Below are 122,918 nucleotides of genomic sequence, written 5' to 3' on the forward strand. Positions count from 1 at the left end.
AAACTGCCCCTCGTGTTGGTAAGTGATAAAGAGGTATCACTCTTACCTTCAGTCTGTTTTACAACCACATACAAACTCCTTACAGAGGCTTCAAATTCAGTATCTCACAAAAATGAGTACACCCCTCACATTTCTTCTAAAGATGATGCACAAGAAAGTCTGCAAACAGTTTAGCAGACTAAGAACATGGATTACTGGAACCTTGTCTTGTGGTCTGATGAGACCAAGATAAACTTATTTGGTTCAGATGGTGTCAAGCGTGTGTTGGGGCAACCAGGTGAGGAGTACAAAGACAAGTGTGTCTTGCCTACAGTCAAGCATGGTGGTGGGAGTGTCACGGTCTGGGGCTGCATGGGTGCTGCCGGCACTGGGGAGCTACAGTTCATTGAGGGAACCATGGATGCCAACATGTACTGTGGCATACTGAAACAGAGCATGATCCCCTCCCTTCAAAAACTGGGCCACAGGGTAGTATTCCAACATGATAACGACCCCAAACACACCTCCAAGACGGCCACTGCCTTGCTAAAGAAGCTGAGGGTGAAGGTGATGGAGTGGCCAAGCATGTCTCCAGACCTAAACCCTATTGAGCATCTGTGGGGCATCCTCAGATGGAAGGTGGAGGAGCACAAGGTCTCTAACATCCATCAGCTCCGTGATGTCATCATGGAGGAAGAGGATTCCAGTGGCAACCTTTGAAGCTCTGGTGAACTCCATGCCCAAGAGGGTTAAGGCAGTGCTGAAAAATAATGGTGGCCCCACAAAATATTGACACTTTGGGCCCAATTTGGACATTTTCACTTAAGGGTGTACTCACTTCTGTTGCCGGTGGTTTAGACATTAATAGCTGTGTGTTGAGTTATTTGAGGGGACAGTAAATTTACACTGTTAAACAATCTGTACACTGACTACTTTATATTGTATCAAAGTTTCATTTCTTCAGTGTTGTCCCATGAAAAGATAAAATTAAATATGTGCAGAAATGTGAGGGGTGTACTCATTTTTGTGAGATACTGTACATGTTTGTGTGCTTAATTCTCTCAGCATCCTTAAGATGTGAAATATTCACACTGAGCATCGAGTCTGCAAAAACTTTAGTCAAAGTTACATTATTGTGGTGAGGCAGTGCAGAGCAGACTTTTTAATGAGTTTGCACTTAAACTGGATTCCCCCATGTGACAGTGAGTAGCACATATTCACCGTGACAGATTGTACGACTCGGGCGAGAGTTTCTTCATTGATTTGCATTCTGTAGGGAAATCATTTATAATATGCTGCAGCCTGTAACTTTAGGAGAAATACATTAGAAAATGCACAGCTAGTACAGAAAATATTCAATATAATGAGCCCAAAGATAAAATAAGGGTGGTGCAGGGTCACTGTAATATATTTGTTTCTCTGTGTGAGCATCTTTCTGACAGCACTGCACTCTATTATTGAATAATCTATTCGTTTAAAGTAATTACTAATGCATGGGCTGTGCTAACATCAACTAAGAAAACCTTATTTATTTTTCATAACTGTTGCAAGGAGACTCCTCTGCTGCCAGATGCTGCTCTTTCTGTATGTGTGCAGCATCATCAGCAGCAGCATCCGGCCAACATCCATACATCACTGTCCATCTGTGCCCATCAGGCTATTATTAGCCTCTGCACAAAAAGACAGAAGAGCAAAATACTGTACCACTCACTGCTTCATGGGCAACATACCAAAGTCCCCCTTCCCCTGAGGAGTGTTTAGTGTTGCAATGCAATGCGGCTGAAATATCATCATTACCAAACGCACAGAGGAAAGGCGGCGGTGATTCAGCATGTCAGAGCTTTAATCAGACCATTTGTGAAAGATTTATGGGTGTTTTCTGCAGCCAGTGCTCCAGAAAGAGGAGCTGGAAATGCTTATTTTTTACCAAAGGATGATGGAGGAAGTGAATGCAACATCATATTAGAGTATGTTCCCTTCACAGACACACGCACATGCATGCAGCAGAACAAAGATATGTGTTTCTGCATTTCATATCTTAATGCACACCACACTCCTGCTGCAGCACCGTTTTACTCTCTTTCTCTCTCCTGGGAAATCTACCCGGCCCTTGCAACACAACACACATCCTGCACAGATTATATATGAGACTGCATATGGTATCCCACCCTTTGGGTGTACTGCAGTTAGTTTTAGTAGAAGAAGAAGTACTGCTGCAGGTTTCGTGGGCAGGGCGTCACACCGCAGCACTGCAGTGAGTGTGTGTGGTTGCAGGCAGCAGAAGCAGCAGCTCGCTTAATGATTCACTGCATTGATTTTCTCATTTTGTTATTGACCTTTCATTTCCACTGCTTGCTCTGAGCCTCCAGTGTGACACACACCCCAAAGCACACACATAGAAGAGAGGGAGGAGGAGATACAGTACATAAAGTTTTAGGTACTCGTCTAGAGAAGGAGAGGCTGTGAGGATCCCAATAAGGTCTTACAAAAGAAAGAAAAGGCTCTTGCACACCACAATATCTTGACTGCAGTTTTTCCCCAAAGATATCATTGTTTACTCCTCTCTGCAACTCTACAGGTTTCATGGCTTCATTTTGGCTTCATTTTTATTTACATTAAATAAACAATTCAAATGTTTATTCAAATCGTGTTAAATCCGGACACTTGAAAGGCTGCACTATTCTTTTAAGCACTAGTTTATTGTGTGAGTGAGGAGGGGAAGACAGAAGCACTCCCCACCTCCATCAGGGGGAAATGGACATCGAGATGGTGAAGTCTTCATCCTCTCAGTAACGGCCTGTGGGGGAAGCTGCATCTGGACTGCTGACAGGAGGAGACTCAGCGAAAAGTCAAGGCAGGCAATCTTTTTCTTGGAAAGCTCCCTTGACCCTGAATGATCACTACACTATCATCCCTGGCAGGGAAGTGAGTACAAATGCTAAAGATTACATTTTTTGGCCTTTTTTAATCTTATGTTTGATAGGAGAGCTGAAGAGAGCTGGAAAATATGGGAAGACAGTAGTGGGGAGCACATTTAACGAGTGGCCGAGGGCTGGAGTTGGATTCATTGCTGCTGGGGCAAGGATGTAAGTTCTGTAAATAAAGTATAACTAGCAACCAGCAACCCACAAAATAAAAAAGATGGACCCCAAACAACCACAGTTTTAGGGTATCTGTTTTCAAACCTATGGCTCCTTTCTTTTGTTTTGATCCTGATTGAATTTTCCCTTGAGTTTCTTTGTGTTAACACAACAAAATTGCAAAACAGACCATCGCATGGCTGTCCTGACATCATTATGTCACAGCCTCATTTTGCCTCTGTGTAGGTAAACAATTACCATGCATTCTGGTTGCACTTTGCATGGGGGGAAACCAGTGTTATGGTTTAAAGTGTGACCCTGTAATCTGGTAACTTTCAGTCAGCTGTCCGAGTTACAACAGCCACTAAAATGCAGAAAGAATCCTCACGAATGCAGCTTATCTTTTTATTACAATGTCAAAATATACTCATCAGATGTGTCTTTGATGAAAAACTAAAGGCATTTGCTAGAGATGCATTTCAGTGAAAGTCGCCAGTTGATAGAGTCACTTTTTACACTATAACACTGGCTAACTAACGTTGGTCAGTTGACCTACAAAAAATGTTAAATGTTGAATGAGAGAAAAAGAGTCACGCTAAGGCCAAGGGCAACTGACAAAAGTGGAGGTTCCAGTGATTAGATGGAGCGATTCTCCTGGTTTGACAAGCTTTACTGGACCAGCTGTTGAACCAGTACATGTTGAGTCCTGTGATGTTGTTACACCCTGCACCAGCTCCTCTAGTGATGTTGAATGGAAGGAGAGTACTGTAAGTTTATCGCTATCATTATGCTAACTATTGGTTGTAATTAAAATTGTTTGCCGCTGTACTAATATTATTGGTATCTGTTACTATTAGCGTTCTACTACTCGTGTGATGAGTCTCGCGAGCCAAGACCACCTTTTCTAGGAAATCTTGGCTCTCTTGTTTTGTCCCACTTCTGAGTGCGATTGCTGTGTTCACATAGTTTCTGAAAACTTTGACTTGATTTTCACCGATGCAATCAGCAGGCCGATAAGATGGCAAAATTGTATTTCTATCAAAAGCTTGTGGGAATAGTGAAAAGGTAGCTGATGGGGATCAAAGGCTAGGGAAGGAGGGGTTGATCAGAGAGGTAGTTGGCTGGCTGGCTGGCTGGTGAAATTCCCTTCAGAAAGGGGGAAAATGTGTACATCAGGGGAAAACAGATAAGTAACTCAGACAGGTATTGAAAACATCAGTTGGACTGGAGGCACATAAACAAACCATGCGTAGCACAGAGATCCAGCAGGGACTTGAAGGGAGTAGGTGACTGCTTGATGGCGGTCAGGTGTGTTGGTTGCAGATTCAGAGCAGATGAGCTGAGGGCTCCCCCCACACCTACTGACAGAGGGCAGAGGGCAGACACACACCAAGCACTCCACACTCACACAACAAACTTTGAGAATAAACAAAAACACTCAGTCAAACAGATGTCCCGAAGGAGCTACTGTGACACTACACATTGTAACACTGATTTCTGCGTACTGTCTATTCCTTACATTTTGAAAATACTGATACTTTAGCTTTAATGCATTTAGGAGAGATTATTGATCAGTTTTATTACGCAACACTGATCACAGCCTTTCCAACTGCAAATCTGATTTCAACCCAAATGGATCGATCAATAACAGAGAGAAAAAAAACACTGACTAATCCTTATGAGTGCATATCACCTATGATAGAGTTAACATTACAAAGAAGACATCATAGCTGACAAGCAGGTGAGGAAGGGGAACTTATCCATGGAGAAAAAAAATCTACTATATATGATGGTCATTATTGACATTTATTACCCAGCTTTCTTACTGTTCTTCCAGTTGTGTGAGATGCTTGATTCTCATTGGTCAAAACCCCTTGACAACAGTGATTAACTTTCTCTAACATGAGCAACACCAGAGACAAACTGATCACACGTCATGTCAAATCAATCCGCGGAAAAGAGATCCAGCACATTTTGCTTTGGCTCGTTGACACCACAGACTGTAAGGTGAGGTAAAACGTTAGCTTCGGTTAGCATGCTAAATCGGCAGGCTACAGATGTTTCCATATTGGATCCTGTCCAGCAATATTAGCAACAGCAGAGTTGCCAGTGAGAGAAACTTTACGTTACCAGTCTCTACAAAGAAACTTAAACCATGAGCGGTAGTGATGATAGCAGCAGTGTTAATAGTTGTGACATTTGCCTTGTTTATTTTTAAAGGTGTGTGAACCACAGAGCTCAGAGAAGAAGGAGATCTGAATGAGGACAGTTTAAAGTTAAATCGACCGACACAGGCAGAGAAGAATACATCGCCACTGAACGATTACTGACGAGGAATCTCTGGGACTATTTTTAAAAAACTGTAAACATAAATCACTTTAAATCAATAACATAATCTTTTAATCAATGTTTTTTGATAACGTGTTTGTATTTTAAGTTGGTAGCTGGGTAATAAGCGGGATAATGTATGGTAAGCAGGTTGTTATGGGAAAATGAACCCCTTCAGGGTGAGACAAGACCCCTACGCAGAGCTGCTAACCATACATTATCCCTTACTTAGAGTTTGTAAACCAACTGATTTGAGCTCAATGCTTTCTTAAAAGTAATATAAAGTAACTTTGGATTCAGTCAGTTGGAATTCCCCTCAAAGGGCTACTTACTTTCCCTCAGAGTACATTTCAGAGCATCTACTTTTTCACTTGTTCTGCAGTCTTTTTTCATACAGGTATCCTTTGTAACCCCACCCCCTCTTCTGCCCTCCCCTGCAGTTAATAAAACACTTAGTAAAATGCCCTCTCAGATGCCCATTCCGATTTATCAAACGTGTTAAATGCCTTGTTGGTAATTTAAACTACTTGAGGCAAACTTCATTAATCACAAATTGAGCATGGCGTTAGTTCAGGCAGGCCAAGAAGACAAGCTTGTCCCACAGAACATCAGCTGCTCTTAACACCAGCCCTTATCAGCTGACAGCTCCAATTGGCAAATTGAAAAATGGGCGCATTATTTAAGCTGCTTTTGCCTGTCTTATCTTCATCACCTCTGCATTAGCTCCTCCTTTTATACTGTCTGGTCTGACCAGTGTTATATGTATTGTCACCCAGGGTATTTTTTTGCTGCTGCTCTCCCTGCCTTGGCTTTTCATGTATGCACATTGAAGAAAAGGGAGGTGTGCTCTCCCCACCTAAGGCTTTGGCATTCCGCGTGGACACATGGAAGGGCAGGGAGCTCACAGAACAGAGCCATACCGCCAAATTTCACTTATTGCATGCAAACAATTGATTGTGTGCCCTTTTGATTTCTGTCACTCCTGCCCTTCAAACAGTCTGAGTTTGCCTCTGCAGGTATCTGTACTTCTACTTGAGGAAAGAATGTGGGCACTTTAACAATGATCTCTGAGAGAAAATATGTCTCACCTCTCATTTGGCAGGCACTATGCAGCTCCTTCAGTCACAGGCTGCTTCACCTGATGTGTGCAGAGATACCTCCGCTCCATCTTATTCTGCTTCTGTTCACCACAGCTCCCAGCTGCAGACCACACACACTAAAACTTAAAATTCACTCATGTTCAGTATCAACATTTAGTATGTGAACCCAGCCACTGTGCCTTATTGCATTTTAATAATTTCTTTACTTATTTATTGTGTCTTGTTCTTTTATTTACTGTTGTTCTGTGACCTTTGGACACTGAACACTTCCCCTCCTGTGAGACTGTGCAATATCTTACCTCTTATTTTATTTACTCCACAATCAGTACACTCATTTCATTTCAACCTGCCTCCTGCCCTCTGGCTGCAGCAGCATTAGTCTGAAGAGCATATGTTTCTAGCTCCCAGTACTCTAATCCCATTGGTTCCTAACAAAACAAAAGCACAGTTTCAACAACTAATCCCTGTAGTTCCCACTGAATGTTAAATTGTGTTTTTTGGGACCACTTTTCGAGGCAGATTATTCCACATAAACAGTGAAAAAAAACCACATCTCTTGGGCTAACTCCAGTGTTTTAAGACTTGGTTTGTCTCCAACAGGATACTTAGTAGTACAGACATAATTTAATTTCTGGCTGTGAGGGAGACTTTCAAATAGTATTTAAACTTTCAAGCTAACAAACTAGAGAGCATCCTGGGTGGTTTCAGTGATAGCCTCCTGCTGAGAAGCATATCATTTAGCGCATATCATTTAAAGGCAAGCAGAGACAAGTGTTCCCTCTGGAGTTATCTGCAGATCAGTTTGTTGATCTGGTGTGAGTTAAGAAATATCTGTCTTCACCCCAAAAATGGAGATATTTCATGTTGAAAGCCGTCTCTGAATTTGCACTTATTTTGAACTTTTTGGTACACAATATTTTTCCGAGCTCACACCTCAAAACCTTGTTCTTTTTCCCATAGCGCTTTATTCAGGGATAAGGGCTGGTTTGTACTTCTGCGTCCATCTTAAGCAGCAGTGGTCAACGCAGATGTGAGCACTACATACCTGTGCGTTGATGTGTCTGTGTTGCGCCTGTGCCTCCGCTGAACGCTTGAGGGCAATGTGATCTCTCTGATAGTCGGGCGCCTGTTTTCGGCCCCGCTATGTTTTTTGTTTACTTTTTCACAGCAATACCGAGCGTATTATGTTTATTAACAGCTGATCATTCTACAATTAAGACATTGTACTTCAAAATCACAGTCCAAACTCCAGTGTGAGGAATGTATTTCATTTCCATCTCCCATGGACAGTCTCCGCCAGGATTCAAACCCAGGACCTTTTGATAGGCAGCAGACCTGTCCACCACACCACAAGGCAACTTTGCAGTGCTAACCTTTTTAGGTCTTTTCATTTCACATTTTTTTTGTAGTAGTTTAAAAACACAGTTAATGCAAATATGAGGGAAGTGTTTCCTTTCCATCTTACATTAGAAGCCCATCATGAGTTTTGAACCCAGAACCATCAGATTGAAAGGTAGCAGGCCTATCCTCAACACCACAGGGCTGCTTCAATGACTTGCTTTTTAAGTCTTTTAATACCACAATTTGGATATTGTACTCCAAAAGCATCATTTGAATCTAAGTGTGAGAAAACTGTATCATTTCCATCTCCCATGGACAGTCCGCACCAGGATTTGAACCATGACCCTTGCATTGAAAGGCAGAAGGCCTGTCCACTTTGCCTCTTCTTGTCTCTCTAGGTTTTTTCATTTATATCTTACTGGTACTTCGAAAGCACAGCTCGTCTCCTTTGTGATGAAAACATTTAATGTTTACCACCAAATAGGTCTCTGGTCCCTTAACCATATCACGCCTTTCACGACCTTACACCACGCAGTACCAACCATTTCACCACAGGCCTGCCTGGGAGTGCTTATCTAACTGAGATTTAGGTGTTTTCATTTAAACATTTTATTGGGATAATTTAAAAGCACACGTTAGACAGTGTGAAAAAAATGTTCCTCACATGGAAAGCCTCAGTCCAGGATGTGGACCAACAATTATTTTGTTGAAGATTGTCCATGCTGACCACCACTCAATTGACATGCCTGCAACGATCAGAGTCCTTTCCCCAAACTATTCAGAAAGAATACCATCCTGTTACTGTTCCTAAAGTCATCAGATTACACGTTATCAGAGTACTTTCCAAAGAGTAGTCAAATTATATGTAACCAGAATGTGAAAAAAGGGGAAAAAATTGCTTCCCAAGCGAAAAAAACCTGATGCTTCTTCACCTCACTTTGGAAGCTCTTACTGGGATTTGAACGTACAACCATCAGCATGAAAGGTAGGAGCCCTTCCCATCGCACTATAGGAGTGCTTGGATGAACTTACTTTTGCAGCTCTTTTCATTTTACCTAGGATCCTTTCATGGAAAGGAAGCGGTCATATCGACAACACCACAGAGCTGCCTGGCAATGATTGCCTTTTTTGGTCTTTTCATTCAACCACATTGTTATAGTTGTTTAAAAGAACAGCTCAACCAAGTTGTGAGGAACCTGTTTCACTTTCATCTCTAAGGAAACCCTCACTGGGATTTGAATCCCAAACGATCTGCTGCAAAGCAGCGTTCTTATCCATGACCCCACCGAAGTGCCTGGCAGCCATTGCTTTTTTCTGTCTTTTCAATTCACCCAGTGTTGCAGTTGTACAAAAGCACAGCTGAACCACATTGTTAGGAACCTGTTTTATTTTCACCTTACTTTGGAAGCCCTTGCTGGGATTTGAACCCACAACCATCAGAGGGAAAGGTAGGAGCCCTTTCCATCACACTACAGGGCTGCTTGGATGAGCTTACTGTAGTAGGTCTTTTCGTTTCACCACTTGTTTATTGTACTTCAAAAGCACAGTTATTATAAAAGCACAGCACAACCACATTGTGAGGAATCTATTTCATTTTCACCTTACTTTGGAAGCCCATGCTGGGATTTGAAACCACAACCATCAGAGTGAAAGGCAGGAGCACTTCCCATCACACTAACCCTAACCCTAGTTGACACCTGACTCCAAGACCTGAGGATGTCCTAATATGTAGGCTACACTATAAGAGTATTAGGCTACACTACATGTGTATCCTTCCTTCCAACTCAGTTTAAAATGTGTGAAGGGACTCAGCTGAGTAGTATTAATGGAAACAGGAAATTATGTTGAGCTGTCGGGTTCTGTCCAATCAGAAACAAGACGTGTTGTCCCTCCCCTTTCCTTTTTGAGAAATGTTGTCATGTTTTGTGAAATGTTGTCATGTTTTGTGAAATGTTGTCATGTTTTGTGAAATGTTGATGTGTTTCATGAAATGTTGTCATGTTTTGTGAAATGTTGTTGAGTTTTCTGTAATGTTGTTGAGTTTTCCCCTTCAGGGCCACAGTAGTTTATGGCCTTATTTTGAGTAAAACTTATTAAGGAAGACAGAGCTGGCGGCAGCAACCCCTGGAGCCGCCATATCCTGAAGCAGTCACAAAGCCAGCCCACGACCGGTCTAACACAGACCTCAGCAAGAGTATATCAGAGTGATATATTATCCAATTTCACAAAAAATCAGAGACGTTATGCGTTTCTATTTTGAGTTGGTTTTTACACACGAGCCAGTGAGGCCCAGCCCCCTGAAATAAATCAGCTCTGTCTTTCTTGTATGTCCCGTCTCATTTATGACCTAATAAACTGCTAATGCATCAAATTCAGTGCCCCCAAAATAGCAGTTGTTTTTTTTTCAAGCAATAGCTGTTATTTTGTGAGGTCTTGTCAGCATCCATTACTGCCTTTCAAATTCTGAAGGAGACATGGTTTAATTGCAAGTTGCTTGACAATCAACTCACATATCCATAACTGTCCCCCTGACTTTTATTCAGGGTGAATGTGAGAAAACAGCTCAGGAAGGTGTTTAAACAGGTAAGGATGACATGTGAATGAATGTGTTGTCGGGTTGTTTGATGCACAACAGATCAAATCAAGAGGTAATTTTTAGTTGGTGGTGATGCAGAATTGAAAAAAGACAGACAAAATAAGATCAGAGGATTTACAGAAATAGCATCAGAAAGCTAAAAATAACAGAGGATTTAAAAAGACCAGAAGAAGACACGACCACAAACAGTTTTAGTTTCATCCTCTTCAGCAAAAGATGAAGGAGTTTGTGAATGCCTGTGTGCGTGTGTGTGTCATTATTCAGTGTCACTTTCTGGCTGGTAGCCTGTATATCAGCACTGTCGGGCGGGTGCTCTTAATCAGCACTGTCACTGAAATAAGCAGAGCTGATGGGAGAAAACGAGCCTCCACACTGCACTACAGACCTGATCAACACAAGAACAACCTGCAGTCTATTCCACCCACAAACAAGCTATTGGCCTCCAGTTAGTCAGTGTCAAAGGAATCAATACTGAGCTTAAGAGACAGTGTTGATGCCCTAACCTCTAATTAATGTGTAACAACTATTATACGGAGCTATTAAGACATGGACCTGTGGTTACACAAAGACAGTGCAGTGCAGGCCTAAATAAAGCTCATGACAGATAGTTAAACCCTTCTTTGACCTGTCATTAGACAGATTACACCTGAAAGCTCAGCAGTCCAACCTCAGTCAACAATGAGGTCCACTCAGCACTCTGCTTATGACAGTGTAGATTTACCCAGCAGTCTTTGTGGCACAATATGTAACCTCAAACCTTTCCAAACAACCTCAGCCAGATATTCTGAAATCCTGATACACAAGTGAGAAATAAACAAAAGGACATCCAAGTTCTGATGATCTTAACTGTCCTGTGATCAGGGGAGTTTTAGCTGGTTATGAAACAGTCTACAGAAGCAAACAAGATCATCAGCAAGAGGATTGATTCTCTAAACTGCTGCCACCGGTGCAGGCTTCAGATGAAGTAATTACCTGCACGCTGCAGAAACAGCCTTATTTACACATTCAAAGCAAAGTGAGTGATGCAGCTGACTGAAAAAAGAAAGCATGATAAGTCTTTGTTTTTTTTCTCACGTCAGGGTCTCACCTGGTGTAGATGGGGGAAAAACTCCCAATAAAAACAGAAGATGGCTGCAAGAATAAAGTGGCTTTTATTATGACTTTTAGGGGAAAGGGAGGGGGAATTAACTTTGATTTGATGCCTTTGAGTCAAACATGTAAAAATAAAATAGAAAGAAAACATACTAGTAAAAAGATCAATCAATTCCTCAGCAAGCACAGAAACATTTCACTCTACATGTATGACAAGGAGTAGGAAGAAGTTAAAATGTTTCCTATCACACCTCTTTATTAATTCTTTTCTGGCAATACTTGAATGCATTCTAACAAAATAAATCTTTATAACTTATGGTCACATTAACACACACAATCAAAGCAAACCCCTCATGCTTTTTTACAGTTTTCTTTCTCCCTGTACCTCATGAGAATCTTTTCTTTATACTTCATCTTAAACTGGATTATGTTTTAAATTTCTGTAGCTCCACAGATTGAAATATAAAAACTTTTCCTTGTAGTCCAAACACTAATTATCTTTAAATTTAACTCCCCTCTTAGATTACATCCCCCTCTATTTCAAAGAACATTCTTTGGATATGTCCTGGCAGCAGAATTCTCCTTGCCTTATACTCTATTTGTGCAGTTTTAAAATCCACAAGGGCAAAGAATTTCAAAGTTTTGGAGATGAGGAACAACTCATTTGTGTTCAGGAATTTCAACTAATGGTGTGTTCACATCAAACGCAAATACAATCATTGCGTGAGTAGTGGTCTGGTGGCGGGAATGGCGCAAATAGGGCGACGCGAATGAAGTGATTTGCGCGAAAGACGCAGATCCATTCGCGCCAATGATTCGCGAGAGTTGAAATATCTGAACTCCAGCTTATCCATCGTGCCGCAATGGCCAATCAGTATGCAGATCACCCGGTGACGTGAGGTGTGACGTGTGGACCAGCGGAGATTCACTCATCTGGAATATATGGGACACTTTGATTCTATCTCTGTGCAGCTTCCCCAAACTCTGTGACACAACCTGTTTTTATGGGATCAGGAATAAACAGGAACTCACTGTGAGGACAGAGAGTGAGGAGGTTATCTGGTGAGTTGTGAAAAACTTTGTCTGTCAGCTATCGGTTGTAGTAGGAGGTTAGCTCTGCGACCTTTAGCATAACCGGCTTCCCAATTCAATGTCCGAGAGCTCAACCTTGTTTGATGACAACAGACTGCTGTGGCGTGCATATTCGCGTCTTGAGCACTCGTGTACACGCGATTTTGACACGTGAATTGAGCTAGTCATTCATGCGAATAGAGCGAGTAAACACAAAACATTCTTGCGTCTGTATTCGCGCGAATAGTGCAATTGTTTCGCGAATGGTGTGAACGCACCATTAGAGTTCTTCCTATCTGGGCTCAATGATTGATATGTTGGTGCCAAATATTGATATTTAAAGTTCAAAGATATGGCTGTGGAGCTAACGACATGAATGAGGGGTGCCTGACATTGGGCAAAAGAGACGCTCTAGCCATTTGTGAAATCAAAAAAGAAGAAGGAAAGAAAAGCTATTTCAAGTATTTATGGTGATATAAGATGAAAGGTGGAAGATGCACTGCAATCTGGAGAGTGTAACTTGATTGTAATAGGTGATCTTTGCATGCCATGGAGTCCTACAAAACAACTACTTATTTTATTGACAATGAGTGAAAAAGGCATTTTAACAAGCGACATACTAGCATGAAGTTTCATGTTTCATTTTATAGTTTGACCCAGGTTCCATTTGTTAACACGAAGAAGGCGAGGTTTATGACCTTTACTGCACCCAGTCAGCAGGGGGAGCTCTAACTCTCTTGCCTTTATAGTTAGTGAACACTTATGGTGTCCATTTTAATATACAGCCTGTGGTTTCGAGTTGGAGCTGCATCCTTGTTAGACAAACAGCTCCAAGAGTGTTCAGTATGCAGCTCTACAGTCGAGAGCTGAAGAGACATGAGGAAGTGCTTGCATGGTTTATTGAGCTCAGCTTGGGGTGAGTAAAGTAGTTGAGGAGCTGCTGTGGTGGGTCTTGAGTGGCAGCAGTCTCAGAATCTCCAGAGGAAGGAGTTGTGGGGGTTCAAGGAGATGACTACAAGCACAAAGATATGGAGTTCAAATACAGTCACGTGACATCGAGTGTAAACAGGCTTTAATTAGAGACAGATTTGTATGCTTCAGTAATATGTGCAGGCTTAAGTTTTGATACCAGCTGAATGTGTTGCAGGTGCTTCAGTGTCAGCCATAGCAGCATCTTGCTCCTCTGTGTTTTTGATGCAGTTTCCAGAATTTGCATTCATCACTCTGTGTGCTCATTTCCCCTGCTGCTCTGGAAGTGTTGCAGGAACATTGGCAGCTAAAATGAATAACATTCAAACTGATTTCAACAAACTTTTGTTCGTTCTGTAAGTTTTCGAAGTCCAACAAAACAAATATTTTGAGGTGAGCAGCTGTCAGAGGTATTTGATGCTGACATGCTGTCTTGTACCGTACAGACCTGTCAACCTGCTGATACCTTCTGTTGATACTACTGCCCTGCTGCTGTTTGGCTGCCTGGGGGGATTCTTCTTGTCACCTGCGGGCTATGTTACATGCATTCCCCATGGGGGGTTGTATTGATAACTCCCTGTGCTCCCATCTGCTGCTTGGTATGTTCTACTGGAAGTGACACGACAGAGAAAAACAGAGAACCTGAGCGCATAAACAAACTGCATTTAACCTGCTCCCATCACATATGTGGTGTCTGTCAAAATGTAGGTATACTCAAATTTAATGAACATAAATGTACAAAAGTGATTTTAATGTAATCAATGTACTTAAGGTGTGAAGAATTTAATTATCTGATGTTGGGTCTGATGAGTGTAAAGTTGGGTTTCCACTGCAAGTATCCAGAACTTGTACTTAAAGGGACATTTCAGTTTTTTTTTAAGTGGGGTCGTATGAGTAACATTACACTAGTGCTCCTGCTAGCACCACCAGATAACGTGGGATCTCTCCTGCTCACTCGTTAGCACAGAATTTCTCCCCTCTCTTCTTCGGTACGTTGGGTCTGCATGTGGAGTTCTTCCTCTGTAAACTCTGGTTCATAGAGAAATCCTCTTGTGTCCACAGTAAACGGCATGTCATCGTCGCTGTCAGAATCACTCATTTCTGCAGTTTGTAGTTTTTGATACTAAAAGTGCAGACAGATCCAAACAGCTGATCGGTGTGTATCCGTGCTCATGGAGCAGAAGAACGCCGGTCTGCGAGATGCGTCCGAAAATAGTGCCAAAACAAAGGGGGTTTCTGACGGCAAACTGAATAGCTCCTATTTTTTCTGCTGGTTCTTGCATTTGCACCGTGATGAGTGCCTCGACCATATTTTCTTAACTTTAGCGAAATTACACGAAATAGGAGGCCCTGTCAGCAGAGAAAATAGCCTAGCTTGCCTGCCGGTCATCTGGGAATAGTGTAATGTAACTCATACGACCGCACTTAAAAAAAAACAGAAATATCCCTTTAACGGGGAACTAAAAGGTTGCATCACTCTGTTGCATGCGTATGAAAAATTGACAGCTATCTCCATACAGAATTTTCCCAGTGTTTATACAACAGTAATGCAACATAGTGCTCATCAGGCCTCAGACTTTGTTGTTCTGTAAAACACAGGTTTTATAGAACACTCAGAAAGATAATAAACAATAACAAACGTTGAGTATCAAAGAGAAGCTGCATGTGATTTATACCCAACTAGACACAACAACACTTCTACTTCTCTGTCTTCAAACATACTAGTTTGTGGTTGTGTTTAAAAAAAAAAAGGTAGCTGATTAAAGGCTCCGCCCACAGAGTACCTGTAAGGTGCAGATGTGTAAGGCTAAAAATGCAATGAGTTTCTCTAAAGGTTCCTGGTCTTAGTTCCTATTCCAAAATACATCTGTTATTAACTTCCTTCCACTGCTAAATTCTACATGGTGTTTGGTCCGTCTCCGCTCTGTCACGGCACCATAGCTGATCGGTTTCTAGTCAATGTGTATGCTTCCACTGGCTCCGCTCTGTTGAGTTCCTGCTCTGTTTGAGATAAGCAAGACCTCTATTTTTGCTGGACAGAGCAGATCGAGCGGGGCAGGAAGTCAGGCATACAAAATTAAAACATACGATTGATATTATTCAGTATAAAACACTCTGTGTTGACACCAGATTTTATTTCACATAATTACAGGAACAAATCGTCATGATGAGTGGAGCCAGGCCTGGAGTCAACAGGTTCGAGGTTTTCAGAGGCCAATGACGACAAAGTGGATGAGGAGAGGCTCATCATGGAGCCAGAAAACCATTTATTCAGAAATTACAGCAAGAAATCCTCAGTCTCATGACTCCAGCTGTAAGTAAGTAAGTAAGTAAGTAAGTAAGTAAGTAAGTAAGTAAGTAAGTAAGTAAGTAAGTAAGTAAGTAAGTAAGTAAGTAAGTAAGTAAGTAAGTAAGTAAACTTTATTTAGTATAGCACCTTTCACAGACATAGTCACACAGTGCTTTACAGAGAATCAATGTTGACAAGACAATACAATGAGCAATAAATAAGATAATTAAGAAAGCAGACAGAATGACATCAAATTACACGGAAGGTCGAAAGCCATGTCTAACAAATGTGTCTTAAGGTGCTTTTTAAAAGTCTCAGTGGAATCAGCACAGCACACTTGGGGCGGAAGACTGTTCCAGAGAGTTGGAGCCAAATGCTCAAAGGCACGGTCACCCTTGGTTTTAAGCCTGAATTGAGGCACAGCAAGCAGACCCTAGTCTGAGGATTTGAGGATGTAAGGGTGGAGCAGGTCAGAGATATAAGAGGGTGCTTGATGAAGGATTGCTTTGTATGTTAATATGAGGATATTAAACTGTATTCTGACTTTGATTGGTAGCCAGTGTAAGGAGAATAGGATGGGAGTGGTGTGGGATGCTTTACCGGACCTGGTTAACAGTCTTGCAGCAGGGTTTTGAATTAATTGTGGTTGGTGAAGAGAGGATTTATTGAGGCTGGTGAAGAGAGAATTGCAATAATAAAGCCGTGAGGAAATAACGCATGAACAAGCATTTCTAACTCTGTGTGTGAGACGATGTATTTAATTTTAGCTAAGTTTCTAAGGTGAATGAAGCATGACCGGGTCTGGTGGTCCTGCTCTGTGCTGCTTTCTGAAAAAACGGAGCCTGTTGGTGTTGACATACGAGGAAGCACAGAGACAGACTGGACATGGATTTAGTGGAAATCAGGTGTCAGCTCTGTTTTGGTCTCCACATCCTCCTGTGAAAAAAAAGCTTCACTGTAGCTGCTATATCTTTAAACTGAGTTCACCAGCTTGGATCTTACTGTGTTTTGTTTTTGCTATTTGTTGTTTATAAGTCAGTGTGCTGTGGGTTCATTTATCTTTTCAGCAGCATGCATCAACTGAACCAGCTGAGTGATCCAAAATAGAAACTGCGCCCTGCCCACTCTCACTCATTGACCATGACACTGATAAACATGTCAAATGCATTGGAAAAATAATTGGTTTTATGGTATAATTTCATAATGTTGTGGCACGATACGAAAAACACTTATATCACACAGACTGACAAGAGAGAGCAGCAGAGTGCAACAGCATCATTGCACTGCAGCAATCCTTCCAATCATCAGGTGGAGAGGAAGAAATGAAGAGAATGTCAGTTTGTTTTCCTAAACTCACTGCTCAGAGTAATATAAATATGTCATGACTATAGATTTCAACATTATCACTTTTTAATATCATCTCAACTGACCAGAGATCATGTTGAGTTGTAACCTCCCACTCTGTTTTTTTTTTTTTAATTGGATAGCACAGCTGGAGAGAGACATGAAATGTGGGGAGTAGAGAGAAGGGGAAGACATGCAGCAAATGGTAGAGGTAGAGAGTGGAACCTGCGACCGCTGGGAAGAGGACCATGACCTCTGTACATGGGGCGCACGTTTAGACCACAAGGGCAGCGGCGCCCCCCCAAGAAATCCCTAAGTGAGAGTAAATGATGCATTCATGGTCTGTATTAGGCTTTACAGATGGACAACTTGAAGCCATATGTTCTAGTAAGTAAAGCTCCTACATCCTGTGCTCTGTTTTAGATGTATAATGTGCACATTTAGGGGAATTACCCAAATCAAGATGTACACTGCAAAAACTCAAAATCTTACCAGCTGAAATTGTCTCATTTTTAGTCAAAATGTCTTATCCTACTTGATTTTAGATAAATGTACTTAACAAGTAACATTTGAGCAAGATAGAGGGACTTGTTTTAAGACAACGCATCTTAAATGTCTTGTTCAGTCAAACAATCTTGAAATGATCTTGTTTTGAGTTGCAATTTAAAAAAGACAAGGTTTATTTTACATTTCATACATTTTTCAAGCTGAGATCTTATTTTTAGAAGACGGATAATCTTGATTTAAGACGAACTCTTTACTTGATTTAAGTAAATGCTTTTTAGTGGAGAATCTATCAGAAAACAGCTCCATTGATGAAAGAAAGAAAAGTTGTTTTTTTTTAAGGGTGGGTTACAGTTTTCAGGCACTGTTTCTTCTAAATCAGATAAAAATATACATCCTCAAACTACATGCACACAATGAAACACCTACTTTTGAGCATAGCTGGCTTATCCTAAAAAAACAACATGACTGAATATTAATATATCTAGCTAACTATGAGAAGACATTATATCTCAAAATGCTCAAATTAAACTTTGTAATCTTATTTCAAGCACAAGATGGTCTTAAACCTAGAGAAGTGCCGCCATAATACAACTCAAATTAAGTTGAATATATCGCAAGTGAAGAAGTTGACATGAAATGTATTTGTGCAAAAATCTTTTTTTGAGTGAAAAAATACTAATTGTTTGTATTCCTGGCTTATTCTGAGACACAAAGCTTTAAAATACTGGTCAAATATTGCTTAAAATAAGTTTTCCCTGCTAATTTTAAGGTCACAGTTTTCTAAATATTATGTCTTATTTTAAGAAATCTCACAAAGCAAATTTTCACTTGTTCTATTGGCAGATTGTTTTGCTTATTTCAAGGTGAAAGTACCTTGAAATAAGTTTTTTTTCTTGTTTTTGGAGGGGCATTTTTTCCAGTGTAATCATAATGCTTATATGTGAGCCCACATACAGTGACACGAGGCGCAAAACTCATGACCATGTGTGTTTGAATCATTGGAGTACATGTATGTGTTGACGTCCTCGTGTGACACTGTTTTACGGTATATTCAAATTTCTGAATGCAGATATGGACCTTTGTGTTCGAGCTAAAATTCTCTTATAAATAACCTATTTTGTGAATTATGCATGTTATCACGCTGCCCGGACAAATCTTTCTCTAAACAAGAGGATGCCTCAGAGCTACTCTCCACACACACGCAGAAAAAACAGGTTCTGAAGGCTTTCTCTGTAAACAGGACACATTCTGAACAGCTGGTGGTTTTTTTTCAAAGCCGTAAGCTCACAGTGTGTGTGGCTGTAGAAGTGCACACACAACAGGCTACGGCTCCAATTTAGAAAACACTTTCCTCTATTTTTTAAGTGTTTTCCTCACTTTGCTTTTCAATTTCACATCTATGAAAAATTAATATCTCACCAAAAAAAAGAAATTAGATAGGATTTGGCCGGTTGGCTGAAGTTTAATTAAGCTCATTAATACTCTAAAGCCCCCCTGAGTGCTACACACTTTTCAAAAAAAATCATCTTCTCTAGTTAGAGCTGTTATTTATCAGACAGTGCAAATGATAAAGAGCTGAATTTAGCTGCCATGGTGCGTGAAGTCGAACAATCTTTACTGTCAGACCAGTAAATAAAACCTGGTTTGTTTGTTTTATTCATAAAATGCTCCTGCTGCATCCACAGTGTGTGAACAAAGTGTTTTTGTCCTTCATTAACTTTTCATAAAGTGTAACTGTGTAGGCATGCAGCTACTTGGCAACCCTCCACGTTCTCCTGGGAGAAAACAGAAGTGAAATTATTCCATAAATTCAACCAAATGTTAGAAATTGCCTCGGAAATTAACCTTCTTTTTTAAGGGGGGGAAAGATCTCCAAATTATAATCCTGTAATGTTCTTAAGTCAATGCCTAGCAGGCAGGTCACCAAATAAAAAGAGAATACCTCCTTTATTATTGATAATTAATAGATATATTTTTAATAGCAAAGCTGCTGTGCTTCCTCTTGCTTGTTAAAATGTACCCTGTGGAGTTTTTGCCTATTTCGTTGAAGCAAACGCTGCAGCCCGACTCATTACAGAGAGAGAGATATCATTCCCCCTGTGCTCGCCTTCCAACTCTGGCTCCATGTTAGTTTTCAATTTAATTTGAAATTCATTTTACTCCTGAATAACGATTGGTGATATGGAGAGACCTGCCTTTTCATGATAGAGCCCACACTCTCTGGAGCTCTCCTCCTGCTGTGCTCAAACAGGAAGTCCTTAGCTCCGTTTGAATCTCTTTCTTTTTGAGGGCTTTTTCCGGTGTAATGAATATTTGAAAACGTTTTTATTTACTTGATTGAGCCTGTCAGTGTAATGGTCTTTGCACTACCCATGGCCTGTCTTTCATCTCTTATAGTTCATTACGTCTTGTTTGGATCTTCCCTGCGTCTTCCAGTATTATTTATGATCTCTATTGCTTTTTGTTGGATTCTTAGTTGGACTTTTTTATAAGTAAGAGTTTGTTTTTTCTCATGGCTTTTGAAATTAGACCCTTACTTTTATTCTGCATTTTGGGTTCTCTTCTCCTTTTTGCCTCAGAATTTGCCAGAATGAACTGACATCAAAGGGAGGAAACACAGAGACTATACACCGCTTGACGAAAGTCTTGTCACATAAGGAAATAGTGGAAAAGTGGCAGAAGGTTGATTTTTCTGATGAATCATCCACTGAACTGCATCCCGATCGCCGCAAATACTGCAGAAGACCTGGTGGAACCCTGGTTGGGGTGTGAGAGATCTGCAGAGTGGATGGCAGCATCAACAGCCGGAAATATCAAGAAATTCTTGCTGCCCATTACATTCCAAACCACAAGAGAGGGCAAATTCTGCAGCAGGATGGCACTCCTTCTCATACTTCAGCCTCCACATTGAAGTTCCTGAAAGCGAAGAAGGTCAAGGTGCTCCAGGATTGGCCTGCACAGTCACCGGACATGAACGTTATTGAGCATGTCTGGGGTAAGATGAAAGAGGAGGTTTGGAAGATGAAACCTAAGAATCTTGATGAACTCTGGGAGTCCTGCAAGACTGCTTTCTTTGCCATTCCAGAGGACTTTGTCAATAAGTTATTTGAGTCATTAAGTATGGATGCAGTCCTCCAAGCTCATGGGAGTCATACAAGATATTAATTATTTTTTTCAAGGCACCATGACTTTATGTTCTGATGTTATTGTAGCATGTTTGTGTATTCAAAGTAAATTATATGTTTAATTTCTACTTTCTTTTTGTATGCGACAAGACTTTTGTCCACGCAAAATCTGACCTTTCTGTCATAATTAAATGAAAAAACTCAATAAATGATAAAAAACTTTATTTTGGTAAAATAAAACTAGTTCAGTGTGCTTTGCCTTTCATATGAGCCATTTCTGATTCCAATTGATCAACTACAAGTAAAGTTGTTATTTGTTGTTCCTACAACTTGGATAAGTGACAAGACTTTTGTCAGGGACTCTACATGAGCTACATGAGGTTAAGCAGGTTACGTGAGAAGTTGCATAGTGCTCACCCATTCCCAGATATACAGTTTTGAGCCCTTACATCCTCCTGCCCTCAATCACTTTTCAGGTGACATCAATTAAGTCAAGAATGGCTCAGGGTTCAAGGTTTAGGGTTCAGGGAGGACATTAAGATGTGCCAGTATACACACACAAGGGCTGTTTTTGAAAAAGCCTGCTACATACTACCTAGTAGGCAGTAGGTACTGCGTTTGAATTCGGTATGTAGTAGTATGACTATTCTGTTTGATCTGTTATGCATCAGGCTGAGCCAGACGTCACTGGATTTCTGGTTTCGGAAAGCGGAAGTAAACAACGGCCAAGCTAATCGCAAAACTGCTTCTTTAGCATCACTTATGATTTAAAAAGCGGAGTGCCATCGTCAAAAAATAATTAAAAGAAGAAGCGTAACTTTAGCGCTGTGAATTGTGGGAAACAGTACGCGAGGCAGACTGGTCCGATCAGTAGACATCCGGGGAGTTTTGGCATACTGCAAATTTTGCTCTTTTTCACATACTACTTACTACATACTGAATTTTGGCCAAATCAGTACATACTGCTAGTATAGTAGGCGGTTTCGACACAGCCATGGTAATCAGACGGACAAGGGTGTGACAACGAGACACAGGTGAAACTAATCAGGGTAATCATATTGGAGGGATACACACAAGGACAGGAAGTAAAGCTAAATAAGACACATAGGGATCAAGAACTACAAAATAAAACAGGAAACACAACAGACTTAACTCGAAACACAAGTGAAAACACACACAAGGAATACAACACAAGACATGGAACACTGATCAACAACAAGGAGAGCAAGTCAAGGATAACTTGTGACTGATACAGACAGGGAGGAAACAAGACAAAACAACACAAAGAAAATGCAAACTAAACTAGAGCAACTCATGACATGATCGAGTCTGATCAAACGTTACATCACTACAAACAACAAGAAGCACCACTGGGGAACAAATAAGTGATCCTGCTTCAGTCTTTGATGTCTCCTCTTAGTCCTGGTACACGTTGAACACTTTTCAGGTGTTTCACATTTCTTCCCCAAAGTCATATTGAGCTAGTTAGACAGAGTGACGACTGAAGGAGATGTGAATGTTAACACAAATCACATATTATTCAAGAGCATAGACGAGGTCTTTAGAGTTTCAGATTATCTTCTTATTATACCAGATCATTTTGTTCTTCTCTTGTTCCTTTTTACTTTCATTGATGTATTTTGCATTGTTTCACATGAGACCAGGAAACCAGCTTAGTGTTATCAGCTGCCAGAATTCAACCATGTGAGTAAAGTTTGACCGGGATCAGGCTTTGAGGCTGGCACAGGGACTTTTTAAAGTCATGAAAGTGGGCTTTTGTCTATGTGGATTGTGCAGAAACAACAATGCAAAGGTTCTTATGAGACTATTTTCTTTACAAAATAAATTAATGAAGGGAAACCTAACATTCTCATGGAGGTGGAGGGGGGAGTGGAGGGGGTCTTTTCTCATTCTCTCATTCACATTATCCTGTTTTACCATCTAAAGATAATCTAACTAAAACAATTGATTTAAAGATGATTTATTGATATAGCTAAAAACAAAAAAGTCAGTCATTCACATTCCTCTGCTGTAAGCGCTTTGATGACAGTGGTATATTCTCTTCAGCCAATTATGTCGATTTAACATTTAACCCAACATTTTTATTCACTGTAAAGTTTCAACATTGGCCTGCCTTTCTGATATAAATCACATTAAATGCCAAAGTCATTACTGTTCTTCTGTCTGCATTTTGAACTAATGCATAAATTGACTGCAGCACCTGAACAAAGTCTTCTTGACTCTCAGATTTTAAAATCTGTTGACATTTTCTTTTTGACTTAACCAGTCCTGTAACACTGCCAGAACCCACACTATGTTCCATTTTGTGTTTGCTCTGAGTCTGTCTTCTCAATTCAGTAGATGTGTATTTCCAGTGGTCAACTCAGAGGGGGGGACCGCCCCTCTGGTGCCCACACCTGAAAAAAACACATAAAAGTGTCCTCTTGGATGCCCCTGTAGATGATGATAATATGAAACAATAGTCTTTCTGTTGCTCTTCTGAATGATAAATCCAGAAAAATGACCTCTTACTTGTCCTTTCACTGGTTAAAATGCTAATAAATGCCCCTGAATGGATTTACAATAGATAAAACACCAAGATGCCCTCTCAGGCGTCCCGCTGATGGATGAAATTTGATAAAGTGCCTCCCGGTCATTTAAGATAATTAGTTGTTTGGATGTTATTTAAAGTTTGAGTGAAGTTATATACTCCAGAGTCTTTTATTGATTAAAGTTTTTATGTAGTGAGCAGTTAAATAATTAGGTGTGGGAGTTATAGTAAGCTACTCAGCTTTAAAATTGGATGGTAAAATAAACCGATTCAATCTTACACCAGCTACATGCAGGAAGTAGCATTTCTGTTTTGCTATTATATGTTAATAGTTTTGATTTTTCTGTTACATTAATGATATTTTAACCACAAATTGTTAAACAGATACTCACCAAATTGGGTAGAAATAAGCATTAGATGCTCAAAATGTCCTGTGCATATCTTGTGTTACTCCCTACAGCTCCAATTCTGACTGTTTGGATTCATGCTGGCATTTTATCCACTTAAGCATTTTTGCCCTTATCTAAAGGACTAGACAAGTTTAGTCCAGTTTTGAAACTATCTTATGATTACAGAATGCCATGGAGACAGAATACTTAAGAGCTGACAAATGCTGCCAGAAGCACATAATCGGTCACCCATCTGTTCTCAGGAACAGATGGGTGACGTCATAGATACTTTGTCCATTATTTATACAGTCTATGGTTTAGTGTGAATAGTTAATTTCTTGATCGGCACCCACTGTATGGGGAGTGAATTTTTACATAACAGCGATTTTTAAGTTATTAAGATTACGAGTTTTCCATAATTGAAGCACAGCTGACTTGACTTACTGTAGCTGTTGATGAGGAGGCTCAAAGCCCGCCTCTTTACCTCACACTAGCTCGACAGAAGTTAGGTGGAGTTCAGCATTTCCAATATGGCACCCACCGACGATTGGCTTAAAAACAGCGCTTCAGACACAGATGGGTGACGTCATGGATACTACATCCATTAGTTAAACAGTCTAGGGTTGTCACTCGGTTTCGTCCAATCAGAATCTTAAGAGTAAATCTCAAAGAAAGAATTGGAAGGGATGTTGCGTCACCCCAAAATAAGTTTTTATGATGGCATAAAATGAAAAAAACACCAACAGTATCAGCTCTTACGTGCCCAGCTGATCAGCTGATATCAGTGTGATAATATTGGTTAATAGATTTGTCATTCAGGCTCTAACTGTGAGGTTTGAAGATTTACCCGTGGAGAGCGAATAAAGCAGACAGACACAAATCTTGTAGTGAAACTTGGTTTCTTTATTCACACCATTTTCTACTCCAGCTATGTTAGAAGTTAACATAAGTGTCAATCCTCTAGTTCCTATGTCGATCTCATTCATCTGTACACACTATATAAAAAAAGTCATGATTATAATATGTTTAGAAATCCAGGAGGGTCACGAGGTGAGGAGGGTTCAACAGTTGTTGAGGGGTTTTTGCTTTACAGTCCCTCCCCTCACTTCCAGCCTCCTCCAACCTCCACTTTGACTCCTTTTTTCTTTTTCTTTTTTTTTTTTTCATTAAACAAAAGAACATATCTAACAAGGCATTTTGTACCAGAGCTCAGAAGGGGGCTTGGACATTTGTAAAGCGCTTTGACTGTACAGCTCACGCAGAACACAACCAACAGGTCATATACAGAGCATGGTAAAAGAGGAATAGTATACTGCTTGGGCACAACACAAACACAATACAATGCCATCTGACAAAAAAGTACCATTGAAAAGAAAACAAAATTATTCTCTTCAACTTTTTAAGCATTTCATAGAAACAAAAAAGAGAAAGATAAATTGCAAACTTGGAGTAAACAAATCGAGAATATATATACAGTGAGGTAAAACACATTGGTCTTTAAAAGGAGGTATTTTCTTTTTGATTAAGTGACCTTTTTAATATGTTAATTATGCTTTTTTAAGATACTTCTCAGCTTTTGGATGACATCTATAAAGCAGGTAATGCAGACACCAATGCAGACACAATCACATGCAGTCTTGTCATTCGAGGTGAAAAGTAAAAAGAAGTCTTGTCAAACTTAGGCACCAAATAAAATGTGATAAAGCTTTCTGCTACCCTTTGTTGCCACAAAGGCCTCACTGCAGCATCGGAGAGGAAAAGTGTTAAATCGAGCAAAGCCTGAACCTTTTTGTGACCCAAACAAGTCATAGCAGAAACCTGACCGTCGACCCAAAACTCCAGCAGAGACCGTCTCAGAGCAGGTCTCTGCTACAACAGAGAGCAACCAAGAGGGAGATCGTGATAACCCTTCGACCCAAACACACTCCTCATCACAGTGAGTGGATCATGCTAGCATAGATTGGTCTTTGAGCCTGTGTGATCCAGAGGGACTACTGAGAGGGCAGACACCGTTGGCCCAGACTTTGCATAACAAGAAGAAGATAGAGAGAGAGAAAGTGAGAGAGAGAGAGACAGAGAGAGAGAGAGAGAGAGAGAGAAGGAGAGAAGAAGAGAGACCCGTGCGGTGGAAAGTTGCATGTTCACAAAGTTGCTGCCGTGACCTTTGGGCTGAGTTTACGCAGGCTGTGCTCAGATTGGTGGGAGACTCTGAGAGGGCCGATACATTCACAGCTGTTGGGATTACTCAGTGCGTGGTTTGAAGCTGTAGAGCTGCTGGCATAGTTTATGTCACCTCCCTGTTTCTGCCCTCCGTCAATGCAAACGGAGCAGAGGAAAAAAGCTTGTTTTTGTTCCCCCCCTTCGGCGTAACAGACTTGTATGACAAGGCTGCATATTTTACCAAGCAAAGAGTGCATCTCATTTCTTGGGTCACGAAACGGCTCAGGTACAATGCTGCTTCTTTCCACAACCTTTAACTGTGTTGACCGCTGAACCAAGGTTTGAAATTTCACGATGGCTGTTCATCAACAGGGTACAATGACACCCCCCCCCTGTTTTATTCTGAGCTTAGGACATAGAAGGCAAGGTAGGATTCTCAAAGATGAGGTACAGCAGGTTTTCTGTGTAATCTTTTTTCGATGGGTCAGAGCCCAGAAAGCTGTCGAGATACCTCAGCGAAAAAAATGTTTGCCAAACCCAAAGAAGTGTCAAACAAAATGGAGGAAAGACATCATTTACAGGTTCAATACCAAACGTTCAGACAGAAGGACGAGCTATAGTTTGTCCCCTTTTATAATCGTAAGGCTAACATATGTTCAAAACAGGCTAGTTTGTACAACAAGCAACATCTGAAGAAGAAGCCTGCTCCACACTGCTGCAATCTGAGAACGGGTGGAAGCCGGCTTTAACAGAGATTGCAAAGTGCGGCAATTGTTGTATGCAGATGACAGAGCGCAATTCAGACAGTTTCTCCTCAAAGACAACGAGAGAGTTTAACGTCATTGTCGAATTCAAGGTTTGAGAGACGGTCTGAATATGCGTGCGCTCATCTCCAGTTTTTACTTTGCGTTGTACTGGCTAGTTTTGTTTCAGACAAAACCCCAGGCCCTAAGATCGACACATGGAGTTGTAGGTGGGGTATGTACGCGAGTTGGTTCAACATGTTATGGGATCTGAAGCCACAGAATCGGCTGCAGTGACGAGTGGCTCTTGTAGCTAGGTGATATCTGTTAGGTCGATTAGATAACATGGAATGACAAGAGAGAAAGGCAAGAATCAAAGACAGAGAGAGAGAGCTGTATAAAGAGCACGAGAGAAAAACAGCTGGGTGCAAACATGTCTTTTTACAATTAAGTCATCTTGGGTTAAGAAAAGAAAAAATACAAGGCTGCTGGTGACTTTAAGACAGAATGAAGGTTGTCCTTGTTGAGGCATACCAGAGGTGCTGTTGAGTTGAGCTTTTGTTGTTGTTTATGTCCCAGAGAATGACGTTGTTTGTGGAATACACATACTGTACAGTCCAAATCCAATACAGGGCAAGCCAGGTTGTATTTAAAGGTATACTTTGAAATGTTCTAATTTAAGTTCTCTATGCCATCACGGGCTCCTAAGCTACTCTTTCAACTCACATGGCTTAGCATTATGGATTCTCTGACCTGGTCTTTCCTGGCAAGCCCTATCTTCCCTCCTACTTTGACCACATTAGTACACATTTAACATTTAATTCAGCATAGTCCGTCACCCTTTTTGTATTTAACATAGCAGCGATACCCACTTCACTTTCTTCTAATATCAGGATAGCTTTCTTTTTTTGTTTAATCCACACAATATTTACAAGGCTGAAATGTCACTTCTGCCACTGCCGACTGTCTCTAAATATTTACGAATACTTCATTCACGAGAACGATTCTGAACAGTGGAACTGAACAAGTGGATACAACACAATCTGCTTTTTGTTCGACTTCAACCAAAGTCTGATTTTTAGCCTGAAGCAACTGGTTATGTAGCTTTCAAGGATATGTGTCATAAATAATTTTTACACTTCAATTATGATATTGCTGGTGATGCGTTCATTTCATTTAGCTGGCTGAAATGCAACTTTGTTTTTTCTTCAGGAGTTTTAAGAGTATTTGTAAATTAAGGTGATAAGAAAAGTCTTTAATCAAAAAGTCGGGATGTCTTTAGAAAGTAACGTCTGCAAAGTTAAGGTCGAAAGCTTTCTCTGAAAAGCGGAAGGTGATGCATTAGCGCTGCTGTAAAACTATCAGAAAATCAATTTCCTGGACAGATTGAGTCACATTTTTTTTGAGGTGCAGTGTGAATACTTTCAGAAATTATGACATTATCCATTTGTCATTACATTATCAGTCGCTCTGAGGGCATCAAAAGTTTTTTGTTTTTTTTTTCCTGCAGAGCTTTCTACGAAACAAGTCACAACCTTTGAAGAAATGCTCTCTCCTACCTCCTCAACACTTGGCCTTCATAGAGGAAAATATGTCTAAAAGCTTTTCCAACTGTGTTTTTATGTGTGGACATTTAAAGTGGAGAGAAGTAGCTACTCGAGCTCCCATTGATAACATTGGCACCCTGGTTCTCAGCCATGCCATGAAGGCTACAGCTTTCCATTCTGCCAGACAGCAACTGATTGAACCGGCCAGCACTTTGAACCAGAGATGAAGAACTGGTCAGCGAAATTAGCTGCTGCAGTGGTCGGTAGAGTGGACTTCTGCGCTTCACGGACGTCGGCGGACAACTCTTTCACGTACTTCAGAGAAACTATCATGAGGACTGCCAACTGTATGATGATGGGCTGGATCTGCTTCAAAGCAACATGGCACACTGATCAGATTCAGGCAATCTGAGGATATTTTACATCCAACGGCAGCTCTCACCTCAACTTTCCAAAGCGAGGTGGACAACTAAGTAGCAGCACATCAATACATTATGTATCCATAAAGAAAACTAATGAAGACAGGCAGACTCACAGACGCCCAAAGTTGCCGCACAGGTAAACCCAGCAGTGGTTCAGAAGTGCACTTATTGCTGAACAATCAAGAGACTCTGGGATTTCTTTTTCATCGCTGTCTGGCCGATCTGATTAACTGAATGTGAGGGATATTGAAACTTTGTACATGTCGACTGTTTCTCATAATAGATATGGTTTGGACCGGTGAGTTAAAACACAAGTGCTTCTGATGCGACTGAGACAAAAGCAAATCTGTACAATGAGATCATACGGGTTTAGATGTGCGGCAATTTTGGCAACAGGACAGACACTTGACTGAAACAAATCGTTAAATCAGGTGCTACATATATTTTTTTGTCCTTTAGATATAATAATGACACTACTTTTACCATATTAATCAATAATATATATCATCTTTTTTCATTAAAAGAAAAATAAAGAAAAAACAATAAGAGCAGATCTCGACTCTTATGCGTTGGTCCCTTAAGGCTTGCTAAGCTGAAATGACAAAACTGTCAATTTTACCTTTTTTGAACTCTTGTTTTTTGTAAATGTACATTCTGGTAGAAAAAGAAAAAATAATAATACACAACCTGGAAAACCTATGGCTTAGTAAGTATCCGTTTGCTATATTTAAATGAATGTACCTCAATTTTTGTTGATTATCCTACAAAGAAGAAAAATGCTTGAAAGGTTGATCCGCACTGCCACGTAGTCGATGACGGCGCGAACACATACGACGAACAGAATCAGAAATCCAAGAGTTTACATTTATAGGGCAACATCAGTAATGCTTACAAGTCTCTGTCTCTTTTTCCGAAGCCGCCGTGAGCTTTTTGCGGTGTTGTTTTTTCCAACTAAACACAGTTTGAGGTGCTGGAGCTCAGTTTCCGGACTCTGTCCGCGAGGAGGAGAAGCTGTACGATGAGTTGTTGCTGAGGTGGTCCGGTGTTCAGGTGTGAGGGTTTTGATGAAATGGCACCAGAGAGTCGGCTGGGTTGTGGGTGCTGCTGCTGCGAGACGTGCAGTGTGTGCCCTTTCTGAAAAAATCCTCCCCTCGTTCTTGGGTGTGCATAGTACGAGCTTGCTGTGTGCTCGGCATGGCTCCTCCAGACCTCTCCCCCCCAACCTTTGGCACACACATGCACGGAGCTGCATACACGAGAGAGCGAACGCACTCCACAGCGACCGACGTGAGAGGAGTTGGGTTGTTAAAGCACTGGCACTTTCCGGTAACCGCTGGCTTGGAAGGCATGGTGGCAGCTGATTGTTGTTGTTGTTGTTCTTGCTGTTTTGTGGTTTTAGCAGAGCAGAGTATAGAAAATAGACACATTTATCTACTGTATATTGCATATGTTGCAGCATGTTGCCAAAAATGAATGAGGTCATCATGTCCAGTTTTGTTTTGCAAAGAAAAAAAAATAAAGATCCCCTGCCACCAGAAAGAAAATTAACAAACACAATAAGTTAAACTGACCTGTCCAGCTCCCTGCCAGTACAGAGGGAGATGGGAAACACAAGAGTAACAAAAGAAGAAGAAAAAACAACAGGTGCAAAAACGTTGCAGAGATGAGATTCTGCTAGATGGAGAACAGATGAAGCTGCTGTTTGTCTGACTTACACAATGTCCCATGACCCCCAGGTCCATGCTTCTGTTCCCAATGCTACTGTAACACCACTCAGGAGTAGGGCTGCAAACAACATCGCATCACATCCGTTTCTCTTTTTAAATTACTAATAACCCTGATTTAACGTCAGGGAGAATGTGATGGAGAGAAATGGGACCCTGTGAGGTGATGCAGGACCCTGTTTTACACATGCTTACTCAAAATCCTTCTTGCATCGTTAAAATCATACAGAAGTCAAAATGAATCGATGGTTTAGTGGACTTCTTTCAAGGGACTGATATGTTAAAAATAAATCCTCAAGAGCCTGAGATCAACGCTGCAATCCTAGCAACAGTCTGTTCCTCACAGCGGTGGTTTGCTATTGAGACACAGCAGACCTTAGAATGCGGTAACTGACCAATCAGAATCAAGTATTTAACACAGCTGTGATAAGCTTTGAAATTGAGAGGGATTGTGCGATGTAGCTCTCACAGTGACCGTCTCATTCTGCTGAAAACACACACTAACAATGTGCCGTTAATTCTTTAGGTTAGAATGTAAAGATATACATTCTTATGATCCAATCAATTAGGTTTCAACTAATAAATGACGCCGCCACTGATGCACTTGACTGTTTACTTAATTTCTTTTTAAAGACTAATGCAATTATGGGTAACTGCAACTTAAAAACATGGCATGTTATAGTGTTTGGGAGCCATGCATGTAGCTACATTCATCTCACAATGTATTGTGAATTAACAGATCACATGTTCCATTCTGATTCAACACATTTTAGTGTTTAAAGAAGCATAATTTATAATTTTTCTTCTTGCAGCCCTACTGAAGAGTAGCTTACTCTCTGAAGAGAAGACTGAAATGCTAATATACAAATGAGGGGGGTGATGACGAAGATGAGAGGAAATGAAAGCGGAGCTCCGGCAGCTCAGAGGTTCCTCAGGTGAGATTCCTTGTCTGGCCTTCAGTTGACCTGATGGGGGCTCTGAGCTCTGACAGGTTTTGGTGTGCGATGAGCAGTCGAGAGTGGGACTCTACATGGGACCCCGCATCTCCCAGTGGGTCTCCAGAAAGTTCAATGTGATGAAGAAGGAAGATGGTGAAGAAAGAGTGGAGGCTTCCTTTCATACCCCTGTTATCCCATTCAGGCACAACCATCCCTCGTGTCTCCCTCTAGATCCATCCACTCAGCCTTTTTGTGTGGAAGTGTCGGACCGGTGAGACACACGGCGCACACACAGGACTCAGCAGTTTGTCCATGAATGCGATGGGAGAAGAAACAGAGCCCAGAGGGGGGGAAAAGTCTTTGCTTCCCTTTACAGCCAAAGGGAAGGAACAATCAATGAATAATAAAGATGATAATAATGCTAACGATATGGGTGACAGTCATAATGTGTGTGTGAGTGTGTGTTTGTATGTTTTGTGGTCGTGTCTACATCTTGATCCCCTCCTGTTGGCTGAGCTGGGACAGCGTTTTCTTGATTCGCAGGGCGGTGAGTCGGGCGGCACTGTTGGCATACCAACACTCCCTCATTATCTTGGCCATCACCCGCAAGGCCTGCGGAGGAGAGAGACGACAAAAGTTAATGTGAGCTAATTACAACATGATGCCTTGGGAAGAGCACTGATCTGACGCTGTACATACAAAACCAGATGTGGATGTTGTGCAGTCAGGCGCTTGATTTCTGTTCTGACATGAGCAGAACTAATCACAACCAGTCAGGAAATGTAGCTGTTATGTGCCTGGTGTCATGTGACCTCCATGAAGGCTTGTGTCTTGGTCCGATTACATTTGCAATGCAAAGACTGCATGTATAGAAAAATAACTAAATTCAACCAACTAACATTTACAAATCCATCTGATGTTTACATAAAAGCATACCTTCTCTACATCAAGCTGTATCCCAGGTTGTGGTTGCCGATCAGCAGAACAGCTGCTTTTCCAATGTCCACAGAAGTTACAAATTTGTCTCATTACTAACTCAGCTTCATCTTCCATCTGGGACTCTGTGACTCTGTGTAAGTCAAGTGGTCCCCTTTGGCATGCTGAGCAAGGTCTCATAAAGCCTCACAGTGCCTGAAACTTGCATTAAATCGTCTTCTCATGTCTGGTCGGCAAATCCTGCTGAGTATTCGTGATCCCAGTGATGTCCCAGGCCTCAACTTTTTGTGAGATTAAACATTAATGCACGTCAGCTTCCCTAGTTATTTAAATAAGCTGTAATCCTAACTTGCACTCAGGCCACTGTTCAGTGACAGTTCAGGGATATGGTTCTGTAATATAAATTACATTACATAACGTTTATTTAGCTGACACTTATCTGAAGCGACTCCCAAAAACTGCATCCAACTACGTAGAAACCCATCCCAAAATTGCAAGTAGATCATCTTCATCAAATATGCTGAGCTGCCTCGACCGCCTCATGCAATATTGACCCTGTGTGGTTATTTTGGTGTTTTTGTAAATTGTTCTTCTTTCATATCTGAATGCATTAAAATGAATAAAGCTTCTATGATGTCTTCAGAGATCACTCAACTAGGTTCTGAATACGTCCAGTGGAAGAAAGTCTATATTTTCATCAACCTGACACCAGTTCATCATTTTGTGTCTGTAGTCCACTTCAGGGAATCCACACCCTGAGCTTTAAAAGACTTAAGATCCAGCTGACTTTAAATGTTATGAAATTACTGTTCTTTTTCAGTCCCTTCCTCCTCACTCTTTCCAGACTTACACATCTCCTCAGTTGTTCACATCTCTTTTGAGAAATGTGGTCAAATCAAACTTTTCACAGGACAAAGTCTTTCCTCTTCCTCTAATTAAAGGAGTCTTTTTTGACTAGACATTGCCAAAAGGCTTTGATTAAGGGATACAGCCTCCAGAGTTTATACAAATTCCTTCATGTCTCCCTTGGCGGGGCTGTAAACAGCATCTGGTATGTGTGAGTCAACATGTCTGCGAGTGTGTGTGTTTTACAGCCACGGCCTGTTAGTGTCTGTCTGGTGGGATGATGATGATGATGCTGCTGCTGCTGCTGCTGCTTCCTCGGCGGGGACTTCCTACATTGCTCAACACATTCCAGTCAGCAGTTCATCAAGTGTGTAAGTGCAGAACTCTTCAATGATTTCGCTTTTGCTTCTGCAGAACTAGACAGCGTGTTTCAGGCTCAACGCTTTCAGACGTGATTCCATCTGAGAGGCCTGTACAGAAACATTTCTGACGTCAGTGGTGAATTGTTTGAATGACTGCACAGTATTAACTGTCTCTAAAAGTAGTATGGGAGGTAGAGCCTTCAGTTATCAGGTGCATCTCCTTTGGAAACATCTACCGGTCAGGGTCCAGAAGGCAGACACCTTCTCTACTTTTAGGATTAGGCTTCAAACTTTCCTTTATGATAAGGCTTATAATTAGGGTTTGCTCAGGCTGTAAGCAGCTCTCAGTCATTATGCTATAGGCTTAGACTGCTGGGGGAACTGACACATTTGGATCCTATCTATCCACCCTCTCTCCTCTCTCTGCCTGTCTCTTACTTTAACTCTTCCTGTCCCATTACAGTTACTAATCATAGATCTTTCTGCGAGAGCCTGAGCTCCCTTGTCTCGTAGGTTCCTCTGGATTTCTGCCGTAGACGCCTACTGCTGTTGACTCCAGCTTCTACCACTACTATTCGTGTCATCACTATCATCTCTCTCTCTTTATCTCCCTCTATCCCTCTTTCCAGCCCAAATTCTGTTGAGGCAGATGGCTGTCTAACATGAGTCTGGTTCTGCTCGAGGTTTCTGCCGTTAAAGGAAGTTTTTCCTTGCTGCTGTAACTTGCTAAAAGCTGCAACATGCTCTGCTCATGGTGGATTAAGGTCAGATAAGACTGCCTCTATGATGGGACTGGATCTTACCCTGTCTTGACGTTGGCTCTTTGTTAATAATATAACAGAATACGGTCTAGACCACCTCTGTTTGTAAAAGCGTCTCGGGATCAAATTTGTTGTGATTAGGCGCTATATAAATAAAGATTGATTGATTGTAAATAGGAAACGAGCCAGTAGCGAACAGGGTAAGGCACAATAAAAAAGGAGTGTCACTCATCCCTCTGGACATCAACCAAACAATCCTTCAGATTTTGGAGGAATCGAACCCTTACTATAGAGCTCTCTGAACTCAGTGTGCAAGGTGAGCTACAATATATGATGAAATATACGTTTCAAGTGCGAAAGCTTCTTGGAATTGTTGAGAAGTCTGGTGGGGGTGTTTTGTTCCGTATGCAGCCTCTGTTCCTGTTGCACATGCAGAGATTCTGTGCCCGCTGTCTGTTGATGCAACTTAATCTGAGGGAATCACTTGAAGTCTAGATATGCAAATGATGTTTCAGTAGTGTAAAGAGGGACTGTTTACTGAACGCATGCCATCAAATGTTGTTTCTTATTCTTTGTCAAACCAACATGGCAGCAAAAAGTATAATCATATGATCAGGATTTCAGATTATACTGTATGCAGAAATGTGTTCATGCGTATCTATATAATTAAGTGAGTGAATATACATGTGTATGGTGGTGCAAAAGCATTGTAAATAATGGAAGTATAAGATATTATTGGAACATTCAATATGGCCATAAACTGGGCCAGTCAGGCATTGTGCAGCTGTTATCATTGTGCAACTGTATGGGGTCCCAGAAGTTCAAAAGTAGTGCTGGGTCACTCTGACCTACAACATGACGTGTTGTTAGAACTTCTCAGAAGTTCAAAGATCGGGCTAGGTCACTCCGACCTGAATATTGACCTGGTGTTGATGGAGACCATCACGTAGCCGAGATTGTGTAACACCATGTGAAGTGTATAAATACTGTATGTGATCTATCATTAAAATTGTGGTTCTTGTTTTTCAAAGTGCTTAGGCTGGGGCACAACAGATCTTTGGATCATTTTTTGGACAAAAAAAATAAAAGTATTTATATAACTTTTCTACTCCTCACTGGGCCATGAGCTCACTGAGGCTCTAACCATGCATTTCAAAGTGTAACCAATCAAAATGCCTCTCAGTGCATCTCCATAACAGCGCTTTCCACGATAGCTTTTCAACACAAGCCTTAAAAAGCCTTATTCAACAAAGAGAAGGACTTTTGATAAGGGCTTTCTCAAAACTGCTTTTCTGTTTGATTATTTAAAAAACTAACATTTCAAAAAAACTTGAAGTGTTCCTGTTCTCACATCGCTACCTCTCAGTGAAATAAATTCCCTCATATTCCCACTCCGCTCACATTTAGGGACTTTAACCATGCATAAATATTTTCCCATCTCTCACAGCAGTGTTCATGAGAGTGGAGTGATGTTTTGCCCATCACATTATTTCATCCCTTCTGTGCAGGCGTCACGTTGCTGCCACCTGTGTTATCTGACTGTGCTTGTAATGACGATCACTCCTCTCGGAGCAGTTAGTCTTGTTTATCATTATTTTGCAAATATCTAACGGATGCTGAAGTTTGTGCTCCCGTCTCCCCTCTCACACACTCAGAACATGCAGAGGCAGGGCTGACACAGAGAGACATCTTTCTCATGCTCGTATTGATTGGAAACAGAGGAGAGTGCTTCGGGAAACATTAAAGACTAGCTGCAACTTCTTTTAACTTGCTGTACACCACGATAACTTTTCCAACCGAACCGAGGAGGTCGTCTGAACAGAGCTGGGTTTAACTGTGATCATTGCACCACTATGCCTGACTATGAAAAAACAGGCTTTAGATTGTTCTTTTGGTTGGCTTCTGAAACCCAGTGACTAATGAAACAGTGTTCTTGCTAAAGGACTGTTTTTGTAGCACCAAACAATACGGTGCAAAACAACTTCAACTCTACAAAGTAAACAACACAAAAACTAAAACTCTTCTAAAGAAACAGTGACAAACAAATCATAGATTCACAGCTGGATCTTGGGCAATATTTAGACATTATGCTTTATTTTTATGCTAATGAAGGATTGTTCTCGGTGTTCAAACACTTGGTCTAGACTAACAGGTGCTGTCTACATCTACAAACCCTTCCTCTTTATGGACTCTGCATCACTAGCTCTTTCACAGTGTATTCTTTCAGTACATTCCTGTTTACCTCCAGTCCTGACAGTGAAACTAAATCGAATGCATATCTTATGTAAGAGCAACTCTCATCAAAACAATCAATTATTTGCATGCATTACTTTACATTTTGATGTATGGTTCTCTTCTGAGAGCTCCCTGTCCTTCCACATGCTTGTGTGGAATGTAAAAGTCCTGGGTTGGCAGAGCACACCTACCTTCTCTTTCATGTGCATACACATACAAAGCCAAGGCAGGGAGAGCAGTAGCATCAGTGACCATAGATAGCACACTGGCAGTGTATGGCTCTGTTCTGGGAGCTGCCTGCCCTTCCACATGCCTATTTGGGATGCCAAAGCCTGGGGCAGGGTGAGAACACCTACCTTCTCTTTAATGTGCATACACATAAAAAGCCAAGGCAGGGAGAGCATCAGTGACACTACTTATTATTTTATTCATATCTGACCATTGGACTGAAAACTGTCTCAGTTCTTCGCTGATGTTGGCTTATATTTGGGTAAATTTCCATCAACATGGCACTCTGCCAGTTCCTCCTGCACATAAACTTTCGCTGTAACATTGAAATCAATCTGTTTGTGAAGAACAATGTTTGAATGATAATCTGAAGCTCCATGGAGCTCATTTCTCTCTAAAAAAACACATTTATAACGCCTGTATGCTTAAATTGGATTTGAGTTATGCTTCTGAGAAAAGATTTAGCAGTACAAAACACATCAATGATGTTTTCATAGTCTGCTGCATTGCCGGTCAATACATTTCGAACTAAAGCATTGAGCTTTATTGAGCTACAAAAGAAACTGAACAGCTAGTAAAAGAAAAGTGAACCATGAGCAACGGCTCACTAGACTGAGACAGGTGGCAAGAATGTTCCAGCAATTACGGGTTTTGAGATGATTCCACTTTCAGAGGAAGAAAGACTTCATTGTTTGATTAAAACACAAGGTAAGGATGTTACTTCGCTCAGCAGAGGAAAACAATATCAGTCATGATGCCTCTGGTTGAGGAAGGTTTCATTAGTCCATCTTCCCTGAATCTCCTTCAGGCAGAAGTGTGGATGTTTGATAAATATGGCACACACGTACATGAGGCTTTTCATGCATTTCAAGAATTATAACCCTTGAACGTAAATCCTGATTCACTCCAGATCACAAATATCAGTTGTCTGGAGGCTGCCAGACAAAAAGGTGGTAAAGGTCAAAATACACAGCAGTGCACGAGTTCTGATATCATGCGATGTGTGCATTCATATCCAGCTTACAAAGTCAGTGTGGGTGGCAGAGTTGGCTGCTTATGACAAGGCTGCTTTAAAAAAGAATCTGTTATGAGCAGCTGAGCGGTAGAGACATTGTAGTCCATTCTGTATCTCACAAAGTTAACTGAAGAGGACTGAAGTTAGATCTATAATCAGGCTGCTTTAATTAGCACAACAAACAAATTTCACCTAATCTGCCGACATTCTCCAATCTGATGGACACTTCTTTGTTTTCACACAGCGTGGTGGCTTAAATTTAACTGAATCAGCCCAAATTAAATTGTAATGACTCCCACCACAGTAAACAAACCAATACCACAAGTGTGTGTGTGCCGGAGTCTGTGTGTACCACACTGTTCACACTGAAACCAGACACTGCATAGAAACAACACACACTCACACGTTCTCCTCCCACCAGCTGAGTGGATGTTTCCTCTCTGGGGACTGTGGGAAAAGAAGTCTGCCTGTGTACCATGTGTGTGTGTGTGAGTGTCTGTGTGTATCAAATAATTCAGCAGTGTTACTGAGAAGGACTCCCGGAGTTGGAGGTTAAGAAACAACTGGCATACCTTGTTTGCAATTTACCCACGAAACCACACACAGTGTTTGTACTTCACCTCCCTCATGATGCCTCTCACAGTTTGATTAAGTGAATGGTGCAATCATTATTATCAAATAATGTTCTTCTATTTTTAGACATGTAGTTAGCAGGGCTGCCCCTGTAAGGTTTAGGACTTGAGTCTTGGAGGCCTATGTTTGTGACTTTAGCTGGCTGGCTAACGAAAACTGCTGACTGTCCGTAAAAACAGACAATGAGGCTCCACCTCTTACTGAAAGGAAGTCTTAAAGTGAGGGTGTTTTCAAATGCAGAGTCTGTCCTGTAGGGAACGACTGAGGGAGCCACAATTTAAGCATATTCTACTTAACACAGCTAAACAAGGGATCCCCGAGTCTGTGGGTAAACAATGTCACTTTGGGCATGTCAACCTCGACATGGCTATGCTTGTTACACATTACAGGCTGTGTCCAACAAACCGAACACAAGCATATCTCTTTTTTCTAGATCTGCAAAGTAGCATTATAGCAATATGGCTTTTTCCAGCTATAGCCTCCAGTGGCGAGTGGCTTGGACACAACATATGACTGGGTATTTAGGTCTACCAAAATAAAAACATTAATAAATTGATAAACTAACTAGTAGTTCTTAAAATATGTCTTTAATTGTTGCGTTGCTGCATAATGTTTGCTACTTTGCGTGGATGTTTGTGCCTGTGCTGAATCTGTGCATGTGTGTGTTTCTCTACTGACATCATCAGGGTGTGCTTGAGGATTGATTGTTTTCTGTGTAACGATTTCTTCGTCAGTTTTGGATATGCCAACAGAGATTTAAACGGAACAGAGGATCACAAAAGTGCTACATATATGGTGTAAATTGTAAATCTCTGTTCAAGCACTAGCTCCAGGTTGGCACCTCTGTTACAACTGAGAAAAAAGGATAAGATCAAGTGTGAGTAAATGCGTGTGTGTGTGTGTGTGTGTGTGCGTGTAGTTCTGCCAACTAGCAAGGGTGACAATGTTTCATTGTTTAGTCGACTAAATGTGCATATCTCTAGCTACAATATTAACATCCTGCTATTGTAGCTAACAGTATACAGTTTAACAGCTTCTCAAACCAGATTTAAGAGGACACTGTAAGTTACATTTTGTTCCACTGTTCTTCCTTTACTCTGCAAATCTGGTGCACACAGCTCCATAGGGGCCACATTTGTAAACAAAGCTATTTTGGCTTCACTTCTTGGGAGCTGTCGTCCATCTTTTTTTAATACAATCTATTCAAAATAACAACTACTCTAAAACCACATAGTAGGAAACTACAGTGTCATGACTTTGAACACTTAGTAAACTCTGATAAATGCAAGTTTTAGGGATAAAACTTTGGTGTAGCGCTGACCTGAAAATAAAGCAAGGAGTTTCCTAACCTTGTACGGACTATCAGATGCCAAACTCACTGACATAAACTCTCAGGTACATCCATGGTAATGAGCATCACAGGAATTGGAGTCTAAAATGTGGAAACATCCAGCATCTGTGACACACTGACACACGACCTACCTCACAACTCTGCCAGCGGTTGGGAATGTTGGGCCGAAGCTTCTGCTCACAAACAACCTTCCTCATCTCCTCCACTGATGGATCTGACTGAACCAGGTCGTAGTAGGGAAGCTGGTAGTCCTCATGGATGCCTGCAAGAAAAACAAGTTAAAAATTCTCTGCTTTGAACTGAGTCTGTCTTATGATCAGAGAGACTAACGCAGACAAGTAAAGTAGAATGAATGCATCAGTCTGTCTAATCATGCATTTTCTCTTCCCCCATGCAGATACTGGTGTGTCGATGTCATAAGCGGCTGTTAATCTGTCATCCTCCCCTCCGTTTAGCCAATTATTCATCCCCCTCCACCAAGCGCTCATTTGATCCTTACCTCCCATAGAGCAGCGGCTGGCAATCTCCCAGAAGACCAGGCCCATGGCATAGATGTCTGCCCGCTTGAAAGACTCAAAGTGTTTCATGTTTATGGAGTCGTCCAGGACCTCTGGAGCCATATACCTGAGCAGAGAGATGATGGGCTGTTAGATACAGCATTTGCTCCGTGATACATTACATTCTTGAGAAACAGAAAGAAAAAGATACAATAAAAGACATGAGTGCATAAGCAGCTGCCATCAGCTAAGTACAATGTTGGTGTACTGAAGTGAATTGGATCGCAGGCTTGATGTGCAGCCAGGTCACTCCTACATTTCTCTAAAAGCTTCTTAAGGCTTAAGTGATCATAAAATCCATTTTACAACCCTTTTCAAGTCTCTGATTAAGTTACGGTGCATTACAGCCTTATACTCACTCTTTCAAGGCTACACCCTTCATATGTAAATAGACTGTATCTACACAGAGCTTTCTCTAGTCCTCTGATCACTCAAAGAGCTTTTACATTTAATGTCACATTCACCCATTCACACCACGTTCACACACTGCTGGCATCGACCCCCTGATGTCCAATTGAGATCTTATAAGTACATACCTCGGTCATTACTCATAGTTAGAGGAAAAATCTTCAACTGAACACAGCTTTTGGATCGATTCAACAGTTTTAGCCAATGAATAGTTTTTGAACTGCCGGTTTCTATCCACATCACCCTCCTGCTACTCTGCGTGTCATGACGCTTTCCATCATCCAGACAGGAATCATTAAAGTAATGACACTGATGACAAAGATGGAGTCTATTAATGTCCTTCATTTCATCCCATTGGGACCTTTTTGTGAGGATGATTATCTATAAGGGTGTGATTTTTTACATTGCTGTGTCTGAAAGGCTACTTTCCTAACTTAATTTATATTTTACACATTTTTTCTAATTTGCTGTGTTGACTGTAACCCTGTCATAAGTGAAGGTTTTAATCTTCAGTTGAGCATCATGTTTCATTTAAGAACCGAAGCTGGATGTATGTGTTGTAACAAAGACCAGAAGGAGAGCACACATTACGCCTATTCTAAAATCTTTACCCGTTTCTTTTCCTGTTGATTTAAATTTTTTAAGTATATAAGTATAAGTATATTTTTTAAGCATATTTTTGAAGTTTTTGAAGTTTTTAAGTCACTGCATGGCCTCGCACTAGACTACATGGCTCCTCTCTTTTAGCTGTTCCTCAGAGGAGAACAAAAACTTTTGGTGACGCTGCTTTCAGCAACTACACTCCTGGACGATGGAACAGCCTGCCAGAGGATCTGAGAGGAACTGGAGATATTGAGACTATTAAACGTAAACTAAGAACGTATTTATTCAGTCCGGCTCTTATGTAGGGTTTAACAATTGTATTACTTCAATGTTTTATATTGATTTTAATGTTTTTATCTACACAATTTATTTTCTATTTTTTTTTAAGTTACATTTTGGGGGCATTTTTGTCTTTATTTGATTGGACATCTGAAGAGAAATGTGGGAAATAGAGAGTGGGGGATGACATGCAGTACATGGTCAAGGCTGGACTCCAACCAGTGACCTCTGCGACACGCCACTCTGTATATGGGACGCGCGCTTAGACCGCCAATGGCACCCCTATTTATTGATATATTAAGCCTTTATTTTATCTTTAACTCTTATCCTTACCCTTTTTTATTTATTTATTTTAACTATTTATATTCTTTTCTTTTTTTTTTAAAGTTATATTTTTGGCCTTTTTGCCTTTATTTGATAGGACAGCAGAAGAGAGACAGGAAATGTGGGGAGTAGAGAGCGGGGGAAGACGTGCAGGAAATGATCGACCGGCCGGGAACCGAACCGACAACCCCTGCGACGAGGACTGTAGCCTCTGAATGTGGGGCGCTTGGACTGCAAGGCCACCAGCACCCCGACTATTTATATTCTTAAAGGTAATTTGATGCTTTAACTTATTTGAATTACACATATTGTATTGTTGCTGGTGTGCATTAGTCTCTATTTTAAAATCATTTTTGTTTTTTAATGTTTGTCATCATTTTATTTCTGCTTCTGTGTTTCCAATCGCAGTAAAGCACTCTGAATTGATCTTTGATTTGTGTGAAAGATGCTACATAAATAAAGCTTGATTGATTGATTGTTACTGATCACACATTTCCTGCTGTAATTATATCCCCTACACTCACCATCTGTTTGTTCTTTGAGTGACATGAGTAACATGCATGTAGATAAATTAAAGAACCTCATTACTTATTATCAGCTACTGCTGTGTAACCGCTCTGAAACAGAGTGATTGATGTGGTGATCACAAGGTCTGAAGCCCCGTTAGCTCTACATCACTCTACATACGATATGTTGGATCTGAAATATCACTGATTTGGACCCCACGCTGTGCAGCAGAAATCTTCAGCATCACTTGCAGCAAATCTTAAGAAGCCGTGCATGCACCTGCTGCTTTGGAAACACTTTCCTCCTCTCAAATTAAACACCAGGAAACTAAAACTAATACTTCCTAATTAGCTTTAATTAAAACCGAGCTGATGAGAGCTAACTGACTGAGTGTTTCTCATTAATGTGAGTTGAATTTTTCATAAAGATTGTGGAAGCATCTGAGACATTAAGACAGGGGCTAGTATAATATTATCAAGTAGTGTGTGGATGTTGCATTATCATTCATGACAGCAGCTTTATGTCCTTAAATAAGTAAGAAGTTTTCACTCTTTTCATCAAATCCCTGCAGCAGTCTGCAGGGAGGCAGGAGATTTGTGTTGTGATCAGTCGGCCTCAGAATGAAAAGGTGCCTCATTGTTGTTAGGACTCATTACATGATGTGATCTAGTTCATTATTTTTACGCAGATATAAAGATGTATCCATGAAAGATAAACCTAGCTTCTGATTTCTCTTGTGAGACTGAACATCAACAGTGGAGTGAAATAAGTCTCACTGTGGGCATAAAAAAAGCATGGGGATGAGATGGGTACAAATAATGACGGGGAGGCCTCTGTTTGCAAACAATTCATGCTGGTTCAGTTCAATTAGAAGGCAAAACTGTAACACTACGAGAGGAAAAAAACATCACATTTTGCCAAAAACTCAGAGGATTAGAGAGAGAGAGAGAGAGAGAGAGAGAGAGACAGAGAGAGAGAGAGAGAGAGAGAGAGAGAGAGAGAGAGACAGAGAGAGAGAGAGAGAGACAGAGACAGAGAGAGAGAGAGAGAGAGACAGAGAGAGAGAGAGAGAGAGAGAGAGAGAGAGAGAGAGAGAGAGAGAGAGAGACAGAGAGAGAGAGAGAGAGAGAGAGAGAGAGACAGAGACAGAGAGAGAGAGAGAGAGAGACAGAGAGAGAGAGAGAGAGAGAGAGAGAGAGAGAGAGAGAGAGAGAGAGAGAGACAGAGAGAGAGAGAGAGAGACAGAGAGAGAGAGAGAGAGAGAGACAGAGACAGAGAGAGAGAGAGAGAGTAATTATGAGGCAAATACAATGAGAAGAGACTAATCAGATTTCCAAAGCAAGCAATGTTTCTATACATCTTTGATACACACACAAAGATTGTTTCTGATTCATGCCTGTCGGAGATCTTGATTAAGATTGTGCAGATACTACGGCATGAACAGGAGCTCAGTGGTGGAGCGGATTAATTGCTTCAGCAGCCCTGGGCACCTGGGCAAGACACCGAGCTTCAAATTGCTCCTGAAGGCGAAGCTTTGAGAAAGTGAATGCATATAAAACCTCCTTTGTGAGATCCTGATGGGCAGATTGGCAGTTTGCATTGTGGCTTCTGCCATCAGTGAGTGATGTGCGAGTGAAAAGATTAGTGTGACATACAGTGTAAAAGCCTGTAAAAGCAGATATGAACGCAGTCCCCTTCCCATTTAACATTAGCAAGCACAGTGTATCACCTTGGTTTCATTAAGTTTCAGATGTGCTTCCAATTAGTCGATAGCACCTTGAAAAGAATAAGTGTGTCTGGTCACTGGGAATCTGAGACTCTAAAGAGGCTTTTACCTTGATATATGACTATTCTCGAATATTAATCGAAGCAGATTTAATTGCTAACTTCAAATGAAGGGGCTAAGAATTTACATTTTACATCATAAGTGAGGTTGAACTTTCAGGTGGAACGGCTTCTTTGCTGGGAGTTTGGCATCATGATAGAAAGTTAAAAAAAAAACACACGGCTTGGATCAGATCATCAATATGTAGCATGAATTTCAGCCAAGGCCAGAGCGTCTGTGCGCACTGACCCCAGGGCTTACTGAATCATTTAGTGGCCCTGTGATACGCCAGCAGCATCAGAACCACCACACAGAGAGCAAGAGAGAGAGGAGGAGAAGAAGAAGTCGTAAACAAGAATAAAACAAAGCAGGGGGAAAAAGACAGAGCAGACGAACTCTGCGCCTGTGTTGGAAGAAGTAATAAGGGAAGAGTGTTTAAAGAGAAGGAGCGACGATGGGCTGAATGTGGAAAAGAAACAATTCCAGCCCTGCGGCTAGACAAGTCTGCATAACAGAACAAGGCACACACAAAGGAACAGTGACAGTGAAAAGCACCGGCAGTCTGGAGAAGTATAAGCTAGGTAAAAGGGGAGGTAGAGCTGGATAAGAATTTGAGTGGCCACTTCAATACAAAGCTACTTTATCAGCTTCCAGTGGGAGAAGTCCAGAACTCGAAATGTATTCAGAAGTGTTTTTCTTTTTAGCAAAAGCGTTTATAATTTCTGCACTTTCAGTTTTCTGGAATCAAACCTTCATGCTATGACATACACTCACACTTTTCAGCATTTACTTCATACTAGGAATGGGCATTTCAAGCCATGACACTATTCGATAGTCACTGTGTGCACTACAGGTGCAGACAATAAAAGCACACAACCCTTTTTAATGGCCCGTTTGTGTGTCAGTCACGTTAAACAGCACCGGAACGGGGTACTAAATTAGAATATGAATAATGGATGTAGTGTCCGTGATGTCATCAATCTGTTTCTGAAGCGCCAATCATCGGCGGGTGCCATATTGGAAATGCTTAACTCGACCTAACTTCTGTGGAGCTAATGTGATGTAAAGAGGCGGGCTTTGAGCCTCCTCACCAACAGCTGCAGTGTTCCCACCTGTCAATCAAGTCAGCTCTGCCTCTCATTAATGAAAACTTGTAATCCTAATATATTCGAAATTGCAGCGTTATGAAAAAATTCACCCCCGTACAGTGTGTGCGGATCGAGAAATGAGCCATCCAGACTAAACTCGTCTTTTGTATCAGGCTGTAAACATGTTTATTTCTGCTGTAAAGATCGTCTTTTTTTGAATGTGTGTGTATGTGGTTTCCAGTGCTTCCAGAGCCAGCCTCAAGCAGACACTCAAAGAACTGCAGTTTTTAACACTTATGCATCGGCTTCAATCCTCAAGGCCGGAGGTTGCCGCTTGGTTACTACTAGTAGCGGGCATTAGCGTCGTTGGTCTCGAGCTATAAGCTAGTGTTACTGTGACGCAGCAGCGTGGCGTGTACGTTTTTTAAAGCCAGGCTTAGTCTCTACAACTTTCTCCGTTTCAGATTCTCACATCATAGACTGTATAAATAATGGACGTAGTATCCGTGACGTCACCCATCTGTTCCTGAGGGCTGTTATGAAGCCAATCGACGGCAGCAGCCATATTGGAAATGCAGAACTCAACCAGGCAGAGTGTGATGTAGTGTGAGCCTCCTAGCTAACAGCTATGTGTTCCTAACTGGGAGCTTAGACAGCTTGAGGTGGACAAATGAGGGGCTTAACTAGCTCTCTCTCTCCCTCTCTCTCTTTATCTCTCTCTCTGTGTCTCTCTCTGTGTCTCTCTCTGTGTCTCTCTCTCTCTCTCTCTGTGTCTCTCTCTCTCTCTCTCTCTCGGATGTGTACATTTTATGCAGTGTTACTATCAATCTGCTTTATGGAGGCTGCACTAGTGGATATTTTCATTTAAAAATAATAGGATAACTATATTCTTGATGAATGGATTCGGAAGGCGGCTTACTAATCTCTCAAAGTTGTTCCTGATTCATTTCCCGACAGCAGAATTAATCAACTTTGGTGTACTGAGTATGGTGAATCAGTATGCCAGCACATCCCTTTGTGCCTTGCAGCACTGCATCAATAACTTGCACTACCACGACATCCAGGTAGCCAAGAATAATCCCCAACATGTCTCTGAGTTTATTTTATTTTTGTTTTAATTTCATCCAGCTGGTTAAAGGCAGAAAGGGAGAAAGCAAAGGACTAAAAGGAATATTTGTGATTCCCTAAAACAGACTTTGGGAAGTCAGCTAGGGATTAAGTCCAAGGTCCATATCGTCCTCAGGTCCTGAGTTGCGCAATCTGTCCATGTAAACACTGCTTGTTTGAGCACCAATGACACGACGAGGGTAGCCAAAAGAGACAAGATTGATCTGATCAGAGATGAAGTCCCGATAAATCCAAAGTCACCTCTTCTTTGAGTCTAAACTAAAGGCAGAAAGCTGGAAATTTAAAGGCCTTGCTCTTTTATTTATATCCCAATCCTCTGTGGTGTCTCTTTTTCAAACTTAGTGTGAAGCTATGAAACACCACAACACTCCCTCACAGTGACAACACCATGGAATGAGTTCATCCCAAAGGACACTAAAGTCATTATGAAAAACAGGCAAAGCAGCCAAAATGGTCGAGCTGGAGGATTCCATTTACCTCCTGTCAGCACTGCAGTGCATACAGATGCAGATGGTGGAGAGGATTGCTCCCCTAAGTCCCAGCTTGGGAGTAAAATATGACTGAAATCTGTTGAACTGGGTCAATGTGGCATTGACTTACCTTTTGGTTCCCACTCTGTGGTTTGGAGCGATGTCGATGGTGTCGGTGGCTGAGTCGTGGCGAACAGCTAAACCAAGGTCTGCGATACAGCAAGTACCGTTCTTCTTTACCAGGATGTTCTTTGACTTGAGGTCTCTGTGGGCAATCGCTGGCTTACCTACAGACAGAGAATCATGCATTTAATAACAGCCCTTATTTGGATTCTTGTTCAGTGAGGAAGAGAGAGGGAGCTGAAGGGGCAGAGTGCCAAGATATAGCTTGATTAGGGGTGAGCGATATGGCAAAAAATATCATCACAACTTTTTAATGGCAGAATCACAATCTTAATTTCCCAACATATTTTTTCATGTTACTATCAAAGAATATTTTGCAAGTTACTGATCCGTACTACCGGACTAATTTCCCCATTTAAAATGTAATCCTTAAAAAAAAACAGCAATAAACTGTTTAAGCCTAAGTACCTTTTTAAAAAGATTTAATCTGTGAGCAATTTAGATAACTTCTACAAGCCAGAACTGACACTAAGCAAAAATGTTGACACTGATGAGATTTCGAGTACACTTAGTCGCAAACACTTACAACAACACTCAAGTAAAGTGCACTCTTGATAAAGAACATTATTCCCACAGCAATCTAATGATTCTCATACTACAAAAAAGGTAGTTCAACTCTGTTTTAAGAGAGATAATCAGGCCTGAAGTCAAACCTCTACTGACCCATACAGTATAACACATGCATGCTGAATCTGGGGTTGGAGTTTAATCTCCTCTCATCACCATTGTATTCGGCGTCATTCATGTCTGACAAAAGTAAGGCATTTAAACACAATCCTAACCAAATTCAAAACTTTATTTTGTTTCAAATGATTAACAATAAAACAATTAAAGTAAGCATTTCATTTTATGATTATTTTTTGGAGCAGATTGAGACTGTCTTTATGTTTACCACCTATGCAGTGAGCTGCATGTGTGTGTACATATTTTCTAAAACAGAGTGAGACTCTGTCTTTGCATTTACTGTCTTTACAGTGTATGTATGTAGGGTTGCAAAATTTTCAAAATTGGAAACTTTCCATGGGAGTTAACAGGAATTTCTGGGAATAAACAGGATTAAACTAGGAATTTACTAAATTGAAGGTTGGCTCTTAATAGGGAACTTAAATAAAGCTGGAGAAAATATATTTTAGCATAATCCTGACTAAAACAACAGTACAGTTGAATATCTATGCTATTCCTCAATCACATGCACATAGAACACTGCTTACTGCAGGGCTACTGAGGCCGCGCCCCCTACATGCACTTTTTTTATTTGCATGTTGAATGGGACTTTGTTGGGATTGCATTTTTGTAAATTTTTGAATGAGTTGGGTGGGGGGATGAGTAATATTTAACTCAACATTCATGTTTTTGTTCTTCAATGAAAGAATTGATTGTTCAATAGAATATTTAACACTTGATAAAGTTCTACTTACAAATAAATCTGTTTTTAATTGTTTTGTTTTGGATGGATGTCTGCTTATAACAAAACAAATATTTATGCTTGGATATGACACTGTTCCATTAAATTACCCTCAATTCCCATTAATTCCCATAATTCCCATGGTTTCCAATTTGGAATATTTCCAATGACGGGTTACACAGTTAATTACAAAACACTGAGAACTCCCAGGAGAACTTTTTTTTTTAAACTTAGTGATGTCAAACAGCTCAACAATGCGGTGGGTTCACTCCATGAGGTGGATGTGTCGTATATTTCAGTGTATTCAAAATGATGTTTGCATGTGTCCATGTATGAGCTGAGACTGAGAGAATGAGCCGATACAACCATACCTGTGGATTTGCAGATGGTGGACACACTCTAATCCTTCCCTATGTAATATCGTCCTATCGAGCAATACTAATCTTCATTAAGTGACAGTAATCCATAAGCTACCTGCCTACTATGGCTTTATTGTGGCAGCCTGACAAACAGCTTTCAGTAAATTTATTGTCACCCATGTTGTCACCTTGTAAAGGCTATCACATGAGTCACTAACTTATGTGGTTTTACTGGTGAGGAGTGAAGACTAGACATGGTTCTTCAATAGAGTTAGACCCTTCCTACCTTTTGCATCAGTTCATTTGTGATAATAATGTAGTTCTTTTATGCACTGACAGTAATCTGATATCAACCAAGAGCTGTCTCATGCAAACAAAGTATACAGTAAGAAATACATCTCAAGGCTTGAAGGCAATGAAGCACTACCCTGGGACAACAAGTATGGTCTGCTCAGACCTATGACATCACCGAAAGGGAAACCATTTGAACTGATTTTTCTTTTCTTTCTGTGCCTCCAAATAACTCAGAAGAAGCTTTAGATTTCACTTGACATGCTTCTAACTCTGCCAGACCTCAGTTCACCTCCGTCTGGAGCAGAGAGTGAATACGTTCGTCTCTATTTGCATCTCACCGCTTGATTTGTTGTCTCGGCTGCTTTTGAGTTGCTTTAGGTTGAAAAATGCAGTTCTGGTTGCATTAGAGACTGTGTCCTGTTCTTAATGCTGTTTTTCAGTCTTGACGAGGACACATTTTATTTCATGCATTTTATATTTCTGGTTTGTTTAATTAAGTAATTCATCTGCTTTGTAAAATAAGGATTTTAAAATGTGCATTGTTTTAAAGAAACCCAATTAAAGACAAAGCTATAAACAATAAATATTACAAATAGACAGGAAGGTGTGGTAAGAGTTTGAATGTGTGTATTTTCACCTTGTGTGCCCACGATCTCCATGTGAAGGTGGGCGAGGCCACTGGCTGTTGACAGGGACAGCTTGATCATGCCCTCCACGGTGACGGTGTATCGGTTCAGGTAGTCAAACAGGGAGCCGTGCTCATGGTAATCAGACACTAACCACAGCTGAGTCCATGTCCCGTTATCTGCACACAGACAGGAAGAAGAGCAGGGAGATAAAGGGTTAAAGATGGACCGGCTCCGTCCTTGTTCGGCTCTTCTAGAAGTAAAGATCAAACGTATTACAGTCCGGGTTCCCATCATGCTCTGAGGGTACAGAATAAGAAATATAATTTTGCCATGGTAGCAGCGAGCATGAGTAAACTAAAGGCTGTTCTTTTAGACAACATTTTTTTTTACATTTTTATGAATCTACACCCTTTAATATCTTCTTTGAGCTACTTCTTTTATTTTATTATGCAAGAAATGTGCTTTACAAGAAGGGGGTGACCAAGTGATAGTGTACACATAATAACAAAGTAACAAGGCACGAATGGGGACAACATATCGAAAGGAAAGACAAACAAGTAATAATACAAAATAATAATAATAAAATAAAATGAAAAATAAGAACAAAAAAATAATTTTAAAAATGAATTAGAAAAAATAAAATAAATAAAAATAAATAAATAATAATTAAATAAAAAAAAAGAAATAAAAAAAAAAAAGATAATGACAAATAATAAAAAAGTTAAAAAAAGAAAAAAGAAAAAGAGGTGAAATACATGTCTAGCATTAAAGACGCTATTAAAATTCAGACTTCATGATCATCATAATTACGATTATAAGCTAGTCAGCATTGGCTACAGGCTTCATTTGAACCGTAAACATAAGATAAGATGCTCCTTTATAGATCCATGGACAACAGTCGTGCTCACACTCTTAGACTGAACTGCCGACTTGTTAACCTCGCTCATTCAGTCGGGCACTGTCTCCACTGTTACAGGTGCAGGGAAAGTTATTCCATTTTCCATATCATAAAATGAAAGGCTGATATATCAATCTATATTTTATTTCATTTTTACAGATCTCCGCTGACATTTGAGAAGAAAAGGAATTTTTAAAAAGGGGCCATGAGAATCTCTTAGACAGCTGCGTCACATTACACACTTCTACACTCTCCCTCTCGTTCTCTCTATCAGAAGTTATTTTAAAGTTAAAATGAAGTTTTTTTAAAAACGTCTATCAGAGAGGATACAAGGTTTTTCAATCTTCTTTAAATTATTCAAAAGAAACCTGGTTTGAACAGGATGTTTTGTAAAGTAACTTTCAGTCGGCTTAAAATGAGAGGATGGACGGCTGTAGATATTTATCTGCTCTGTGTTCTCTGATGGATCACACGGCCACACACTGTTACTGTATGCATTATGGAACCATCTATTCACATCAGTGATCAATGGCACCGGTAGTAGTTTCTGAGGGTTATGATGAATCTACTTTATGGTGCTTGTGAGAGCGTGTGTTTGTGATCACGTTCCTAGGACAGATGGAACCAGGTTCCACATTAATGTTCCATATCCTACACACCACATGATTTAAACAGAACTTCAAACCTCCAGTCAGGCAAACTATAGTGGACGGGAAAAAATCCCTTTACGTGTGTGTATTTGAGTGTGTCTGTATGTGTCTGTGTGTCTGTGTGTGTGTGCTTGTGTCTCTGTCTGTGTGTGTGTCTGTCCGTCTGTCTGTCTGTCTGTGCATCTGTCTGTCTGTCTGTCTGTCTGTGCATCTGTCTGTGAGTCGGTCCATCTGTGTGTATCTGTCTGTGTGTGCGTGTGCGTCCGTCTGTCTGTCTGTCTGTCTGTCTGTCTGTCTGTCTGTGTGTCTGTCTGTCTGTGTGTCTATGTGTGTGTGTGTCTGTGTGTGTGTCTGTCTGTGTGGCTGTCTGTGTGTGTGTCTGTGTGTGTGTGTGTCTGTCTGTGTGTGTGTCTGTCTGTCTGTGTTTGTGTGTGCCTGCCTGCCTGTCTGTCTGTCTGTCTGTGTATCTGTGTGTCTGTGTGTGCATCTGTGTGTGTGTGTGTGTGTGTGTCTGTCTGTGTTTGTGCCTGCCTGCCTGCCTGCCTGCCTGCCTGCCTGCCTGCCTGCCTGCCTGCCTGTCTGCCTGTCTGCCTGTCTGTCTGTCTGTCTGTCTGTCTGTCTGTCTGTCTGTCTGTTTGAGTCTGTCTGTTTGAGTCTGTCTGTCTGCCTGCCTGTCTGTCTCTCTGTCTCCTGTTGGAGCTGTTAGACTGTGTAATGTGTGCTTGTCCTTCATTGTGAACTGTTACTCCCCCACACTGTCTACCAGCCTGTCTATTCCCATTGAACACTGGCATGCACAGACTTTAACTTCAGTGGTTCTGTATCACTGCTCTGACAGCTCAAGGTTCAATGTAAACACAGCAGCCCACACTGCTATCTGCAGAGGATCCGCTTAATCAAGATCTTTCTCACAGGTTGGCATTGATGCCTTTAATTAAAACTTGATTCTTTGAAGTGTTTCTCGATCCTATGCATTCTTTCGTTCGTTCCTTTTTCTTAAGTTATCCTTGCGTTTTCTCGCTGACTCTGGTCTGCTGTGTATTTCATTCTTGCTCACCGTGCATAAACCCAATAACCCTTCTCTGCAACTCAGAGTGCAGTCTCGTCTCAATTGAACTTCCTTTCTAAAGGTTTCTCACCTTTGTTGTCTGCAGCAATGAAGCCCAGAATGTTCTCGTGTCTCAGCATCACGGTCTGGTAGATCTCGGCTTCACGGAACCAGGAGCGTTCCTCGCGGGAGGAGAAGATCTTCACAGCCACCTCTTCACCGCGCCATTTTCCTCGCCACACCTCCCCGAAACGCCCCTTCCCGATGCTTTCTTGAAGGATGATGGTCCTGGCGATGGTTCTCTGGACCAGCAGTGGCAGGCCTGGAGTGAAAAAACAAAAATAGATGAGATAAAAAATACCTAAAGCTGACGGGAAAGCATGATGAAATGTAAAAGCTGGAAGATGAAAGAGGGATAAGAGAAGAGCCCGACAGAGGATGATGAAAATGGATGGAAAGTGTAGCATTTAAAGATGACAGCACATTGTTAAAGACACCTCTAAATTGTTGAGTGGGAGGAAAAAGAGTAAGTGCTTATAATTGAAACTATTGCATTATCATGTCTGTGAAGGTAATACAGATAGAGCTGGAGTATTTAAGAAGGAAATTGTGGCAATGTGAGAAGTTGACATGTCTTTAAGACGATCTATTTTGAAATGAAACAACGGAAACGTTTAAAGACCTGACTGTGACCACACATGAGAATAATACAAACACATACATATCAGATCAATGGCTTTTAAGTGCCTGATATCAATACAGCAGCTGCAGTAAGATCGTGTGTCTTAATGTGAGTCATAATAAATAACAACAGCAATGAGACAAGATTTTCTGAATTCAGTTTCCACACTTCACCCGCTGATATGAAATGCTAATCATTCTCCCTCGCTCCAGTAAGGATGACTTTGGGTCATAACATTGCATCATTTTCTTTTTCTATTACAAATTTGTTTCTATTTTAATAATTAAAGAGCAGCGTTAAGCCCTCTATCTTTCCCCTGACTGTCTTCAGCAGACATGTATGAGGCTTGTTAAGGCCTTATTAATAGATCAGACAGTAATCCAGATAAAACACAACTCCAGTGATACTGGAGGACTGGGGGTATGCTGCTGTACAGTCCAGAGAAGTTGTGCCGCATTGTGATGGCGTGCGGTGTCCTCCACAATGTGGCACACGGGCACGCCATACCACATATGCCAGAGCAGCATATCCCCCCCACCAGAAAAACCAGAACTGGACCTATGAATGTGCATCCTACCCAGGAGGCCATTCAGGCCTGGCAACATTTGATTTCAACCATAGAGGTTTTTCGACCGCAGGAACTTTGCCCTGGAACTAAGGACTTTACCCCTGAACTACATGCGTTTCGACCGGAGGAACCAGGGTCTAAATTTAGTTCTGAGGTAGTTAATCTCCCCCTGAAAAGCCCCTGCTTTGGGGGTAGTACTTTTCAAAGGTTCTGGGACTTTCGGCTGAACGTAACGGTGTTTGTAGAGTTTACACAGTTGTTGAAACACAGAGGGAGTTCCTGGGAATGCAAACTAGTTTAGTAATTAAGATTTCAAAAAATCATTCAATATAATGTTTTTTCTCCATACGTCACTGGCCTGATTTGCACAATCTACCAGGGACTTCAGTCCGCGGTCGAAACGCAGACAACGATGGGGGCAGAGGAACCGTTTAGTTCCGGGTAAAGTAGTTCTTGGGGCTAAAAGACCCCGGAACTCTTGGTCGAAATGCACCTCATGTAAAAGAGGTAAGGGCGCAGAATTCACTTATTAACCAATGCATTTATTGATTTATTATGAAGGTCTCCCATGTATCCTTGCATCTTGCTCCTCCAATTCTCCTCCTCTCTTTGCGTTCCTCTTTCCTCTGAGCAGAAATTTGGGAACTCAGAATTATTTCTGGTTTGACGGTCCTTTCCTTGTGAGTACTGAATGACAAAATTGGCATGCATGTCGATATCCAAGGTGCTGAAGAGAAGCAAGGTGGCAGATGTCCCTCAGAGTGAGAGATGCATATCATAAACAGCTGATGAGTGACTTTAAGACACCACAGCAGCAACAAACTCTGCGACTTCTCAGCACCCTGACTTCTGCCACACCCGACATGTGCTGCACCCCAATGTGCAAGAAGTTGCTGGGGCCTGTATAATGCTGCTTGTAGCTTTAATTAATAGCATTTCTTTTTATATAATAACAGTTTTTAAAGTCCTGTTACTTGTTATTTTCATTCATTTTTTCCTATATTTCAAAGGACAGCATAAAAAAGACAGGAAAGGAGTGGAGCCGAGAACAGGGGAAAAAAGGCCCCCCAAGGAGTTTTCTAGGATAAAACCTCCATCACGTCCTGCAATGTGACCATTAAAGATCCATATCATGCAGCTCTGTGGTTTTAATATTTCTGTTAGCTTAAATTGATAAAGTCTGACCTTTTTTTACCCCAGAAAGATGCCGAAATTTTAATGCATGCTTTTATCACAAGCCGCATCGACTACTGTAGCTCTCTTTTTACTGGTTTGCCCAAAAAAATCTATCAGAAAACTGCAGCTTGTCCAAAACGCTGCTGTCAGGGTTTTAACAAGGAGAAAGAAAACTGATCACATAACTCCTCTTCTTAAAACCCTGCACTGGCTCCCTGTTTCTTTTAGAATTGATTTTAAAGTTATTTTACTTGTTTTTAAAGCTCTTAACAGCCTTGCTCCTCCATACATCACTGATCTCCTGCCATTTTATGTTCCAGCTTGATCACTGAGGTCCTCAAATGCTTCCCTTTTAAATGTTCCTCGTGTCTCTCACACAAAGAGAGAGACAGAGCTTTCTGTTTTTACGCCCCTAAGCTATGGAACTCTCTGCCTCTGGACATCAGAACGGCGAGCTCTCTGGGTGTTTTAAAAGTGAACTTAAGACTTACCTTTTTAAACAAGCTTTTAATTTGGAGTAATTTATTTTTAGCCCTGGACTGCATTATTATTATTTTTATTATTATTTGAGTCATTATTTTTTATCATTTCTTTAACATATATTTATCTTATTTAATTATTTATTTATCTATCTCTTTCTTGTATTCACTTGATTTTGTTAACGCTACCTTATTTTAAACTTTTCTTTCCACTAATACTTATTTTATTAATTTTACTGATTTTATTTTAATTTGAAGTATTGTATTTATAATCATGTCTTTTATAATTTTACCATTGCTGTTGTTTTCTGTCTCCATTATTCTGTGAAGCACTTTGGGCTGCTTGCTTTTATGTATGAAAGGTGCTATATAAATAAAGTTGAGTTAAGAAATGAGCCCTGATTAATTAAAGTATTCAAGCACATCAGTTGAATTGATGCAGATATTCCCAGTGGTCTACCACCATTGCTTTATTTCCATGTATGATTTCTACGAGGAGCCACCTTTGAACAGGTGATATTTATACGTTACAATTGTAGCTCCTTTTTTGTTGGGTGTCTTTAAAGTTTTCTCCACTTACAAACATATTTGTCTCCTTGCAATCCAGGTGAGCAATACCTGAAATACAACTCAAACTATGTCTGCTAAATTGCTGATAAGGAAACAGAAAATGATAGAGGAGTGAAAGCACTCATCCATTTTACACCAAACACACATTCTGACTCAGCATAGTGATTATAACAGCCCAGGAAAATCTGGCAAAACACAAACACACACACACACACACAACACAAATACACACACACAGTTGCATATTGTGCAATATGGTGCAAATAGCTCGAAAAACTGAGTCCAAGTCTCTGCTTGGCAGAGTGCTGGAGGTGCCAGTCTCCACAGAGAGGTGCTAATTTATGGCAAGGATATCGAACAGCTTTTGCCAGTGTGTGTGTGTGTGTGTGTGTGTATGTGTGTGTGTGTGTGTCTGTGTGTGAGCCTACATGTGTGTTTATGCGGTAATGCAGCTTAAATCTGGGCCAGCCAGTCATTGTAACAGACCTTTACTTTAAGATATGTGCAGCTGCAGGCTTTTACTGCTGTGATCGTACAATGACGGAGCCTGCACTCTTGTGTCCTTAAATCTCGTCTACACAAAGACGATCAAACAAACATCAGGATCTGAGAACACAGAGGTGTCTAAATTCTAATGTATCTAGTCCAATTGTAATTATTTTTTATATGCATTTTGTTTAAAACACTGATGCATAAAATCCTAGTGGTTATGAGCATCCAAATAAACCATTTCAACTACTGCAGCAATCGCTCCTTCGATCACCAATATCTGTTTAGTGGAAACATCAGTGTGCTGTGTGTGTGAGGATCCACTCTGGTCTATAAAGAGTGTATTTATTGTGTTTGTGTTTTTTTTTTACCAGGTCATATTCAGAACAAAAGCCTCCATGTTTACAAAGCTGACACACAGAGCAAGCAGCGAGCAGCAGGATATAAAGTACGTGCGAAACATTTGGACCCGTCATTACCTCTCATAAGGAAAGGTCAAGGATGCAAGGAACCAAATGTGCCTGTGAAGTAGACTTGCTTTAATGTGAGTCACAGCTCTGTGAGGCCAAAACAGTTTTTGTAATTTGGAATTTCCTTGAGCTGATCTGAAGGTGAGATTGCAATCACTGCTGAGCTGAACTGAGTAGTAAAATGTTGGTTGACCTATAAATGCAAGCAGATATAGTTTGTGAGTGAAATATGGCAAAGGCAATCACACCTAGGCCCTATAAAGGTGCATTTCAACCAAGAGTTCCAGGCTATTTTAGCCACCAGAACTACTTTACACTGAACTAAAAGGTTTCATCACAGATGGATTCACTGAATCAACAAGTAAGAGGAGATAAGCGTGAGTAGCAAAGACGTTTCAACATGGCTTTAAAATCGTTTTTAACTCAAAGAGCCGTGGCAGAGATAGGCCAGTGTTATAGTTTTATTTTAGTTTAAACTGCTGACGTTCAGCCGGATGCATCCCTCATAAACGTCTTTAGATGATCATGAAATACTTATCTGATGAGGATATTGAATCTTAGAACTCCCTCTGTGTTTCAACAGCTGTGTAAACTCCACAAACACTGTTACTTTCAGCTGAAGGTCTCCAGTTTACAGTGTCACTTTTAAAACCATAACACCGGGAGACTCATTTGCGGTGGTCTGAGAGAAGACTACTGTTACAAGCTGCTAAATCAAGTGAATCTAGGTGTCTTCTTTTTTTGAAAAGTACACACACATTCAAAAAAGATAGAACAAATTAAAGAAAGAGAAATCAAGTGAATCACAGATGTGTGTGATGTTACTGTGGGCGACAGGCTGAATAAAAACACTGCGGTTAATCTACCGTTCATCAGAAACGTTCAGCATTGCAGGCTCTGCCCCTCAAAAGCCACGGGATCTTTGAAAAGTACCACCCCACTAGCAGGGGCTTTTTAAGGTGGAAGTTAACTACCCCTGAACTAAATTTAGACCCTGGGTCCACTGGTCGAAATGCACGTAGTTCCGGGGTAAAGTTCCTCTGCTTGAAAAACGCCTTCAGAGATCAGAATAAAGTACCTGATCCAGAGCCGGACGTGGTCATGTCATAGATGAGGTCCTTTAGCGTTGTTCCCACAGTGATGAAGGGGTGGTCCATAGAGGGGTCCTCCTCGTTGGGCACCCGATGGTGGTGGTGGTGATGGGCCCCTGCGCCCCCTGCCCCCAGACCTCTGTGGCTGTGGCAAACATAGAACGCCAACACCAGCAACAGGCAGAGCAAACACACCGGGCCGGCGATCACTGCCGCGAGGGCCACAGGACCAAGAGGGGGAGTCTTGACTGTTGGGACTGTGGGAGAGAAAAGAGACGAGGGTTAAATTATGACAGATTAAGAGTGGTACACCAACATGTCAGGGGAGACATTATCAACATGTGAGAGATCAAGTGCAAGGCCACACGCCGTTTGAGAGGTTAGCTTGGAGCATACTGATGGCTGGCACATGGCAGTCCAAAGTGCTTCACTCCAGCCAGGAAGCTAACAGGCCAAGTGGTGCGGGGGCACATTCCATCTGCCCGAGTGATGGGAGATTTGGCCTGTAGCACACACACAGAACCACACACACACACAACCACATGGTACAAAGAAGCGCCTACACTGTTTTCATCCATCTATTGAAGTGAATGAAGATATAAGAAAGTGAACACAGAAGTGATGGATGACCCAAAAACTCAGATTTTCAAACGTCCTCGTCGATCTGAGTAATTCTTTGCCTCTGACCCATTTCATGCTGTGAAATATTCCTATCTGGAATAACTGAGGACAAATATATAAAGATTAGTGACACAAACATGTAAAAAAGTCGTCTTTCTAATCTATGTGGCCACTAATCTCAATCAAAATTGATGTTCATCAGCCCACAACGATTCACGAAACAAGCGCCTTCATTATTGTAAACAGCAGGGGAAGGGGCTCGGGGGTAAACATCAATTTCCTTTAAGAGGTGAGCAAAGCTTCAGTGAATAGTTCATTACTGTCTGTGTGATAGATGAAGGCAGGCGGGTGAAGGAAAGTCATAAGTGTACAAGTGTCACCTACTGCACTGTTATGTAAATTGATGCAAACACAGTTTCAGCGAAGCCTCCAAATGACTTCTTCCTAACGCCTCTCAGCCATCATGGAGCTGCTCTGGATCCACCACACAGACACGAGCATGCTCATACTTTTGATTTATCTGTCAAATAAAATGTACAAGTATTCTGCGATGTACAACCAATTTCCCTCTTAGTGACAGTGACAGACAGTGTTATCCATCAGAGTCTGTTTTCCGGTATGGGATGTGTGGTATTGCTGGCTTCATCTGCAGTGTTCATCAAACAAATGGCTTTTTGGCATTCAAACAAACGTCTCCATTACGTTAATGTAGAGCGCTGGAGAAGAACAGCAGATGGTGAATAATGTTACCATGTGATTGAATTTGACTTAATTAAAACTTCCACTTTAACCAAAGATATTTATCCTACAGTTATCCTCAATGTAATTGTTTAAAGGGAGGATGCAGAATTTTATTTGAACCTTTAATTGGGCCAGGATTAGTAATATGATTGTGTTTTATATGCTGTGAAGTCTTTTGCTGGATATTTGTAAAAAAAAAAAAAGCAGCCGACATAGATGTAATGGTAATAGGTAATTGGTGTGTATTTAATGCCTTTCAAACCCTGCTGTCAGCGGCGCCTGGTTCAATATAATGTGGACCATATGACAAATAAAAAACCTGCTAACATACGAGTTTTTCACCCATCAGAGATATCGCCTTTATGTGGCTCAGTGGTCAAGTCGGTTGTCACTCCATCTCCTAAACTCTGGCTACTTGAAGCCTTTTCAATAATAATAATATATCCATGGTATAACTAGTATTGACTTGATGCTCAGAGACTCAATAGATCTGCTTCATCAGAAGTGACTATGTGTGGTTTGTTTAGATTTCACTGACAGAGGCCTGTAAACTCAAGATGTGCACATTTAGTTCACTGGACCAGTGGTTTAAAACGGCGAGCTCTCTGGGTGTTTTTAAAAGTAAACTTAAGACTTACCTTTTAAATGTAGCTTTTAATTTGGAGTATTTTTTTTTGCATTATTATTATTTTTATTATTCTTAAATAGTTTTAACCATTATTATTTGAATAATTGCTTTAACATTTATTTATCTTATTTAATTATTTATTTATCTATTTATTTCTTGTATTCACCTGATCTTGTTAACGCTACCTTATTTTTAACTTTTCTTTCCACTATTACTTATTTTATTTATTTTACTGTATTGATTTTATTTTATTTGTAAGTATTTTATTTATAATAATGCCTTTTATAATTTTACCACTGCTGTTGTTTTCTGTCTCTGTTATTCTTTGAAGCACTTTGGGCTGCATGTTTTTATGTATGAAAGGTGCTATATGAATAAAGTTGAGATGAGTTGGGTTTTCAAAGTGGGGGCCGCCAAGGGGCACTGGGGAGGCCTCAGAAAATTGGAGAGAAGGGAAAAAAATAGAATCTAATTCTTCTTCTTATTATTATTATTTTACAACATGTTTGTTAATAATTTCCTATAATTATTTAAAAGTGAATAAAAGTAAGAAAATACATTCTAAAAGTTGATGTTTCTTTGCATATTTTGAAGCATTATCTGTTGGTTTGCAAAGGGGTCCCCAGCCAGAGGCTAATGCTGTTTCTGGGCCTCGTCATGGTTAAGTTTAGGAACCCCTGGACTAGACCATCAAACATTGTCGCCCTCTCATCATCAGTCTGTTAGGCACATTGTTGGTATGTTTTTGAGTCTAAGCCGTAGTACTCTCATCCGCCACTAGCTGGTGCAGTAGCTCTAGTTAACATCAAGTGCCACACTGCTGTAAGGCTCTATTACCTGGACTAGACCGATGCGTAACTAGCGCAGGCATGCAGGCGTTAACCTGCAAGGTGGACTGAAGGCTGGTGGTGCTAGTTCTGCTATTGTTAGACACATTCGTAAAAAAATGTTACGTAGTGTGCTCCAACACTCTGTGATCCCGGGTTCTTGTGTTCAAAATACATGGGCCAGATATGACCATCAAACAGGCCAGGGGTCTGTAAATAAAGTAATGTTGGTGCAGCACGTTTTTCAAACGCTCGTAGGTGTAGAGCAGAAAGCCCTACACGATAAGGATGTGAGGCTCCTCCTCCTCATTACTGACAGACTTTGGGACGATCTCCGCCATGTTAAATTATTAATGCTCCACTTTGACTGTTTTTTGACTGTTTTCTTACATTTAGACCAGCAGGTAAGTTGGATTCTAAATGATTGCTCCAGAACCTTTTGGCCAATCTGCACAGGTTAATTTCATGCACATCTTTTGTGCACCAGGCCGTCATTTTGTACTAAAATAAGAACAATTATGCTTAATCAGAAAGAGATATTTTGATAGAGAGCCTTACCTTGAATACAGGCCAGCTTTATATAAAGGCCTGTAACCTTCTGCAGTAAAAGAAAACAAAGGCCCAGGTTTATAATTGAGGATTTTTATTTAATCTCTGTCAAATAACAAAAACTTTTGCAGCTGCCATTGAAAATAGTTTGTTTACTGTTTAAACCAATCTCTCAGAAACAGAAGACGAATGAGAACACAAGGTTACAATCAATAACTTTTTGTGAAGTATATCCTTTTAGTCTCTCATGTGGGGTAGTGAGGGAATGACGGGATCAACATGTTCAAGGCTTTAGCCACAGTGCTGCTCTGTGATGAACCACCGCTGGTAATAATGGTGAAGCAATGCAAGTAGAGAGGACGTGAAAATGGAAAAGACAGAAAAAGTCCAAATAATATAATATTGAAAATATTTGTTGTCTTTGAAACATTGTGGCTGTCCCAATAACAAACTAATTTAAAATGGCAGTTTTAAAAAAGACCTGATTCAAATCCATATTTGGACTTGGATGGCGTGTTGTTGTGCAAAGAAAGGGAGAAAGGGAGAGTTGTACTTCAGGGATCTGGAAGCGAGGTTGTTACAGCAAAGTGATGTGAAATGCATTTAACAAGGCCATTCATCTAATGGGTGTGGTTATGAAAAGTTTTATTGTTTCATAACTGAGCCTGTTCGTGTATGGCTATGGTGAAACACACTCAGCTTTTTAATGTAATGCATCTTGTACAATGTACAAGTTCAGTATAATCAAATTTCATGCAAATTTCAGCATTGATAAGCGTGCCTGATGTCCAAATTCAATGGAGGAGAAAAGGCTTGATCTTGGCATGATCTAACCCAACTCCAAATTATTTGTGAACATTTCTCAGTCATTACAGTCTTCATACCACTGTCTTCAAGTGGGCACAAATTCGACAGTACAATTTAAAAAACATCCTTTAATTTAACCTTCTTTTAAAAAAAAATCATAAAATCTGTTTAAAAAGGCAGCCCACTTCAAATGTATCTCTAAAATAACAAAATGAGTCTGAGGCAATCTTCAGTACTTGTCCAAATTTTTTTTTGAAGGCATTTAAATGATTATAATATTTAATGTGCTAATAATCAAAAATATGTAACAATTCAGAAAATCAAATAGCGCTGTCATTCTGCTTACTGTGGTCTCATTTTATGTTTCATGTTTCCAAAAGCAAGAAAATAAAAGCAGGTATAGCTTTTTTAAAAATTCATTTATAAGAAGTCATGCTATAACAAAAAGACACTCTGGTAGGTTTCCCTCAAAAGGTAACCAACCAGCACTATGCAATCCTCAAAACTGCTAATCAGAAGTGTCCACTATAGTCAAGGAAACCCCTGAACACCAATGTTAAAATTACAGCCAAAATTAAACGTATTTTAGTTTTGATGACACAGAAGTATTTTGTCTGAATAGCTCTTTTTATTTTCATTCATTCATTCGTTCGTTCGTTATTCGTCAAGGTTGGTTTTGAAGATGTTCAGTCAAAAAGTCATGCATTTATAAGTATAATTAGAGATATGACTGAGTTCATTGACAGACGGAGCAATGTAGTTGTTTGCCAAGAGGCTCAAGGGCTGCCTCTGCTGCACCCTTTTGTCTCCAGTGGCCCTTTTTAACCCGTCTTAACCCTGCTCTGGTTCCAAGTGAGCTGAGCCGATACTAAAGTGTGACGTCGACTGACTGCCGGCCACTGATTGGTCAGAGAATGTCGTCACCTAAGAGTCATGAGCGCAACACAAAACCAGCGCCTAACACAGGAATCAAACCCGCCATTTTTAAAAAACGGCATCAGTACTCTTTTACTCTTCTTTTGCTTTCCTCTCTCGCTCGGCCTGCGACAAAAGGGCCACAGACCGAGCAGCAAGTACACCATTGCCTCCATGTCCTCCATTGTTTGTGATTGTTGTGTTTGTGTAGCATTCAAAATGACGTGAACACAGTTTCGCGCAGCTGTGTTATGACGACCCCGCCCACCGTGAGACGGTACTCGGGCTGCTGGAGAAGGTACCCAAACCGAGTAGAGTCGAGTCGAGTAGAGCCGAGTTGAGTCAAGTAGGGCTGGAACTGTATAGTGGAAAAGGGCCATATGTGTCTCTGTTTCTAGGTTGACCAAAAGCTAAGTTGATTCAACATTTAGAATATGTCAACTGCCATGATTTAGCTTCATAAACTCTCTTCAGTAACCGTGTCTTTGGCTGTTTTCGAAACCACTTGCTACATACAGCCTAGAAATTATACTGCATACTACATATTGCATTTGAAGATAGTATGTAATATGACTGTTCTGTCTGATCTGTTTTGTAGTGTGCTGGAGTCAGGCGTCACTGGATTTCTGGATTCGTAAAGCGGAAGTAAACAACGCCCAAGCTGATAGAGAAACTGCTTCTTTAGCATCACTTATGATTTAAGAAGTTAAGAAGTGGTTCATATGGAATTAAATAATTTTCACAGCACCTAAAAACTGAGTTCCCCTCGTCAAAAAAGAAGAAAAAAGTAGAACGTTAGCGCTGTGCATTGTGGGAAACGGTACGTGAGGGAGGCTTGTCCTCATCATACTGAGAAATTTTCCCGAATCAGTTCGACACCCGGGGAGTTTTGGCATACTGCATTTTGCTCTTGTTCACATACTACATACTGAATTTTGGCCAAATCCGTACATAATGCTGTTTAGAAAACAGCCCTCGTTTTACTCTAGACCCTAGTATAATAATAATCTTGACATTCAAAAGCCGTTGTCCACTTTCTTGCTATAAAGGTGACAAATAACTTCAAACTTTAAGCAGGGTTTAAGTTCTGAATAATTGAAGGCACAACTGAGGGGGGAAACCTCAGGGTTATCTGAAGAAACCTCCTTTAAAAGTGTGTCAGTCGCCACTTCAGAAGACCTCAGGCGGTACTGGCGGGATTAGTTTCTCTGCTAAAAGGATCATAACGCATGACATCAGCTGTATTTCAACATCTCTGTTTCACCTTTGTGATATCTTCAGTAAACAGTCATTTGAGGGCAGTCAGAGAGACGGAAGAAGAAACAGAAATGAGAACACACCCATTTTCCAGCTTCTAGCACCAAAACTGAAAATCTGGTGGTGTGTATTCACTATCTTGTTCTGAAGACAAAGTGAAAGAGTTGCAAAACAGGACAACAGTGGATCCACAGCTCAGATCATTTACGTGTTGCGTTTACAGCGAATGCCTTCTTGCTCAGTTTGGCTGTAAGGCTGACATCTTTATTTTTAAAGTGACTTTATTGTGAGATGAATTTGCCTCTCAGAGTGAACCGACAGTGATGTCATGTTACAATACAGCTGTCTAAAACTTGACTGCACCGTAAGAACATCAAAGACGTCTGATCTGTATTCGTCTCAACAGATTTCTGTTTGGCCTTCAACGTTTCTCTGAGCTGAAGCTTTGACCCATAAAGAAGAACTCCACTTACTTTCAATAAAGTGTTGCTACTGCCTTATTATCCTTTCAGTTAGAGCAACAACTCACTTTAGAGCACCTGAGTTTTAATGCTCATAGATCAATGAGTTCAATACCAACAAAAATAACTACAACTATCTTTAAAAAATAAGTTTCATATAGATTCCAATGTCAATTTCATTAGTTAGGTGATCATTTAAATGGACCTGACATATAAGCTATGGTATTCAGTCTTTTGTTGACTGAAAACCAAGGTCCACTGGGACAGCTGTGATTTCAATCTGAATACAGCTAAGTATAACTTTTTTATTATCTTCAGAAAATGTAAAAAAAAAAAAAGGGAGAGAGAAAAACCTCATACACATATATTTATTTGGGTTGTAAACCTATATCTTAATTAAAATGAATTACTGAATTGCTATAGTTAATCTTAATTAAACACATTACTAATTGCATGTTTGAGATTCCATTAATTTGCGAGTCTTTCACAATTTAAACCTCCTCTTACTAGTTGAATGATTTGAGAATTGAATGAATATGATGAAATATACTTCCTGATATTGATTTTTAGATATATTAATGAAATAAACACTGCACTGCTACACCAGTGTGGCCTGAAACCATGACTTAAGAGGCAGAAGAAAGCGTCAAAGTTCTGATCCTCATAACTAAACAGTTTACTTCTTTTGTAATGGATAACACTTATTACACAAGAATTCATGCGCACTAAAATAGTGCTCTTTCAGCTTTTGTGACGCAGCTGCCTGATGACATCACCTGCATTGATTGGCTGCACCTGTGTTTATCTTGTTAGTGGTAGCTCAAACAGGAAGTACATCTGTGATATTTTAATCCTGTTTGATACAAAGTGCATATTATTTTAAACTAGCCGACTGAGCTGTTTATGAGTTTTATAAAGTGAAATATGTCATTCAAAGCCATAGACTGTATATATAAAGCACGTAGAATCCGTGACGTCATCAATCTGTTTCTGAAGCGCTGTTTTGAAGCCAATCGTCGACGGCAGCCATATTGGAAATGCTGAACTCAACATAACTGCTGTCGACCTAGTGTGAGGTAAAGAGGCAGGCTTTGAGCCTCCTCAGTGTCAGTGGTGCCTCTTGCAATGGAAAACTCGTAATCTTAATATCTTCGAAACTGTCACATTATGAAAAAATTCACCCCCCGTACCATGTGTGCCGATCGAGACATTAGCTATTCAGTCTACACTTGTTTTTTGTTCTAGGCTGCAAACATGTTTATTTCTGCTGTAAAGATCGTCTTTTTTGTGTTGTTTTTGTGTATGTGGTTTCCGGTACTTCCAAAGCCAGCCCCAAGCAGACACTCGAGAAACTGCAGCTTTTAATACTTCCGCATTGGCTTCAATTCTCGCAGCTGGAGGTTGTCGCTTGTTCAAAGCTTAAAAAGGTGCAATTATTTTTTAATCACGTGAGAATGAAACAGGCTTCATAAGCTTAATTACGGTGTCTGAAAAGGAACAAAATAGTGCTGACAGCCCTAACAGCTAATTGTCAGAAATTGGTGGAAAGATATATTATTACTCATCCCATGCAAGACGGGTGAATCCAGAAATTACACGTAATAGAGCCCAGGGGAGTGAAGGTTGATCAATGCATATTGGCAAACACATGCAGCAGGTGGAAAGAGGACTATATTAATACACTGTGATGAAATGTCAGATCAAGCTGTGTCCACGGCTCCCTGGAATCTTGAATTTGTATAAAAGGCATGCAGCCGTATAAATAATACAATGAACCTCATTAGTACTGGGGTGATCTGTGGGATTATAACCTGCAGGCAGCTTATTGCAACCCCTGCTCTGCGACTTGGTCCAGCCCTTAATGCCACTTGTTTTCGTGTGTGCATAATTTAAGGATGTTAAAGCAAGTATTTCAGTGTGTGTGTGTGTGTGTGCGTGTGCGTGTGCGTGTGTGTGTTCTTACCAGGAATGTCAACAAGGTCAGGATCTTTGTTGCAGTAGTCCTCAGTACAGCACATGGGGTATATGCCCTCGTCATGTTTGACTGACGGGGCGCAGAAGAAGGGCCGGTCTCGTGGGATCAGTTCGGTCTCGTGTACGCACTGGCGTCGCTCGATGGTTAGCCTGGCACCTGACTTGCGAACGGCGACATAGCAGACACCGTCAGTAGTACAGCTGGAGTTGGCGCTGCAGCGGTCACAGTAACATTGGAGAGCTGAGGACAGAAGAAGGAAAATGTTAGCAGACAAAACTTAACTCTATTGAGCTTCTTTTTATGACATTTCTAAACACTAAGCGTGTGTGTCTGAGTGTTGTTTGGGTACTTGGGAAGGAACTCTCCCCGAGGGAATGAGAGACGTTACATCACTCCAGTCATACTTTACGCACACAAACTTACTGACTCATTTTCTTCCAAATGTTTGCTTTGTCGCTGGCACTCAGTGTATATGAGAGAGACAGGCGCAGGCACGCGCACACACACACACACACACACTGTAGACACAGCTGCAGTTCAACTAGAGGGAAACATAAGGACAAGGAAAGGGATCTAATAGTTTTAAAACATGTTTAACTGGAAATAAAAGTCGGGCCATTGGGACGTTCTTTCTGCTGTTGTGCATGTCAGATCTAAATAAAATCATCAATTAGAACTGAGGATGAGCACGTTTGGCTGACTGAGTGTTTACGTGTCATCACCCTCTCTAGTTGGCGGAAGAATTACAAGTCAGTTGGATAGATGATTGATGTTTTATTATTGTGGGATTGACATGTAGCTCATATGTTGTGTCTAAGCTGTAGCTGCCGTTAATAGCTGCTACCATACTGCTATAATGTTCTACTACCAGGATGTAACCAAGCATCGTGGGCGGATGTCATCTTGTAGCGTTGGCAGTGTATTGATCTAGAACATGGAACTGTTGATGACTGTCGGCTGTGTCATGCGTAACCTGCACAAGCATGCGAACATAACCCGCTAGGAGGACCGAAGACTGGTGGTGCCAGCTCTGCATGTTGTAGCCAAACTTGGAAAACCAATTTGATATCATTTACCTGCAAACTGTGGACTTTAGTGGTGTTAGCAAACAGTCAAACTGAGCATGAATTCTCTGAGTGTTTTCTTACCTCTAGACTAGTCGGTTAATCAGAATCTAAATTTTGGTTTTAGCGACTAATGGCTGGCACACTTTACAGGATTCTTCAAACCTTCACACATTTAGAGACCACACGCTTGATGATAACAAAAGACAGATCGCACAAGATCTCTCTCTTCTGATGTTATAGTGTGTGGTGTGCACTACGGAGCACACCACACACTAACTGATTCTTCAGCAGAGTATCAGGTTCTTCATGCTCGATATTCCAAATCTCACGTAGTAAAACGTGACTTCGGTGCAAACAAACATGGCGGACGAACAGGAAGAACAAGGATGATTGTTGGGAATGTAGGCTGTATGAATTACAGTGCGAGTTGGAGGTGAATAAAAATTGCCACAAGTACTACAGATAGCTTGGAGAGCAGAGCTGTGCGCTAGATGCTTCCTCTTCCGTCAGTCAGCTAAGTCAGCTCGCGTCTTGATTGGCTCTTGCTCTGGTACACGTGACATTACACACTGTCCGTGCTCGGCTCCTCTCGGAGCATCCCACACGCTACAGGATTTCCATATTTATTAAACATGTTCATTATTCATGATCTCTCCTTCTGAGGCCTTCAGAGCAGCTCCGACCGGCCGGACAGAATCACTCTTAACACACCCCATACCACAGGAAAATCAGACACCATGTCGTTTGCAAACATCCGACAATCGGGCCTTTGCTAGCTTTGATCGTAAGGGGGAGATCGGGACAAAAATCTGCCCGATTATCCTGTAGTGTGTACCTGCCTTAAGAAATTAGCCACTGTGCAAAATCTGTTATTATAACTGCAAATGCTTTATTTCTGATTTTTAAAGCCCCTATCAATACAGAATTTAGATGGTAACATTCTTCTATCATAAAAACGATGACCAATAGGTTGAATTTTTGAGCAGTACTGAAAACATACCTTTCTATATGGATGATTGTGCACTGATTCCAACATGGGGGGGGAGGGAAGGTAGTTTTTTTTCTTTGGCAAGTAACCAATTCTAATGTGCCTATGGAGTACGAGTGAGCCACGCTGGACATTACATAACTGTTTTTGAATCACCCAAAGCTCTACTGTCAGATCAGCTTATATCACAAAAACAAACAAGGATACAAACATGTCGGGCCCAGGATGATATTTGTTGCAATACATCAACTGGCTTATTATGTTACATGATATCTATGCTATTCACTCCCAGGGATTAAGTGTCATCATTCTTGAAACTCTACAATAGTATTAAAATGTGTTCAACATGAGCTGGTGAAAAGGGTTAACTCATAATGTATCAAGCAGTGTCCTGATTTGTAGAACAATTTCCCTTTGCTTCTCAAGAATACGATGTAGAAAATTGTCTCGGAGACAATAAAAAAAAGCTACAGTTCATAATTAATGTGATTGCATAATGCATGGCAGAACATTTATTTATCTTCTGCATTGCTAATTAAAGCTAACCGCTAATCAGTTAGGAAAAAAAACAGCCACGTCGTGTTTTGATCTGCCTTCTGGGTATTTGTTGATACGGAAGATTTTCGAGGTTAATCAAAATTCCTCTTCTGTTTCATTTCAGCCGAGCTGAATGTTATGAAAGTCTTTCAGAGACGTTACGAGACTTTGTTTTCATGGTGGCTTTTTATGTAAGAGCCAGAGGTCAGGTGGTAGAGAGTCAAACACTGTTTAACACTGGGAAACCACCGGGCCAGACACACACAGAGTCAGGATTGGGCTTAATGTAAGAAAGTCTGCTTAGCGATCCCTACGGCTTGGAACCATTAGTAATGGTGTTATGGAGTGCTATGAATAAACCAGGTCGCTCTCTCTCTCTCACTTTCTGTCTCTCTCCTCAGTGTCCTTGCCCCCAAACACAGGGCAGACATGGAGCCGAGAGTCTGGTATCATTATGCAGCTCAGACACACATCATGCATGGCTGGCCAGGTTAAAGCAACACACACCTCCTACGACAAGATCTTTGAATAATTAACGCGGCGGGCCATAGTCAGAGGAGTAGAGGCGCTGAGAGTGCCTGACATCCACACACGCAGGCAGATGGTATTAACAGTATGAAAGGTACACCAGTGCAAATCTGTCCTGTGGAGCGACACCTCCACTGTGGTGAGGAAGGATTTAAACACAAGACATGATGCCGGGTAAAGCATCCAAGACCCATCTGAGAATGCTTCCCAAAACTTCTTGTCACAGGAGGCTTTGTTGACGGTGGAATTTCAGGAATTGTCTGGAGGTGAATTCCAGACAGACGAAGACAGGGAGGGATGTGTAATCACAACGGCAAAAACAACAACAAAAAGTATGTGCATGAGCGTGTCAGTTGTTTGTGTGTTTGTGTGTGTGTGTGTGTGTGTGTGTGTGTGTGTGCGTGTGTGTGTGTGTGTGTGTGTGTGTGTGCGTGTGTGTGTAATGCAAGTGATTATGTTTCTTATAAAAGACATAAAAAAATAAACGGATCAAGTAATGGCCGACAGGAGACAGCTAAATAAGAGCCAGCTGACACTAGTGCTCTCTGACTCAACCTCAGAACACTTGAGTCAGATAAGTCTGTCCTACCAACACACAGACAGACACACACACACACACACACACACACACACACACACACACACACACACACACACACACAAAGACACACACAGACACACAAACATTTTGTGTATCAGTGAAGCACAGCCCAGATGTCTAGACTGCAAAACAACTGGGATATACCACATGTTGGAGTTCCACAATGAGGAAGTTTTACCTTTGATGTATAAACTTGTGCCAGTGCAGGTATGACTCATGTTATCTTATGGACTAAAAAATGATGGGAAAAAAGGGTGGGGTCGAAAGGAGAAAAATAAAAGTTACGGCAAATTGAAATCTAAAAGCTCAAATAGTTCACTCTTAGCATCACAATTTTAAGTCATATGGCCAATTTAAAAATATCCCAAAAGAAAACAGACTCTGTGAGATGTGTGATTTCAATGAAGTGGAAACAGAGTCTCGTCTTCTTTTGTACTGTACAAATTATGATGACCTCAGAGAAAGATTGTTTCAAGAAATTGCCTGAAAAAACCCTGAAATGTTGTGGTGGACTGATGTAAAAAAATGTAACAGTTTTTTGTGTTCAAACCAAGCGGCAACATCCGGTCTAAAAATATGAGTCAATGCGGAATTGTTAAAAGCTGCAGTTCATCAAGGATCTGCTTGAGGCTGGCTCCGGAAGTACCGGAAGTCACATACACATGAATGGGGAAAAGACGATCTCTGCAGCATTAATAAACATGTTTACAGCCTGGTACAAAAGACGAGTGTAGTCTGAATAGCTAATTTCTAGATGTCCTCTCACTGTGAGGGGGGTGAATTTTTTTTCTAATTCGGCAATTTCGAAGATATTGAGATTACCAGTCTTCCAATGAGAGGCACAGCTGCCTGTGGGAACACTGCAGCTGTTGGCTAGGAGGCTCAAAGCCCGCCTCTTTACGTCATACTGGCTCAACAGAAGCAATATGGCTGCCGCAGCCGATTGGTCTCAAAACAGCTCTTCAGAAACAGATGGGTGACGTCACGGATACTACGTCCATATTTTTTACAGTCTATGGTTCGAACTAGCTAATTTTGTAACAAAAGCCTGGAAAAGAAGACAAGCTAGTCTTTTTAAGTAGTGTGCTTTTTTCTATTTGTATTATTTTCTTTTTTTTATCTGTTCTAATTTTCTCCCTCAGTTTCCTTACAATGAATGATCATGCTGCACAAATTTATCGTGTCTTGCAAGCCCATGCGGGCATGCGATTATATGCATGAGACAATAATAAAATAAAAACTTCAAACTTCAATCTGTAAAATAAAGCTAATCAATTAATTAAACTTTATTTAAATAGCTCCTTAAATATGAATTCAAAGTGCTTTACAGCGATTACAAATATGGGGAAAAAAAGCAGATATTGAAATAAAAAAAATACAAAAAAAAATATTTTAAAGTAGAGTAACAATAAGAACATAGATAGTTTAAATAAATGAATAAAAAAGGACAAGTATAAAAGTTGAAGATAAACAAAAACACTAAAAAATAGCACTAAAACTGAGTAGTTTAATAATAAAGACAAGTAGATAAAAAGAAGAAGTAAAATAAATACAAAAAATAAATAAATAAATTGAGAAACCCTTCATAAAGTCCAGGCTGAGTAGATAAGTTTATAGTTTATGTTTAAAAGTCTGAATATTGAGTCTTCTGACAGGCTGGTCCAACGTCTTTGAGCGTCGTGGATGAAAGCAGTTTCCCTGATTGTGTTTGTTCTACTCTGGAGAACAGCTAAAAGAGAGGAGCATGCTTCAAACTGTAATCCAATCAGACTGATTGTTAGCCCGAGTTTAGCTTTGATTTTAAATCCTCTGTCATTTAATTGTTGATAATATGTCCATTTATAAGGATCTAATTTAATTTCCTGTTGTCATGAGATAGCAGGTATCCGACTTCTGCAACTCAGCTGCTGAACTGTATTCATGGAGTAGACACACTCATCTCAAAATGCACCACCACTTTTCTGCCACTTGTCCAACTTTCATTATTGAACACATGCTTTCAGAAGCCTACTTGTACTTCCAATCCTAATTGTCCTTACAGGTTTCTGCTACCATTTAGTATTGGTATAGAAATATTAAGGTAACACATTAAATATCAAAGTGATAATTCTGGATCTGTGACTAAACTTACAGACCGAACGCTCTGACAGCAGGTTATGAATCAGTGTGCAGGCGAAGCCAAAAAGGAAACCAGACACACGTGTCTCAACATGCAGACGGATGAGTCAACGGCAGGCGCACAGGAAACAAACAAAAACACACCCGTTACTTCTATTATTGTAATATGGGTCAACAATGCTCTGATGAAGTATGCACAGGGCAGCCGGCCTGACCTGGGTGCCACAGTGTGAGGCAAACTTTATTGAAAAGCTGTCACCTGCAGGGTTTTTGAAATTGCAGTGCCCAGGCAGTGGTAAACAAACAACTAAATGCTTTTTTTTTTAAAACAAAATAATAATCTTGCGCCTTCAATCTCGTGTCCCCTGAGGCTGCAGCCTGCTCCTGCATCTGGAGGTATTTCTTTTTAATTAAAAAAAACAATCCTTTTCACTGATGATCAATGATCCATAATAAAAAACAACTTTATGATTAAGATACAGAAGGAATAAATCTGATAAATATTCATTTTGAGCGTTTGGGTTATCAGACAGTTTGACATTGGGACGTTTCCAGACGTGGTAACAACGTCATGTTTCATTTCCTCACACTACCTACAAAGATGTTCTGAACGCTTCCTGAATACCACTGATCACAAGATGTTGTAGAGAAGACAACGGGCACAGAAAACATAAGAACGACATGTTCTGTTTTAAAGATGGTCAACTTCTTCAGAAGAAACTGTTAGTGAGAGGCACACTGTGTCTGGAAAGAGCTGCTGCTGCTATTTTTTTTTAAAAGAACAACATTTAAATACCCAGCAGTGGCTGCAGGGGGCTTGTGGTTTTTCAGAAATAATTCGAACATTGTTTGAATAAAAAGAAAAGACAAAAAAAACTATTTTGTGTCTTTTTGTTTGAGTTTTATCCTCGGGTTTTGAACAAAGGTGAGTTTGTGTGCTCGAGAAAACAATTCCACAATGTTCTCCTTTTATATTAAAGCAAATACATTATGTAGAAGTGACTCATTCTGTTTGAAAAAGTTGTACAAAAAAAAAAAACTCTTTGTATAACAGCCAAATATTACAGAAACCACAACCAGGTAAGTGAGAGAAGAAGGTAAATGTGGGTGAAGTGATGGTTAAGATGATGTGTTTTTCTCTGTTAGAAGTGGTAATGTGTTGGCTCTCAGAGCAAAACACGACTCTAACACAAACAAAATGACTGAGATAAATGTTGGAGCGTGTTTACATGTGATTCAGTGAGTCACATCGTGTGAGATGCTTCTCTTCAGGGACTGGGACTGAGAGGAATCCGTTGTAGGAGATGGAGCACCAGTATTGAGGACAGGGAGCTTCTAATTAAATCCTGTAATCCTAAAAAAGCCCACACCAGTCCAAGTATGTCTCCTTTGAAATAAGAGCAGTTAGTGTTAAAATGAGCAATGGGAACCAAACACACACACACGACACAGATACAGTGTGTCTGATATGATACAGGAAGTGTGAGCAGACAGACAGACACAAGGGCATGCTCCTACAATGTGGTCAGACAGAATGTGAGTGACTACGCAGAGACTGTTTAGAGTGACAGCGAGCAGACAGCCAGACTAAACACACAACATGAACCAGTAGCCTGCCTAGCTGCTCCCAAGGCTGCTCTGGCCTATTTTAACATACAGTGCATGTGTGAGTGAGTGTGCCTCCTCTCTGAGAAGGAGGCCAGAGTAGAGGTGTAGTAACACAGAATGCATCAGGGGGAAGTTTAAAACCAGCAATGAGACACTACGACATGTGGTTGTCATTAAAAAAAAAAAGCAGGAAATGGTATCATAACATTTGAGTCTAGACATCCTGAATACTTCACCAAGCACCTGATCACCCTCTTCGCTCAAAACATGTTTCTACATACATACCCCTGATTCACATTCACGAGTCACTTTTTGATTTTGTGATATATGGATTTCCAGTTAAACCCAAAAGAATCACTTCCCAGTTCCAAATTATTTACCGACATTCAGGATGGGACATTGTGTGGAAATGCCCTTTATCAGGAAGTTCATGTCTGCATCTGACTCACACTCTTCTTAATCTAATCTTCTGGCAAGAAGAAACCAGCAGAAATTCAAGGGACCATTCGTGTTCACACAATATGAGTCCCTGGCATGTCTACAAAACCCCCGAGAATGAAAAAAATCCATTCTGCCCCTGTTCTGATTTCTGCACCTTTCTGTAAATGTGTGTGAAACGAGCCGTTTCAGACTTCCGTGTTTTTGTTACGTCACAACAATATCCGGTATGTCACGGAGGTCAGAGCTCGGAGCTTGTTCAGCCCATAGACTGTATAAAATAAAACTCAAACCCTCCTCTGTTTTCATTACCTGCACAAATGTGTGGTAACAAGGAGCTTAGGAGGGAGGCATGCTAGTTGTAGGCTGTCTTAATAAACACAAAGGTCGGTTTTACTCCCCACGTCTGCAGATTTGAAGATCTAGTGGATGATTTTTATTTGTCATGGAAAAGTGCTAGCGCTAGTTAGCATAGCCACATAGCTACATGTCGTAGCTGTAGCTGCAGTTGGAGCTGTGTACCAAGACACACGTCTACATACTGACAAATAAAACAACAAGAAACACTAAATATGTGACCAATCCTTCAGAAAGGTCCTGCTGCCTTTCTGGCAGAGGTCGGTTTTACTCCCCACGTCTGCAGATTTGAAGATCTAGTGAATGATTTTTATTTATCATGGATAAGTGCTAGCGCTAGTTAGCATAGCCACATAGCTACATGTCGTAGCTGTAGCTGTGTACCAAGACACACGTCGACATACTGATAAATAAAACAACAAGAAACACAAAATCTGTGACCAATCGTTCAGAGAGGTCCTGCTACAGGCGCCTCTCCGTCAGGATCAGATTCTGGATCAAATTCAGAGGGTTGAAGTAACGCGATCTCTGAGCAGAGTGTATATTCAGCCAACATGTAAACATTAGATCAACGTGCCGGAGAGCTGAGGGCACATCCACTTCCTGATGGGGGCGTGGTCAGAGGGAAAACAGAGTGTTCTGAGGAGGGCTGAAGAAGAGGGCTTTTCAGGGATGCCACAATCTGATTTCAAAGTGTTTTTTTGAGCATAAACTTTAAAGACATGTTTTTGGGACCTCTTAGACAAATATATTTTGATGAGAAAAGCGTGATATGTCACCTTTCAGGCTGGGCGATAAATCCATTCCGACAGTTATCGTGATATATTTTTCTCAATCTAAATAACAAATGTTCAATAGGTGTGAAAAAATATCGATACAGCAATATATCACAATACTTTGACCTCCAATATGATATTGATATTTCAATTCTTAATATATATATTTTTGTTATAATAAAAATTCACATCTTAGCCGAGAGGGAACTAAAATACGACTTCAGTATTTGAAGGAAAAAAAAAAGTGGAAAAGTTGTTTTCAATCAAATAGTTTTGACTTAATTTGTCTTTCCAACTTTGAGTAAAATTGTGTGATTTACATATACACCATTCCTTTTTTTCTTAGTTAACTGTGTAGAATATCGCAATATATCACAATATTGTGATATCATGATATATTGTAATACTATCGTATCGTACCACAAGTATCGTGATGCATATTGTATCGTGAGGTTCTTGCCAATATATTTAAGCCTCTAAATTACACCCCCAACCGAAAGGGAGGGGGCTCTAATGCGTCTTAACCCCTGGTTGCCTACCAACATTAAACAGAAGAAGAAGGCATTGAACGGCCAATCATGTTGCAGGGTGAGAGAAAGGCAGGCTTAAAGAAGCTTGGAGTGTAACACAGCTGAAACAATTGACAGCGACACTGAAGAAAACATGAAACTTCCAAGCTCAAAGCAGATGTGTAGTTGAACACTGTGTTGGCTGCTTTAACAAATCAAGTCCAAACTGAGGGATTCTAGAAGCTTCTAGGAGAACTAAATCACAGGTACAAGCTAACAAACTGTCTGGTTCCTTCAACTTTCACTTAGGACCAAAAATCGGCCTTTAAATTTAGATGAAATAATGATTTCATATTTATCGTGATAATCATGGATATGGACATTTTTATGATATCTTCAACATCGCCAAGCACCATGTACAATGCAGCAAAATTGTATTGCGGGAAATGCATGTGTGAACGGGACCTGTGTGTGCTGGTGTGTTGCAATTTTTGGACCCCTGACAATGTGCTGTTATGTCATTTTTGCGTATGTTGAATGTTTGATTTACAAGAGTAGAGCTCCTATCCTCTAGCTGCCTCCACTCCACTTCTGACTTATCCTCTCTCAGGTACGGATTTAGACTTGTGGTAAAGTTGCTTGCCCATTTCCAGCATGTCATTAACCCGCTCTCTCTCCCAATTTCCTGCTCTATCCACTGACCTAACCTCTCTAAATTCAGGTGTAAAAGCACCCCCAAAAATATATACATATATATATGAAATGTTTCCTCTCACATGTCAATAATCTGAACCCAAGACTGCTTGAAACAACAACCAAGAAATCTGGTTGTTGTCAGATATGAAACTCAAGCCCCTTTCACACATGCACTGTTCAGGAAAATGTCATGACATTTTGGGGTGCATGTGCCAATTGCTGAATCAGCAAACTCAAGACTTGCTGCCAGCTCCTTTGTAAAATGTCAGCATGAAGTTGGGATGAGTTGAACCCTGTATGGAACCCTGTGAGGAAGTAAGTAGAGTGATGATGTCGTTCAGGTTGAGAAGAGTTTTGTTACTTTAGACTTTTTACTGCTCGTCTCAGTTGTCTGTTCAACGTTTTGACAGATGACTGTTGTGTTTACCTTGTAGAAACATCCTTTACACATGTGCTGTTATTAACACAGATACATTCACCATTACTTAAGACTCCTCCCCTTGCACTGACCGACTCCTCCCCTTCACCTGAAGCAAACAGTTGAGTTGTGAGAGCATGCCTGACACGGATATTCTCCCGCTGTGAGGTACATGTACGAAAGGAAGGGTCCTGAAATAACAAAGCCTGAATGCCCTGAAATTGCTGAGAAAATGTCAGGAGTTCAGGCATGAAAAGGAGCTTATCACACCTGGTAACCACAGGATGTAGCTCTGCTGCCACAAAAGATTGACTGCCACAACAGTCAATGTACTATCATCCACAGGAAGAGCCACTGTGGTCCTGCCACTTGAACCATGATGAGTAAAAACCCTTGTCTGAGTTCTGCTGTGTTTACCTGTCTATTTCTACCTGACTTGCATCGACGCAGACAAAAACCTAAGTCAAATGAGCAACAAGAGTGTATTCAGCACACTCGTAAAATTAAAGTAGTAAACACTTCAATAATTAATTTCAAGGAGAAATGAACAAACATCTGAAATCTGCTAGAAAAAGAAAGTGACACGAAATTACCATCCGTTAGCTGCAGGTGCTTGACAGAGACATCTCAGAGGCGGGGAACAAGAGAGGCGACATTTACCACAAAGAAAGGTGTTCAAAAGATCAGGATGCAATATGTGAAATAAAGCACCAAGGCTTTTTGGAGCGTGACTCAAACTGTGAACAGAAAGTCAGGATGTGCTGATCTGTTCTGCTTTGAGAGCGGATGAAAATGTCAAAAGAAGAACAGGAGACGGTTAAGATATTCACTGATGATGCATCGATGTGACTTCAAGTGACTGTAATTTGTTACAGTGAATAATTGTGACAATCACATCGTAGATTCACTTTGTCTGTTTTGCTATTCTACAACACAGTATAGACGCTGAACAGATGAGGTACAACATCATTAATGTCTGGCAAGTAGACAACACAGTGATTGTAGGAATGCCTGGACATAGCCAAAAGTCCATTATGTTTATGGGAAAGATTACATGCAGCCTAAAGCAGCCTCATCAAATGAGTGTTGACAGTTTTACAAAGAAGTTTGCATTAGACTGCTAATGTAGGCTAATTTTGACGAATGTAATGTGTTGGTCATCATGCAAAAAAAGTATTTATGTTCCTGCTTTGGGGTACATTTCAAATTTAAACCCTTTTTTTTTTTTTTAAATAATGTAACTGGCGAGTAAATTAAAATTCCTTGTACAATTAACAGCATTATTTCTCTGAGAGTCTCTTCAATGTTGAAATATAATGAACCAAGGTCTGTTCGGGCAATCAGAGGCGATACAGAGACCTGAATTCTGCCATTAAACAACATTAAGTACAACAGATTTCACGTCAGTCCATTTACTGTGGCATGAAATATTAAGGAAAACATTCGACAACAAGCTTAAAACACACCAAAAGTTGGATGTCAGAGAAGTCAACAAATGAAGGAAGACGCAAATACTTCAAACCGCAGATAATTTTCAAACTTACTGAAATATTTTTAAAGCACATAGTTTCTTTGATATGTGCAATAACGATTCTAAATTATTACCCAGCTTTCTTACTGAAATTCTGGCTGTGTAAGATGCTTGATTGGATTGGTCAAACCCCCTTGACCACGGTTATTAACTTTCAATGATATTTATATTGTAAATGTGCAGGTGATTCTGTATTTATGGCCCTCTACAGGTATATAATTATGCACATGTATGCACCTTGTTTCTTCTGTTTGGAGTGCCGTTTTACCAGTCCCATTGTTGTGCTTTTTCTTTTCTCCGTTTAAATGAAAAATGTAAAAATGTAAACTTGTACGCAAATTACAATGTCATTGAATTTTGCTCAATAAACAGAATTGGCTAAAAAAATGTAACTTTCACTGACATGAACAAAGTCAGAGGCAAACTACGAAAAAGATTTGGTAAGAGTTGGTAGAGTGAGGTTAAAGCATTAGTATAACGTAGTTTCTTGTCTCACCCTGATTGGATTCTGTTTCCAATAACCACCTGCTAACCATACATTACCCCTTACTTAACGACTCACTGGTTGTATGTTTCCTTTACAAACCAAAGCATTGCATTGATGAGTTGCCCTGAAAAGAGGAACTTGCTCAGTTTTTGGCACCATCAATTCCATTTTGTAAATATTGTGCTTCATTAATGTCTCTCCACAAACGGATGCTTGATTTATTCAAATTTGGGATTTCTATTTTTGGGAGTCGTGCATTATCAATGCAGCTTGCCACCTCCACCTTTTCAGTGCTGGATGTCAAACCTCCGCCCACGTTGGCTGGCCCAATATCACATTTGGCAGCCTTCAACAACAACACAGTGAATTTCATTTGAATCAAGTACTCTGCAGCGCTACAAAAAGCCAGCTTGAGCCTTTTTTTAAACAGCTGATCTCTCTTCCATCGTGTTTAAAGTTCACAAGGCTGTAAAATGGAAGAGTGAGAAAAACAGGAAAGTAGGCCAGTGGTAAAACTGAATTTGAAATAAGTTAGAGAAAAAGGTCTCGGGACTGAGTTAATATGTTACGGTCTGAATCCCGTAGTGAAAAAAAAGACGTTCTTCAAAAATATTATAACAGGCTAAAAATGTGACTCACAGATTACGAGCGAATGTGTACTCAGAACATGTCGAGGTCTAAAAGTACGCTAGTTCTGAAAAACCGTGGCCTTTCCTGGGCTTAAGAGGATATTTTTTTACCTCCGCTTTTATTCCAGCACTCAAAGTGTTTAGTCCATTAGACTCTCTGTATGAATGGAGATTGTCTTTAACACTGTTGAACTCTGGTTGTCAGTTCAGAGTATAGGAAACAGGAACTCTAACTGATTCATGTGCTTCAAAGGGAAGAAATTGTCCAATGTTACTGATGGTGATGGTTCAGCCTTCTCCATTCATAGTTCACAAACAAACCACTGATTGATGAAGTCAACTTTTAATGTCAACATTGAAGGGAAGTAATACCAATCAACTGCAGCACCATCTGCAGGTCCGGTCCTCACAGGACTCTCATGGCTGGCCCATACCGACTTGCATCAGTGATGCATGAAACACCATTTTATGGACGCATTAGGCATTGTGCATTGTTGGTCGTGTAGTAGCCTGGCAACAGACGGACAATACATTAGTAAGCCGCCTGTCAGCATTAAGTGGCTGGAGCACATTTATCCCTCCATCCTCCCCTCCCCTCCTCTCTATTCCTCCCTCTTGCGCTGCCTTCTTAATAACATCCCCCACCTGTCACACCCTCCCTCCCTCATCCCTTTTAACCTCCTCTCCTCCAATCTCTGGCCCCCTTCCTTTCACCCTCCCTCCTCCCTCTTATTCTTACAACAATAGAGGGGGAAACGCTGAGGCGAGTGTGAAGCACACAATAAAATAAAGGAATCTACAAGCCACGGCTGTACGAGTCAATATTTCAGGATACAAGCATGAAATGAATTCAGTGTAATCTGCCCGGCTTTAGTTGTGTTTACACTTGAGCCTGGTGTGTGACTGAAACAGTGTGTGCTTGCAGCTGTGTTAGCATCTCTGGAGTCAATGCAAATCACCTTCTGCTGTGAATGAGACTTGGATAAGCACTTCTGTAGAGTAAATGAGATGATGTATCTTCAGTGGGCTGCTGATAGGAGGGATTTGGATGGGATATGTTGGTGATGAGTCTACAAGTGAGGTCTTCTGAATCTGATATGAGCGTGTGTGTCTCTGATGAAACTGTGCTCCGCAGAATCAACTTATGATTCATTTGATATTTCAGTTTTTCATGTTTCGAGTCTCAGTTTTTGTAGCATCACATCAAAAGTGAGGGATCTTGATGTCCTGTACATAATCTGAAATATATATAATGTATATGTAATATATTCCTGGATCAAAATGTTACTGACATCATGTGAGCATCAAACACTTTATTTCTTGTATTTTGCCATATATTTATGTACCAATTTGTACGGAACACAACAATAAATCACAAAAGAAAAGAGAATACAACGCCAAAAAGTTAAAACACAACAGCAAAAAAGAAAACACAACGACAAATCAGACCAGTACGGTCGTCCAATCAGCAACAATCCTCTCATGTACCTGCCTTTTCAGTTAGATCTTAATGTTGTTGTGTTTTGTTTTTTTTACATTTTGTTGTCTTTATTGTTGTTTTCTTTCTTTTTTTGACAGTGTTCTCTTTTTCATATTTTCTTTTCTGACGTTGTGTTTTCTTTATTGTTGTTTTGTTTTCTTTTTTGATGTTGTGTTTTCTTAATTGTTGTTTTGTTGTCTTTATTGACAATGTGTTTTCTTTTTGCGGTATTTTCTTTTTTGACAATGTGTTTTCTCTTTTGACGTATTTTCTCTTCTGACGTATTTTCTCTTTTGATGTTGTGTTTTTCACTTCAGGGCCACTGTAAATTTGTCATAAGATTGTCTATTATTTCAAAGGAAAAACTTATTTTGTATAAATGTTAAATGTCCACTACTTGTAGGATTAAAGTGTCATCATTCATGTTAGCCCGATAATGCTCATGAAAGACACATTATAGGGAGTTCACTTTCTTTATCTAATTGCAGTTGGAAACATTTTGTGTGGCGATACTCAAGACTTAAACCTTTTTACAAAATCACTTCCAGGCCTGGGATGCATTTAAAGATTTGTGAAGCCTCTTGGGTCTCTCTCTGCCTCACTGAACAACAACTTATTAATAATAAAATAATAAAATCAAAGTAAATGTATTCTTCTACAACAACCCGTGCATGCTGGAGCTGTATGGCAACACACTTAACCAAGACGTGAAGGGGGCTGAATATAGGATATATGATAAACGTACTGTATTATAATCTGACTGTGATAGAGAGAGAGAGAGAGAGAGAGAGAGAGAGAGAGAGAGAGAGAGAGAGAGAGAGAGAGAGAGAGAGAGAGAGAGAGAGAGAGAGAGAGAGAGAGAGATATCATGGTGTTTGGTGTTGCTTTGTGTGACTTTCAGGTCTGTCAGTAAATTGTATGAAGTCCACGCTGACAAAAATGTCAAAAGAACAATCCCTCTACAGGTTGAGTGCGCAAAGAGATCCTTGTATTTCATTTTAATTGTCAGACACCAATAATCAACAGGGATGCCTTCACATTTAGCGGGAAAATACACACTCCCTCTGCAGAAATTGTTTCACATTTCTTCCTCTTTGGCAGTTTTGCATGAATCTGTTCCAGGGCACAGAAAAGACAATCCTGCCACCGCGTCAGAGTTCTGCAGCTACTGCAGTAAAAAGTGACTAACATCCTGAATAGTGCTCTCCAGGAAAACACCCATTAGACTGATGAGGGACGGGAGCAGTACAAAATTAGGGGGAGGTTGCCACCTCGTAATTTGATATGCAGGGAGAACCCTGTTACTCTAAAAGACATAAATAAACATGCTTAGTTTAAAAAAAACTGATTCACAAAATCCTACCTGGGGCAGATGGGCAAGTACCACCAGAAATAATGACTACTTACTGTATAAGTCTACTTATTAGTTAAAAAGTACTTGGAGTACACTCAGCAGTTCCATTCACTGTTATGTGTCTGTAATAGACCATAGGTGTTTGAAATGAGCACAACAAACAAATGTCTTCCATTACATTGTGAAAACCGAGCACACAGCCTGTTTCGATCAATGCTCTCCGGGTACTTTTACATAAACACACAAACATTCTTGGCATGAGCACAAACATGACCTACACTGAGTTTTCGAACCCTTGAGAAAGAAATATATATCTCTCCTCTCTTATTTTTGAGGACACGAACAAAATGAAGAAATCACAACACGCTGTGCAGAGTTATTGAAACGAGAAATGCAAACCACAAAGTATCTGTTACCACATGGATAATACTTCACCTTCGAAGATTTGTTCAATACGGACAAAGAATGTTTTCAAATCAAGGGAGAACTTTGTCAGAAATGTGTCTTCTAAGAAGAACAGAGCGCTTCCTTTCTTTCATGTCTCCATGAGAGATGTGGAGGGACGTAGGCACTTGCAGAGACAGAGCAGGAGCACCAATTCTTAAATATGTAATGTGTCAAAACGTAGCACTCAGTCCAGATTCAGAACAAACATTGTGTAATAATCTGAATCATCTTTAAGCTCAAAATCTTAATCCATTGCAGTTTTGCCATCACTGTACTTGAGTGAGACCACACTGAAGCATCATGGGAGCTCGCTCCTGAGCTCGAAACAATGAAGTGAAACCAAATTATTGGGAAAGCGGCTGTCCTTATCTGGCCTTTTCCCAGCCGAGTCTCCCCCTGGCTTTCCCTCTCACACTTTTCATTAGCCTTATCAGTGCGACTTCAAGAGCCGTTTTAATGATTATCATGTCTCAGCGCAGCTCACTCCTGCTTCATGCGCTGTATGGCAGAGGGATGTATGAAAGAGCCAGAGGCTGAGGCGTTTAAACAGACTGGGTGAACAAAATCAGTCTGCTGGATCAAAGTTTATATCAATTATTCATTACAGTGTTTCTCCGATGGATTCAATCTTCAAGAAGGAATACTTCAGTGGGGGGAGGAATTGATTTAATCGGAGCATCCTTTTGCACTTTAAACTTGTCTGTCTGTATCACAGGGGGTCTAGTGACAGTCATTAGAGCCTGTGACCCCCAAGAATCTGACTCAGTCTTGATTTAATAATTCTCCTCACACCACAGGGACACTTCTGGGTTTATTCCGATTACTTGAAATGATGTGAAATACAAGCTGTCACAGCCGTCGTTTAGCCGAGTTCTCTTTCAGCTGATCGGTAAAAACATGCTGATGAAATCGCTCTTCAGTCTTTGAAGCCTGAAACTTCAAGAGGTCTTTTATTTATGTCCCGGTTTGCGCCAGTGTTTAACCACCGGGCATTTAAAGTGCAGCCAAAACTATTACCACAAAACTCATAGTATAGGGACAACTGGGATGTATTTGGGGAAAACAAGCAGTGAATGGCCATCTAGCAGCAGCACTTAACATTTTTCTCCCTTATTAGGTAATAATCATGCATTTAAAGGAAAGGTGGTTAAAAAAATATACATATATTTTTTGGGGGGCTTTTTACACCTTTATTTATAGAGAAGACAACTGATGAGGTAGGAAACTGGAGGAATGACACGTGGGAATGGGGATGTGCTGGAATTTTTGTGCAGGCAATTTAAAGCTGCTGTTGGTAGTCGTGATATAAACATCAGTTTGGAGAGAGATTTCGAATGTCAACTCCTCCCCTCTCTGCTCCCGTATCCCCGCCCACAAAAGATTGTTGAGTGCATTCTATGAGGAAGTAGTCCATAGTCTATGTAGGAAGTCCCCCAGCCAATCAGGGGGACGTAGTGGTGCCACAACTCGACCAATCAGGATAGAGGGTCGGGGAGGGGCTCCGATTGGTCTGTCATAACAGAACAAGGGGAATTCTAACATTGCTTTATACATAGGCATTGGAAAACAGATTTCGCAATAGTCTCAAATTACTTCACTTACCAATGAGTATTATGACCTTTTCTCCAAACCAAGCAGAAAAAAAGTAACGTTTTTTTACGCCTATTTTACCAACAGCAGCTTTAACTCTTCAACTGTCTTTTCAAACAAAGGCCACACTGCCCAAAAACTAACTTTCAAAAACCTGCGCCCACACTTCGTTCCAGGAACATCAGTTTGTTTTCCCTCGTTGAGAACCTTGAAAAAGCCAACTGTATTTAACTGCCGGCTGAAAAGAACAGACAGAATCAAGCTCAAAACTTGTGTCTGCTTCAGACCACTGGGCCAGCATTAGAAAGAATGTCCATGCTCCAGCTTCTTAAGTCCTGCAGCAGCAAAGAGTCTCAGAAGTGAACATATTTAATAATCCACCATGCGTCTTTAATGAGACCCTGCAGGCAATAAAGCTAACTAGGCCCGAACAACCTGACCTGAAGGAGGAAATTAATGAAAATTTTTAATTTTAGGCGATTTTTTTTTTTTTTTTTTTTTTTTTTTTAACATTTATCTTTTATCAAAGGAAGTTATGTTTTTCTGTTGAAAACTGAAGGCAAACTGTTTTTTCTTTTAGTAACGTTTAATTGCAGACTCTGGGACGGTGCTGAGAGGGTGAAGGATATTAAAGACGGACCCTTTTAAAAAATAACAGACTGTGTGACGGAGAGAAGCCAGTTTCACACATGGCTTGACATTTTCAGGATGACTTCAGAACATGAAAGCGCTCGTATATTTATGAATATACTGTTCACACATGCACATCACGGCGACACATTTCCTCTGTGCTCTCGCAACTTCATATACTCAATTCGGTGAGTGTGAAGTTAGCTCCCAAAGCATGCAGGAAGTCTTCTATAATCAGGATTAAATCTGCGTTTGTATCACCTTGACAGCTGAGGTGGAAAGTTCGGAGTACCCGGCAGAGAAACTCCAATCACCTTGCCCTTTAGCTCTCTGTGAATTTTCCTGACTAGTAGTGACCTGCTAGTTCCTGTTCGCATATCAGCTCACCCCACCTGCCTGTGGACGTTTTCAAATGAGGTCACCATCAGGAAAGCTTCTGAATAAAGTCAGGGTTAAAAATGTGGGTGCTTGGGATCACACATGCAGCCCACCTAGATAACGTCAGGAACATTTTCAGGAGTGTAGTGCGTGTGTGGGAGGGGCTTAAGATTGTCAGCTCTAATTTCAAATGCATTTTAATTGCTGTCTTAAAAGTGTTAATCTATTGCATGCATCATAGAGTCAGCTTTGTTATGCTGCATGTATTATGGGCTTTGGTCGCCCAATTTCAGGCACTGGGTTGCCTGTGGGGGTAGTGCTTGAATATATTAGTGTTGATCCTTTTAATCGTAGCAGCTGCTGGGATTGTGGCTCTGGGAAAGACCATGTCATGGCGGGATCATGTGGGGACAGCAGAAGGCGTAAAGAAGAAGCAATGTGAGAATAATTTGTGGATCCTCTAATGATTTTAGGGTAAGCCCCATCTTGCATACCGGTTCAACAGTTCATTAATTTTTGGTTAGTTTTCTTGTTAAAGAACTCATCGTTTGTGTCTCGATGGCACTGAGTAACGTCTTGAGTGTACAGATTTGCAGGCTGAATATTCAGGGTCAGATTGTGTGTTATTTAAATAAAAGGTAGAGCGCACCCTCTCTCTCTCTCTCTCTCTCTCAATGAATGACATTTTTGAGTGTCTCTCAAAGACAGAGAGGTTGAAGACCTCTTATGAAGGTAAATATATTTATTTTAAAGCAAGCCAGCCTTCATTTGAAGAGGGAGCAAATTCATTTGCAATATGTTAACATCACAGAAAAAAGGCACAAAACCCAACCGCTCAATTCGACAATAATAATTATAACAACAAAAATAATAATAATAATGACAATAATAATAATAATAATAATAATAAAACAATAATATTAACAACAAAAATAATAATGATAATAATTTCATTTATCTTTTATAGATGACTATAGATTATTATTATTCACTCACTCACTCTCTCTCTCTCTCTGAATGCGACTGACTGTTAAGCATGCCTACGAATAATGACATCATAATTATTCAGATGATTATTAATGACTGATGTTCCTGGTTGTAGTTCGGTGTTTTTAGATTTTTGTTTCTAAGTATTCTTTATTTTCCCAGGCCAATAGAAAAGCTGGCCGGCATTTGACGAGCTTCCTCAAGCAATCTGAGCGGAGTTGATGGAGAAATTCAGGCTTTTAAATGTAAACTAAAAACATATTTATTCAGTCTGGCTTTTATGCAGGTTTTTATAATTTTATTACTTATTTTTTATTGTTATATTGATTAGATGTTGCTTCATTATGTTACTAATTTTAACTGTTTATCTTATTTTATTTTAATTTATTAATTTTTATTTATCTACTCAGTTTTGTTGACATTTTTAGCCTTTATTTTATTTTCAACTCTTATCCTTATCCCTTTTTAAATGTATTTATTTGAACAATTATATTCTTAATATTGATTTGACGCTTCAAGTTATTTTAATGACTTATATTTTATTGTTGTCAGTGTGCATTCGTCTCTATTTTAGTCTCTATTTTAAAATTAATCTCTATTTTTTTTAACATGTCTTGCCACTATTTTATTTCTGCTTCTTTCTTGTTTATTCAATCGTTGTAAAGAACTTTGCATTTGCCTTGTATTAAAGGTGCTATATAAATAAAGCTTGATTGATTGATTGACTGATTGACTATCACAGAGATATAAAGCACTGCTTAAAAATGGTGTGATCAGAAGGGCATGGAGAGTCTGCATGTTTGGGTCTGACTTCAAGTTATTCGAGCTTACTGTGTCCAGCAGACTTGGCATGTTTTAATACAAGAAAATTGATAAAGCTTGGACAGTTGTTCTTTTTGCCAAACCATTCCTTGATTTTTTTCTATGCAGATGAATATAAGATGTTTATACCTCAGTCAAACATATTAGCTGAAAGAACAACTTCAGGAAGCACAACTTGGTACAATTACCCTGGCTTCTGGCACCAGTCCAACCCAATTAAAAGACACTTTTTAAAAGCAGGAGTTTACTGGTGTTGGTGTTTACTGCCTTAACAAGGTCGCCGACTGCAGTTCAATACAAGCCGAATACGTACAAACTGATGCTCCTTTGTTTCTTTTCCTAGACACCCGCCAGTTGTGGTTTTCAGAGTCGAATGGAAGAAAAGGGAACAAGTAAGACATTAGCTAACAACCTTAAAAGCTTTTATGAAAAGAGCCACATTTGATTTGCGTCTCAAATCGGTTGCTATGTTCAGTGCAAGCGGGCAGCCAATCACGGAGCTGTTCTCCAAAGACGAGATGAATCACAAGGCCCACTGGTGGAACTGGTGGAAGTTTGAACTGGAGGTCAAAGTAACTAAAGAGTGAAGTGAGATTCACATTACATCCGGTGTTTTTAAACCCTGACTGTGACTCATCGAAAGTTCAAAGTTACAGTTAGTCAGGGTAACAGTGTGTCTTATCGTGAGGCTTTCACCGAGAACACATGCTTGCTTTGAATGAGTTTGCACAATAGCTTATTCTAACCCATTGGCACTGCTGAGCAGAGAAGTGGTACTTCAATAAGCTGAATAAGAAAGATGTGGAATTATCCTCTTCAAACTGGACCGTCCACAGCGTACTGAGACTGTACAAGATGAGTAGAATATGTGGTAATACATTATAGTGACTACACTATGATGTGCAATGAACCAACATTAAAAGGGGTCTTCTTACCCTTTGTCCATACTGAATCCACCTTTTTGTCACCTCTAACTCAGCACCAGTTAGTCTGAAGGTAGGTGGTAAATAACTTGGGCTACAAGCAGCTGCATCAACAGGTAGAACATACCATGCACAACACACATGTTTAGTATTTTTCACTGTGTTCACTATCATCCCTCTCTCTCTCTTTCTTATTCTCCTCTATCCCTCTCTCCAACCCCAACTCGGTCAAGGCAGATGGCTGTCTAACATGAGTCTGGTTCTGTTCGAGGTTTCTGCCTATTAGAGGAAGTTTATCCTTTTCGCTGTAACTTGCTAAATACTGTGAGGTGCAATGCTCATGGTGGATTAAGATGAGATAAGACTGAGTCTTATCCTGTCTTGATGTTGGGTCTTTGTTAATAATTTAACATAGAGTATGGTCTAGACTAGGGATGACCACAATTAATCGATTATCGATTAATTGGTTGTTAAGAAATTACTCGAAACACACATTTTTGTTATCAATTTTCCGTCACGTGGAACAAACATCATGTGGTCTCATATTACACTCATCTATCAGGGAGGTGTTTTAAGTTTAAAGCATGTTTCGATGTGAATCAGCTGTTAAAGATGTTGCGCACAGCGGAGACGCTCAGCTGGCGGCTGCGGCTGTGCGTCAGGTCTCCACGTGCGCTTTTTAAAAGAGGATCAATACAAAACTGCTGCCAACAACAACGCGGACACGAAGGTTGACAGCTTTAAACAGGACATTTCCCTCCTTTGGATACGAAGGCAACAGACAGGTGGGAAATTCTGGTACGCTACGTTTACAGACCAGCAACATCAGAGCCGTCTGAGCTTTTCTCCAGCGGGACTGATTATGACCCGGTTGTGCTCCCGGCTGACACCTGACCGAATACACGTTTATTTTTCTCAATAAGAACGAGTAGACAGAAAATTGGAGACTGTGAGTCTGAAGTACTGTTCTGTTAGTATTATGAGCCTTCACATTATAAGATTATGTCCGCGGAGAATATTTTAATGAGCCTGATCGTTGATATTCTGCGTGTCAAACATGTGCCCGTATTAAATCCCGTCAGTTTTATGCATTTTGTTGCTGTAAAAAATGAAATTTAGGGGGAAAACAACCTATTTGTCATTGTTTTTGACGTAAGAATAATAATGTTTTTTTTTATCAATTAATCGATAATTGATCGTTAACATTTCCAAAAATCGATCACGGAAAATACTTAAAATGTACATCTTAGTCTAGACCTGCTCTGTTTGTAAAAGCGCCTTGAGATAATGTTTGTTGGGATTTGGGCGCTATACAAATAAAGATTGATTGATTAATGCAGATACTCAAAATCATGATGAAACTGGGATAAAGTGTGTGGCCCCATTAGTACTACTGTTTGAGTAAGTGTTGATAAATAATCATGAGTGCACTCACGTCTTGGTTACAGCATGTTAGCGAGTTATAAAATAAAGGTTGTAAGCATAAGCATTGTAGAAGAATACATATTGATCATTAGAAGATAAAATTAATGTTAAAGTGTATTATTGTCTGAACTGTTCACAGAGGCGGAGAAAGAGAGATGCTACAGTAAGGTCTGGTAAACAGCTTGATGTATCAATAAGAGTACTCCAGTTTTGAGGATTACACTGAAAAGGCAAATTTGAAGTCTGTCATATGTGCAGGAAATACCAGATATTTACTATTAAAATTAAGTTAATTTCCTTCAAGATTATAAAGACAGTTGCATGATTAAGTGGTATGCGATGACACAAGAATTGAAGTTTCCTTCTGGAAGAGCCCAAGACCCCTACAGACAAAATTGTCTTTTATAATGTTGTATTACATTTAAAAAAAACAATGTATTGTTAAATAAAACAGTCTTTAATGTTAGTGTTTAAAAAGTGTTTAACAAATGTGTGTGTGTGTGTGTGTGTGTGTGTGTGTGTGTGTGTGTGTGTGCGCGTGTGCGCGTGTGCGTGTGTGTGTGTGTGTGCATGCGTGCAATATTTACTTGTGCTCCTAACTTTGAAAGTTGGTAGTAAAGAAGTTCATGTCAAGCCCTTAATGTAAAAATAAGATTAAAATCATGAAGAACTTTCTTTCACCCCTGCCCTGTATGTTGCACTTTTTCAACAAGGCTTTTTATCACAACACAACTGGACCTCATGCTAGCATTGAAAGTCAGTCTACATAATGACTTTAATTACCGAACAGAACAGACTGCTCGGTACAGTGCATAATGTGCGAGGGCAATGTGGCACTTAAGGTTTGGCATAACTGCTGGAGAGCAATTACCAGAGCAGAAATTATGCATGGAAAGAGCTACAAACAGTCCTTTTACTCAAAAATGTCACAAATCAGTAATAAGGTCAATTTACCCACAGCACAATACGACACAAGCGACGGTTTAAACCAAGACATGTTTGAGATATCTGGGGGGCAAAGAGAGGTAGCGAACTGTGAGCTGAAACAAGCAACTATGTGACATTTTGATGTAAAAATAAATTAAGTAGCGATTAATTCTGACCTTTACGTTGGAGAAAAGTGGTTTTTTAGCAAAAGGCAATGTCTACTTGAGCTCTGGCTACCCTTTCTTAGTGGTTTGTTCCCATCTTAATGGATTTCATGGGAGAAACGCTAAATCGACCCTGTCTGTGATTTGAAAATGAATTTATCACCAATCTAAAAGTTTGTTTCTTGCATATATGACAGAAGTAGAGACGGCATTGTGTAGCTTATTTTTACATTTTAATGTGAATTATGTGAAAAACAAGAGCTGCGGCAGCTTCAGCTGGGTGATATTGAAAAAGATGTTATGACGATAAAGTGTTTGAATCTATGTTGATATTGATAATTATCACTCTCTAAATCAATGAACTATTTCATTTAAATTAAAAGGCATATTTTTGGTCCTGAGGGAAAGTTGAAGAAACCAGACGGTTTGTTAGATTGTATCTGGGATTTAGTTCTCTGATAAACTTCTTGAATCACTAATTTTTGATGTTGCTGGTAGGTTTTGAGTTTTCTTCAGTGTTGCTGTCAATTGTTTCAGCTGTGTTTACATGCTGTTCAATGCATTCTTCTGTCTAATGTTCAGTGGCAACTAGCGTTTAAGCACATTAGCGCAAGTTAGTGGTGAGGGGGTGCACGGTATTATCGGCACATTATCGGCATCTGCTGATATTGGCTTTAAAATGACCTATCTGACATCGGCCAAAACGCTGATATAATTAACCGATAAAATAATGGGCTGCTTCTCATGTTTGAAGTTAAATTTGAATTTAAGCAGCAGTCTGTAAGGTACATGTAGCTGACTAATTTAGGCACATTTCCTATCAAAGAGTAAACTATTTTATTTAATTGGGGTTAAATTGCTGTACAGTTGCATCGGTAATCTGCTAAATGAGTTGTAAAATATCGGCATATCAGATATCTGCAAAAAAAAAACAATATCATGCATCCCTAGTTGGGGGTTGTAATTGCAGGTTTCAATATCTCAAATTTCTAACGAACAAAAAATGATATCGCAATAATTACTGTAATCAAATTATCACCCAGCCATAGGTCTACTCGTAACCAGGTATTCAGTGGAATAAGGAAAGTGAGCCACAATGCAACACAACGTTTTGATTTGCGAGGAAGGAGCGTGCAGATTTCACCCACTACATGACCACGTATGAACTTCAACCCCTCGCCATTTATTTAAAACAGTCTTTGCGTTTCTAGATACGAATACGAGCTGGTCCTGAGAGGCATTTTAAGGTGCAGTGTGAACATCCATTACGCCTCTAAATGAACCTGATGCCATTCTGGGGCAATCTGATTACGGCAAGAAGAGCCATTCTCACAACAGTGCCGGGATGAGGATGAGAGGCAGAGTGAGAGAAAGAGAGACAGATTGCTGTGGTCGGGCTTTTTGTGGCTCGGGTGCAATGTTAGGCAGGAAGCCCCAGAAGACACTTTAAATGAAAAGCAAGGATAAAGTTTAATCTAATACATCGACTTACAGTAGAAGGGGGGGCACGGCAGAAGACAATGGCTTCACATTGCACAAATCAATAGCAATTCAATTCCGCTACATCTACACAAAAACTAAGAGATACACAGATCCGACCAACACACACACACACACACACAGCCTTGAAACGTCCAAGGGAATAATTGAATTATCCTGCATTCAATGCTCCGGCTCTATGCAGCAGAGAGAGGATGGAGTGCTGCAGAGGCCCAGAGAAGGACGGTCTCCCAGTTTCACTCATGCTAACTCGGCTCTGAGAGGAACATTCTGTTATCAGAAAGTAAAGGAGAGCTGCTGTTGCATTGACAAACTCCCTGCACCATCAGTAGATACAATTTCCCTTGTTTCATTTGATTTCTGGCGACTTATTTTGAAGTATCTGATCTAACCTTGTACACATACTTTTGTACATCAATGTGTTTAATGCTAGGAGCTGTTTGGGGTTCAGTATCTTATTTCATCCTATTTAAATAATGTGCATCAGCTGGCAGGTCAGTGAGGAATCAAAGCTACAGCTAACAGCTAGTAAAGAAGTTGAAAGCTCTTACATAGATTTAGCTCTCTGGAAACAGAACTCTAACAGAGTCTAAGGGCCCTATGACTCTCTTTCCTGTAAGCACACAGCCGGTTAACTAATCCCTCCACAGGTCCTGCAAACAACTATAAAAAGTAAGTTTTAAACTGCAATGATATTTTCTCTCTGCAGGATTCAGCCATTTACTACAAAAAAACAACATTTATTACCCTTCTCTTTTCTGTTTTATTATATTTGTGATTTTAATTGTGCTCTTTTATGCTTGTTTGAATGTTTCCAATGCTTTTAATGTTTTAATGTAAAGCACATTGAGTTGCCCTCGTGTATGAAACGCGCTCTACAAATAAAGTTGCCTTGCTTTGCCTTACAAAGATGGCAAAGTTTTCCTTCCCTCCAGTCTGTGATGTATAACCTCCTGAATTGTGCTGTCAGTGAAACAGAATGGAGTTCCAGCACTCTGCTTGAAGCTAGGACTGGGCTGTACTTGAGTCCATTATGCAGCCACCATGCAAACAGTGCATAAATGTCTGAAGTGGAGTCTTGATGCAGGAGGGTGGTGGAGCTAGGTTTTGTTTAAGGGGGCTCAGCAGCAATCTTGAAGGTGCCAAACCATACCAGCGTTTAGTTTGTAAGGATGAGTAATGTTTCCTAATATTGCAGTTTTTGGGGGGGGGGTTAGTTTTTGCACTTAAGCCGTCATTGTTCAGAAAAAAATCCAGCTTTGCAACTTGAGCTATAACTCTCCATAACTCATAAACTAACTGATGCAAGTGGAGGGCAGAGTGACAGCTGACAGTGTGAGGCAGGGCAGCTACACTCTGCTCGGACACTCTCTGCTCCAGTGATGACTTGTCAGTGAAATTAGCTCAACCATTTTGGAGCAGAGCTGTCAGCAGCCCAGCAAGAAAGACACCACAGGGCCCACAAGGGTCTCATGAGGGAATATGAAGAAGATGATATCTTTTTTAGAAAGTAATAAGAAAGGATATTCAGCCGGATGAGTCGTGAAGTCGGTTAACAGATGACCCCAGATCTGATCACAGGTTTGTGTCATGGATCAAATCACAATTTCATCAGCATAACATTGATATCAGCAGGTAAAAGCAGAGAGAATTTATCAGCAGATATTAATTTTTCATTGATATAAATGTCCAATATGGTGTCACATTAATTATGCCTATATATCCAGAAGCATCAGGTACGTTGTGTTATAAGTTATACTACAGGGGCCAGTGTCCTCTTAAGACCACATATAGCAAGGTTTTCATCTTAGTAATCCATGTGTCTGACAAATAGGCCAACATCCTTTCCTCGTGGGATCTCATGCATTCTTGATTCCCCCATTTGGCCCACATAGAACCAGCCAAAACAAACCAGACCCCAAAACAGACCTTGACTTTAAGGGGATGTATTAATAATGCTTTACAGTCAGAGTCTGGGGGAAGAGAAAGCATACCCAGTCGTAAAGAGTTACACATTTGAATAATAAGGGTACATGGGGTTATTAGAATTTCAATGCAGCAAAAAGTGCACATTTTTAAGTATGTGGAGAAACATGCTCCCTGTGGTAGACAAAGTGTCTGTGTCAATCTGTGTCAGGAACCTTTTTTTTCGGGCTCCCCAAACAAAACAGGGACCAAGTTTGACATGAAGCGCTTTGAGTGAGAATCAAAACGTTCAGAGCTTTGGCTTGCTGGGATCTGTAGGAGCAGTGCTGAGATTTCAAACGCTCATCCTGAATTAAACAACAGTCCCGCCTGAACCGTCACCAAGCTCACATCACAGCAGCTAGGACGCCTGTGAACTTGACAAAGCGTTTGAGGAACACGTCCTCTGTAAATTAAACTAGTGCCAATTAAGTCTTAGCCGCTGAGGGTGACTAAAACCCAAAATGTTTTATTTCTAATTTATGTAACACAGAAGAATGAAAATCAGAATTTTAAAAGAAACTTCTTCTAAGTTTTACAATCAATTTCTACTGCGAGTACTTTAAGATGCAGATTCTGTGTTTTCATAACTCTCATGATCACAAGCACACGTGTTATATTTTTTAGACTTTTCCAAAATAAACAAAGCCAATGTCACAACTTTGAACACTGGTGCTATCATCACCACTGCTCAGGGTTTAAGTTTGTTTGTAGCAATCGGTAACTCGAAGTTGCTCTCACCTGCTCCACTCGTTGTTAGGAATGCTTGACCGGGTCTAAGATGTAAAAAATCCATGTTGTTTAGCCTGCCGCAAAAGCATGCTAATCAAACCTAGCGTTTTAGCCACATTGTTTTAATCGAACGAGAACTAACGGTTTCACCTCACTGTACGGTCTATTGTGTCAAAGCAAGCAAAATGAGCCGGAACTCTTTTCCGCGGATTGATTTGACATGACGTGATCAGTTTGCCTCTGGTGTTGCTCATGTTAGAGAAAGTTAATAACCATTGTCAAGGGGTTTTGACCAGCTAGAATCCAGCATCTTACATAGCAGGAAAATCTATCAATGTTTATTTTGTTTGTAGAAGAGTTGTCATGATACCGGAATTTTGAACTCAAGATTGTTTACCAGTAAAAATCAAACAATATCAATACCTGGTTCAATTTCAGAGCAACAAAAAATGAACTCCTTCACTCCCAAAACTAGTTCATTTTGTTCTTTTTTTGCTTTTCAATCTTCACTTTGTGCTGGTACAAGGTCATTGAGCACAGACCAACATTTCTCAGTGGTAACAAAAGGAAAATTATGGATGATTTTCTGAAAAATAATGCATAGGGGCATCTGCTTTTGTGCAGTGGTGTTGAGTTCACAGGTCTGAATTTATAAACCTGTAACAGCAGGCAGGAATAGGTGTGACTTCAGTGGCACATAGTCAAAATCTGGTACTTAACAGCTCGTGTCTGTGCAGAGGTGTGGACGTGATTATATTTAATTTTTTGGGCCTAACTGCTTTGAAACGATCAGAAAATAACATCTCACCACTTTGAATTTTTTTTATCACTCCCTGGTCTCTCTCCTTTGCCATCCGCCAGCCTTGGATTGAAAAAATGACTGTAGGCTTTTCAATACTATAACATAAAAAAGGTTTCATTTTAAAGCGTGTGGTATTGAAAATATTTAGGTATGAAAAATATTGACAACCTCAGTGACACAGCTCTGAGAAAGGAAAGGTTAATATGTGAGCTTTAAGGCAACTATTCAAAACATTTTCAACATCAGAAACATCCCTCTCTCCCTTTCTTAATCTCCTCTATTCCTCTTTCCAACGTTTTTTTTCACCTCTAAATCAGCACCAATAAGTATTTTTCACTGTGTTCACTATCATCCCTCTCTCTCTTTTAATCTCCTCTATCACTCTTTCCAACCCTAACTTGGCCGAGGCAGATGGCTGTCTAACATGAGTCTGGCTGTGTTCGAGGTTTCTGCCTGCTAAAAGGAAGTTTTTCCTTGCTGCTGTCACTTGCTAAATACTGCAAGGTGTAGCAACATAGAATACGATCTAGACCTGCTCTGTTTGTAGAAGCGTCTTGAGATAATGTTTGTTGTGATTTGGCGCTATACAAATAAAGATTGATTGATTGACTTTAACATGAATTTAGCTTTACTGTTATACAGTGAGCCAATTGGTGGAAGCAGAATTTTCAGGCTAACACTTGATCACTTTTTTTAAGCATCATTGGCCTGAGCACTGAGCACAGCTGGTATCATTTACTTGTGTTTGTTAATTTTGTCAGAAATGATTTAAAGAGAAGCATTATCATTCCCACTCATTGCCAGACAGAGTCTGAAGGACTGAACAGAGGCGGAGGAGGACAGGCTGTTTTTACGTCATTAGGGCTAAAGCCTTTTTCATTCTTTCTACCTAGTAAAGTAAAATGCCTTTTTGGAGCCTTCAACATGCCTGAAAACTCACCAAACTTGACACACTCATTAGGCCTGGCGAAAATTTGAATATTCTTTTGGTCCCGTGCAAAAAGTCCCAAAAATAAATCAATAGCGCCCCCTTCCTTCCAACTGGGCACCCCCTTACGACGGTTCAACTTCCTTGCATGACTTTTTTTTTCATATCTATCAGGCCAAGACCTACTAAAAAGATTCCTAATGTCATGGTGAAATCCCAACAGGAAGTCAGCCATCTTCTTTTTTTCAGTTTTTCACCTGATTTGAAAGGGTACGTATGTAAGAGATCTTGTCCTAGGCCTTTTTCTCCAATCAAGTCCAAACCAAGCACATTTTGTAGTAAACACATTGAAGATTCAAAGTTATCAGAAAAATGTTAAAGAAATCTAAAAATTGTTGGCCTGGCAGACGTTCAGGCGATGCATGAAACATGTCTCGCCATAAACAGGAAATGGATTTTTGGGGGCTTAAAAGTGCACAAAATCTCACCAAATTGGCCACAGGCATCCCATTTATATATTTCGGGGCTCTCGTCCAAAAAATCCAAAAATCTGCTCCATAGCGCCCCCTAAAGGGTTAAAGGAAAGGGTAAAATAACCCTCCCTATAGAGTGTTTTTTTTAGCTACGTGAACGATTTCGGACATGCATATTCAGGGCATCAGGACACACAAAAAAGCATCTTGCACCCATACCCTAAAACCAACAGGTCTGTGTGCGAGGGCCCATTCATCGCCGCTTGCCGCTTTAATTCTTTTTATTATACTTTTGAAACATGTCTCCAGAAAACCAACCTGGGAAACGGTACGGACCTTGTATCCTACATTAATCATCCATTTCAGAAGAAGGTCCTGATGACAAAAACATACAGCTGATGACAACAGAGGAGTGAGAGAGTCTCCTCTTACCAGAGCCAGCTACCTCACCTCAGGCATACCATTATCTGCTCTACAAGCAACACCTTGGTGAGTCTGCAGTCACATCAACACATCACACCTCTCTCCTCACCCAAGCCGTGCGCTGAATTAATTACTTTGATTGCTATGGCAACCACAATCTCAGCAGAGACATTAACTCTCCTGTACGGCAGTACACGTAAAAATCCTACCGTGTTTTTTATTTCAATTTTAGCTTGCATTGTTACATTGATGTTTTATTGTTGGCGGGCAGGCTCACACTTTGTTTAATTCTGCTACGTGTATTCTCCTCCACAGCTGTCGCCAAAATATTGACCTGACCTGACCTTAAGTGACCCTGCATGCTGCCATGAGTGGAAGCAGCCCTTTGTCTCATCAACAAGAGGAGTAAAACAACAATCCGTGAACGATAAAGGTACAGTGTGGAGCCTTATCAGCTTCTACTTTGAAGCGTTCCCTTGCTCCCTCCCGTCAATGACGTGACGGCGGCCTTTGGAGGACAAGACGCTCCTGTGTTGCATGATGAGTATGATCCTCCATTTGTCAAATTTTTACCATCAAAAGAGTCTTTCAATGGGAATTTTTTCGCGCACCACAACCACATCCTTCTTCTCTTTCTTCCAAGCGAGCGACCGACTAAAAACAAAAACGCTTGTGTTACTTGTTTGTCAGATATTGTGAATCATGGCAGGACATGGCGGCGTCCATGGAAGTGGAGACACTCTTATGTAAATATAAAAGGCTCATTCTAATCACTACGTGCAGGTTATTATACATGTACTTTAGCATGTTATACTCCATGCTTACAAAGTCTGCTCTGCTAAAAGCTACACACTGCACCTTTAATTTTCTCTCTGGTGCAACATTGATTTCATCACACCACAGGAGACTCCATCCTTAAAGCCACAGCGACAGCTTCACCATATCACACCACATGTTCAACACTACTTTGTGTGAGTCCAAATGAAAGCAACAAAACCACCTCACACTCATGCGCCTACATGTTACCGTCCTACTACCGCCCTGCCCCCTACTCTCTTCCTTCTTTTCGGACTGTGTATATGTGTGTGTCGATAACCCCCTAATTCATTAGGACCTTAAAGCTCCCAGAGTCATTTCCATAGGTCATGGCCCCACCCGCCCCCTTCTCCCCCCTCTAACACCCACCCAGCTCCATTATGGCCGTCTCTTTGTCCATACCAGATGTGTTCTCTGTTATGTGTGTGTTTGGCGAAGGGGCCCACTGCCCCCTAGACCCGGATGAACCTCCCCCCCTTTACACAACGCACAGCAGAGTAGAAACGCTGCTGCCTGCACAGCTGAATTGTTTGTCCTTGCAGGTTAAAGCTGGAGCTACGGCTCGGTGAGTCAGTGTGAGCCACAATTACCACACAACGTCCTTGACACTGGGAAAACTGGAAGTCAATCACCCGACTTTGGACAGGAAACCAAAGTGTAAAAGTAGAGACATGCTGCTCTTTTAATATTATCTATATTAATGTTAGAGTTGTAGAATGGCCGGACAGGACAGCAACATGCGATATCAGAGACATGGAGCACAATCAGTCCCAGCTGAATTTACTGTGTTGAAATAGAGATTTCTTAAACCACACAGACGGCAGCATCGCCTGCAACTTGACCTCATGAAACCACTGCACGAGGAAACCTGCCTGCACAATCACAATAAGATGAAATAAAGCTGAGGCGGCTTTTTTTGTTCCTCCAAAACAAAGAGGAAGGTATGGAGGGACATACAGAAAAGAGTGGGAGGGGAGAAGGCAGTGCATCTGTCGGAGCTACTGGTCTTATAAATATGCAGCAGCCTGATCTAAAGGTTAGACAGCCTGCACCCTGGCAGCTGCTCCATCCCAGACACAGTGTTCACACACACACCACACACAGAGAGAGGATCTCTTTATATAGAAACTGTTCAAGGTAGAGCCATGATCAAGGAATCCAGCAAAATAATCACAAGCATCATTTTCATCAAATGCCCTCTCCTCCGTTTCCTAACACAGCTCCACTTCATCAGGCAAGCCAATCTCATCCTATAAGCCTGCCAGTCAGTCAGATGGGGCAAGGCTCTCTCTGTTGTTAAGAAGAGACTCTGCTTCAATAAGTCTACTCCAGGAGAAAAGATACTCCAACTTATTACGGTGTCATAAGAAAAGGGAATGAGAGCAGGTATTTTCCTGGGGTGGTCCATACGGGTGGAGAAAGAAACGCACTTATTCCTAGTTATAATAGGCAAAGGCTGCGTGGAGGCTTCTGGGAAAAGTTGAGTCTGAGATCAAGACAGATTTATCTATGAGGAGTCAACAGGAAAATCTGAGTGCTGCCAGTCCTGTTTGTGTTTAAAACTCTAAAGTCGAGTGACTGAGCTTATGACTCTGATGTCCAGCAGTGACAATAGCAGCAGATGGCTGTTCAACATGAGTTTGGTCCTGCTTGAGGTTTCTGCCTGTTAAACATGAGTCCGGTCCTGCTGTGTGTTTTTACTGCCTGTTAGACGTGAGTTTGGTCCTGCTCGAGGTTTCTGCCTGTTAAACACGAGTCTGGTCCTGCTGTGTTTTTACTGCCTGCTAGACGTGAGTTTGGTCCTGCTCGAGGTTTCTGCCTGTTAAACATGAGTCCGGTCCTGCTGTGTGTTTTTACTGCCTGTTAGACGTGAGTTTGGTCCTGCTCGAGGTTTCTGCCTGTTAAACACGAGTCTGGTCCTGCTGTGTGTTTTTACTGCCTGCTAGACGTGAGTTTGGTCCTGCTCGAGGTTTCTGCCTGTTAAACATGAGTCCGGTCCTGCTGTGTGTTTTTACTGCCTGTTAGACGTGAGTTTGGTCCTGCTCGAGGTTTCTGCCTGTTAAACACGAGTCTGGTCCTGCTGTGTGTTTTTACTGCCTGCTAGACGTGAGTTTGGTCCTGCTCGAGGTTTCTGCCTGTTAAACATGAGTCCGGTCCTGCTGTGTGTTTTTACTGCCTGCTAGACGTGAGTTTGGTCCTGCTCGAGGTTTCTGCCTGTTAAACATGAGTCCGGTCCTGCTGTGTGTTTTTACTGCCTGCTAGACGTGAGTTTGGTCCTGCTCGAGGTTTCTGCCAGTTAAACACGAGTCCGGTCCTGCTGTGTGTTTTTACTGCATGCTAGACGTGAGTTTGGTCCTGCTCGAGGTTTCTGCCTGTTAAACACAAGTCTGGTCCTGCTCGAGGTTTCTGCCTGTTCAACATCAGTCCAGTCCTGCTTGAGGTTTCTGCCTGTTAAACATGAGTCCAGTCCTGCTGTGTGTTTTTACTGCCTGTTAGACGTGAGTTTGGTCCTGCTCGAGGTTTCTGCCAGTTAAGCACGAGTCTGGTCCTGCTCGAGGTTTCTGCCTGTTCAACATGAGCCCTGTCCTGCTCGAGGTTTCTGCCCGTTTAACATGAGTCTGGTCCTGCTCGAGGTTTCTGCCTGTTCAACATGAGTCCGGTCCTGCTCCCAGTTTCTGCCTGGTCAACATGAGCCTGGTCCTGCTCGAGGTTTCTGCCTGTTCAACATGAGTCCGGTCCTGCTCCCAGTTTCTGCCTGTTCAACATGAGTCTAGTCCTGCTCCCAGTTTCTGCCTGTTCAACATGAGTTTGGACTTGCTCAAGGTTTCTACCAGTTAAAAAGAAGAGTTTGTTGCCGCTGTAGCTTTCTAAATGCAGCACAGTTCTCTGCTCGTGGTGGATTAAAATGAGGTAAGATTGAATGATGGGATTAAATCTTATCTCATCTTATTGTTGAATATTTGTGAATAACACAACATAACACTCTTTTTGTAGCATCTTGAGATATTTGTTGCGACTTTGGGCCACATGACTATCGACAGCTTGATTGGTTGATTTCTCGTGTGTATGTTAACAAGCAGTTATGCAGATTCTTGTTCTGTTACACTTACGCTCCATCTCTTTGTCAATTTTAACCAAATAATATGATTTTACACTCGACCCCCGAGAGGATGTCTCTGTTTACCCTTTGCTGCCAACTTCTAACCCCTGCCTTGAGTTGTTCTTCAAGAATCATCTGGTGTTACAGTCGGAGGGTTACACTGACAGTCAAATATGTTGCTCTCTGTTTCAATCTGTGCTTCCTGAGACTGAGCAAAGTGAGACAGTGAGTATTTGTTCCTTCTTAATGCGCTTTAGTTTCTAAGCACAAGTTATCCCAATGAAAAGCTTTGATTCTATTTTAATTCTGAGGGGAAAACAAACGCTGACAACACTGTAAGAATGTGGGTTCAAATGATGAATAACCAGCACAAAAATGTTTGCAAGAGCCCTAACAAACCTCATTGTACCCTCATTTAACAAACCAGAGCTCCTATCTTCTTTCACACAAAAATATGGTCAGAGCTGGACGGTCACAACAGCAGGCCAGCCTGAGATAAATGACTACAGCACACACGCACACGCACACGCACACACACACACACACAGAGAGAGAAACCCCTCCTGTGTAGAGCAGGGACAGTGGAAAAGGTGGGGGTGGAAGTTAATGAAGGCCAGAGAGAGGGGAGAGTGCTGTCTGAAGCAGCTGACTCATGGTTCAGACCCAACCTGCTGACTGTCTGGTTGGCTGCTATGCATCCACAACATACTGGATTAAAACAGGGTTTAAGCTGCGATGCTACCTGTGTACTTGTTGTCATGTTTACTACTCATCATGCTGTTTTGTAGCTTTGATGTACTGAGACACAAAAGATCCCAAAGATTGATGTAAACATGGAATAGGGCTATTAGAGGTAGAGCTGTGTGTTAAAGAAAACAGCTGTCATTAGGTTCAAACTGGAGGAAAATCATCTGGTTTATCAACCACGCTATCAAGGGCTTATCTAGACTGCTGATGATAAAAGTTGGTGTAAAGGTGCAGCTTAAAAGTCAAGTCTGATCGATTCACTTGACCTTGTAAAATTACTTTTCTCACAAGAAGCTAGATTAATCTATAAAAACACACTCCAGAAAGTCTGAACAATCCTTCACAGATTTCATGTGGGTGTAATTGTTTCAAAAGATGAGATATGACCGTCTAAAAAACTCATCAATGGCAGATAAAGGCGCAAAACGTCACCTTGCTCTTTACTTGAAAAGTTACAAAACATTCCAATATCTCCGCCTCCCTTCACTCCTTTAACTTTGATTGACTTAATGATTTTCGTTCTGCCTCAGCACAGACGTTCCTGTTTTCAGATCCTGCCCGACAACACAGACTTCGGCGAGATAAGATCTGTTAGCCCTGGAGCAAAACCATTCAGTTCCCCTAATGCATGCGATGAAAAATGTTTTATTATCAGCAACCACTTGACAAATCCCAGATGTCAGAGCTCTGAATGGCTGTTTGACTAAGACTGAAAGGATAAATCAGCGCTTGTGACAGGACGGTTAGGCCTTAGACAGCACGGTGCTTTCAATGAAGCTGTGACACGAGAAGGCAACATAAAGACCTGAAGTCGGATCAGAAATACCTGTCATTCCTACAGGGGGAAAACTTTTTCTTGAACACTAATCATGAAATCTCTTCAAGAAAAAGATAAATGAATATCTTTTGGAGTGGGAAGCACGCCACAGAGCCAGTGTGAGATGTGTCCGTCCACGAACAAACAACTCACTGTGCTGTCATGGAAGTCGACCTATTAAGTCTTATTAGTTTAAGTTCAAGCTTAAATTGGACTTGAATCAAATTATAGTGGAAACAAGGTTAAATCATTCAAACTAATGTCGCAGCGAGTCTTTTCATGTCTGCCCCCTTAGACTAGGGGTGTCAAACATACGGCCCGCCAGAGGTTCCAATCTGGCCCACGGGATGACTTTGCAAAGTGAAAAATTTACAGAGAAGTTATTAACTGCAATTTTTTAATAAACGTAACTAGGGGTGACCCCAAATAATCCAATATTCGACGATTCCTTCTGACGAGCCTTAGTCGACTGCCAATCTCATAGTCGAATATTTGCATATGAAATGTGGATAATTCCATTCAAACCATGGGGGTGCTCAATATCTAATTTTACATTATTTTCCTGTTTCCTGTAAAAATATTGTCTCATTTAGCCTATATTTATATAAATATAAACTTATTTAATGTAATTCTGAGAACAGCTCTTGAAGTGTTAAATCTCCTTAAAGTGGTAATTAAATCTCCCCTGGTAATTAAAGGTGGACCATTTAGCGGGACCTGTGAAGCAGACGTACCTCAGCTGACCTTTAAATCTTTCTACATTCATGGCAGCTCAAAATGTCAGAAAATAAAACTTCAGTTGATCCTTAAAAAATAGTGATGAAGATGAGGAGCAGCTTCATGAAGAGGGCTGTGAGATCAAGGATTACCGGACCACACAAAAACTGTACGGGGCCAAAAGAATGAGGAGGGATACCCAAAGCTGTCCGAAGCCTCAAAAACAATCCACAGCATCCCATCCACCTCACATCATCAGAGAGGATATTCTCAAACACAGGATTTACAGTTTAACAAAGCAAGGAGCGCACTTCTGCCCGTACACACGATGGTTTTCCTCGCGTATAATCTGAAAAGACTCGAGCGGACAAAGACGTGATGAAAGACTGTTTTAAAAGGTACTGTTAAGAGATTTAAAAACTCTTTAGCTGGTTCAGGTTTGATTTTGAACATTATACAAATGTTTAGCCTTAAGTTGGACAAACTACCCTCCGCAGCGCTGCTCTCTGCTGTGCAAAAACTGTATAAATATCTCCCGATTCCTTTCTCTATAAATGGTAAATGGTTATGCGTAATATTGTCATGCGGTCACCATCATGCAGACTTTGGGTCAATAAGGAAAAACAACAAACATTTGACTATTCGTCGGCTATGGGCAAAATCTGATTAATTAGATTTGACTAAGCAAATCCTTAGTCGGGCTCATCCCTAAACGTAACTGCTTTTTCAAATTTGTACTACAATCAAACGGCTGACTGAGGGCACCTGAACAGCGCTCCTGGACTTTTTTTCTCAAAGTGAGGAAAAAGAATATTTGCAGTTTGCATAATCTGGTGGAAATTACGGCCCACTTCAGATCAACTTGGGCTGTATGTAGCCCCTGAACTGAAATGAGTTTGACACCCCTGCCTTAGACATTTCAAATGTGTACTCCCAATGAGAAAGCTACTTCAATGCATATAGACCACAAAATAAAAATGACATCATGAATTTGCTAGATTTCTGTCCAGTAGAGCCAAAATAACTGTGCTAATCTCCTGCTGGAATAATAACCTGATTCTGTTTTTATCATACATGCATCATGGAATATATGTGGCCCATCTCAGAACAGCTGCAGCACCAGCCCTACTTTAATTAATCAAAGTGGTGACATCAGGTGTGAACTGCTCTGCAAACACAAAACCAGGCCAGTCTACGGCTGACATTTAGGCTGGAGTTGTGCACTTAATGCTTGGTGAGACAACAAACTTGACCAGGCAAGTGCTCTGAAGCGGTCTACAGGAAAGGGCCTGAGCTGCCTCTACTTCCTGAGGAGGGTGAGGTCCTTTAACATCTGCAGGACGATGCTGAAAGTGTTTTATGAGTCTGTGGTGGCCAGTGCTTTCCTTTTTGATGTTGTGCTGAAGACTCGCGGCCAAATTCCACCAGTCTCTGATCAGTCACGGCACCAAATCTGATAAGTTTCTATTCTAGTCAAATGGTTAACTTCCACTGGATCCACTCCCGGCTCCAGTTCTGATCCGGCAGGTCGGAGCCCTCCGGATCAGATACACAAGACTTCTATTTTTGCCAGATGCCGGAGCACGATGCATCAATCTCAACAGAGCAGATGGAGCGGGACAGGAAGTCAGGCACCAAATCAAAACTAAAACATCTGGTTAATTTTCAGAAGAAAATGCCCTGTTATTGCCAGATCGTTATTCATGTAACTACAACAACACACTGGCATGATGAGCGGAGGCAGGCCTGGAGTCAACAGGTCAGAGTGTTCCAGAGGACCATAAAGACAACATGGACGAGGAGAGGAGAGGAGTCGCATATTCATTAATGTAGTAATTACTGCAGGAAAACCTCGGTCACATGAATTCAGCTATCCGGCGGTCCTGCTCAGACAGCTGGAGTCGGACCGCAGCGGATCAGAGATGGACCGGACACAGATCTAGTAGAAGTCCAATGTCAGAGATTTCAACTCATGCCCAACGATAGTGATGTTGAGGGGGATCCTACTCTTTGACGGCAGTGGGTGCTATCCAAGCAGCATGGCATCCTGAACAATGGCTGTTTTTGAAACGGCCTGCGACATATTACATACTGTATTTGAATTTAGTGTGTAGCATGACTGTTCTGTTCAATCTGGTCTACAGTACGCTGGGTCAGGCGTCCCTGAATTTCCTGCTTCAGAAAGCGGAAGTAAACAACAGCCAAGCTGATAGATAAACTACTTTTGTAGCATCACTTATGATTTAAAAAGTTAGGAAATGATTTATATGGAATTTAATAATTTTCACAGCACCTAAAAACTGAGTTCCCCTCGTCAAAATTAGAAGAGAAAAGGAAAAAGCGGAACAAGCGCTGTGCATTGTGGGAAACAGTATGTGAGGCAGACTGGTCTGATGCATACTATGACATTATTCAGAATCAGTAGACATCCAGGGAGTTTTGGCATACTGCAGATTTTGCTCTTGTTCACATACTACTTACTACATATTGGATTGTGGCCAAATCAGTACTGCTAGTATGGTAAGCGGTTTCAAAAGCAGCCAATGTTTCCCACCCGCTTCATGGCGTCCTGATAAAATATAGGAGTGCATCCAGTGCAAGATGGAAGCCATCATTCCTGTTCACATCTCACAGCCAGCAGCTTTAAACCCCGTCATTATTTCATACCAACATCTTTGTCTTCACATTTATAATCAGCTGTGACAGCCACGTTTTTCAAGTCAGAAAGCATCAATATTGTAAACACCTATAAGTCTCTGGCGGAGTGAATGACAGGGGACTGATAAAAGTATAGAAAACAGAGAGGAGGAAAATCAGAGCTTTTTATCAGACCAGTTTGGTCTTCACTCAAAGGACTAACTTACAATTTCTCCACCAGATATTTAATGTATTCATACACTTAGTCATTACTGAGTACAAAAGCAATCACTTGTTGCTTCATTCATTTGCCCACTAGTAGGTAATGCTGAATTGCCCATTAGTCCACAGAGCGTATATTAACTTAATGCTTGAAGTGGCGCTGGTAATGTGTGAGGCTGGAACTGGAGAAGACTGATAAAAATGGATATTACACTTTAAAATTAACAAGTTGTCTTTAAAATTCTGTTACTGCAGAAAGCCTACAATAACCAGAAGCCATTGCAGCAGTGGGCAGACACAGTATCTGTGGCTCTGCCCTGCAAGAAAATATTGTACTTGGTCATTAAACAAATGGTCCACCGTTCCCTCCAATTGCTGAGCTCTGTTGTAGCGCACACAAACGCACTGATCCCAAAAACGCAGACTTGCATAGTTCAACAGCGCAACACGCCATCATGTACATCATGGCCCTGTAACGGGAGTACACAGCCCGGCTCCGTTCCTGCCTTCAAAGTGTTCTCCTCATTAGAGAGGCCTTTTGCTAAAAAAGAAGAAACTGGCATCACATATCACATGATGTCATTCTGTGAAAGTCGCAAAGAAATAGACGTGATCAGGTTGAGTAAAGTGAGAGATCTGGCTTGGTGGAGGAGGAGGTTTGGGCGGAGGCTTTATGTTTAAGATGCAGCTCCTCTTTTTTTCTGACACAAAGCCAAGTCTGGAGACGAAATGCTGTAGCCTTTTTTTTTTTTTTTTTCTTTCCACTGCCTGCTCACCTCTGTGTTTAAATCAAAGAATCTCAGTCTGACAGAGGCAAAACAGCATGTCAGTTCTGAACAGAGGGCTGGTGCTTTCAATATACGGTGGGCAGTGTATGCTAGCTTCTTAAAGAAATGCATCGATTGCCTCATGAATACAAATTTTTCACACATGCTGATGTCATGTCATGTGATACGTGTGTTTTGACTGCTTAACCTCAGTGCTGTAACTAATATGAGCGTGTATTGTAGACAACATTAAGTAATGGGTTGTGGCACAGCAGCCCAAATGAATCCTGAGAAAATATGAGAACTACTTGTAGAGGCAGTGATTGTGCTCGTGTGGAGCCCTGACTGAAGTTGCTCCCTTTGATGCAGCACCTCAGTGCAAACGTCGTCTGTGTGACATTCAGAACCTTTAAAAAGCCTTACTGTAAAAGTGCCGGAGAAACCTCCTGCATTTTAAGTGTGAGGCGTTTGGAAAGAAAGCGTTATGCACAATCAAGCCCCAGAGGACATCTTTATTTGTCTGTAATTTGTGAGTAATAGACTGATTAGGAGCGAGGCTACACTTATTACAGAATCAGCAGTAAAGCAGAGTCGGTTCCCTGGTCTCCCCATGAAGAAGGGCAGAGTGGGGGGCCGGTCATTAACGCATTGGTGCCTTTGAATCCGATGGTCACTGGCATGGCTTCAACCTCTCAAATTAGTCGTGGTTCCTTGGGCCAGGACAACGGGCGTCCAGGGTCACCCGCATGCCTGGCATTCCTCTGCTGCTTGTACTGACAGCAGCGGCAGAGCAGAGCACCTAGAAAAACAACGCTTCACAAGCATTTCGTAGAAACACACACAACAGACATAAAAAAAAAGGCCCCCAGCAGCTGGAGAGGAGGGGGGGCAAAAATACAGTGCGGATGAAAGTGAGAGCAAAATATCGACTCACAGCGGTCTCTGTGGAATTTTACAGCATCGGTATCAAGAAGGGGAAAAAAACACACCACAACGTATCTGGTGAACCCTACAGAAAAGAAGGAAGCCAAACCCCCACTGTGGCCTTGATGAGAAATCCCATGACTATTCCCTTACAGTGAAATATTACTTCCTGATTTGTGGCTGTTTTTCTCCAGGAGTGAACACTGTGCTGCTGAACTACTTCCAGCTTTTGGCGTATTTAGTTAATGGTGACAACCCCGGAGCCTTGAATACATTTGACTGGACGGGTTTTTAAATGTAAGAGTTGTGAGAGTGACCGTGAGTCGTTTGAACCTGCTTTAGTGGGAGAGAAGACTACGAAGGTAAGGATGATTCACAACGTCAAATTAAAAACTGATTCTTTATATGTGGAGTCACTGGAAAATATATCCCCTAAATAACGTTACACAAAGCACAAAAGAGGGGCTTCATGAATTTATCTACGAGTCATTTTCATGATGTTTAAAAATCATGGACGTGATTGGCACTAGACAGAAAACCATTTTAATAAGTTTACTCCTAATGTGAACTCGGGGAAGGAGAGAGCAAGCGCGAGAGAGGCTGATCACTGCTAGCAAAAAGTGCTAACGCGTCAATTATGCAGCTCAATGTCGCTGATTCTCTAAATTTGGATTTCACTGCCAAGGTCTGAACCTCCTGGACATCAATATAGGACTAGTAGCAATCTACTTTATGAAGAAACACAAGTTGAAAACTTGATTATAATTAGGGTTCCAAAGGGGTGGAACATTTTCAGAAAGTTTCTGGTAAATTTCAATGGGAAGTTAAGCTGGGGAATTTTGGAAATATTCCAAATTGGAAACTTTCCATGGGAATTAAGGGTAATTTAATGGAAAGGTATAATATCCAAGCATAAATGTTTGTTTTGCTATAAGCAGACATCTATGCAAAATAGAAATCATCTATGCATGTGATGGAGGAATGCACAGTGCATGTAGGGGGCGTGGTCTCAATAGCCCTGCAGTAAGCAGTGTATTCAACTGTACTTACTTGAAATCTGGTTGTTTTAGTCAGGATTAAGCTAAAATATATTTTCCCCAACTGTATTCAAGTCCCCTATTAAGAGCCAACCTTCAATTGAGTAAATTCCTGGTTTATTCCTGTTAATTCCTATGGAAAGATTCCAACTTTGAAAATTCCCGGAATTTTGCAACCCTAATTATAATCATGTGATTGTTCCAGTTTTCCGGAGCAGGTGCCTAACACTGTACACATAGGCTGCATAAAAAATGGTCATGGTATCCATGACGTCAGCCATCTGTTCCTGAAGCACTGTTTTGAAGCCGATCGTCGGCAGTGCCATATTGGAAATGCTGAACTCAACCAAACTTCGTCCCAGTTAGTGTTAGGTAAAGAGACGAGACTTTAGCCTTTTTGCTAACAGATACAGGGTGCCCGCCTGTCAATCAAGTCAGCAATGTCCTTATATGGGCATAACTTGTATGTTTAATACCTTCGAAAATACTGAGTTATAAATACAGTGTGTGCCGATGGAGAAATGAGCTCTTAAGACATAAACCGTTTTTTGTACCAGGCTGTAAACATGTTTATTTCTGCTGTAAAGATCGTCTTTTTTGAATGTGTGTATGTGGTTTCCAGTGTTTCTGCTGCCAGCCTCAAGTGGACACTCCATGAACTGCAAGCTTTTAGCACTTTCGCGTGGGCTTCACATTTTAAGACTGGAGTTTGCTGCTTGGTTGCATCGTACGTAAAGTACACGCCAATAGCTAACATAGCGCACCACTGGTATAACGCATTGCGCTTACATTGATACGTTTTTACATGTCTCCAGGATTCACAGGTCACCTCCAACCTCGGGCAAATCCACATCCACTTGAATGGGGAATGCAGAACACATGTTATAAGTGATTTGCACTAGGAGTTACACTATACAGGAAAAGCTCCAAAGAAGCCAACATAAGAGATTATTCAAATGAGATCTGATGTATGGAAAAATATGGAGGGGTTACCCTTTATCCCATAACTCCTAGTCTTGGCAACCCTAGAGTAATAAGAGCTGAGATAACACCCTGAACCATCAGGGACAGTCAGGATTGATTTGGAGTCTCCCTTGCATTTGACTCAGAGTGCTGACACAACACTCATTCTCTATACGAGCCACTCTGGCTAAATGTTGCCCGTTTACTTACTATGCCTAGAAGGGGTTAGTATGGGGGGGGCTGAGAGCAGACAAATGAAACTGGAAGGTGGGAGGGCTGAGGGGAAGAAAGGGAGAAATGAGTGACAGAGCATGAGGACAGATCCTGTTAGGCAGGAGGATGACTGAGGCTGCAGGGATGAGGAGAGTAATAGTGACACCACCTAATTTAGCCCACTGCCAGCACTGGGATGTGCATAGAGTGAGTAGTGCAATGCTGTGTGTGAATCCTGCTAAAAGCAAGTGTGTGTGAGCTGCAGGGGTGTGGTCGTGAACACGGCACAGCAACGTGACATGTAAAGGTGTAACTGAAGGTGCGGTGTGATGAAAACAAATGCATCCTTTTAAAATACACATCACATCTAATGCACAATGCTTGATATTCCAGCTGAAGTCTGCGCGTGACTCTCACTGATTCTTTATTGTTATCTGTGCGTCAGATTATCTGCATCTAAAATATTGCCTTCTTTTCTGATGTTAATGATGCCGCTCCGGCCGTGGGGTGGACTCACGCCATGACAATCCCATTGCCGGACAAAGAGAGCAGGATTCCCTCCCCTTCTTGTGTGTCCTTCAGACAACATATCAATTTAATAAGCAGCCCGCATGTTAGGGAGCGATGGGGGTATATGAGGACACGTTTGAGCTTTTGGCATGACTGGGGTTCTGCTGAGATCTTTATGTATGCTGTTTGAAGAGCATGCTCCTCCACTCATCACCAGGCTCTCTCTGCCTCTCTCTCTCCCTCCACACAAAGGAATGTCACACAAAGGAAACGCGTTTGCGAGTCAACATGGGAAAAAAACACTGATCTGCTGTGTGTATCAGCAAGAAAGACCTTCTTCCTCTTTTACATTTTTGCTGACTACTGAAACAAAGAATTCTGTTCCGATGTGGAATGATGAACACAAATGTGTGCATGCATAAGGAGAGCAAAGCATGGCGCGGGGACTCGTGGATCAGTGCAGCTCTCTAATGAGGGGCTATGAAAGCTGAATCCAAGTCAGAAATGTTGCGAGGTATTTTCATACTGCTTACCAGTAACCATAAACACCCCATTATTACACGAGGCGATTATTCGGCGTGAATTAAAGGCAGTAAAGGAGTCTTCAACTGCAGTCGTCCTCCACTGCAGCTGCACGTATTGGACCAAAACTCTCATATCAGGCTGATTTACAAACAGGGATGTAGTAGAATAATGTTGTTAGTTAATAAAAGTCTTTAAAAAGCTGTAAAATCCCTGTAGTTGGAACATTTTGCGTTAAAATTGTACATTTTGAAGGGAGTTTGGCGTGTAATGCGGGCGCGGTGCATCCTGTGACTGTGAAACTGGGAGGATGAAGTCCTGGAGCAATGTTTCAGGACAAATTCTCCACCTGACAAGAATAATGTCAGCACATGCTCAAATAAAACACTATAATGTGGCGTCGTTTTTACACAGAATGAAACAGGAAGACAGAAAATGTCGAAACTCTGTAACAGTTGAACACTGCTGCAGCTAGCAGGCTATGGTGCCGAGTAGAGCTGACAGATAGTGAGTTAAACTGTGAGTTTAAAGACGATAAACAGGCTGGGGTTTATATTTTAGAGGGTAAACAGACGTTGTCAGACTCCAAAATTAAGAGTAGTTCATAAAAAGTCCCAAACTGTCAGTCTACTTCACTTTAAAGACTGAATATGTCACTAAATATCCAAACAGTGTGAGAAAAGTGTAAGACATGTAACAGAGATAACAGTCACCCTAGATAACACGGACCCACTCAGCTGTGAGGTAAACTTTTACAACACTTGTAACCAAACCTGTGACAGGACATGCTCCAACCACAAAGTCAATGAACAACCAGTGCTTGACAAAAAGCAAACATTCACTCAGTGATGCTGCCAACTTTGTATCTGCTCCGGACGGACTCCACTACTCTTTGTTGGCAAAGCAGAATCCAAAGACTCACAAAAAACCCCTCCGAAGAGAGACCAGCTTTGATCCTGAAGGTACAGATCGGCCCCCCTTTTAAGTCCAATGTGACTTTTAGCTCCCAGCTCCTTTTTTTCCCAGACAATAAACATTCCTCAGACAGGCAGCAGCAGGCTGGCCACCGACCCTGCGCCATCTTAGTTAGACACACTCTGCTTCTTCTTCAGGCTTCTTAAACAAAGAGCTTTTCCAGCGGGACACGGGAGATCAACTTTCCAGAAACACGCGGAAAACGTCAGAACAACTCCACGCTGTAGCATACAAAAGTACTCACAGTTGTTTTCTTCTATCCTTGTCCAGAACAGGAGGACGAGCAGAAGGCATGGTGTTGCATCCATCGTGGCTACGGACCAGACTGGCAGCCGATTGCTAACTTCTCCCAGCGCTGAGAAAGGGAGACGCTGATTGGCTGATAGAGTCGCAAGTCCCGCCTCTCGAGCGTTTCCTCGGTGAATGGGCGATGCTGATTGGCGGGGGAAGCTGTCACATCCCAACCCCACTGGAGCAACTCTAGCAGTGCTGTAAACAAACACTGTTGCTATTCACTACAGTGATAAAATATACATTTATCAGTTTAAACTCAAATTACTTCTATAATAAAAAATATGTTCTATTTTACTGACAAGCCGGTTCTGTTATAGAGTTATAGACAAAATTAGAAACAGCAAACTCCCAAGACTAATTGTTTTAACTACCTTCCACACATTATTACTGTCAGTTATGTATTTTAGCAAGAGTTTCTTTGCAAACCCTCCTGGGTATGTTAGAATACTTGATAAATCACCAGTTACACATCTAGGATATTAACAGTGGTGGGCAGTAAACAAAGTACATTTACTTGAGTACTGTACTTAAGTACTCATTGCTTTTACTCCACTACATTTAGAAGACAATTATTGTACTTTAACTCCACTACATTTCTATCAATGCTCTTGTTACTCACTAATTTTGCTTTGAAGTCCACTGATGAATTTCCTTCTCTGAAATCTGATCCCACATTTGAACGTGGAGCAAACACAGAGCAGATTTCACTCAGATCAGGCAGTTCATTTAGAGGTGGTAATGATGGCTATAATACTCCACCTGAGCACCCATGACCATATCTTCAGCCCGTGTTAGAGGCTTTTGAAATGAAGAGTGATGTTCTCCCTGTTTCCCACTCTGCCCAAACATACAAAAATTCACAGTCCAACCTGAGAAAGCGTGTTGAGCTACGTAACATTTGTTCCATTCCAGATGAACATTTCAAACTAAGGTGTCTGCGCTTGGAATAACTTAGTTTCTGTTTTTATTCCATGGTATAGTTTTTAGAGATTTCAAGTAATGGTTTCCAGATAAACATAATGTAACAGAATGTACTTCTATGAATTCTTGACTGCACTCATGTATTGTGAAAATACAATGTTTTGAGATTTTTTAAGAAGTACTCTGAATACTTAAGTATTTTTAAAAACAAGTACTCCAGGACTTTAACTCAAGTAATTATCTGACAGAGCAACTTTCACTTGTATTGGAGTAATATTTGACCAGGGGGATCTATACTTTGACTTAAGTAATGAAGCTGTGTACTTTGTCCACCACTGAAAATTAGTAACAGTAAACTCCCAAGACTAATTGTTTAAACTACCTTTCACACATTATTACTGTCATTTATCTATTTTAGTAAGAGATTCTTTGCAAACCCCCCTGGGTATGTAAGAATACTTGATAAATCACGAGTTACACGTCTCGGATACTAATGAATACTCTCATTTCTCACAGCCAAGCTTTAAATAGAATCCCCCGCAGAAAAGTGCGTCTTTGTAGGGAGACAAACTCTTTTTGTGCCAGCGGATGACAGGGAGGAAGGTGACACTCGTGATTTTGTCAGACAGAAAGAACATGTCAGCATGGCTCTGACTGAGGGAACAAATCATAATAATAACATCAAACAATCAAAGATAGCATTCTCACTTCTGCCACCCCTCTCAGATAAGATGTCCTTAATGACATGCTGTGGCTAGACCCGTGTGCATCGTCCATATGTCAGTCTTTCACACACATACACACACACACACACACTCTCACGCGCGTGCACACACCCCTCATTCATTGTTCTTCAGCTCATAACCCTCCCTTTGTATTGGCCACGTTTACTCCATTGCTTGAGTAGACACGCTCACACACATGCACGCACTTGACCTGGACCAAACTCCCCCATCCTCCTCCTCATGTGTGCTCGTACACACACAGGGGCGCGCACTCTTACGCACGAACACGCACACACTCATCTACTCCCTGGAGAGTATGACAGAGATTGATGATGGGCTATTATTTGATGTCCAACTGTGCCTTGCTTGGCCATGCACGTGCACACACACACACACACACACTCTCTCTCTCTCTCTCTCTCTCTCTCTCTCTCTCTCTCTCTCTCTCTCTCTCTCTCTCTCTCTCTCTCTCATGATTATACAAATGCATGAAAACACATATTGACAGATAAAACCATGATGCAATACACTAAACTCATATCACCATATTTAAAACACTAAATATTAAATTTACTCCTTCAAAATATCATCAAATATGGAGAAACCTTGGACACCCCCATCCCCTAAACCCCGCTCTCACATACACACACAGACACACACACACACAGACACACACACACACACACACACACACACACACACACACACACACACACACACACACACACACACACACACACACACACACACACACACACACACACACACACACACAGTACCACCTGCTCTTAGCAGTATTCAAATGTAGCTAGTGTTTGAGTGCTTCTCCCTGCCTCATTTGCATTTACAATTTTGGCATTTAGCTGACGCATTCAGGAGAAGCTGGGTCTTTTAATCACAAAACTACAAGCAACCAGGGGTAAATAGTGTAAAGGTCAGAGAAGATCTATTTTTGAACGCATGCAGAAAGAGGTGAAAGGAAAAGAAGTGAAGGGCAGAGATACATAGAGAATGTTGTTTTGTGTTTTTTTCAGGGTGATATCAGCAATTAGAGATTCAGCGGAGGAGATAAACATACTTTCATGATACACATTTCCATCCCCTCTGTGATGATGTCTGGATTGGGAAGGTCAAATGTCTTTCTATCATCAGGAAGGACAGGAAGGAGTGAGCACAGACAACTGAAGCTCTGTTGCATTAGTCATTTTAATATGTTCCCTTTGGCACTCTCATACAGGAGAATATCTGCTGCCATTTCAAGCGCTGTTCCATTAGTCTGAAACCACGGCTCACCTTACTGAGACCCAGCCTTCAACCTTCAAGAGTGTGAGTCAACAACTGTTTTGCAGGCAGCACACAATCAGGCCTTTAATGCCTTCACACAGTATTCTTGTGCATCATATCAATACACATATTAAGTAACATCTGCAGTGGTTGATTTTGCACAATTAACACAGCTTATCCTCAGCTTGTTATTTTTCTTTAAAGTCAAACTCGCCCCTGCTCTGCAAGTGGCCTCTTGAAAACTAAGGGACCTGGTTTGCTATGGTTCATGGAGGATATAAGATAATTTAAGTGGAACAATAATAAGTAAGTAGAAGATGACATTTGGAAATGAGATATGAACTAAGAAAAAGGGGCAGCAACTGCAACCGAATAATAGGGCTCAAGCAGGAGTGTTCAAACTCTGAGGTCATGCCAGATACAAGCACATTAAAATACAATAGAAAAAGCAACATATAATATAATATAATAATGTCATTGCCAAGATAAGATGAGATAAGTTAATACTTTATTGATCTCCAGGGGGAAATTCAGTTGTTGCAGCAACACAGACATAGTACAAGAATAATAGAGCACAAATAAAAAGTAAATTTAAATAAAGTAAAAAAAAATAGAAATAAGAATAGGTAAATAAAAAAGAAGAAACATTTGAAGGTATATAAAAATGTTACACAAGGTGCGAATAGTTGTAATTACAGGCAGTAAGCAAATGTTATTCAGTAAAGACAGGTTGACATGGTGAGATTATGGTTTGGTTATGACAGATTGTATGCAATATGAATAAATAAATATATATGGGTATGTAATCTGTCTGTATGCAGAGAAAGAGAAAAGTAAAAAGTGCTATATAATAGTAGCATGATCAGTTGTAATCAGTAATAATAATATACAACACAATATAACATAATGTAATAATAATAATAATAATAATAATAATAATAATAATAATAATAATAATAATAATAACATAATGTGATACAATTTAGTTATAGTAATATAATAATATAGTTATAATAAAACTAATCTAATATGGTATAATATAATATAATATAGTATAATACAGTATAATATAGTATAATATAATATAATATAATATAATATAATATAGTATAATATAATATATAATATAATATAATATAATATAATATAATATAATATAATATAATATAGTATAATATAATATATAATATAATATAATATAATACAATATAATATAATATGCATTATAATATGTTGTCAGGCCATCAGTACAGAATGAGTGAATAAAGTGAGACAGTGAAGGAATGATATGAATTAGATTAAAAGTTTTCTGAAATTAACATTAAAAACAATATCTCTGAATATTTCACATTTTTAGTTTTGCTTCATGTTTTTTATGAACTCAAGTAGCTGTTCAACTGTTCTGTCTTGAAATTTCAATAAATAGAAACACAAATATCATTGAGTAGTCCAATTCAATTCACTAGCTTTAAAATTATGTTGCAATTTTAAAATATTTTTGAAAAATTGCTGCAACATAAAAAAAAAAGATTTAATCCCAATCAGTAAAAACTCTGGAGGACACATCCTTGATGTACGCGTTGATATGTACAGCCTTGGACTTTTTTCTTTGCAGCATTAAATTTAAATTTGTCCATTCATATGTTGTTCCATTGCCAGAGCAACACAGTAACTGGATTTCAATAAAGGCCAAACTAAGTAATCTGATTGTATTTCGCCACAATCTTCAATAATGGGTTGTTTTAAAGAAGATTGAAAACAGAGTTTTTTGTTTCCATCTAGATCATATCTACAGTTTGTGTTCTTCAAAACCTATAAATGAGATTAGATTAGTTTTGATCCAAAATAATGGGATTATCCTAATCCAGCAGAAGGGCTTTCCACACTTAAAAACAAAACACCATGAAACTTTAATGATGGTCACATAATAAAGTGCTTGTATTGTGTTAGATCCTGTTTGCACATTATGGTCTCAATGGATCCACTGGTACCAGGGGCATGCATGCTCAAAGCACCTAGTTTATTAAAGGTTAATAAAACCTTGCCAATAAATGTATTTTTAGCAGTAAGACAGCGTATGAACTTAAACTTATATAAGGGTAAATAAATGCTGGATTCTTTGTGCCACCCTTGTATAAGACAGTGTCCACGTATGAAATCTGGACTCACCTCTGCTTGCACCCTAACCAGAGATCAAGCTTGGGACTGTTAGTTCCTTGTCTTTTAATGAACAAGGACAATTTATTTTTCAACAAGTTTCAGGACAGAATACTAAAAGAAATGTTTTTGTATGAGACACTTGCAGAAAAATTCATTTTTTTTTATGAATGCACACAGAGTGTGTTTCTATTAGATCTCAGTACAAAGGGTGAGCCACAGGGTCAATCACAACTCAAGGAATTGGGTAGCTTATTTTGTGTATTTTAAACATCAGAAGTATATCACTTGTCTGCTGTATTGAACTCATTGCCTTCTATTTAATCTCAAATGCAACAAAAGTACTCTCACTGAGGATTGGTGGTTGAGGTCATTGTGGAATAAGTAGACAGATGCTTCAGTCTGAAAGTATTAGCCATGATGATCAGTTAGCGGGCTCACCAGTTTGGTCAATACTGAAATATTTCAACAACTATTTGGATAGATTACTTGAAATCTAACACCAATATTCATGGCAACCAGAATGCCCATGTTTTCCCTCTGGCACCAGCGGCAGGTCCAAATTTTCAGCAACTCTATGAAATATCTTAACAGCTGTTGGGAGGCTCAACATTTGGAACGGGCATTCAGAGTCCTCAGAGGAAGAATCCTTATGACCTCAGAAAATCTCATGATTTTCCTTGGCAGATTTGAGATTAATGTCTGATTGACTTCTGGGTTTTTTAACAACAGAATGTAGAACACTCATGGTCCCTGAAGGATACATTGTTCTAATTTTGGCAATCTTCTTTAAAAGGTACAGTGTGTAGAAATGGGAATATTTAGTGACATCTGGGCAGATTCTTGATTCAAATATTCATCCTCCTGTCTGTGAAGCAATGGTGGCCTTCGGGGATAAGAAGCTCCTGTGATGCACGAGAAGTATGATCCTCCATTCGTCAAATTTTTAACATCAAAAACTTTTATCAGTAAAATGTTGTAGTGCACAACAATCCCTCTCTTTTTCTCTACACATTTGACATGACTATTCTCCAAATCAATAATGTTTCCTCTTTATGACCTGAAAAAGCAAACAACACTATCAACAAGAGGAGGGCTTATTTTTGAAGAAACCACTGGCAGTGGGAAGGTGTCAGACAAAGTGGTTATTACACTCCTTTCAAAGTAAACATGCTTAATGAGGGATACATCTGACAGCAGCATGACATTTTCGTCATTAACACTACTTAAATAGGACAAATAGGAGGTGTATAGGACAAATCCGCAAAGACACAAGGGATACTCCTTCGTCCACAGGGGGCGCCAAAATTGTGAACCAGAAAGTTATTTACAGGAGCTTTAAATCCATTCCTAATCCAGACCCATCCATGTTTTGAGGTGCAGATTTCAGTTTGTGACCAAATATCTCCAAATCTTAAGACATTTCACTGACACTCTGCTGCATTTCGTTTAGTTCCAGTTGGCAGGTCTTGGCATGATTGCATGCCTAAGTCAACCTGTTGTGTCACCTGTATGTGCTTGCTCAGTCTCTTCCTACTTTTTTTTTTTTTTTTAAAGGTACAGTGTGTGATATTTAGTAGCATTTAGCAGAACAGACTTGGTAGGAATGGAATCTAAAATTAATATATATGCTTAGATTTAGTGTATAACAACTTTTTGGTATTTGTTAACTTTGCTTTATATCTATAAAAGCTGGTATCCTTCCACGGAGGCGGCCATCTTGCATCGCTATGTTTCTACAGCTGCAAAGAACAGATAAACTAGTTACATATATGTTTCTGTATTATAGTGAGTGGCTGCCGGTTGGAATACATGGAAGGAGAAGAAATGGAGGATCATACCCAGCATGCATCACAGCAGCTTCCTGTCCTCGAAGGCCATTGCTACAGGAACTTCACCAACGGAAGGAATGAGCAAGGGAGCATTTCAAGCTAGAACATGGTTGATAGATATCGCTTAGTATCCAAATTTCTATACACTGTACCTTTAAATGCATATGAAGCTGACCTCTGTCTGACCGAGAAAACCGACTCCTCGGGAGAACTGCTTTGATGAGATGTCACTGCACATTCAATCAAGTGCCTCCTTTCTCCCCTGTGTATTTTAAGCACCTTAGATCTGTTCCTGCACTGCAAAGACCTGGAGCTGGCACCATCCTTCTCTCACAAGTAGAGCATATTTGATCTATGACATTCTCAGGCTGGAAACGTAGACATATAAAATGAAAAGTTAAGCCATACACTGACAAGAGTGAGGGATGACGAGAGCAGGAGAAATTTTCAAATCAAAGGCAGAGGGGTTTTTTATGTGGATTCATGAAAGTATGATACTTTAAACCAGCGTTAAGGAGAAAGGGAAAGAAACATGGTTGAATGCTCTTTTTACCTTGACTGCTTTTTCAATATCTCACAATTTGCTTTGATCAGTGTTTTGGTTTTTTATTTTTTAGATCTCAACTTGTGTTGTTTGTCTGGTGCATAAATGATTCTCTTCTGATCTTTCATGTGATGATTTAAAATGAGAAAGTAAGTGAGTTCAAACCTGATATAACAGAATCAAAAGAGCCGGCAGTCAATTTGGTCAGTTGATTATGAAAAGTTTTCATTGAAGTGGATTCAATTATGTTGAGAGAACAGATTTTCATTTGTAACAATCAAATACATACAATGCTGATTCTGATAATTAGAAAACCCAAAAAAATTTTAACAGGAAAAACAAATGTTCCCAATGTGGAACAGACAGTCTAATACACTAATATGGTTTTATTATGAAAGTCTCTTGGTAGTTTCTGCTAAAGTACATAAATGTTCTTAAAATAATTGTAATTTTTTTCCTTGCTTTAATGAAAAACATCTAAATGCAGCAGACCGGTCTCTTTTTCCTATTTAAAATGTTTGAAAAAGCCTCCAAAAACTTTTCCCCTTCATCCTCAGGAATAAATTCACAAGATTTACTGCATTCTGTGTTTATTTATTCAGTTTTCATGTGTGTTGTTGGCAAAGTATAAAATAATTATAGCTTAACGAGCATAACTTGGTGAATCAAGATACCATTTGTTGTTTTCATCTTCACGTACTCACATAAACACACACACACACACACACACACACACACACACACACACACACACACACACACACACACACACACACACATGCACACACACACACACACATAGTTTGGCTGCCATGCAGTGTTTAAATAAAGGGAACGGACTGTGCCCTGTCCTGGGATCACTCTCGGACTCTGCCCTGATATCTGGTGGTTGGGATGGAGCGCTGCCAGTCATACCACTCCCCTGCTTTATTTTAGACTCAGACTCCACTCCACAAAAGACTCTGAGGCCAGCTCTGACAAAAACAAATGAAATATCTACTTCTGTGCAAGAACACACCGTACTGAGCGGGGAAAGGAACATTTGTGGACTTAATTTGCTCTCAGCAGAGATATGACTAATGAAAGTTAATCTTGGATGCTGAATCCAATCCAGGGATTTCTCCATTTTGATTGAAAAAATCTAATCTGACTCACAAATGTTGAGGAATGTAAACGGAACTGAGTTTATCTGACACAACAGTCCTGCTGCAAATTGGTAAATTAAGTGTAGTGTATCGAAGCACATTTACTCAAGCAATAAACACTGTTCAGTATGAGTTACCTTGTACATTTTTTGACCCATACTTAATTTGTTCTTCTTTCCACTTCTACTGTACTTTTTATGCACTTTAAAAGAAAATGTGCCACTTCAATAACGCCATTTACCAAAGTTACATAACATAAGGGATAATGTATAGTGAGCAGGTCATTTTGCAAAATAGAATCAAATCAGGTTGGACAAGACCCTGATGCTTCATGTCCACCCACTCACTTTACATTATCCCACTATTACCTGGCTACCAACTAGAGATATTTCATCATCTTTATTGGCAAATACATGTAGCCCAGGCAAGAAAGAGATACTAAAAGATATAATAATATTAAGTGAAACTGGTGAGCTTTATTTTAATTGACACAATCAGTTTCATACATTGTCCTGAGCTGGCAGCGAACTCCCATCATTCCTCATTGGTCAAGCTTAGATTTCTGTGGTTGTTACCGTTAGCCATTTTTGCTGCACATGGTTGGAGGAATTGTCCTAGCTAACCAAGCCTTTTTAAAAGCTAAAAACATCCACATGGCACATTTACTACTGTTGTTCTGACCAAGACTAAAGAGATTCATACTGTTCAGTGGTCATGTTTTGGTAAGGGATGGATTACTGAGACAATCCAGCATCCAAAAGATTCATAGATTAAGAAGAGATCCCCCACTGAAGAAAGGAAATTCTAATTAACTAGATGGCGAGCCAACCTACAGGATCTGAAAAGAGATTGCAAAGACTACTTCATCAAAGATTGACTTCCTTTAGTGCTCATGGTGAGGTAGGACCAGAGATTGTATGATAAAGTATCCGTGACATCACCCATCTGTTCCTGAAGCACTGTCTTAGAGCCTATTGTTGGCGGGTGCCATATTGGAAATATTGAACTCAACCTGAATACGTCCGAGCTAGTGTTAGGAAAAGAGGCGGGCCATGAGCCTTTACGCTAAAAGCTACAGGGTGCCCGCCTGTCGATCAAGTCAGCCATGCCCTTATTTAGGCAAAACTTGTAAGTTTAATATCTGTAAAAAAAAAAAAAAACTCGCCTCAGCACAGTGTGTGCCAATT

At 40.6% G+C, this 122,918-nt stretch overlaps 1 protein-coding gene and 1 long non-coding RNA gene across 2 annotated transcripts; one reads left to right on the forward strand and one right to left on the reverse strand.

Annotated features, from left to right (window-relative positions):
* Nucleotides 1–24,644: 24,644 nt before the first annotated feature.
* tgfbr1b (transforming growth factor, beta receptor 1 b) lies at nucleotides 24,645–113,188 on the reverse strand. Its single transcript, XM_034706377.1, has 9 exons — nucleotides 113,074–113,188; nucleotides 66,613–66,864; nucleotides 57,831–58,100; nucleotides 52,410–52,640; nucleotides 49,731–49,898; nucleotides 46,983–47,139; nucleotides 40,163–40,287; nucleotides 39,795–39,925; nucleotides 24,645–31,908 (listed from the first exon to the last, which is right to left on the reverse strand). The coding sequence occupies exons 1-9, from the start codon at nucleotides 113,135–113,137 to the stop codon at nucleotides 31,783–31,785; spliced, it is 1,524 nt and encodes a 507-aa protein (XP_034562268.1). The 5' UTR covers nucleotides 113,138–113,188; the 3' UTR covers nucleotides 24,645–31,782.
* Nucleotides 112,939–121,058, forward strand: LOC117828953. The gene is made up of 3 exons (XR_004634527.1): nucleotides 112,939–113,320; nucleotides 116,007–116,095; nucleotides 120,000–121,058. It is a non-coding gene; the product is annotated as an uncharacterized LOC117828953 (long non-coding RNA).
* The last annotated feature ends 1,860 nt before the right edge of the window (nucleotides 121,059–122,918 follow it).

The sequence above is a fragment of the Notolabrus celidotus genome, chromosome 17, assembly GCF_009762535.1.
Source record: "Notolabrus celidotus isolate fNotCel1 chromosome 17, fNotCel1.pri, whole genome shotgun sequence".
Taxonomy (NCBI): Eukaryota; Metazoa; Chordata; class Actinopteri; order Labriformes; family Labridae; genus Notolabrus; species Notolabrus celidotus.

Bases quoted from the DNA above. Each gene is read 5' to 3' on its own strand.
- tgfbr1b (XM_034706377.1), bottom strand. From the start codon at position 113,137: ATGGATGCAACACCATGCCTTCTGCTCGTCCTCCTGTTCTGGACAAGG. The intron at 47,140-49,730 runs GTGAAAATACAC...CTCTGTCTGTAG, and splicing joins GGAGATCGTGGGCACACAAG to GTAAGCCAGCGATTGCCCAC. The intron at 31,909-39,794 runs GTAGGTCGTGTG...TCTCCTCCGCAG, and splicing joins ACCGCTGGCAGAGTTGTGAG to GCCTTGCGGGTGATGGCCAA.